Raw genomic sequence first — 138893 nt, forward strand, 5'->3', positions numbered from 1 at the left:
CCGACTTCAGCAAGTCTTAGATGGAGTCCATGATTTTTTAACTCCCCCAGGTGACTGTGTGATAAATCAGATTTGGGATCTCATCCCAAAGGTCTCCTCTTCCCAGCATCCCCAGCATCTAGGCTTTCCCTGAAAGAAGACTCAGTTCCCTCCCAAGGTAAAGCTCATTCTAGGCCAGCCAGATCAGCTGCCCCAAGATCACCACTCAGATTTAAACAAAACTGATTTAGGGACAAACATGCACACATTGCTTACTAAACCGCAGACTCTCTCTCCAGAGCCCCTGTTCCCTCGGTCTTCTCTTTTTAGGAAAAACATTCTCCATCCTTAAACCCATCCTCAGTGGCCTGGTTTACAGGGCACTCAGGGTCCTCTGGGCCCTTCAGTTTCATTCACAGCTGTCTTCTTTATAGGCAGCATTGAACTCATACCCCGGGTGGCATGTGACTCAGGAGAAGAAGGGGGACAGGAATCACCACCTTACCTTGGGTGTGCTATCACTCTTAATATCACCTACTCGCATAAGGAACTCTCAGTCAGTCCTAGCTCACTGGCTAGATGAATTATGACAAAGGGGTACTTAGAAAAATCCCAGGCCTTCTGAAGAAGCATCTATGATGAGTGTTTTGGGGCACCTAAGCCATCCCTAAGAGCCTCCGTGAGAGTCACTGGACCGGGTGTCAAGCATCCTTGGCGGGGCCCGACAGGTTCCCTCTGCTGATGGTCCCCTCCTCTCAAGCTCTAACAGGCGATCAGGACTTCACGTCACAGCTGTGTCACCCCCACCATGTGCAGAACAGAAAAGAGATGTTTCCTGCAGAGTTTCAGAGAGAGAAGCCAGTGCTCAGATAGAAGGGAGAAGAGATGGCAGGAGGCCCAGTGGCTTTTCAGGTCCTGGTCTGCTCATTGACCGTGGGTGCCGCCGCCCATCCCCACAGCTCTGTATCTCCCCCTCTGTATTTCTGCCCCTTGATCTTAATGGGCTCCCTTTTCGGCCCCATTTCACAGAGGAGTTATCCAGGAGACCCTGGGCACCCTCATGCTGCTCTCTGCAGGGGTGAGGACGAGCCTCCTCCTGCAGGGCAGGTAGTCCTGGGCTCCCGACCTGCCCAGGTCTCTCCTTTCACTCCAGCCTGCAAGCACGTGTTTGCATCCTACCAAGTCGGCAACTTTACCACCCCTAGGACAACGTCCACTGGGCCAAGCCCAACTGGAGAGCCACCATCTAAGTCAAGTGAACCTTCTGATCCTTTAGAATATGTCCCTTTTTTTCTTTTCAAGCCAAGAGATGAGAAAGCTCGGACTCCAGTTCACACCAAGAGGTACACACTCTGCTTCTCTTTCACAAATGCCATCCTAAAAGGGGATTCACCTATTCAAACTCTGCCTCCCAGGCCCTATTTCTGCTCCCATATGCTTTCCCTCAATTATTTCTTCTTTGATCACTGAATACTACTTACTACGTCTCAACAGATACTGAGAACCTGGACGTGCCAAGATCCGTGGCCATGTGGTCCCAGGCTCTGGCCTCCTGCACCCCACCAAATCATACCTGCCTCAGAGATCTACCCCTGAGATCATCCCTCTGCTCCTGGGTGACAGCAAGCTTGATGAGTGGCTCACAATCTGCTAATAATGCTGTTGGGTCTCTGGGCACACATTATCAACACTATTCCAGCAAAAATGCTTAAGTTTTGATACATCTCAGAGTCATGGTGACTGAATTAGGGAAGAAGCCTATGGATGGCATTTCAAGCAAGATGTTCACCTGGTCCTCCCAAGTGTCCTCGGTGGATGGTTCCATCTTGCCAGGCAGAGCCGGGGATTGCAGCTTCACTCCGACTCTAGGGTCCCTTCCAAATGGTCTTCCCCACCCCACCCCCAAGTCTCTGGAAGCAGAGGACCCCAATCCAAGTAGAGATCCACGCTCAGTTGCAAAGTGACCTTGGCATGTTATCTAAGCACATCAGAGCCTCACTCTGCCCATCTGTGAAGTGGATCAACACCAACCCATCAATGCTCAGGTGCTCATGAGGATGCTGTGAGATCCTCCTCAGAAAGTGTTCTGGGGAAGGTAGTTGCTTCCCCTGCCCCTTGGATATTGGTGTCTAGTCTGCATCAGAGGCTCCAGGTAAACCTATCTCCCAGTCCAAGGAAGAAGGATTTGTAGAAAAGGAGGACCTAAACTAGCTCATGGAGGTGGGTCTGCTGGCCCAATCTGGGGTCAGGGATGAGTCACGAGCAGAGATAAAGTAGCCCTCTCTGCTCCTCCTTTCCGGGTCTGTAAGAACCAGGCCTCCTGCTTGCTCTCCTCCTCTTGGTCCTGAGACCTTGGGCAGCTGGAGGGGCCAAATACTGGCTAGGGAGGAGGGGGGACCGGGTAGTGAGTGGGCTGGGGCAGCTCAGAGAAAATCTCAGGTCTCCGGGGAACCAGGTCAGGAGGCGAGGCGGGCTCTGCAGTCAGAAGCCAACCCCTTGGCCCAGGTCTCCAGTCAGAACAGTGCTAGCACTGGGAGGAGCTGAGTCCCACACTCCCCAGGGTGTGCTTCCCGGGGGCAGGCCAGCTGGCCTGGGGCAAGGCCAGCAGGCCCGGGTGAAACTGCCAGAGTTCTCTAAGCATCCGAATCTTCATTAATAAACACATCAAATATGAAGACTAGGGTGTGGCTCAGTGGTGGAGCACCTGCCTAGCCTGTGGGAGGCCCTCTGGTTCCAGCTCAGCACTGAGAAACTCAGTGAAATGATGCTCCGCAGTGACCGTTCATGGCCTACTTTCCTTCAAATTCCAGTTCTTCAGAGGAAAGGTCTCAACTGCCTTTTGAGCAGCTTCCACCTGATCGCATTAGTTCTTTGTGTGATCTCCAATACAAATTTCTCCTGATTAGCCTCTGGTTCCTTCTGGGCAGGAGCTACGACTTGCCTTCCCCGAAATACCCACCAGATCTCAGGCTAGGGTCCAGGCACCGGAATCAAGGGACCCCTGCCTTTCTCAATCATTCCCACACCTCCAGGATCAGACCTGGCTTTAAGGATCCTCACGTCTGTCTAAGAACAAGCTTGCAGCTCAGCAGGCGGCTGGGGTCCTGCGGGAGGACCCCTCTCCGCCTCTAGAGCAGGCTGTGCTGCCTGCGGAGTCCCGCGACCCGGGGCTGCGTAGCAAGCAGGGCACGCTCGCTGGGCCAGGTGTCCCTGGACACGGCACGATGCTCTGTTAACCTCCTGGCTCATCCTGATACTGAAGCTGCATAAAGAGAAGGATCCCATGCAAATGAAGGCCAGTGTAGCGGAAGGCTAAATACTTTTAATTAAAGGAAGGCACCTAGAGACAGCCGTGGGAGGAGGAAACTGGAGCAGATCGCGCTCCTGGGCGGGGAGGGGGAAGGAAGGGGGAGGGGCGGGCCCTCCAGCTGCTGGTCCTCACCGCCCTCCCTCCTCCCCATCCTCCCTCCTTCCGCAGGCTGGGGGGACAGGAGGACGTGACCTAACCCAGAGTTAAGGTGAGGCCTGCAGGAAAGGGGCCTTTCTGTTCTTTGGCCCCAGGCAACTAAATGAGGGGGAAATGGAGTCAGGTCTCTGTAAGCTGCTGGCTGGAAATTCCAGGAAGCCATGAAGTTCAGGATAACAGGAAGTCCAGGATAACAGGTCGTGGGGCCTAGAGTCTCCGCTATCTCTCTACCACCTGTTCTTCTCCTTCTTCTTCACACTGAACTTTCAGAACCCTGTGCCATGTATTCCATGGTGTCGCTGACCCTCACATCTTGGACCTTTGTTTCCTGATTAGCCCTCGTCACAGGTGAGGCAAGCAGGCCCCCAGGAGGGAGATCGCTTGATAAAACCCCAGTAGCAAGTGGCATAAGGAGGCTCCAACACGGTCCCGCCCAAGTTCGAGGTGACAGGACCCTTCAGGGACAAGGGTACCCAGAATGGTGGCGAGGGTGACACAGCACCTTGGACAGCACCTAAAACCACTGGAGCTCACAAAGCAGGTGAGGCCCCCAAAGCCCTGGCTCCACTCCCTTCAAATGCAGGGCACAGGGTTCCCTTGGAGGATGACTGGAGAGAAGAGCCTGGGAGGCAGTAATCAGCTCAGGTCCCCAGCAACCAGGGCATTGGAAGCTGTCCATGTCCGGTCTCTACACAAGCGTCTTCCATCCAGGGGATGGAAGGGGACAGGCTGTCACTGCCCTTTCCGCTCTCCTTGTGGAAAGCTTTGCTGAGGATTGGGGACAAGGCAGACCTGAGACTGTGGAATCCGTGACAAGTATCTGGGACCCAGAGTGGGGCCTGCACTCAGATGTGCCCCTCTTTGCACTCGCTTCACACCGAGCACTCAAGAATCTGGTGAGGAGCCAAGCAAAGTGAATTCCTCACTCATCTCGGTGAGATCAATCTCCATGTGGCTTTGCCGTGTCACCTCCTGTAGGGTTTACCCACAGGAGGGGCTGGACACCTGACGGCTCCCTGCAGCCCCTGCAGCCCTGCAGCTGTGCCCTGCAGGCAGGGAACCAGGCAAGCTCACTCCGCTGAGTAGTCCAGGGTTAACCTCCTGGCTCGTCCCATACTGAGGCAGCATATAAGAAAGAATACTCTGAGCTGGGTGGGTGTTTCCGTAAGGTCATGAAAGGCCCTGTCCAGAAAAACCCACCATGAGCTTTGTCCTAGCATGAACAGGGGGCAGAGCCCCAGGGACTCCTCACTCCTAGGACAAGCGACAAGTGCATTTTCATTGTGCAAGCTGACATTCTACAGCTCTGGCTCCATTTGAGGTCATCTGCCTCAGTGTGAGTGACATCACCTCCCATGAGGAAGCTCAGGCTCAGAGAGGTTAGGTGGCCTGCCAAGGCCGCCTGGCTTTCAAGTGGGAAGCCGGGATATGCTCCCTCCCTGCCCAGCCTCCCTCTCCAGAAGTTCCCTCACTGACCCGGGCCAGGGTCACCCAGAGCTCGCTAGCCCCAATCCTTGCCTGCTGAGGACAGTTGTGTGAAGGCAGGTCCTCCTCCCAGAATGGGGCAGTGACTTGCTGGGAATTTATGGACCCAGTCGGGACCGGAGGGAAACCTTTGGACTTCTAAACAAGTCCATTAACAGACTCAGCGTCTTTGCCACCGGAGCAAACGTCGGAGGACCATGGCCAACAGTCGCTGCCAAAGTGTCACCAAGAATCAAAACCAATGGTCCTGTGTCCATGGCTCCTCGTAAGGCCTGAAGCCAGATGGCCTTATTTCTCCCTCTCCCTCTGCTCCCCACCACGAGTCCCTGAGAAGACAGCTCATCCTCCCCCAGGGCCAGGTGGATACTCCGCCCCAGTTTGGGGACCCTGCGGATCAGGGCCTAAGAGGCCTGGAGCGCTGGATGAGGCGTGGCTTGGCACAGAGACCTGCGTGTTTTAGCACAACGACCCGACTGTGCAGGCTGTTCTAACCCAGTGGTCACATGTTCCCCGGGCAGCAGGTGCTGTGACCTTTGCCCAGAGATTGGGAGTGTCAGGAGGGAGGAGGGAGGTCTGGCTGTCTCCCGTGGCCCTGGAACGTGGTAATGGCCACCTCCCTGACCCCAGCCCTGGCTGTGCCCAGCTCCCACCCAAGGTCTCCTCAGCAAGGAAGAGGCGGGTCACATCCCCAGGTAAAAAGCTAAGCCCCACTTGGTCCTGCTTCACCCACTGTCTGCCGCGCATGGCGGGAACACAGACGCACTCTGCCTTGCTGCTGCTGCAACCCAGTGCCCAGCACCAGGACATCACAGCACAGTCCTGCAATCGCCCTGGCCACTCACAGCCTCCTGTGGAACACATATGCGTGTGTCCCCTCGAGCAGCTGTTCTCGGCACCAGGACAGAAAGGCAGAACTGTCAAGAAGCCCCTGCCCTCACGACACTCACCTACTGGGGGGGAGAGGCGGCAAAGAGATGAGCAAGTGGAATATTCGGCGGTAGAGAGAATAAAGCAGGCGGCAGTTGTAAGGGGGGGGGGGCGGCGGGTGCCAGAGCTGGTGGGAGGAGCAGTCACGAAGGGGAATTGAACGCGGCTCGGAGGGTCAGGGAGGAGGCCAACGGGGGGGCACCCAGAGGGGACAACAGCACGGGGACCAGCAAGAGAGCAAGTCGTGTGGCGAAGCAGAATAGAGAGCAGCGCTAGGAAGGAAACGGTCAGGAGGAAGCCGCACAGGCTGTGGGGAGCTTGGCTGGTGGAGCCCAGTGAGTTTCGGAGCACTGGACGTGACTTGGAATAGTCAGGAACTCTTGCCCTGCTGCACGGTACACTTTATATATATTCGTAAATAAAGCATCCGGCATGTGTCACATGGTAGACACACAGCAATGCTTAGTGACACACAGAGGTACTGACTTGTGTCCTAAAGGTGTCCACGGGTGTACGATGCTACCTCTTCACTGTAGGGCATACCTGAGAACAGCATTAGCACAATTGTGGGTTTCAAAGTGCTTTCTTTTTATTTATTTTTATTTTTTGTACCAGGGGTTGAATCCAGATGTGCTTAACCACCAAGCCACATCCCCAGCCCTTTTTTTTTTTTGGTAGTTTATTTAGAAACAGGATTTCCTGAGTTGATTTGGGCCTCGCTAAGTTGCTGAGGTTGTCCTTGAACTCCAAATCCTCCTGCCTCAGCCGCCCAAGCCACTGGAATGACAGGCGTGTGCCACTATGCCTGGCTCAAAGTACTTTCACGCACACTGTATCACAGGAGCCAGCCCAATGGGATTAAAGAGGAGGATGTCCTCAGGCACTTTTTATTTAAAAGAGAAAACATTGTGTGGAGCTATTGAATAGCTTTGCTCAAGATAGACGGAGGAAGTGATTCTCTTTCTCCTTCTGTGCAGACATGGGGCGACTGAGGCCCAGGTAGGCTGAGCAGCCTTCCAAGTTCCCACAGTCTGGCCAGCCCGATTGTACCAATCTTGTCCTGCGTTGAAGACTGAAACTCTGCACAACTCCATGCTACCCAGTCACACAGGTGCCCTCAGCGTCCATGACAGGGCAGGATCTGAAACCCAAGACAGCTCTTCCTCCCGGTCTCTACTTAGAGGCCCCTTCTTCTAAATAGCCAAGACTCCATGAGGCACCCTGTCTCTGCTCCCAGGGGTCCTTCTCTCCACTTCCACCCACCACAGCACATGCTGGACCCCCTGCAAGACCTGTCAACTTGCTCCATGAGAACATGATTCTTGTTCTGGCTACCATCATATTCCCAGGTCCTAGCTAAGTGCCCAGCACTTAGTAGATGCTCAGTTATCATTTGCACAGCTAAATACACGGAAAGGGAGACGGTAGGAGGAAAAAGAAAAGCCTTTCTGGTAAGAGGACCCTGCCATTCGTCCTCCCTCACTTTCTCTACCACGGTCTCCTGATCCTTTCACACCGCCCTGCTGGTGAATGTGAATAGTATATGCATTCGTTTTTACTAAGCATGACGAACCGAAGAAACAAGAGGGGATGAGTGACTCCCCCAAGGCCACACAGCTCATGGCAGGACTGTATCACACATTCCAAGTCTCACAGGCGTTTGAACGCAGGTACCTTCAGCTCACAACTTCTCGGGCTCTAGAGTGAAGAGTCCTGACCTCTTCCACTTTCAGTCATCAGCATTGGTCAAGCACCCGCTCCAGCACCCAGTCGGGCTTGGTCGTCATGATATCGTCCAAGAAAGCTCCCTCGGTCTCACTCTTCAGACCTCAGCACTTCAACTCAGAAGCTGGGACAACGGCAGGGGGTCACACAGCCAGTCCAGGTGGTGTCGGAATTCAGTCGTGACCCCTACACCTTCTATTCAAGATGGAAAAGCAAGTGCCGGGACCCAGCGGGAAGAGACCTGTCTCTCCGTAGTCTGGCCTCTCTCCACTGGAGTGAGACGGAAGGAAGTGATTTTAGTTGGAAAACTAAATTCTCACAACTGAAGATTTGGAAATCTATGAAATGACAGAAAATGGTGGACCGAGTGAAGGGAACACACCAGGCCCACAGCCCTGCCCTGGGACAGGTGTCTCAACACCACGGGGGCCCAGAAAGGACACTCTTTTCTAGTTTACTTTCTGCCTGATCCAGTAGGTTCCTTAGAGTTTCACAGGTGTCTGCCCTGGGACAGCCCCTGGCATAGTGGAGGCCATGGTAGCCCAGGTATCGGATGGACCTGAGACCAGACCTTGATTCTACCGCTCAACACTGAGTTACCCAGAGCACGGCAATGCCCGGTTGCCCACACATCTGGCTTCCCTGGCGTGGAAAACAGACAGGGCTCTATGGCAGGCACTCTCAGTCCCTGGCACTTGTTAGTACCTGGTGGTGGCTGGTGTTTGGGGAGGGAATGCCCTGCTTAGCAATCCCTCAAGAGGGTGGTGCGGGGGCTGCAGAACAGCAAAGGTAGCGACTGGGACACAGGAGAAAAACGGGGGGTCCCAAGCCCTAAGCCCCAAGGCTGCTCCTCCAAACACAGGGAAGGCAGGGGCTGTAGAGTGCACAACCTGACACACTTGGTGTAACTGGCAGGAGACCGTGTGCAAGGGAGCCTTGGCCCACAGGGGAGGGGACAAGGCACTAAGACGGCTATGCTCATAAGGTGCCAGGAGCAAGAGAAGGCTAGGGCAAAGGGCAGCTTAATCTACTGAGTCCTCATCCCTCAGCCTCTTCTCCATTCCCTCTGCCTCCCTCCCCAGCCTCCAGGGTCTCTGGTCCTTCTCCAGGACCCTGGGCACTGCCGGGAGCTGGGGAGGGCACATCCCGCTGGGTGGTTTGTGCAGGAGCAGGAACCTCTGGCATTGCAGGGCCACAGAGAGCAAAGCCAGCCCTGAGTCCAGGTGAAAAGCCCTGGCCTGGGCGTTTCTCCTGGGCACTTCCCCCAATGCCCTGGGCCCAGCAGGAGAGGGTTCCTGTCCCTGACTCCTGCTGCTCTGAGCTGGTCCGAGAGGCCTCATCGAGGGGCGGGCATTCCTGTTCAGTGAGCTCTCTGCCCTCCTGTGGCAGGGAAAGTTTCTGGCCACAGGGGTCTGACCTCACCCAGCCACTCCCTGAGTTCCAGAACCTTCCTTACTAAGTAGAAGGGGTGTATGTGCAAGGGGGAGGAGCCGGCTGGGGTGAGCAGAATTTCCAGCACCTAAGGTGAGGCCCAGGGTCAGTAGGGTCACTGGTGCCTATCTGGCACACCTCCCACTGGGAGACCTGGCCATACAAGCTTCCTGGGCCTCAGTTGTCTCATATGCCAAAGAACGTGCAAACAGGTCCTACTTCAGGACCCACAGCTGTGTAGGAGGTACCATGGCTAGAGCAGAAGATGGACCTGTGGTGTCCCCTCTAGACGTTCCCCAGCTTCTCTGCTGTCACCTTCCTTTCTGCCTCCCCAGTGGGGCTTTTCCTCCCCTGCCCTGGAAGCACCAGGTTCTCCTCCAGCAACCCAGGCAGCCACTGCCAAGGGGATAGCGTGGTGGCAAGGAGCCCAAGAGCCACGTGCACCAGGTCACATCTGGCAGCCCTGCCCGACTGGATGAGGGCCAAGGGTGGCTTTTTCCAAACTGCCTTCTGCAGCCGCTGCCCCTTTCCTGTGACCTGCCAGGATCTGTGCTTCTCTTTCTGTGTTTTGGAAGCCTGAGGGATGGGGGGACAGAAGTAATTAATGAATTGATTCTCAGGCACAGCCACCTGGAGGCCCCTGGGCAGACTATCGCCATTTCCTGAGAATGGGGACAGGGTGGAAATCCCAGGGGGCCGAGGCGGGCACTTCCACACTCTACAGAACATGGACGTCCAGGGCATGAAGCTCTGCTGGTGCCCCTTGCAGGTCCTTCCCTTCTGCCACCAGCAGCTCCTGACTGGGGCCCAGGGATGTTCACCGCTCACCTGGGACGCCTGCTACTGCAGCCCTGCACCCAGTCCTGCGCCCACATGCACCCCCGGCCCCTCCTCTCCAAGGGCGCTCGCGCAGAGGCTCAGGGAGTTTGGGGACAACTTGCCATGCTTCAGGGGAAGGATTAAAAGAACCAATTTGTACAGCAAAACGTTCAAGAAGGTTTAACTCTGCCCTTCTTGGAGTTCTGCCCCTGCCTTTGTTGTCTAATAATAATTAACTTTTGTACAGAGCTGTAGTTTTCAAAGGGCCTCCACGTCCATCGCACTATTCATCTCACAACAAAGCCATGAGGTAGTTCCTGCCCTCCCGGGCCCACCACCTGCACCCACAGGTGCAGAGAGGCCATCGAGGACCGGAGAGAAGGCGTGGGCCTGTTTCACACAGTCAGCGCAGAAACGCCCGCCTGCTGATTCACCCTAGGAGACGCACCTTAGTCCCGGGAAGGGTTCACATAGGGAAGGTGACAGGGCAGGTGAGCAGGAAGGATCCTTGGAGCGGGTCTCCTCCAAGACTGGTGCTGAGAAGTCCACACAGGTCACAGGGGAGGAGGTGACCTCAAGATTCCTCCCGAGTTACCTGGAGGTGAGGTGGACATGATGCTGGAGTAGAAGAAGCCCAGTCACCTAAGCCAGCAGGTGGTCCCACCTGCACCCTCACCTAATAGTCAGTTGAAATTCTGACCCAAAGTCCCCCCTCCCCAGTTTTGATCAACTATGATAACTAGCTCAGCCTAGGAGAGCCCCAGTTTCAGCACTGGAAATCTCCTATCTAGTGAAGGCCCTTGGTTTCATCTAGGGCAAACCAGAGAGTTCATCGCTGTATCAGCAGGGCAGTGAATTTCAGCTGAACCCTGGAAAGATCATTTTTTGGAAGCCCAGCAGATCAACACATCATTTAAAAGCCACAGAATATTATGCAAACTCAAAAATTGGAGTCAGGCAGTTATGTGGGATTCTCAAAAAGGTAAACCTGAAAAGAATATTCATCTCCACAGAAAAACAGTCAGATCTGGTCACCAGATTATTCTGGCAAGCCAGATTAATTCTTTCCTCTACTTTTGCATTTAAACATTAACAACAAATTAAATTTTCTCAGAAAAACACCCAGTTAAAAAAACAATTGCAACTGGCTTTAAACCACAGGTCACCAACCAACTGATCATTTGGCAGGAAGTCCTTGTGGGCATGGAGTCTGAAAGGAGGAGGAATGTTAGTTTCAAAAAGTGAGTTCTCCATTTCCACTGAATGGATAGTCGGTACAAATGTACTTTGAAATGTCCTATCAAGTCTTGAGAAGGGAGACCTGAGATTTTTTTAAAAGTTTGAAGACAAACTCTGGTTAAAGACATTTCTAAAAAATGTATTTCAAACCATTTTATTTCATCAGGAGGGGACTGGTGACAGAGAGACAGAGGTGGGGTACCCAGTTGAGACTCAGGGCTCAGGAAGTACCAGGCAGCCCAGATCCGATTTCCAGCGGCACTCAGGATACAAAGCCGTTGTGTGTGACTCTGCAGCAGGGATCGCTGTGTCCCTCCTGCTCACAGGTTCTGTATGCTCTCTGCTGCCTGTCCTCCCAGTCCTCTGCGATGGCACCTGCATTTTGCAGGAAGGGTACTGGCAAGGTGTGTGGGTGGTGTGGCTTTTCCTTGAGCAGGTAGCTCGGCACAGTTGCAAGTTAAGTTTCATTAAAGTGATTTTGTAAAATGAGTTCACAAATGGGACAGGAATGTCTTAATAATAACTTTCTGGTTTTGCTCTTTGAGAACTTTGCCCAAAAGCAAGGGAGGGCCGGGGACTTGTTTTATTGGTCGTGAAAAGAGCACTCGCTGCTGGAATGGATGATGAGTTTGAACTCATGGTGTCTTCCCGTCCTTGGCTTGGGTGGAGCAGCCAAGGTTTTCAGAACTGTTTGGATGAGGACGTGAGACTCTCCCTCGGGCACTGCCTCCCTAGTAGGAAGAGAGCTTGGGTGATGGTGACCAGAGTCTCTGCTGTGGTGTCCACCCCCCCACCGGGCTCCCCCACAGTGGGCAGGGGCAGGGATCCGAGTGGTATCGGCCAGTGGGGTCCATGGGACCTACATCAAAAGGCATTTCCATTCTTCTCTCTCCAAGGGGTCTGACCAGAGAAGCTGAGAATCCTAACCTTTAAAAGCCACAGAGAATTTTAAAGAACAATTCGGGAGAAACATTTAAAAATAATAAAGCACCAATTACTTTCACTGAGAGCCCTTTACAAATGTGAAGGATCCCATTTAGGGACACACAGATTCTTTCTTTTTCTTTCACAAAATGAATTTCTCCTAAATCAAGAAATGAGAAGCTGGGTGCAGGGGCCCACACACCTGTAATCCCAGGGGTTCAGGAGGCCAGCCTCCGCAAAAATGAGGTACTAAGCAACTCAGGGAGATCCTGTCTCTAAATAAAATATAAAATAGGGCTGGAGGTGTGGCTCAGTGGTTGAGTGTCCCTGAGATCAATCCCTGGTACCACCCCCCCCCCCAAAAAAAAAAAGAAATGAAAAAGGCTGGGTGGAAGGAAGTAGTAAATCATCTTTTTTTTAATTAAGAAAAGTTGTGAGTGTTCATACACACACATTCTCTCTCTCACTCACACACACGCGCACACACACACCCATGCACACACCCCTCAGCTACTCTGCCCCTTTACTTCCTTTCAATTCGCCCCAGCACCTTAGCCACAGTGGCTCAGACCCACAGGGCTGTTCTGCAGCTGTCTCGGCCAGAGATTCTGCTGAAGGCAGGGAGCGCCCAGCTTTACCCTGCGGGCCTGAGGGTGCTCCAGGACACCTGTCCAGACATACTCACAACTTGCCACGTACCCTGACTCCCTGAGAGAGAGGAGAACTACAAAGAAGGAGGGGCAGCTTTTGCCATTACCAAGCAACTCTCTTCCTACGCAAGGGACCCCTCCTTGTCTACATCCAGACCCCACGTGGCAGAGGCTGTTGAGTCCTGCAAACAAGGACAGAGTTTGGCTCAGCCCTGTCCCTTTCTAAGGCCCTTCCGGGAGGAGGTGAAATCTAGGCCCTCACTGTTCTTTCTCTAAACTCTTTCCTCAAGTTCAAAATCCTCAAGGATCAGGAAAGGGGGCAGGTGGTTGTGCATGTGTTCAGGAGAAAGGAGTCCCCTGGCCTGGGCAATGGGACCATTCTTTAAGCTCCTAACACAGGTGTGGCTCCTGCCTCTGCAGCCCAGAGGCCAGGTTTCAGAGCTGGTCAGGAGCCTGCCCTGGAAGAGGTGCACAGCAGGCTGAGAAGATGGGGCCTTCTTGCCTGTGGCACCGTGAACAGGCTTCTAGGGAGAGAACTGGGCCCCAAAACAAAAGTTCTCTCCAGACAAGGAAAGGAAGGACTGCTTCCCAGTGAGCAGACGGAGGGGAGAGGAGGGCCACAGGTGTCACGTCTGCCTCTCACGCTGGTGGTCAGCGACTTGGGAGGCCCCGAGGACCTTGCCCTCCGCTGAGGCCTCCATCTCCTACTCCTCCAGCATTTCCAGGCCTGCCGACTTAGGGCTCAGCTGCCTCGCTCTCTTCCCTCCACTGGAAACAGAAGCTCCAGCGAATGTTTCTAACTCCTGAGTCCACTCAGCCATGTCCCCCTTGCAAAATCCTCCCCTTCCCGCACCCCCCTGCACCCAGCCAGCCAATCCGCGGCCTGCGAGCCTCGCCAGACCCATCTCCCAGAGCCTGGGCGGGATAAAACCGGTTGGCGATGCCGGGTGGATGGGAACAAACTTCAGAACGAGCAGAGACACCGGGCCCAGGGCACCCTCGGGGGCGGACCCAGGCAGTGAGGGCCTGCGGTCAGCCGGCCAGGTACGCGGCTCATGGGCGAGGTGAGGGCTGGCTGAGCGAGAGTGGGGATGCGAGAACGGAGAGGGCCCCAGGCCGACTGGCAGCTTTTCCCTCTCAAGTTAAGCGGGATAAGGCTGGGCGGCGGAGGGAAAGGGACCGGGCTGGGATTTGGGGCTTCTTCGGGGCATCTCCAAACCCGCATCTACCGGACAGGCGTGTTAGCTAGGCCAGGCTGGGGTTGGCCCCGCTTCATCCCCAAATACTCCGACTCCTGGCATTCGATGAAAGTCTAAGGGCCACGGCCTGTTGGGGGGGGGTCTAAGGTTAAGGGCATCGAATCTTACGTCCCTTCCCCTGGGTCTGTGCAGGGCAGCGGCGTGGCGGCGGGTGCGGCTGGGACCTGCGTGAAGGAAGCCCCGAGTGTTCGGCAGGCTGCGAGCGACTCCCCGGCCATGCCTCACAACTCCATCAGATCCGGTAAGGACGCGGCGCGGTAGGACCCCCCGAGCCCCCCGCGCCGCCGTGCGTCCGTGCGTGCGCTCGGGTCGGTGGGGCTCGGCAGCTTACGCTTGGGGCTTGCGGGACCCACCTGCGTGCGGACGCAACTGGGGATGCCTCGGGCCTGGCTCTCCGCCGGGGTCGCCTCACTGTTCTCGGGTCCCCCTGGGCCCCACTGAGCCGCCCTCCTAGGCCTTGGTTTCTGCGGACAACACAGAGCGGTGAGGGGTTCTCATATGGGGTCACGAGTGTTGTCCTCTGCGTCCCACGACCGTCTTGCACGACCCACTAGGGTGGACATCCTGCGTGTTCTGAGGCCCTGAGCCCCGCGACTGCTGGACTTGAAGCTCCTTGCCCCCGACCTCTAAGCCCCTCTCTCCGGGTGCTCGCAGTCCTCGGTCGGAGACCCCCTAGCAGGATCGGGAGCCCCTGGCATCTCAAGCCAAAGGGAGAGGAGCCTGCGGTCGGAGGCCCGGAGCCGGCGGCGCACTCCGGTGCTCTGGGATTCTTTCTTGCCCGGCACGTAGCAGGCGGGGACGGCGCGCGGGGCATTCGCTCGTGAGGACTAAGCTGCCCCCGGATCTGAACCCCCCTCCCCACCTGCGCCCGGGACCCAGGGCCTTCAAAAGCGCCCGAGCTCCTAGGCCACCGTGCCTGCTCTCCCCGCTCCGGGCCGGAGCCGGGCGGGGTCTGTATCGTGAAGGACCCCCAGGGTCCGGGCTCTTGGGTGCGGTGGACAAGGCCACCCAGACGCGCAGCCAGTGCAGACAGCGGAGAAGGCGCGGCTAGACCCTCGGTGATGGATGGAGCCGGGCCAGCGGCAGGGAAGGCGATTTATGGGGCCAGGGCGCATCGCTATCGATTTGGGCCGGCGAAGTGAGAGGAAATCAATATTTCAGATGAATTCTCTGAGAATATGAAGTCCCGCTCGGCAAACGGGACATTTGTTATAATAAGGAGGGTCGGAGAGCGCGCGGCGCGCGGCTGAGATCTCTATTTAGCGGCGAGCGCCGCGGGACCCGGCTGTGCAGCGCAGCCTCTGGTCCCAGCGCTGAGGCTCCACTAGGAGGGGAGCCGGCAACCCCTGCGGCGCCGAAAGGTTTTTCACCCGGGTTCGCTCTGAAAAGGCAGCGGAGTCAGCAGGATGCTCCCTCCCTGTCCCCTACTTCCTTCGGAAAGTGGGGCCAGAACATCACGGCCGCCCCCTGCGGGCGCGGGGCAGCTTCTGGAACCTCGGGGTAGAGACCTGGCTGCCCTTCTCGGGCGCCGCAGGTTTGGCGAGGCCGGGAACCAGGCGGAAGTGCCTGGCACCCCTCATCGGTCTGCTCTTGGGAATCAAGCGCTCTCCTAGACCACTTTCTAAGTGCAGGGCATGGTTTTAGCCCCTCAGTCTTTAGCCAAACCCCGATACTGTGCGACGTCGCCACTACCTTGGGATCTGGACAATCCTGGAAGGCCAAGCGCGCGGTACCGAGTGCTCGATCCCACGCCCGCCCGGCTGGTCCTAGCCACTGGCTCGCCTTTGAGGTTCGGTCTTTCCCCCTCGACCTTCGCTTGACCTTTCGGGGCGGTGGTAAGAGGAATGAGTACTCTGGACCTCGAATTTAACGGGCTGAGCGGGACCCTTCCCCTGTGACCCTTGCGGAGAAATAACACGATGTCACAAGCCCTCAGCTGGCTTATTGGCCCCCGCACCCACTGCTTAATTTCATCTTGTAGGCTCTCATCAGAATAAATGAGAATAAAAGAAGGAAAAATAAAAGGCACCATTTACTTTTACTTTATTTTTGATCAATAAAGCTGTGTCCCCAAAATGAGAAAATGCTTTCTCATAAGCTCAGATGTAAATTGCCCTTGAGTTTCCGGGAGGAGCTAACTGCCCCTGGCCCTGCCAGCTATTTTTCTCTTGGGGAGTCAAAGGGGCTTCTACTCACTTCCCAAAACAAATAAAGAAATAAAAGCTAGGTGGGAGAGAGAACAGAACTTCCTTCATTAGTTCAATGCTAGAAGAAGAAGAAAATCGACCAAAACAGTCAAATGGTTCGAGTCTGTCCCCTTTTTTTCCTGAAGCTTCTCTCTGGCAAACCTGAGCCCTTCCATCTTTCTGATCAGTTTACTTGACACTGTCCTCTATATTTAGAGCTAATTCATAAACTGATCCATCTTGTTTTTATAAGCCCATTCTCTTTTAGGTTCTAGCAGTTTCCCAATGCCCCTCAGCCACCTCCATTTGTGAGTTCGATGTACGTGGAGAGCTCCCATTTAAATTATCCCCAGAGCGTTGGTTTGTTTGACTTTTCGCGAGAACGAGGCCCCGGGTACCTTTTCAATAATCCCAGGAAAGTTTCCTGCGAGGCTTCTGCCTCACAGAGCCCCGCGGCTCACTCCTCATCCTTGGCTACTCTTGCTTTGCCAAGATCGTAGAGTCTTCTGTAACTTTCTGCTAAAGGAATCGTGCGAGGGAATTATTCTAATGTGCGCAGGTCAGCATCCGTCGGGATTTTTGTTGCATCAGGGAACAAAATCTTCTAGAACAAAAACCTTTTTAAAACATTCAGAGATGCATGAGAAATAATAAAGGCCTCGTAGATATTAAAATGTAAATAATACCCTATCAATGAGGCAGAGAGTTTAGTAAAAGCAAGCAAACTGTCATTAAAAGTTAGGTTTGAAATAACTTGCCACAGTCCTCTCCCCCGGGGCCCTGGAAATAGATCATTCAAGGAGTAAAGTGAGAAGTAAGATCAGGGGAACTCATGCCTCCAAATTCCCTGACCAAGATCCAAAGCCCTGGTCCTTCCTCTCTGGGCTTTAGAATGGAGAAAAGGAATAGAAATACATTTGGGGAGATTTTTTTCCCCCAAAACTTTCTTGCCTGGGTTGGAAGGAAGGTCTTAGGAGGAGAAATAGTGTGGAAGAATGTAGAGGTATTGGGGTTCCTCTATTCATCTTTGTTTCAAGATGCTCTGCCCTCCCACCCTCCACAATTCAAGTTAATTAGGAGATAATTTAGCTACCTTGTGAATTAGTTTAAAGATAAGTATCTTTTCAAGCTTTGTCACTTTAATTGCCCCACTGATTGATAAGAGGTAATTATTTCTAATTGACACTTTTTTGATGTCTATTGGAAGCATTTATTTGGGACTTTTTTGGGGTGGAAGGGAAGTTAATTAATTTTATCAGCCTTCACCCAAAAGGGCTCTGCCTGATTTGGCTAAAGAGGACAAAGAAAGTGAAGGAAACAACAAAAAATCAGTCTCATGGGATTTTAATCACTAAGAGACATTTTGGTTCAAAGGCGGGCACACAGTACAATTTATCAAAACTTTCTGTTTACGACTTCGCGACTCCAGTTCTAACAGGGTGGACATTTTATGGGCATGCATGTTCCCTCGGATAGAGTCACAAGCCCTTTCTATGCCAACTTCATTTTGAAGTTCCTCTGCTTTGTAATTATTTTTTTATGAAAAGCAAAATCAATAGAACTTGGTATGCTCGGAATAAATGAAATCATTTTTCGCTGGAGCTAATTGTAGGAAAGATTGACCCACGGTCACCCTCGTTCTCTAATTATTGATGGAGTTGGGTATAAAGGTGAAACTTTACTTATGGTGTCATGCTGCCTCATACCTAAATCTTGGTGTAAACAGTTTAATCATTTACATCCTCCAGAACATTTTCCTGTTCCAGAGAAGGGAAAGAATACAGAGAAAAAGACAGTGAAAGGGAGGCAATGGGGGAGGGGAGGGGAGGAGAAGTGGCCGGAGAAAAGGAAGCACTTACTTCAGAAACAAGGTAGCCAGGTGCACAGAACCTTTGTCACTGAGTAGATTAAAATCCTGCTTCCAAAACATATGCTTTTGAACACAAAACCTCTGCCACAGCCCCTACACCACCCGTAACCAAACCCTACTTTTCTATGTACATATTTAAAAAAAAAAAAAAAACAAAGCAGAATCTTTGGAAGTCAGTTGGTTGGGATATTGGGCATCTGGGCATCAAAGTTTTGATTTAAGGTTTATGGAAAGAAAGCAAGAAAAATACACACTATGCTCTGAGGACTGATTAAAGGACTCGAGGGTATTATTTTTATTTTATTATTAAAGCCTCGGTGATCCTGGTCTCTAGTTACATGTGTGGTCTTTTCATAGTTAGATGTGTGACTTACTGACATCAGAGAACATTCCCGCATTAATCCAAAGAGGAGGCACCCAGACTCCAGCGCCCTGGAAGGAGAGGAACACAATCACACAGAGGAGACGGGCTCCTGTCAGGTTGAATTCAGCCAGTCCCTGTTTCCATCGTTGATGTATAACATCTTTTCTCCTTTTAATGATGTTTCTCCCAGATTATGTGGAGTTGAAAGAATGAGGAAACATCTTAAATGAAAGAAATTTAAGACGTACAAACAGCCGATAATATCGCATACCAACCTCACTATTAGTGAAACTGAAAAAAAAAATCTATAAATAATGCAAAAAAAAATCACAAGGGAGAGTTTAGTAATGGGAAAATTCCCCTGCAATTAATGAACAGTAATTTAGTGAAGATATGCGATGAATTAGCATTTATTAATTGGTTCTCATAAAAACATTTGTGTGTGAGTGTGTGTGTGTGTCCAGGAGGGGTGTGGGGGAAGCATATATTTTTCATAGGAAAAGTTTCTCAAATTTTTCTATCAAATGATGTCATTACCACATTCTATTTTGTGAAAAATTCCAATTCTCTCACTGCCAAGTTTCACCTGCTCACAGAGAGCTTGGGGGCAAAGGGAGGAGCCCCCTCCAGAGAAGAAAGAATGAAGCTGGTCCCTCTCTCCTCTTGGTACGTTTCCAAACACAAAACCCAATCCGTGGGGAACATGCCGGCAGCTTGTGTCAAAGACTCTAACTTAACTAAAGCACCTAACTCTTTGGCTGGGGGGCACGACTAACTGCAGCAGAGAAGGCTGCTTTGTGGTTCTGGTCCCCCCAGAGTGCAGGAGCATCCTCCCGGCTCAGGCAGGAACTACAGTGTGTAATCTCAGTGAGGCGCTTGCTAGGGTTGACTGACGCATGGATGTGTTTACTCTCTCTCGCCACAGTTGGTCTGTCTTCAGTTCTCACATTTTAAAGCTGCTCTATTTAGCAATCCAGAGGTGCCAGAGTTCTCATTTGAGTTGAGAAGCTTTAAGCTCTGTGATTCTGAGTACAGAAGAACCAAAAGATAAAAGAAACAAGTTCTCTTAAGAAAAAAAAAAAAAATTTAAAGTGCAGAGGGCAGAGGAGAACCTTGATTCAAGATTGCAGATTATCTGCTTTTGTTGAGACTTGGGGCAAGGCTGAGGCAACTGGCCCCCATCGGCTGCCACCCCCTTCAGAGATGAACCCCCAATGAGTTCTTGGAAGGAAAGGATTCTGTCTGGTTCCCACTGGAACTCCTGAAGCCAGGTTGACTTGAGGAGGGGCGCTGGGAGACGTTCTGCCTAGGGAAGGTGGACAGTCATTACTGCTTCCAGCAGGGGTCTAGGTGGTTCTCTTTGGGGAAGAGTTATAGAGAACCACAGCCCAGGGGTCTCCTGGGTCCTGCAGGCTCCATTCTCCCAGGCCGATCTGTCGATCTGTCGTCAGCCCCCTGGGATGCAGCCCCTTGGGTCAGGGCAGGGTAGGCAAAGGCATCCGCCCTCTTTATTCTTCTGCAGTAATAACACTTTAAAGCAGATCTTTGGGGCTGATGATTATTTTCTCAGGTCCAGAGTTAGGCTGACAAACCCATCTGGGCTGCCAAAAGCCCCTCCAGACTCGTCCCTTGGCCAGATGGGGACATGATGAGCAATTATCTCTTAGACAAGCCACTGGCCAGAAAAACCTTTCTGTTTTAAACCCATAATTCATGTCACTGAGTCTGGGCTTTACTTCAAGTGGGGGAGTCCTTCCCCAGGAATGGTCTCGATAGAAACCAGCATCTCTTTTCTGAGGCATGACCAAGACTGAGGGTCCCCTGGGTACTTGGGTCCTTTTCCTGTGTTTATTCCCCATAGTCCCAAATGTCACAGGAGATGCCACATATTTCTGGGCTCAGCACAGCCAACTTCCCAGCCCTTCCTGATCTGCCTGTGCTACTTTTATATCCAAAGAAAGACAGCCGGTCCAGTACGGCGGAGCACGCCTGGTGCTTACTGGCTTTGCAGCAGCTGGAGGCTGTGGTTACGGCTTCCGAGGACCAGCCGTGGCCTGGTGGGGACAGCAGGCATATTCGCGACGTCCTTCCATTTTCACACCCTGCCAGGCAGGTACAGCTCTTGTCAGACTTGATGCTCAAAGGTCAGTCTGACTCCAATTCCCTTTCCACTGGCTCAGTTCTCTCGGAGCCCAGCTGACCAGAACTCTCTGCAGTGGCGGGCAGGGAGTGGACTGTACTTGCAACCTCCCTGGAACCTCTGCCAGCACCTGTGGTAGGAGGCCCAGTGCCTATGCCGGCAGTGACCTTCAGGACCTTTGGCTTCCTGCTAGTTTTCCTTGTCAGTGTCCCTACCTTTCTAGCAATTTCTTAAAATATATCACCTTTTCAGATGACTCTCAGTCTTCCCATCTGTGAAAAGGGAGAAGCAGTGGCCACCTCTCAGCTGTCCTGGAAGTCTCCCTGAACCAGAAGGAGCTGACCAGTCACTGGAAGGGCAGCAGGAGGGGCCTTCTTTTAGCAGATTGCCCCCACGGTTACCTTGTCCCCACCTGGACCAGAAAGGAGCCACCCTTGGGGTCACCAGTGGAAGTTCTGTAGGAAACCTGATTCCCTCCCTTGGCATTCAAAGTCACACTTAGCCTTCCTGCCTGGTCCATTTCGGGCACTGATGAACTGTTGGGATGGAATCAGTGCCAGAGTTGCCAGCAAGACCTGCCACTGCCGGGAGCCAGCGCTGAGGGTCCAGCCAGGCGCGGGGCAGGAGCTGGGCAGCCTCCTCAGCGCCCCTTTTCCTCAAGAGTGGAAGCCAAGGCCTCTGCTCCTGTGCAGCCTCTGCAGAGCTTCACTTTGTGACCCCAGGTTGACAAGGAGTTCATTTCCATGGAGAGCAGCTGCCCGGCTCCTGGGCCCCGCACAGTCCTCAGGGGAAAGCCAGCCTTTGGTTTAAGCAGAGTGACGGAAAAGGAAGATTTTCCTCCTTCCCTCCCTTCAGCTCTTTCTTTCTTCTCCTTGCTTCAGCCACAGTGGTCACTGGTGCTGTCTTTCCCCTTGCGCTCCTGAGTGGCCTTGGCATGACCTGGGTAGTTAGTGCTAATTAGTCCACTGGGATAAATTGTCACCATCAGGCCAGCGCAGCAGAAAGGTCCCAGAGCTGGCTGGTGATGCATCCGATGGGGAAACAGCTTAATAGTCTGTCCTCATGTGGACAGTGTGTTTGCACACACCGGGGCTGCGTGTGTGAGTTCTTGATCCTTCCAGGAGGACAGCAGAGCTGCCCCTCCCGGACATGCTTGGGGACTGCTGTGAGGGGTCCAGAGGGTGTGGGCCTTGTGGAACGACTCTCAGCCAGCATCCTGGTCCTGTTGCCCCTGCTGTGCAGGCAGCAGGAGGAGACAAACCCCGAAGGCTTTGTTGCTGACCCTGGCCTTGCTGTTTTCTCCCTGTGTGACCTTACGCAAGTCAATTGTCTCTCTGGGCCTGATTTCTTCATCTGTGTTAAATATGGGGGTGTTGCAGGGTTTCTAGGAAGTAACATGAATGAAACCAGCGTCCTCACCTGTCACATAGTGACCACTGGAGGAAATTTTCTGACTCCCTGCAGTGGTCACCAGGGAAGCTGGTCACCAGCAAAGGAGGTCCCCAGGGAAGGTGGTCGCAAGGGCATGTGTCCAAAGGCTCCATTGTCTTGGTATTTCCTGCAAACTCGTCAAGGATGACTTGAAACCCAACACCAAAATGTTGTTCCATTTACAATTTTGGAGAGAATTTCAAATATTCTGCATGTTCCAAATCATAGGCCCAGCGGGTTAAATGAGGGACACACTGGGGTGGTGCCAGGCCAAGGTGCCTTGGCCATGGTCAGCTGGAACCACAGCCCCAGACAGAAGGGGCTTTACCAGGAAACCCAGTCACAGGGAGAGCACTAGGCTTTTGATAGAGTGGGCTGACCATGGACTTTCTGAGTATTTTAGGGGCTTAGAAAAATCTGCCTTAGAGTAAAAACGAGCTCCCAGGATTCGCAGAGATGCCGTGTGCAGGAAGGCAGGACTGCAGGACACTGTGGAGGCACCCACCACCTCTGTCTTGGATGTTCCTACTTTGTGTAGCCATGATCCAGTTTCATATGACAGCAGACCCTGGGTGTCCGTTCAAAATTCTCTGAGTAGCTGGACACCAGCCCCTGGTTTGGGCTTTGCTCTCCTGCTCGAACACTGAGATTCATTCCTGAGCAGCATCAAAATGGAGATGGAGGGGCTGGGGATGTAGCTCAGTGGGTAGAGTGCTTGCCTCGCAAACACAAGGCCCTGGGTTCAATCCCCAGCACCGAAAAAAAACCAAAAAAACAAAAAAGAAACACGGAGATGGTGTCAATGGGGAGACTCTGGCACTTACTGGACCCGTTCAGTGATTAGCCATGACTGAGTGGGAGGAAGGAGAGGAATGAGACTGGATGGAGCACCATGGTGGGAAGTGACCCCTGAATCCACCCAGGAAGCAGCGGGAACTGGGGGTCAGCGGTTCAACTTGATCTAACAGGCACACAGGGCGCCATGCCTACGATGGAGGCATTTGTGGCCAGGGAAGCAGAGGTCCATAACCGAGCATCGCCTACCCCTTGGGTCAGGGTGCAGGAGTCTTGGGAGGATTCCCAGTCGTGGAACAACCGTGGAACCAGGAGAGGGAGTCGCCAGATGAATCAACTCAGGGGCCACACAAGGAAGGAACTCCGAAACCTGGTTGGTGGCAGCACAAAGTGTCATCTGTCTTGAGCACAACCCTGCACAACCACATCACCCCAGGAGCAGATAAAACTCAGTGACCTTCTGGAGTCCCGTAAATCCCTGGAGTACTCTGTTCCAGAAGGGCAGCCTGGCTCCCTGATGATCTACGCTGGGCTCCACCTGGGGGCAGTTGGCCAGCTGCGGGCAAAACATGGCAGAGCTGTCGGTGCCAGTGCTAGGGAGACACTCTGCCCACTTCCATTCAATCCAAACACTGGCCAGACACCTCCCATGCTCACCATGCCTTCCCAGGCTTCCAAGTGTGGCAGGACCCCTCTCCCCAGCCCCACCCCCGCCCCACCCCCGACAGTGCACAGATATGGTACGGAGGCTCCCTTCCTCAGGGTTTGGCTGGGTCCTATCAGCTGGGGACATCTGAGGCCCAGGGGCGCGTCCTGTCCCCGCCCACGCCACTCTCCATCCCCACCTCCCCTGTGGTCACTCTCTGTACCGTGCAGTGTGACACAATTGTGCAGGCGCGCGCACACACACACACACACACACACACACACACACACACACACACATTGCTTGCAGGCTAGTTTTTCTGTGCTCCTCCTGGTGCTCATATAGACGGTGCCCAGGGAGGCTTCAGCGGAGGAGAAAGGGAGAGATTCAGAGGCTGGCCTTAGGGGTCACACCTGCTTGGCTCCGAGTCCCCCGTTCTCCCCTCACACTGGGTGGCCTGGAGCCCTTTGCTCCTGTCTCATTTGTCCTGTTGAGAAATCTGCCACCAGTTGGGCTGGCATCACGCAGGCCGGGCGAGGCTTGGCATGTCCCAGCCCTCCGCGGGCACCCAGCTCCACCACCACCACCAGAGCCTCCAGGGGTCCCCCCGAGTCCTCGCGCTGGGTCTGTGGGCACGCTGTGCCACCACTCGTCTGCCCAGCAGCATCTGCCTCCTCGAGTCTCACCTCCTGGACTTAAGCTGTTAAATGAGCACCTGGCAGTCATGTCCCCACACATCCCAGGAGCTCCGCAGGGCTGAGTCACACCCAATAGTCCTCCTAGTCCCAGAGGCGTTCAAAGCCAGCAGGAACTCAGAATGAGACGTCATCACATTGTACTGGGGAGGAAACTGAGGGCCAGAGACTCCTTCCCTAAACCAGGTCTCTCTGTGGTGCCTCCCAGAGCATGGCAAGGGGCACTGAGGGCTGATCCACACCAAGGGAGTCCTGGCTGAGGCCTGTTCAGAGCGAGCGGGACCCAGGAAGAGAAGGGGCCTCCCTCACCTGCTGATGGGGCCTGGGAAGACCAACACACACACACACACACACACACACACCTGCTCACAGGTATGCACACAATACACAACTGTCACACCCAAGTACACAGAGACGTGCACGTAGATGCCACCAGGCCTGGACTAGAGAGAGAGGTGCCCAGATACCCAAGGTGCAGCATGTAAGCAGGCTGTCCTCTCAGGCTCCTGCAGGGCAGGGCTGGCCCTGAGAGAGAGTGCCTCGCTAAGTTTTGCAGCCTGCAGGCCTGGCTGCCTTCATTCCAGTGCTGCCTACCTGATACACACACCACATGTGCTCGCAGACACGCACACATGATGCTCGCCTGCACACAAGCAGACATACTTTACGATGTATGTGCATGCATGTCGAACACTGTCCTGGGTCTAGGGGTGATGAAATAAAGTGAAGGCCTGAGAAGCCCCCTGTTCTGAGAGACCCCAAGAGACTCAGCTCTGAAATGACAGGTGTGATTGATGAGTCCCGGCAGAATCCGCAGTTGCGAAGAGGAAGTGGTGCCAGGTGCTGAAGGGAAAGTGGAAGTCCTCGGTGTTGTGGGTCCACGTAGACATGAGGTGGCTGACCTGTGGCCTCCCTGGTCTTGCAGCCTATGGTTGGAGGTCTGAATAAAGGAATGCGAGTGTCTAGTCATGCCCACCACACCCACCCTGCCCATCTAGTCCCTCGTTGATGTTACAGGACACAGGTGGTCACTGGCCCCGTTGAGAACTTTGGGTTCAGATTCTGGTTTTCATATGAGGCTCAAGGGCAGTCAATCACTGGCCAGTGTCAGCCCTACCATTACTCTGGGGTGCATTCTGGCTCTTCCTCCCGGGGGAGGCAGTGGCAACAGCAGCAGGGCCCATTCTCTCCAGAATCTGGCCTCTCTCGGCCCTGAGGAGGTGGCTGAGGGCTGTCTTGAGCTGGCTCTTCTGCCCAGGACAGGAGAATGTCCTCCCTGCCCTTCTGCCTTACCCAGAATTCCCAGCAGCTCTGTCCTGGGGGACCCTTGGCTTTTGCCCCACCACCTCACACACGGCCCTGTTCACTAACACCTGAAGAGGAGACGTGGAAGCAAACGTCAGCCCCCTGGACGCACGGCATCAGATTGTCACCTGCATGAACGTGTTCACAGCCACTGCACCAACATGCTATCACCCTGTATCTCACACATTCGAGCAGTCAGTGTCTGTGTAACTTCCATGAACCATCGATTCTCAAGCAATATTCTCTTGCAGGGTGAGCAGAGGTACTCACTGATATAATAAAACCTAAAACGGTAGCAGGAAAAAGTGCATTTATGAGCAAAATACCTTCAAGTTTAAGGTGCATGTTTTTCTATTTAGGAGCCACTACCCGTCTTTCCCTTAGGACCTGGGATCTGATTTAGCTGCACATTATGATTTTGCCATGTTTAGCTTCCTATTCTGACCTTCCAGGTGCCCCGTGTCCTGACAGATGTTGGAATACCGGGTGTCAGCTTGAGGCTGGGCTTGTCTGATGGCCGCATAGTGATCATGGCCCCCAATTATGTGAAACAGGGAGATGGACATGCCTCTATCCTTCAGAAGGCATCTCCAGGACCCCTCACTCACCTTTGCATTTCCTAACCAAAGCCCCCTTCTTTCCAGGCACCTGGTAGAGCAGGTGGGTGGTGATCTTTGAAGGAACTTGGGTGCTTTGTAGCAGAGTGAAGATATTTGCAGGAAAGGTGGGCTACTGGAGCAGAGCCCACCTCGGGGGTGCCCTGTGCAAATTCTCACCTTGACCCCTACCTTGCTCCTTTCTCTGTTCCTCAGACACACTCTCACCAACCCTGCATCCCCCTCGGACCTGCGAGCCCTGAGTTCTAACTCCGAATTGCTTCCAAGAGCTTCTTACTTGGCTGTCTCAGTTCCACAAGTCAATATCTACTGAGCCCTCAGTGTAGCAGCGTGGTGTCGGGCTTTGGGGTTACAGAGCTCAAGAATCCGTGCTCTCTGCCTTCACACTGACAGTCAAGAGGAAAACAAACGGGACTTTATCCAGAGTTGGAGAGAGCAGAATGGACCTGGTCTAGACAGACACAAACACTGAGCCAGGATGAGAGAAGTGCGGGGCGGGGAGCACGTCCCGTGGGGGCCGTGGGGCCATGCCCTGCCGGGGCCAGGCCCAGCCGAGATGTGGGTCTCAGGAGTGCACGCCCCTGTGAGGGACAGCACTGGGGAGACAGGCAGGGCCCTTGACACGAGAAGCCAGTCTGGGCTGCTTTATAAAGACTCAGGCCTTTTACAGACTTGTGTGAGAAACTTCCTCCGTCCTGGCTGACCCAGGCGATGGGGGTTAGCAGTTTGTCCTGTTCTTTTTAGCTCTTTGCCAGAGCCACCCACCTCCTGCCTGGGCCCCTTGAGCTTGACAGAACGGCTGTGGCAGTATCCCTGATAGCTGGATATTTGCATTCTCAAAACGTTCTGATTTTTGGCCCCGTTCCAGAGGACACTTTGCCTGGTGATTTTCCAAAATCATCTTAGATTCCTGCTTGGGCTTCCTTTCAGTCCAATCATTAACAAGTCTTTGCGGCTGACTCCTGATGTCCAATCTGAGAAGACTGGTCCCACCTCCCTGGCCCCATTTCCCACTATTTCTGCGCGCAAGACCCAGGCTCCAGCCAATAGTCCTTGTTTCCAAAACACCCTGTGTATGCTCCCGCCGCTGGGCCTTTGCCCATCTGATGCCGCCGCCATCCCTACTGGTGCCCTTCCCCCAAATGCTGCTCCAGCTCCGCAACAGACTGCTCAGACCCCTCAGCCTCATGGCCATGCATCTGACTTGCCATTCCCTGGCACTCAGTACCCGTAACAATCCAGGCTTGCCACCGGCTTCTTCCAGTGACACCCTGCCTCTCAGCCTAAGTAAAACCCACTCATTTCAGACCTCTGCAGCCCCAGCACCTTACATGAGATCCAATATGGAGTGAGGCTGTGAATGTCTGTGTGCTGATTTCCACCTGATTCTCTAATAACCAGTTATATTGTTTTACTAGTTGACCTAATTTGCACATTTGCGTTTTGCCTCTCATTTTCTCAATGTGAAGCACACCTGATTTGCTGTAATTACTCTTCTATTTCTTTATCGTGAACGAAAAGCAATGGGGCTGAGGAAATGAGGAAGCAGCTCTCTAGAGATGTGGACGCGGCCACCAGGGCTGGAGCAGCCCACCGCGTGCCTCCCTGGTCCTGGGGCATCTCTCTGGCACAAGAGCCAGATTACACCAAGCCTTCGTGCAGGGTAGCCAGGTTAGGCAGTGGTGGTCACCAGAAGCTGCAAACACAGACAGACCTGGGCAGCTGGCCCCCTGGGGGACTGCCTGGTGGACACGGGTGTCAACTCGGCAAGGTGGCTGGTTAGCCTTCGGGAGAGAGGCCTGCGAGGACCGAGGATTGCAAGGTTCCTGTGCTTCTTGTGGAGTGGGGGCTCAAAACTCCAGACAACAATTTGGTGCACAGTAAGAAAAATATTCAGTACTTACAAAATATTTGTTATGTGAAAGAATCCCCTTCCTCCTCTCTCTCCCTCCCCTCCCTCCTCTTTTTTCTTGGCTATGGAGAAGGACTTGGAAGTTAGCCTCTCATCCAGCATCCGAAACTCCCGAGACCCTGTCAGTGAAGACCCTGGACGTCTGCATCCTTCGGGAGCTCCCAGGGACTCTTCTGCTCTGTGACTTGACAATTTCGGATTCAGATATGGTTTGTCCTCCAAAAAGTTCATGTGATGGAAGGTCCCCAACACAAGGGCATTGAGAGGTGGTAGAACCTGTGAGGTGGGGTCCTCTCACCAGGAGAGGGCTAGTCCTCCCACAACCAGATTAGTTCCCTTGAGAGTGGGTTTTTATGAAGTGAGATCCCATGACGGGGTGAGATGATACAGCATGAGGACCTCGGTGGATATGGCAGCCTGACTTGCAGTTTTCAGTCTCCAAAGTCTTGAGTAAGCCTCTCTTCTTATTAGGTGCCCAGTTTTGAATACTTTGTTATAGTGACAAAAAACAGACTAAGACAATCAGCCTTTGAGAAACTGATCTAGAATCAGTCCAGTGGAGGCCCGGCCGGAGGCTTGTCGTCTGTAGAGCCTCTCATGACAGTCCTCTAAGAACACAGCTTTTCTCCTTGGATGGGGTCCCCTCCTTCCACAGGCTTCCATCTGGTCATGAGCAGGTGCGACTCTACTTGGGTGTAATCTGAGATTTGCTTTTAACTGGCTGTGCACAATCTAATCAACCCTCCTAGATGGTCCCTTGTCTGTAAAATGGGGCTCATGGTGCCAGCCCCACCTCCCTAGTAGGGTTGTTGTGAATCCCACCCCTGCTGCAACCAAGGCCCAGTGAATGTTTGCTAAATTGAATCAAATTGAGGAATCGCTTACCTGAGAGCATATCCATAGGGCCTGTGGATGTGAGGCCAGTGCATAGCCACCCTGTAGACTGGACCCAGGGCGGGAAAATTCTTGAAAGGAGGAGAAGCTGGAAGTCCTAGTAGACTAGCAGAACCCAGCCCAGCAGGCCACGGGTAATGGGTGCCTGCCTGGGGGCTTTGTTATGCTGTCTCGTTGACATTCTTCCACTAGAGAAAACACTGGCCACATGATGGAAGGGTCAGGAATGGAGACCAGGAGGTGACTCTGTAGGGAAGTTAGTGACGTCAAGAGGGTCTGATGCTAGAAAGCCTTCATCCTTTCCCTCTGACTGAACCTGACTGTTGGACAGCCACTTGGAGGGAAGTAGCAGGAAGCCAAACATCCCAGGAAAGAAGTCCAGTGAGGCTTCCCGTGGTCGCTGGGGCCAGAGCCAGGTTAGGACCTGTCCATCGCTACCTTGGTTTGCCAGGGCTGCCATGACCAAGTATCACCAACTGGGGAGTTTAAGCAGTAGAAATTCATTGTCCCATAGTCCTGGGGGCCAGAAGTGTCCAATCCAGGTGTCAGCATGAGGCGTTGCTTCTGAGATCTGTGGGGGGATGTTTCCTCAGCCCTCTCCAAGCTTCCAGTGGTGATCCTTGGTGTCTGCTGGCTCCCGGGAACATGACTCCAGTTTTCTCCCTCTCTATCTCTGGGTCTAGTTCCTCCTTTGGTCATGCTGGACTAGGACATAGACTCATGGCCTCATCTAACTCAATCATCTGCTAAGACCCTGTTTCCAAACAGGGCCACACTCCAAGGTTGGGACTTCAACCTAAGAATGGGAAGGGACACAATTCAATGATACCAGTCTGAGTGTGGCATGTCACTGGCATAGCCACACTCCTAACCTGACCCTCAGCTGCTCTGGATCCTGGTTTGGGACTGGCAGAGAGAGGAGGGGAAGCCAGTACCTGTCCTTCAGAATCTTCCCCATGGCCCCCACAGAGAAGAGTATTCTACCTCACAAACTGAGAACCCCAAACAAGAGCCCCCAAGTCTGGGTTCTACACTTAAGAAGATAAAAAAGACAAGCCAACGCACTAACAAGAGAACCCAGGGTGGACCTTGGTTCAGAACACAGCCCACTCCATCTTGCCATCCCTTCCTTCCCTGCCGAGGTGGCCCTAACCAAGATGGCACCAAGGGCCTCCTGGGTGGTAGAATGGACAAGGGCTCAGGCCAGAAGACGGAAGTTCTGTCCTGGCTCTGCCAGGAAGTGACTCCGTAGCACCAAACAGGCAAGTCAACTTCTCTTCCCTGCTGGGGACTTTTTCAGAAGTGTCCTGTGTAGACACTGGGCATGTCCTGGATACTCTGCTGGCCACAGCAGCCCAGGAGGTCCACCGTGTGTGGCCATCCCTCCTCTGCTTGCTGCAAGCCTCGGGCCACTCCTGATAGACTGCTGCTTGGGGCGTCTGCACGGCACGTCCCCACGGAGCTCCCCGCACCCCTTCTGGGGGAGTGGCCTCTGTTCCCAGCCTGGGGCAGTCCTGTGTTGTCAGTTTCAGGACAGGTGGGGATCATCTGCTCCCCAGAGCCGAGGTGCAGACCCGCACAGTCACAGGGGGCAGAGCGGGCAGACCCCAGGCCTCCCAATTCTCGGCACCCTGGGCTCCTCCCGGAAACCACAGCCTCCAGCTCGTCTGTCCCCGCCGGTTCCCTCTGAGCAGTGAGTGTGGCTTTGGAGTGGACAACCCTCTTTGCTATGGGGCCAGGTTCTGGGGCAGAGACTGTCAGCAGGCATGGAATCCACAGATGTGCAGCTTGGTCACAGATCTTACTCAGCTTATTGCCCTCAAGAAAGCTGATCTTAAACCTTCAACCTGCTCTGCTCCCCAGGACAGGTGGGCTGAGCTCCCCAGAGCATCTGACCTGAACCGAGTGGTACACGTTAACAGGTCTCTTACACACGTGCACACACGCAGCTGGTCAGGCACACGCCCTCGCTGTCTCTAACGCAGGCGACTCCGCCCCTTCCTTCTCCCTGGGCTAGTCAGTCCCATCGTGACCTAGTGACGCTCATAGAAGCCAAGAGCCCCAGAGGTAGCGCACAGCTCAGGTCATTCAGTTCCACCCTCTTGACGAAGGCAGAGTCCCCTTTCCTCTGCTGCAAGTGACGTCACGATCCCCCGCTGCTTGGCCTCAGCCTCCACAGTCACCTGACTGCAGCTGTCGTTCCTTCCTGTCCTATCTCCCCCTCCCCTCCTGCCCCTCTCCTCCTCTCCACTCTGGTGTTTCTGGGTCCCCACTCGGGCTCTTCGAGCCACAGCCATTTCCCTCCTTGTCCCCTTCTGGGTGACATTTAAAGCAGTGCTCACTAAACCCACATTTATGGCATGAAAACTCTGAGCCAGCAGTTCACAAGAACATATATGTGACCCTAGCAGTTCGCGATCACAAGCCTCATGGGGACCTGGCGCCCCGGTCCCCACACCCACTCCTGCTGTCACTGCCAGCCCTGGGGTGGTATTCCTCAGGGCTCAAGGAAGCAAGGAGGCAGTGTGTGGGTGGACTGAGCAGGGTAGGTTCCTAATGTCAAGGTCACTGACTAAGTTTCCCAAGGGCAAGGACAATCTTCCACTCAGAAACCGTCCTCCACCACACACACCACTGGAATACTATTAGAGTGGGTACTCGTTGCACTGAAATCTCATGAACTGAAAATCGCTTTATATCCACCCATTTCCCAGCCCCAGGCCACTGACCTGCGGGGAGTCGGGCACACAGCACAGTGATGTGGCAGACACTGGGCGTGAGGGCTTGTGTTCGGCAGGTGTCCCCACTCGCTCCCCAGTGCCGAGCCCCTCTGGCCGCACATTCCCCAGCCCATGGCGGTGGCCACCTGCAGTACTCCAGGAAGCTCAGTGAGAAGTCAGAAAATGACCTCCAGCAAATCTCCAAGGGACCCCCACCTACAAGTTCATGGCTGAGTCATTAATTAATGCTCCCAGAGTCACCAACATCTACGGCGTGGCTGTAAACTCAGGGCGAGCAGCACAGGAACTTTTTTAAAAGTACATTTTTGGTGACACCACTCCAAAAGGCTGGGTCAGCTGACCCAGGGGGAAAGTTCCGGAGCTCTGCCAGAGATTCCAGTGGGCAGCAGGGGAAGCGGTGGTCTGTGCCCTGTGAGGTGAGTCACACAGCAGTAAGGTGCTGCCCTGCCCCCAGGACCAGCCTGTCCAGAGGAGACCTGAGTGGGAGCGCAGGTGGAGGGCAGTGGGTGGCCCCCCTCAGGGAGCAAGCAGGTGTGTCTCCGGCTTGGGAGATTGTGGCCGGTCCTACCACACGGAGATGGTGGCCAGTCTTGCCACACGGAGACAGTGCCCAGTCTTGCCACAAAGTGCCCAGTCTTGCCACAATGTGCCCAGTCTTGCCACAGGAGATGGTGGCCAGTCTTGCCACAGGGAGATGGTGCCCAGTCTTACCACAAGGAGACGATGCCCAGTCATGCCACACGGAGACAGTGCCCAGTCTTGCCAAGGAGACAGTGCCCAGTCTTGCCACAAGGAGACGGTGGCCAGTCTTGCCACAGGAGACGGTGCCCAGTCTTGCCACAAGGTGCCCAGTCTTGCCACACTGAGACGGTGCCCAGTCTTTCCACCCAGAGACAGTGCCCACAAGGAGACAGTGGCCTGTCCGCTCTTTGGCCCACCACCAAAGATTCAAGAGAGCTGACTGAGGCCTCCAGAGATCCTTGGGAGAGCACCAAAGGCCCACTTCCCCAGGGAACCCTCCTGGACTCAGCGTGGCCTGGGATGTCCCTTGTACCTCCAGGCCTTTGGCCCCTATATGCCTGAGGCTTGCCAAATGGCCTCAGGACCAGGCGGGGTCTCAGGTCAAGCAGTACTCCTCCTAGGGAGCTTAGGGGGCTGGTGACATTTGCAGCAGCTCCATCTCTGGACACCCACACACTGGGGTCCTTCCTGGGAGGGAGGTGACAGGGTTAATCTCAGGGCTGTGGGAGGCGGAGAGAAAGGCCTTGAAACCACACAGTGAAGCCAACCAGATTAATAGGGGAAGAGAGAGGGGGGTAGACCATTAGGAAGACAAAGAGAAAATCATGCTGGAGCAACAGAAAGGGAGATCTAATATCAACTAGGGAAAAATAAATGGAGATTAGGGCAAACAAATTAGCTTTAATGGGTTCAATGCTAATACAAGAATAACAGAAGAGCTGTGGATGCCTTTGAGGGGAAGATGGGATAAAGAACCTGAGCAGCCATGCAGGCAATCAAGATTCTGCAGGGAAGGGGGTAGCCAACCAGCCAAGGGAGGGAGGGACCGGAGACTCAGGGTGAGTGGGCAGGGGAAGGGGCAGCCCGGCTCCGCCATCTTTGACAGGGAGGGGCTGAGAGCCGTTGAGACTGGGGAGAAGCAGTCAGCTGGGGCAGGGATGAGAGGAAGTGAGGACAGCCAGGACGGAGGAGGCACGAAAAACCCAGAGCTGCAAGGTGGGAAGACAGGAAGCGGAGATGGTTGTGAACAAAGGGCGTGGCGAGGGCTACCCAGCGTGGAAGAGTGGGGATCCAGGGAAAGTCACCCAGGGAAAAAGCAGGCGCCACCAACACGGACACCTGGGGAGGATTTCAAAGTCGGAAAGTGCCCTCACCTTCCATAGGGAAGGTCTGGAGGGGCCTGGGAGTCCGCGCTGCTGCCAGGGGCAGGGGCCAAGAGGAGGGGAGGAGGAGCCGCCTCTGAGAGCTCTGGCCTGAGGCCGAGTTCTGGCCCTTCGCAGTGACACAGCCTTGGGCACATTCCATGGGCTCTCTGCTCCTCCTCCTCTGATCTGTAAAGAGGATGGTGGTCCTCCTCCTCCCCGGTCTTCCTGCCCTGAGAACTTACTGCAAGGCCGATTTATAGTGCTCCACTGGGCTCAAGTGCAAACACGGTTCTGAGGCTGCCCAAGATTATGACTGCTACTAAGCACTGGGGTCAGGGGCTGAACACCAAGCCAGCCCTTCCTCTTCCCTACCTCCTTCTTTTAGGTCCAACATGGTGCAATACCAGTCAAGTCTGGTTCTTTCCCAGCTGTGGCCTAATCCAAGGGAAACCTCTGGATCCAGCCTTTGTCTCCCTCCCTCTGCACACCACCCCGCCTTCCTCTCTTCAGAGGAAGGGGTAAAAGAGCCTTCCCATCTCAGCCACACTCTGCGATGACCCAAAGCAAGGACACCCCGGGAAACCAGACTTCTTCTTCTTTAAGAGACTGAGATTTGCCTGAGCTTAAGCCGTAGGAGACCCAGAGCAAGTTGTCTTTGTGGCTGCAGTATGTGGCACCGAGGGCCTGCCAGAGGAAGAGAGCCCCCCACACTCTCAGTATCAGCGAGAACAACCCGAAGTCAATGAATAACCACCCAGTCATGCGTTGCAGGAGGGGAAAGGAGGAGCTGGCGTTATTTCCTGCCCCTCGAGGCATCCAGAACTATGCCTTGTCTCATCACTAAGGATTTTGGAAAAGGAAGAACAGAAAACAAGAAGAGGGGCAGATGGGGTGGGAGAGCTTTGTCACTTGAAAAGACACCAAAAAATATTAAATTGAAACCACTACAGAAAGAACCTTCCATAAAACCCTCACCTCCAAGAGGGTGGACACCCATGTGTCTTGATCTGCCTACAGTGCTGGAGCAGGGCCTGGCACGGAACCGGGGTGGCGGAGGTGGTCACAGCAATGGTGACACGTGTGGAGGCCCACCAGGCCCAGTGTACGCACAGCACACCTGGGAGCAAAGTCAGAGAGGCGAAGTCCATGCCGAGGTCATAAGTTGAGGTGGAACAGGGGCTTCCTAGTCTCTGCCTGCACAGCTTCAGAGGAGGGAAATAAGTGGCCATATCCATGCCCACGCGTCCACGCTGGGGGACCTCAGAGAGCTGCCTGTCAGTTGGGCTGCTACAAGGGACTGATAAAGGAGCCACCCGGCAGGTAGTGGAAGGCAGGAGGCCGTGGAAGGACCCCCACCTGTTCCCAGGGTTCTCATCAGCGCTGTACCAGCTCTGCCAGGGCCAGCCTCCCATGTCCTCCCTGGACACTCCCTCCAAGCATCTCTGTCCCCAAACTCCAGGTCTGCCCTTTGCTTCCTGCAGCGGAGGGCAGCGGTGCTTCCCACAGCCGGCACAGCCCGCACATCCCCTAGGCCGCATGCTTCGGGCCAGAGGAGTATTGGACTCTGGACTCTTTTGGATCTTGTAACATTTGCATCCTATTTATTTGCATGTGCTTACTGAGATAAACGACACTCCCTTGTGTTCCACATACACCTTACGCACATAACTTGGAGGTTATTTTATACCATGTTCATATGCACCCGTGTTGTGACTACCACCGCCGCAGAAGCCAGGGCTGGAACTTTTCATTTGTGGTATCATGTTGGTGCTCAAAAGATCTCAGATTCCGGGACACTTCAGCTGGGGATTGTCTTAGCTGGTATGGGATGGCAGCTTGTAGCTCGGAATTACTCAGGTCCTCCTGAGCGCTCGTTTTCTCCAACACCCAGGGAAGCGATTCCTTGCGTTAAAACCCTTCTGTTGAAATACCCAGGAATAAGTTTCTGTTTCCTGATGACACTGTCGAGGGAGGGACGCAGACTTGACACCTGAGGAGTCTGAGGATTCCAGGCCAGGGCTGATCACACCCTTGACCTTGACCATAGAGTGGAACTTCTTGGCAAGAGAACTAGGAGGCAGTTTCTCTCATACTGACTGGGCGATGGCAGACTGGAAGGGGCAACACCGCCGCCCTGAGCTGCCAGAAGCTCCCCCTGAGTGGGCTCCCTGGTCCTCAGGAGGGACAGTTTCCACTGTTAGCCACTGTCCCCCCGCGTGGCCTCTCCCCATGGTCCTTCCCTGAATGCAGGCTGAAGTCTCCCCAGCGCTGCTGTAACCCACAGGGACAGTCCGTTAGGTCGCCCTGCCGTTCTCCATAGAGCCTCTACCGCCAGCGTTAGAAGGAAAGGACTCCTGGGCTCAGAATTCAATGAACTACATGAATGACAGTCTCCCCTGGTGTAAGATGGAGAGAAGACTTCTTATCTCAGAGAACACACCCCTGAGGACACGCTGCCACATCAGACCACGGAGCTCTTCGGGAAAGCGCCAGGCCGGCAAGTGCGCCCACATTCAGCGTTGACATCAGGGGACCCAGAAGCCATCTGAGGCCCCGAGGGCCCCGCACACACCCGAGCTCCTTCAGCAGCAAGGCCAACCTCTCCTTTCCTGGGCTGTGACATCTGGACCTGTAAACACTCAGGCCTAAGAGTGCCTGTCAGAGCAAGCAAGCTGTTCAAGGAGGAGTTGTGGGCTCCGCTGACTGTGGATCTGCCCGCCTCCCTCCCTCCCTCCTCCTCCCCTTCTCACTCCCCTTCCTGCCTCCTCCCTCCTCTCCTCCTCTCTACTCTCCGCCCCTCCTCCCCTACTCACTCCTCTTCTCCCCTCCTCCCTCCCTCCCTCCTCCCCTCCTCACTCCCCTCCCCACTCCCCTCCTCACTCCCCTCCCCACTCCCCTCCTCACTCCCCTCCTCACTCCCCTCCCCACCTCCACTCCTCAGTCCTCTCCTCCCCTCCTCTCTACTCTCCTACCCTCTTCACTCCCCTCCCCACCTCCTCCCCTCCTCCCTCCCTCCTCCCCTCCTCCCTCCCTCCCTCCCCCCTCCTCCCTCCCTCCTCCTCTCTACTCTCCTCCCTCTTCCCTCCCCTCCCCCTCCTCCCTTCTCCTCCTGTCTCGGATCCCTTCAGGTCCCCTTAATGCTCTCATTCTCCTCCAACACCCAGAAAACCAATTCCCTGCGTTAAAGCCCTCTCTCCTCCTCCTGGACCTACCAAGACAATTAGATTAGCTGGTGAGACCCCCACAAACCACCTTTCTCCCCACCCCACCCCCAATTTCCCTTGACTGTAAAACTCTTTCCTCTTGTTATCAACCAAATTTATCAAAAAGCAGTCATACCTGATACTGCATTTTGATGGATGCTGTGCAAGACAGTAAAGGGCATTCTGAAAATACCTGGACAGCGGCCCTGACCTACTGTGCAGGATGAAGCAAAGCCACTGGAGGAAGTGGCCTGGCATTGAGCTCTGCAGGATGCACAGGAGTTGACAGATAAGAAAGAGACAGGAGGTCCAGGTGGAGGAGCAGCATGTGCAAGGGCCCTGAGGCAGGGGATCCACCGATAATCCCAAGGATATGCAGATGCCAAACCCAGAGAGTGCAGTGAAGGTGGCGGGCTTCATGCTTGCATGGCACTACTGTCACCAGACACCACAAGAGAAGCAGCCTCTTTATCATCTAAGTGGAGATTTCCAACAGCAAGCTGAACGTGAAAGTGGAAGGAAGACTTGGCTAGGGACACCTGGGATGCCTGCAATGCCTTGGGAGACTAGTAGTAGGTGAAAGAGTGAGAGGGAGCCACCAAAGAGAGCTGCAGAGGGAGAGGGGACCGGAGGGAAACCGGGGACGAAACAGACATGATGAAAAAGAGAAAGAAAAGCCCAGGTGGAATGTGGAAGGAGCTGGAGGATGGTCTTGTACGGAAACCCCTCGGAGTGGGAGGACACGGCCCCCGCAGCCCCTCTCCCCCACCCACCACCACCACCACAGAGTACTGCCCCACACACCTAGCAGGGGGCCAGGGGGGAGGGAATGGGAGACCAGGAGCAGCACATCTGGCTGCTGCTTAGGACATAGAAAGAGCCACACGCCTGGAATCCCTGTGGCTCAGGAGGCTGAGGCAGGAGGATCCCAGGTTCAAGGCCACCCTGGCAACTTAGTGAGGCCCTATCTCAAAACAAAAATAAACACAAACCAGAAAACTCTGGGGGATAATTTATGGAGTTGGGTTCTCGAACAGGTAGGCGGAGGAGAAATCAGTGAGAAGTGAGGAGACCCTGCAGCAACTTTACCTCAGACCTTCTCCCAGGCCCCCGAGGAAGGCAAAGGGAGGCACAGAGATTCCAAGGCCACACAGCACATTGGGGTGCGGCAGACGCAGGGGCCGCTTTCCCACACCCCTGGCCTTTCCATCCTAGTCCCAAGATCTGCATGGAGATGACCCCATGGGTGCCAGGGTGATCTGCTGTGCAGAGTGGGACCTAGGGTTCCGTGCTTCTGGGACACTTTCTTCGGGAGCACATTGAAGCAGAGGCCCGGACTTTATTCTGGAAGGTCACCAAGGCAAAGGGAGGAACTGGGAGGGTGTGGGGACCACGGACCTGCAGGCGCACATGCTGGGACTACAGGCAAGGCCAGCCAGGCGGAGACAGGAAACAGAAGGTGCTGTAGTATGGGATTTGGGGGTCACAACAGGGGGTCCCTGAATCACTGCCACCACCCCCACAACACAGAGCACATTTCTGTCCCACATTTACAGGAAGCACCGTTGAACCTGGTGTCAGGTGTCAGGGAGATAAGACCAGGACCCTCAAGGAGTCTACGCTAGATGAGCTTCTGGTCACGCAGCCTGTTCCAGGACAGGGACGTGGGCAGCACTTGGGCATGGGAGGAGTCTCCCGCATCTCAAGGGCCTGCCGTCGTGCCTGTAGTGAGACTCTTAGGCAATGAGCCCCCTTTCCCTTCTCTCAGATCCCTTTCCTGCAGGACAAGTCCCCCCTGACCCGAGAAGCTCTGGACTCCCCGTCTGACGACCATCACAGGCAGAGACCCGCTCGCTCGCATCCGGCCCAGCCCGGTGGCTGGCCTTCCTCCTCCACATCCACCCTCCCACCCACACCCCTCCAGACAGCCAAGGGTCTTTGCTTAAGCCTGGAATCTCTTCCTGGCTCACACCTTCCTCCACCGCCTCGGGACAACCAGGGGCTCCTACTCATTGCCAGCTTCCGGCCTCAAGGCCCACCTGTCCGCAGAGCAGCATGGAAAGGGGGTCAGCACAGCGGGCGCCAGGCCTCTCCCCAGGGCAGGAAGGAAGCCTGCACCCACCTCTGGGTGTTCGGTGGTGACTCACCCAGAAAAGTCCACTCCCCCACACCGGACACAAGAAAGACAAAGGTGCTTCCATCGCAGGGACTCGGTTGAAAGCTCAGGCCATCGCGCCCCTTCATCCACAGCCAGCCAGCCCTCTCTAGCGCTGCTTCCTGCCTGTCTGTGTCTTTCAACTTCTCCAAATCCCAAGGCCTCACACGTGGGACTGGTTCATACTTGCTGTGGAAATGTAGGCTTTGGTCACCGCCTAGCCTCTGCTCCCTGTAGCTGCCCTCCGACCACTCGACAGCTGACCTGACCCCTCTCGGGACTTCTCCCTTGACATGGCAATTCCCGATTTATCTGGCTGTATCCAGTGAAAAGGCGTAAGGTCCCCAGGGACGGCATGCTTGTTTCATTCAAGGTTGGATCCTCAGCACTTTGTATCTCAGTCATGATTGGCACTTGGCCGATATGTAATTGAGTTAAAAAGAAATGAAAACCAAAGTTCAAGCCCAGCATGGAGGTGCACACCAGTAATCCCATTGGCTCAGAGGCTGAGACTGGAGGATCGCAAGTTCAAGGCCAGCCTCAGTAATTTATCAAAGCCCTAAGCAACTTAGCAAGACCCTGTATTAAAATTTTAAAAATGAAAAAAAAAAAAAAAAAAAAGGACTAGGGATGTGGCTCAGGGGTCAAGCGCCCCTGGGTTCAATCCCTAGCAGAGTTATTCTCTTAAATTATCTTTACCAGCCATTACCTGACCTAAACCAGGGGTCTTTCGTGTGTGTGTGCTCTCAACCTAGCAACATCTGCACCTTCTGGAAACTTCTTAGAAACACAAATTCTTGGTTCATCCCAGACCTACTGATTCAGAAACTCAAGGCATTGAGTCCATCCATTTTTTTTTTTTTTTTTTTTTTTTTTTTTTTTTTGTGGACCTCCCAAGTGATTCTAATGCACATTGAAGTTTGAAAGTAAGTCCTAGGGTCAAACTTGGGTCATTGCATTCAACCTGTGAACAAAAAACAAAATCAGAAAAACTTCACATTTATGTCAGGATTTTCAGCCAAAAAAAACCTTCTCCATGCTTATGCCGTCTCCTGTGGCAGTTGTCACAGGACAGCAGCAGATATAAGAAGTCATGTTAAGCTTTGTGCAGTAGAAACTCGAGGTCGAAAACAAATAAACCCTAAGCTCCGCTTTCCCAAAGGCTGAGACTGGATCAGGTAGTCAAGGCAGGAATTGGGCCCCAAGGTTCTTTCCACAGTAACACAAAATCATTCAGAAGTCAGAAAAATTCAGTAAAGCCTCAGAGAGCTCACACCTCAGGGGCCAGCGCGTGGCTGCCTCTTTCTGGGCCGGATGGTGCTGGCCGATGTGGTGAGGACCCTCCAGGCGTTCCTGAGGGTCTGGGTTTCCGAGGATACTGACTCAGCCCGTCAGGACAGTGAGCGATGGTACCTGCATGACTCACACTGGGGAAATGCCGTCAATATTTTTAAATAGGCAAAATACGGGGCCTTGACTTTCAGACACACTGCCCCCAAGGAAGGGACCTGCACCTGTGGAAGCCTGGCATCCGGACACAGAGCTCTTTAGCACAAACACCTAAGCCCCCTCGCTGCACACGCAGCAGAAGTTCTGGAAAACGGGGACACAGCTGGACTCTGCAGGCCTTGTCTGTTTGGGTGGCTGCCCGGCGCCCCCTTGTGTCCAGCCTCTGGACCCAACAGAACTAAAGGGTAGTCATGATGGCGGCCGGGACAGATGCCTGGCCAGCGGGCCAACGTGAGGGCCACGCGGCCCACCGTCTGGGCTGTGCTGAAGGCCCCCTGGGCTTTGCTCCAGACCTGGTGGGAAGCACTTGCTGGACAGGCCGCCGAGAACAGGTGAGGTAGCAGCCACACCCAGTGGCCTCCACTGGAAGAGGGGTCGTTGCGTTCCTCACGCTGGGGTTTGGCCAGCGGGCTCTTCCTGATGTACTGCCCAGGGAAGAGGCTTATAGCCTTTTGTTTCGTTCTAAGGGAAATGAACTGTTCTGCTGAAGACCCCTGGGGCCCCTGAGGAGAGGTAGAGAGGTGATTCGGAATGTGCTATGTCAGTGGGTGACGAGGGGCCCTCTGTGTCCTGCAAAGGCACTTCCCGTCCACAGTCCCAAATAGGCTTCCCTGGCTCACTCAGGAGGCCTGGCCTCCACTCCTCCTTCTCTCCCGCCTGCTCCCTCTGACTCACACCCCCTAGGTTCTGATCACCTCCAGGTGCATCACCAAATCATGCCCCTGGTATGAAAAGATCTCTTCTACCTAGGCCACAGCCCCTTCAGCAAAGGACTGCACACCAATCTCATACCTTCCTGGTCAGCTCAGGCCACTGAGCAGCTGGCTACCCAAGGAGCAGCTCCAGTCTGAGCCTCAAACTTGGGGTGCATCCTGGCTCTTTCTGGTGTAATCTGGGTCTGGAATGAGTCATCTGAATCAAGTCACTAAAGCTCTCTCTTGCCTCAAAGCCCACACTCATGCTGTTACCCTGCCTGGAACGGCTTCTCTCTAGCACCTCTCCACCTTCAGTCTCGGCTTCAACTTTCCAGGAGCCCTCCTGGGATTCCCTGACCAGGACCTGGCCCCCTCCTTTGGTTGCAGAAGGATGATAGATGTCAACTGACAGCTGCTTTGGGATCCTGCTATAACAAAACCCATGAGGCAAGAGCAGGCGCTGGGTCTGCCTGATTTACCTCAGCCACTCTGGGGCCTCCTACAGTGGCTGGTATATAGTAGGCACTCAATAAAAGGGGTTTGATTTGATAAATGGGCTCGGAATGAAATAAGGACAGAGGTCTGAGCAGGAAAGCGGTGGAGGTTGTCTGTCCACACACTGCTGGGTGGCTGCGGCCTGGCGTAGCAGTCCCGGAGCCCATGAGGATGCCCTGGTGAGGCCTCTGTCCACCATTTTGGGGCTCAGGTCAGTCAGGGAGAAAAGAAACCCTGAGGGTCTTTCAGGCAGGACACCCATAGTCAGGGCTGGAACCTGCTCTACCCCAGCTCAACCAGAGATGCTCTGGATTATTCTTTGGTGTTTGGGATTGGGTTTAAAAACCTGCTTCTGTGGTTTAAGAGGAGAAAGAGAAATGGGAAAACCACTGCTTTCATCCTGAGCCTCATTTCACAGAAAAGGAAAGGAAACCCTGGAGGAGAGGGGTTTTCCCCAGGGACACCCAGCTCAGTGCCAGCCTGGGAGACCCTGAATTTTTCTCCTTTCATGCATTCAGAGAGGTGGAAATGAGGGGTTGGTGTCTGAGTGAAGGGCTTGGGGTGGGAAGGAGATAGGACAGGCCCCAAGTGTCCCCAGATCATGATGTGCCCCTCTGGAACCATCACGTCGCATGGGACATGGGGTCTGAGCGTCATGAACCACTGGTGCCCCCCGTCCTGGGCCTGAGGGGGTTCGTGTGGCAGGGTACCCGGGGCCAGTTCTTCCCCACCCGCTGCCTGGTCCTGACCACTCCCCCCGGGGTGTTGTGTTTTTAGGCCACGGTGGGCTGAACCAGCTGGGAGGGGCCTTTGTGAATGGCAGGCCCCTGCCAGAAGTGGTCCGCCAGCGCATCGTAGACCTGGCCCACCAGGGCGTGAGGCCCTGCGACATCTCCCGCCAGCTCCGCGTCAGCCACGGCTGTGTCAGCAAGATCCTTGGCAGGTAAGCACGAAGTTCACCATGCCCCACCTCGGGGCAGGGTGGCCTCCCGAGGGCCCAGCCTCAGCGCTGGGACTGGAACCGGGTGTGGTGGCACCTCAGGGCCTGGCTCGCCACAGGCTCCTATTGTTCTCCGTCCTCCTGTCCTCCTTGCTCCCTTCTTCGCCCATTCCTCCTTCCTTTGGTCTCTCTCCTTTTAGTCTTTACTCCAAGTCTTGTTTTCGGTAACCACCTTTGCTCCGGGACAGGAGAATCATCCCCAGTCCCTTCTCCTGCTGAGACTTCCGGAAAGGGCGCCCGGGGAGGGTTGCACAGTGGAGTGGCTCCTGAGGGCTAACTGCTGAAGGGAGAGTCTGAGTTTGTGCCCCGCGACAGAACAAGGGGCTGGTCTGGCGGGATGCAGATGTCCAGGCCCCAGCTCAGGCTCTGAGTCAGCCCCTCTGGGAGCCAGGCCTAGATGTGGGATTATGTGGAGGTGACCAGGCCACACTCAGGACCTCAGGATCCACTGACCTGTAAGACCAATGTGGTGGTCCTCAGCCCTAGCTGCCCCCAAAGAAACTAAAACAATGGCGAGAAAAAGATGAGTGTCTACGTCCAGCCCTGACCCATCCCGGGACTGGATACATAAGTAGCTGCCCTGGTGCAACCAGGGTTGGGAACTACTGACCCGGAGGTCCAGGAGGGGCTGGGGCAGCATAACCTCCCATGCAGTTCACCCTGGAGAGCCCCTTCACCAGGAATGCCCCTGTTCCATGCGTCTGTCGCCTCCTCCACCCCATGTCGATTCAGGGGGATTCCAATGCCAGGAGGCAAGGGACTTGGCTGGAAATGATCCATGGAAATCCTGACGCCCTGCCCTGGGCTGTCAGGGAAGAGTGTAGCCTTTGGCTGAGGTCAAGGAGAGGGGATTCCCGAGATGGGCTGGCGAGTCCCAGAAAGGAGATGCTCTCTGGACAGCAGCAACCAGCATGGGAAGTTTTGAAGAGACAGATTCTCCCCCATGGCAGGGGAGGGTTTCTGTAATTCGGAGGGGAAGATGTCCTGACCCAGGCCACCCATCTGCCAAAGCAGAGAGGGGAGCAGAGCCTGGCAAGAAGGCTCAGCTTGAGGCATGGGACCTGGCTGGGGATCTGGACTTCAGAGTCCAGAGGGAGCAGCTTCGAATTGAACCATGTAACCTGACCAATAGTCAGTGGGCAGGGGTGAGGGATGTGGCTCAGACTTGGACAAGAGCAAAGGTGAACCAGCAAGACAGGGCAGGGGCCCCAAGAGCCCGCTGGCTTCCCAGGGAGGTGGACCCCAGATGGCCAAGAACATCAGTCAGGCTTCAGCCAGAGAAACTGCCACTGTGAAAATGCAGTTCACACCAAGATGCGCCCCCTTACAAGGAGAGCCTCTGGTGCCCCACCAAGGAGCCATGCAGGTGCAGGCACAGGAGCTGGCCAGAGGTGAGGGACGGAGAGAGCCAGGAGCCGTCCCTAGCAGAGGGCAGCACAAGCCTCCCCAAGCCAGGGAGGCAGGCTCGGGTGCCCAAGGCAGCCTCGGGGCATGCCTCCCTCCCACACCCTCCCCAGAGGCCCAACGGGAGTGAGGCTCTGGCAAAGTCCCTGCCCAAAGACCCCACCTGCTTATTGGGTAATTCTTTGGGGTTCTCTATTGGAGTAGGTACTACGAGACTGGAAGCATCCGGCCTGGAGTGATAGGGGGCTCCAAGCCCAAGGTGGCCACCCCCAAGGTGGTGGAGAAGATCGGGGACTACAAACGGCAGAACCCCACCATGTTTGCCTGGGAGATCCGAGACCGGCTCCTGGCCGAGGGCGTCTGTGACAATGACACTGTGCCCAGTGTCAGCTCCATCAACAGGTGAGAGACAGCAGCCTCTGGCCTGGGCTCTGTGATGGTCAAGGGGAGCTGAGCAGGGGCCCCGCCTGGAGGGCCTTGCGCTGTAGTCAGGCAGGAACTGTCCACCCGGCAAGTGCCCCTCCCAGCTCTTCTCTCCATGCTGTGGGCGCCCTCCCCCTGCCAGGGTGACCTATCTGCAGCTTCCTTCCTCAAACACCACATCCTCTTTCATTTGACAGAAAAATCTGCTTGAACCGGTCATTTCCTGACCCGCCCCCAGCCCCCATTCAAGCATTCGGTCATTGGTTCAGCCCTTCAGATAACGACCACTTCAGTCCCGCACTTACCCTTCATTCGTTCATTCACCCATGGCTTATGACCAGCAGGCCCTGGAGACACAGCTGTGCAGCTTACAGTCCAGCGGGAGCTTGGACACACATCCAGCACCCACACAAACATCATAAAAATGCAGCTCCGAGTCCTCTAAGGACGGGAACCTGAGGGTTCATGGACTAGCACAGGGTGACTTACGGGGTTATGAAAGGCTTCCCCTGAGCAAGAGGCAAGCAACAGAGCTGACTAGCCACCAGGCAACCAGGACAGCTGCCGGCTGAGCATCGACTCTCAAACCCCAAAAGCTCTGAGACAGCACAGGCAAAGGCCCATGGCGAACAGGTTCTTGTACAAGAAGCTAAAGAAGAGCCAGTAGACAGAAGGGAAGGGAGTCTGAGGTGTGCTGAGGGGCTGGTGCTAAGCTCAGACTCTGCTTTTGACCTCTGAGCAACGAGGAGCCCTTGGCAGATTTGATGCACGAGGCTGGCTTGCATTTCAAAAAATCTCACTCTGGCCACAATAGGGAGAATCACTTGGAAAGGGTCAAGAGTGAGTGGGGTGGGCCAGGAACAACCCTGGAGGGAGACAACCTGGCTGGAGAGGTTAACAGGTCAAACCCGCAGAACTCGGGGACAAGCTTGCAGATATTAAGCCCCATCTGTATTTTCCTTGAGTGACATGAAATGGGGACATGGGGGGGGGTACCGGTGTGAGGAGTGAGGTCACGGGTTTGCATGTGGACTAGCTCAGTTGGAAATGCCACCGAGATAATCAGTGGCATGTCCAAAGGCCACCGATGTGGGGCGGCCCGGGGTCCTGTTTCCTCCCCTTTCTCCAACGACGTTGTCCTTTTTCCTTCCAGAATCATCCGGACCAAAGTGCAGCAACCCTTCAACCTCCCCATGGAGAGCTGCGTGGCTACCAAGTCCCTGAGCCCAGGACACACACTGAGTGAGTGCTGGTCTGGGCACTCACCCGAGGCCTGGCACACACCCCCACCGCATCCCCCCAGGAGCCCAGGGACACTTGCCCACACCGTGGGCACCCCGCGCCGGCGTGGATCGAGCTGTGGTTGGCATAAGCCCGTCTTGGTTCCCAGGGAGGGTTCCTGAATATGGAGAGTGGGAAACCGCAGGCCCCCCAGGAGTGAACTCCAACCGCCACCAGGGCTGGGGTCACAGCAAGGAGGGCCGGTCCCTCCAGGGTGGCAGCTGGGGCACACCCTCACCCTCTCCCTCTCACCCCACTGCAGTCCCCAGCTCAGCCGTCACGCCCCCCGAGTCCCCCCAGTCGGACTCCCTGGGTTCCACCTACTCCATCAACGGGCTCCTGGGAATCGCCCAGCCTGGTGGCGACAGCAAGAGGAAAATGGATGACAGTGAGTGCCCTGGGGACGGGCAGGAGGGCAGCGTGCCGGGCGCGGTGGGGCAGGCTGGCCTTACAGCCCCGACATGCGGGCTCAGCACGGCTGCTCGCAGGGTCACGGGCCCCAGATCTGGGAGCCTGGCTCTTCACCTCCCGCGGGAGGGGCGGCTGGGTCCCCTGAAAGCCTCCTTCCTGCCCGGGGCCACCAGGTGACCAGGACAGCTGCCGGCTAAGCATCGACTCTCAGAGCAGCAGCAGCGGGCCCCGGAAGCACCTCCGCACGGACGCCTTCAGCCAGCACCACCTGGAGCCCCTGGAGTGCCCGTTTGAGCGGCAGCACTACCCCGACGCCTACGCCTCCCCCAGCCACACCAAAGGCGAGCAGGTGAGTCACTGGGCCCAGCCCGCAGGGTTCCTGGGAGTTGCTGCGGAGGCTCGGGGCGCCTGGACTTCCCTGGTGCTCCGGCATCTTCCTCTCCCGAGCCTCTCGCCTGCCCTCACTGTAGCTTTGAGCCTGGCCCTTTAAGAGAGGGGGCACAACGGGGGGCGGGGTGCCACCCCCCCCCCAGCTGTGAGGGCCCGATCCCATCTCCTCACTGGCAGGTGGCCTCCCCTGATGACCTCAGCGCACTCTGGCCCCACCTCCCCTTGCACACCCATGCTCCCGCATTACTCATGTCCCCAAGCATGTCACCCTTGTCCACACCTCTGCCCTGGCACACCATGTGCCCTCCACGGAGAATGCCTTTCCTCCTACTTCTCCACCTGGAAAAATACCCCTTGGCCGTTATGACTCAGCTCCACGGCCCGCTGCATGAGTCCACCCCGCCCCTCGGATGTGTCCGTCCCACCTGTGGCTCCTAGGGGCTTCTCAGGGTGCATGGAAATGATCTAGTGGACACGGCTAGGCTCAGTGGGTTTCTGAGGCCGTGGGTTTTGTCCCCAGCACCTAAGATTGTGCGCCTCTTTGAAGAGCTACTCAGTAAAGGCTGTTGAAGGAGAGAACAGGTGCGCATGGAGAAATAGGGAACCATGAATCACGAGCTGCTGGGGGCTTTTCTTTCCAGCACTCAGGACAGGTTGGCTTCTGGGAAAAGCTGACAGAGATGTGAGAGGTCCCTCCTGAGGCCAGCAGAGCCTCCGCCTTGCTGGCAAGCACTGCACTCTGGCTTCATTATTGTTTGTGGAGCGTTCGAGTCTCTTTCTCCTCTCACCCAAGTCCGCCAGCTGAGGAGCATCTCTGGGGTGCAGTCTGTTACCCCTGTGCTCACACAGATCCAGCAGGGAGGCGAGCCCATACGTGTGTACATACGCCTTTAAGATCTGAGTAGGACAGTAGGGGTGATGCCAGCGATCAGCTGAACAGTTGCCAGTGGCCGGATGGGCTGCTGGCCCCCTGCCAGCCCCACAGCTGGGCAGGCAATCTGCGTCAGCGATTTTATCAGCCTTGGCTGTGACAGTGACGAGGGGTGCAGAGAAAGCTGGCCACCAGCAGGCCTGGGAGAGAGCCTGGGTGCACATACGAGGGTCAGCACGGCTCCAGGAGGGGACAGAGCATCCGTGGTGGCCTGCCGGTGCCCTCTCTGTGAGAGTAAGTCTGCAGAAACCAGAATGTCAGCTCCAGCTGTCCTCGGAGAGCAAAGGACATCTGATGACACCTGGGCACCTGCTGGGTCCCAGAGCCATTTCCTGGCCCCAGCCTAAGCCCCCAAAGGACCCTGCTTGGTGACAGAGAGCCCCCGAGCCCTGCTGGAGAATGTACCTGGGAACGAGAGGCTCTCAGAGCTAGAGGGACCTCAGAGACCACCTGGTCATCCTTGCGTGGAGATAGCCCAGCCTGGGAAGCAGGGAAAGGCTTAGGGAAACAGATGGCTGCGGAGCTCAGGCCTGTCAGCCCCTATCTGTTCAGATGGTGCCACTTTACCTGCTTAGTGATGGTGCTTCCATATATATCCTGACTTGAAGGAAGACTGAGCAAAAGTACTTGAAAACCTTCAAGTTGCTGCCACCACGCAGCCTACAGAAGAGGAAATCCAGCCCTTCACAGTGCCTGTCAATCACTCCTTCCCTCAGTCACTCACCTGGCTGGGTGGGGAGGGGCACAGAGAACCCAGCCTGTGCCAAAGGCTCCCTGGGTCTGAGCCCCTGCCTTCCCAGCCTTCGGTGACTGATTGTGCTGCCAGAGTGACACTGTGTTCTCTCCTATGGGCACAGAGAGGCCCTGTGGCCTGGGGATCCAAGAGCAAAGCACAGATTCTCACACTTGACCTTAGCATGGGGCAATGACACCAGCTTCTTGCCTGGAAAACCAGTAAGGGGGAAACGTTCAACAGAAACTTCCGGTGGCCTCAGTCCTGGTTGCTATTTCACTCCAGAGCACCAGCAGGAGCCCAGAGCTCTTCTGCTATTTTACAAGCCCACCAAGAAGCAGACCAACAAAGCGTGAATATCATGAAGCCAGAGACCAAGAATCTGGCAGCTTCTGACTTTTCCCCAAACCCTCAAATAATATGTCATAACTACTTATTGAGCATCTGTTTCAGCAAGCATTCTGTGATGAATGTCTTATGTAAATACATATACAACACCTCATTTAATCTCCACATCAGTGAAGTAAATTCTAGGGTCCCTACTAACACAGGGGAGGAGATCAAGGCTGTAGGAGGTCAGGCAGACTAAACTCCTTGGCTTGCCTGAGTTCTGAAGCATGGTGCTGCCCTGCCCCCATCCAAGTTCAATCCCAGAAAACAATCCAATCATTCCTGGCGTGCCTAAACCATTCAATATGCTTGACTATAGTTTTTTTTTTTTTCTTTTGTCTTCATGCATTGAATAGTCTGGTGTTGGAGACAAGAAATATTTTGAGTAAATATCTTGATATCAACTCAACTGAACCATAAGGCATTTTGAACTTTTCTTGTACTGTCTAGAAATTGGGTATTTTGTTCAATTTCATGAAGCCAGGCCAGGCTCTATGCCAACGCCACCCTGCATCTGGGTGGGCCCCCTCAGAAGGCAGGGAACCAGAGCACCATTTAGTCAGTAATTGCTGCTACATGCTAATGGTGCCCTGGTGGCCTCCAGAATCGCATGCAGCTTCCAAAAGTGCCAGGCATGCGCAGCGGCTCCTTGGGGATGATGAGCCTTCAGTCGAGTTCTTACGTAAGGCGGAGCACACTTCGATTTCGGTTCCAGTGTCTCCTGCAGGGTGTGTGCAGGGTGTGTGTCCCTCCCTGGCGGAAGGTAATCTCCTGCCTTTGGTCAAACAAGTTCTCTTTGGAAGGAGCACCTTAGGCCATCCCATGTTCATGCCTGGGGAAGTCAGTAGGAATCTTAAAGTGAGGTCTTTGGAAGAAAACCCCCAAGCACCTGATACAGAGATTTTCAACCAAAATTAACACCGAGTGTCTTTCAAGCTGAACATGTATGCTTCTCTTTGCTTGGCTTTGGAGAGACCAGAGCACCTGGGTCAGCCTCTGATGTCCTAGGTTTAGTCCTGATTTCAATAAGCAAAACTGGGATATTTACCCTCTGTGGTTCAGCCTCTACATGTACCAAACAGACAGGGTCACGCTGGCTCATGTCAAGGGACTGGGGAGGAGGACTCCCTGTGATTGACAGGCAAACCCCCATGTCAGTTCCTGCAAGTGTAAGAAGAGGTCACTGATGTATCCAGTTCAGGGCAGCAGCTGGCAGCAGGGGCACTGGAATCTGAATCCTGCCTCCACCCCACCTGGGAGGGTGTGGAGTTTCTAAACCTCTCTGTGTCTCCATTTTTTATTTGGAGGTGGATAAATTAATAGTGGAGTGCAGGACTCTGAACTGCCTGTTCCAGGCCCTTGGCACTGACCACGCCCAAACCATGTGAGAAGACAAAGAGAGGCAAGTGTCCGGTCAAGACACAGTTCCCTAAAGGACACTGGCCATCCTGTCCCTGGACTTTTATGCCACCAGCCAACCTTGAACTCTGGGCCCTGGAAAGGGCAGCCCTCACTGTGGGCTTTGAGTTGCAGAATAGGAATTCATTAAACAGGCCACTCGGAGCGGGGCACGGCAGCAGCCAATGCGGAGAGGGGCCTTTCCTGGGGAGATGGGGGTCGCCACCTCCAGAGAACGGCTGCAGGCTCTGGAAAAGCTGGCTTGCCAGGGCCTCTCCGTGCCCTGCTGATTTCTTTCCTCCCCCAGGGCCTCTACCCGCTGCCCTTGCTCAACAGCGCCCTGGAGGACGGGAAGGCCACCTTGACCCCTTCCAATACGCCCCTGGGGCGCAACCTGTCGACTCACCAGAGCTACCCCGTGGTGGCAGGTAGGATGCCGAGGCTCCTGGGCCACCTGGGCCCAGCTGCGAGGGCGGCTGGAGGGCAGGGGAGGGCAGATGTGGCTGGCTATCAGGAGGAAAGCGTCTGCGGCCGGGCCAGGGGCGGCGAGGGGGCTGCCGGCCGGGCCTCCAGGAGCCAGGGGGCGTGCCTCCGCCTGCCCCGCCCGGCCTCCGGGCGCCCGCTGGGGACCGGCGGCTGCGCGCCCAGCGGCCCGGCGCCCCTGCCCGCGCCCGCCCGCCGTGCCGCGCCCGCCGCAGCCCGCATCCATGGCTTGTCGTGCATGTGCCCGCCCCGCCATCTCACACCCCTCTCTCCTTGTTGTCTCCCTCCCTCCGGCAGATCCTCATTCACCCTTCGCCATAAAGCAGGAAACCCCCGAGCTGTCCAGTTCTAGCTCCACCCCTTCCTCTTTATCTAGCTCCGCCTTTTTGGATCTGCAGCAAGTCGGCGCCGGGGGCCCAGCGGGCGCCTCGGTCCCGCCCTTCAATGCCTTTCCCCATGCTGCCTCCGTGTACGGGCAGTTCACGGGCCAGGCCCTCCTCTCAGGTACGACAGGGAGGTCCCCGTGCAGGTACGCGGGGGGAGGGAGGGCCTCGGGCCGGCCCAGGTCCCCGGCCGCTCCTGGGCCAGCGCCGCCCCTTCGGAGGTGGCGCGGGCGACCTGGACAGGCTCTGAAGGGACAGGCGCTCTGGGGGTGCTAGGAAGCGGTGCAGTCCCCCCAGGACCCCGGGGAAGAGCAGGGAACCGAAAGGCGAGGAGCCAGGTGCTGAAACTGGGGACATTTGGTCTTGGTCTTAAAAAAGCAAAAAATAAAAAGAAGGGGAAGAGGAAAACCACTTAGGGCAAAAGGCAGTGCCCTCGAGGCCATTTCTGGATCAAAGTCTTGGAAAGGAATGGGGCCAGCCCCAGCTGGGCTTCCTCCATAGTGTGCCATCCCGTTCGCTCAAGGCAGGGCTCCCTGAGGATGCTCCAGCATCTATCAGCAGGGCAACCTGGCACAGATTGACAGGTAGAAAGGTGGAGGCCTGGTGGCCTCTGGTCCGAGCTTCATCTGCTGTGGACCATTTAAAGCAAGATGTACTTTAGAGTCACTTGAAGCAAACCTCACCTCGCACTGAGGACCACAGGGCCCAGGAGGAGGCCTGGGCCCTTCTGCAGATGGGAGCATTCCAGGGCCAGACCTCAGGTTCTCTGTCTCGCTGACAGAAGGACACCCACCTGGCCAGCCAGGGCCTGTGCAGTGCCTAAAAGAGTCCAGGCTTGTCTTAGGCACAGACAGCTCCCCCAGTGAATTCTGAAGGGCATCTGCAGAAACGAGCCTGTTTCAGGCGTGGACCAACCAGGGAGAAAGCCAGCCAGCCAACATTCAGCTCAGCACAGGACATGTCTCCCTTATGTCTCCAGTATTTAGCTGTCTCCAAGATGTATAGGCATTAGGGACAGAGAGAATGCCTCTCTGCCCTCTGCGCCCAATTTGACCATCCTGAGATGCTAGAACAGAGACCAGGGCAGGAGGACAAGGGGACCTGGAAGAGAGAAAACCCAAAGTCAGGCCATCTGGACCAAGGTTTTCAAACATGTTGGACCTCTCAGGTTGCTTGAAATGAAGTCTTTTTTGGAAGCCCGGTATCCCAACTAGATCAGTGAAGAGCTGCGCTGTTTGAAGTAGAGACCCCTTCTAGGTCTCTCGGTCTGCCCCTAGAGACCCTTGGACTTGAAACAGCCCCACTGGAGGGCCATGACCTCTACCAGCCCAGAGAGACCTCTGACTCAAGTCTGTGGATCCTTTCTTATAACCGACCCTAGGTTTTCTCTCTAGCACCTGGAATTTTTTCCCTTTCCTGTGCATCCCTACTTCAAGTTGGGAAGTCCTCTTGGTGAGGTGGACATCTGGAGTGTGGGCAGAGAGGCACTGTTGAAGGGCTGAAGCGAGGGGAAAAATGTTGACTCAGTTTACAACTTCGGGAGGATGAAGTCAGCAGAGAGGGGTCATTTGTCTTGACCAAATGACTAAAGGAAAAAACCTGTGATCTGAGTGAAATTGTGTCAGACAGAAAGTGGAGGAGGAAGGGGAGGGCAAGTCGAGGAGGCTTGTGTCTGCTGTGGGGTGGATGGGGTCAGTCACTGGGCCAACTCCTGAGCCCTGTGGGAATGGCAGGCCAGGGGTGGGGCAGTGAAGAAGCAGGTACAGACCAGGTTTGCTGATGGGGAGCAGTTCTTCCCTGCAGAGACGCATGACAGGGCCAGCTGAGAGGGAAGGACAGATGGCAGCTGGACACTTGTACATTCAGAGCATGCGCAACAGCCCAGAGCCAGTTTCCTGACCCCAAGGCCCCCACACTCTCTTCCCTCCCCAGCGCCCTTTTAAGGCTGCAAGCACAGTCAACCAATGCCCCTCAGCTCTTCGATGAGTGGACAAGCCCACTCCAGCCAGCTACAGGACAGGCAGCTTTTCCAGCCCCTGGGATAAGGCAGCTGGCAACAGACACCAGGTAGTCCCCAGCCACCAGGTAGCCAGATATGCAGCATTGTCCTGTCCTGGCAAGTGACCACAAAGCCAGGCCCAGATGCTGCTGAAGTCCAGGTGTGAGCGCCCATGGAGACCAATGGCTGACTCCAGGGCTGGAGATTGAGCACAGAGGCAAGGCCCCCAAGAAGAGCAAGTGTCTAGGCTCAGAGGGACTGGGGTCCAGGTAGGTGGCTGAGAGCAGGAAGCAAGTCACAACTGTAATTCACAGAGCCACACTTTTCCTGCAGCTCAGGGACAAGGCAGATGATGGGGGCCACCGTGCCGGCTCAGGGTGGTGACCTGGAGCTGCCACGCTGTCCATCTGAGGCCCTGATCAAGGTTGGACCCAGACCCCTAATGCGAGACTGAGTCCTGGTAGATGGGGAGGGGAGGACAGGAAGGGAATGAGCTCAAGAGTCAGGCGGGCTGCAGACCTAGAAGAGGTGAAATTTGGAAGAAAGGAAAGGAATCTGGGACCAAAATCCTCTTAGGAAGTACTGCAGAAAAACTGCAGGGTGAGGAGCAGCCGCCGGCGAGCAGCATGACCTGCGTGAACCTTCCCGGCCTCCGCCCGTCTGGTCTGCTCTGTGACCCCGAGGGCCTCCTGCCTTCTCCTGCAACCCTTTACCTGCTTCCCCTGAGCAGCATTCCAAAGCTGGTGGCTGTTAGTGTGACGTCCAGGTTGGCTTCCCCTCTGAGTCCCAGCTTCCACGAAAGAGGAAGCACTGGGGAATAGATGGCCCCTGAGAAGCCCGCAAGCCCCTTCTGATGGCCCAGCACGTGCCAGTGCCAGTCCCCACACTTGCCCTGCCAGCCACATCAAGGCCATTCTGGTCCTGCTGCTCCAAGGCTGACAGCAGCTCAGCTGATCAGAAAGCTTGAAGCTAGGTTTTATCATCAAAGAGCTCATTACCCTCCTCTGTTCTTTTGTGCAAAATTATATTTAGTCCTGCCAAAGAGATTTCTGGGTTGCCATAATTCTCCATGCTATCAGAACAAGATAAGGAATTGAAAAGGGGTCACGTAGAGGGCAGACATCAAAGGGGGCAAATGAAATAGTCTCAGGTCACCTCTACCCTCTGCATTCCTCCGGCTAAGGTCTTTCCCACCCTGCTCTGCCTCTCCTGGGGTGCTGGAGATGTCTTAGAGGACCCCATCTCACAGCCAGCCAACACGGGCCTGGGCCTACGCCAGCTTCTTAAAAATAAGGCCACACTGGAAGTGAGTTGAGTGCAGAGGAGGTGGAATCACACAAATTAATGATGAAGAGTCTTAAAAAAGGAGGTGCGCTAGGCCACGATGGAGCGTCTCAAGCTCATAACGTCTGTTGCTTGGTTTCTGAGAAGGAAGCAAGGTTCTTAGCTTTCCGGAAGAAATATTGTTATTATTTACCAGTGCTAGGGGTGGAACCCAGGAACCCAGGGCTTGCTAGGCAAGCACTCCATCTTTTTTTCTTTTTTTGGGGGGGGGACCAAGGATTGAACTCAGGGGCCCTCTACCACTGAGCCACATCCCCAGCCCTATTCTGTATTTTATTTAGAGACAGGGTATCACTGACTTGCTTAGTGCCTTGCTTTTGCTGAGGCTGGCTTTGAACTCGCTATCCTCCTGCCTCAGCCTTCTGAGCCCCTGGGATGACAGGCACCCAGCAACTTTGTTTTTTAGGAGTTGGGGCAGAGCGTTGTGGGCTGTTAAGACAGGGCAGCAGAGTTTGTGTGAGGGCCTCCTGGAGAAAGTTTTCCGGAAGGGCCAGGTTTCATGGAGGAATGCTTGAGGAGTCTGCTCTAGAATGTGATCCAGAAGTCTCTACTGTACTAGGAGGAAATTAGGGGACTACCTGGAGAGGAACGTTAAGATATCGGAACATAGGGGAGGGAGGACAAGGAGCTCCATTCTCCAGGGCATTGTGGGGGCACGTGCTCACGGGGGCAGGGGGTGCTTGTGGGTTCCACTGTGGCCTAATGCAGTCTGTGCCTGGGGTCTGCCCACTACACAGCACAGATCCAGAAACCAGAGTCTAGGGATGGAAAGCCACAGGGTGAGGTCTGGAGGTGGGGAGTGTGGGACCTCAGGCCACCAGAGCCGAAGGAGCACTAGCAGACAGGTGGCCTGTGAGCCAAGACTGGTCCCCACCACCCGTCTCCAGTCATGGCAGATACAGAGGCTCTCTCAGCGTCTTTCTTAACCCAGTGAGCTGGGAAGCTCCTGCCAACCAATCTTAGATAAGGCAAACCCAAGTTATAAGCTCTCACCAGGTTAGCTCCTGTGTGACAGGCTGGGAGGTGTGGTTTGCAGGGATTAAGTGCTTTTTTCCCTCGTCCACATCTGGATCTAGAGGACTCTCCCCCACCATCCCCCTCAGTGGGGGAGGAAGAGGGAAGGTGTCAGGCCTGGTCGGCCACACCGCCCCCTTCCATCTCTCCCCCTCACCACCCCTCCACCTCCACACCTTTCCTCCCTCTCTTGGTCCCTGCACCTGACTGGGCGCTTTACACAGGGCCACCGGGGCGTGGCAGGCTCCTGCACAGGAAGCTCAGCCTGTCTGTCCTTCCCTTTCTAAGTCTGCTATGATTCCCTCTCCTTCCCTCTCTTTCCAACCCTCCATGTCAGGTGAACAGAGCCCACCTCGAGAATCCCAGTGAGTTCCACCCTGTTGGGTCAGACATGGCCAGACACTGCAGCAAAAGTCAAACGAACTCGAGGGCAGCATGCAGGCAGAACCTTCACACAGCTGAATGGCAGACGCTGGCAGCTCATTTCAAAGAGGGCTATTCCAGGTCCACGGACACGTGGCCCTTTCCAGGATGAGCCCCCTGCCCCAGCCAGCGTCCCTCTGGGCGTGAGCTCAGTGATGGCCTCAGGGTAATGGTAATCTCTCTTTCCCATTCCGCATAAGATAAACAGGATCAGGGCACACACGTGGCTGGCCCAGGGGCACAGAAGATTAGCTGCAGAAGCGGGATGAGGATCCCAAGTCCTCTGATCCCCAGCCTCGACCTCCTGAGGAAGGGCACAGGCTGAGGACACAGGGTCTTGGCCACTGGCTCCTTGGGCCAGGCTCCACATGCCATGCCAGCCTCTGCCCCGTCGTGACTTAGTGCCTGGCCTTGATAAGTTGTCACCCTTGCTCTCTGCTCTGTCCCCAAGTGCATAGGGAAGTGCCCAGTCCACAGCGCTTACTCAGGATTTGTTGGGTGCACAAGCTGTCCTTGGGGGACCTCCAGAGTGAGAAAACAGGGAGAAAGGTCACTCCCTTGTCCATGGTATGCACAATTTACTGGGGTCCATGGACGAACCTCCTGTCCCTCGTTACCAGGCACCCCTTCAAGGGGCTGCTATGTGAAGCCGGGGCACCCGTGGGTGGAAACCTGGACTAGCAGTGTCACTGAGGCGGTGGACCTGGTAAGTTGGTGGACAGGGCTCGCAGGAAGCCTGTGGACATCCTGGGAGGAGAAACGGCCCCCATGAGGGAGGCAGAAGGCACTTGGGTCAAGCCGCCATGACCTAACACAGAGGTCTGGACCAGAGTGACTTTACCCACCTGTGACGCGTGGCATGGCCAGGAGACACTTGGTTGTCACACAGGACGGGAACTGCTACTGACTCTGAATGTCTACAGTGCACAGGACAATCTCACAACAAATAATTAGCCAGTCTAAAATACTGATGTTTTGAGATTGAGACCCTGTAGGCATCATGAAGAATCGGAGGACCAAATAATTCATCATACAATGGCAGCTCAGTGAGAGTGAAATGGACGTTAGTAATAAATACGCTGGGACGTGGTCAGCACCTGGACCCACCTGGGCAAACCAGGATATATTGTCTCTTTCACAAGAACTTTGGGGTGAGGCAGATGCTGGCCTGGACCTGCAGAACCTAGGGGTGATGGAAGAGGGGAGCAGGTGAGGGATCCTGGTTGTTGGGCAGGGCATAGGTGGGAAGAAGGTCACCAGGTCAACTGAGACTCCTAAATGGAAAGCTTTCACTTCCTGATACAGAGGAGAGACAGAGCCAGGGAGAGGGGCTCTTCACAGCTCCCCTCCTGTCACCAAGGTGTGGGTATGCCTCACAAGTTACAGTAACATCTGTGTCACTAAAAATGTTTTCATTTTGTTCAGAACTGCAGTTTGCAGGTGGAAACTCATGGTCACACATGAAAGCTGACCATCTCTCAGCCACCTCTCCTTTCAGGTTAGGGGTGGGCAGCGGGTTTCAGATCCCTTGCATCTCTGAAAGATCATATTCACCTGGAAGGCCAAGTCAAGGGATGGACTCCCCATCTCTGGTTCAGTGGAAAAAAGGGTGATGGTTGATGGTTAATGTCTGCTCTGAGTCCTCCGAGCGGAAGCTGAAGGAGATGCAGTCAGTGGTCCCTGTGCATTTACTTGGTTGTGCCGAGTGCTGTCCTGGACGTGGGGCTAATGAAGACTCATGAACCTAGCCCCTGGCCTCCAGGACCATGACATTTTTGTGGATGAATAAAATAACATTCATCCATTGGAGAATGAGGGTACAGAACTGTGCTGTTCAAGTGCTTGCTGTGTGGTGAGCCTCTCTCCTGTCAGAGGCAAGAGCTTGGGCACAGGGGAGGAGGTGGGAATGGCGTCAGGGCCTTGCTGAGCTCAAGGAGAGAGGAGACGTGGAGCCCAGGCGCCTCCCTAGACCAGCTGATGACTCTGCTGTGTTTTTCCAGGGCGAGAGATGGTGGGGCCCACGCTGCCTGGATACCCGCCCCACATCCCCACCAGTGGACAGGGCAGCTATGCCTCTTCTGCCATCGCGGGCATGGTGGCAGGTAAGGGGAGGGGCTGTGTGGTGGGGGCACTGCAGAGGGGGCAGGAGACAGACCGAGTCCCCTGCATAGGCTTGCCAAAGGGCACTGAAGGATGGTGGACCCGAGGGGCACCTTGTACACACCTGGAGAAGAGGCCCAGTGCCCTCGGGCTCCTTCACCATCCCCAGCTCGGCCGCTCATTCCCAGATCTCCCACAGCCCACCCTGATGAAAAGGGCGGGGCTGAGACAGGCCCGTGTTCACATCCAAGCCTCTCACTAATTCCGTGGGTGCTGATGGAGCACACCAGACACAGCTGGTTTGACTTTGACGCGTCTCCGTCTCATCCCTTCTGAGGTCTGAGCGTGGTTGTTGATGACGACGATGATAAAGGAATGGTTGGCATACGTCCTTCCCATCCCACACTCGCTCAGCCTGCATGCGCAGGACCCAGGTTCCCAGGTTCTAGGTCTCAGGAGCCAAAGGGCAGAGCTTTCAGCCTCCGTTAGACTGGCTTGGAATCTTCACACCAGCCATTTGGGGTTCTTTGCCAGTTCTCATCCAACGTGACCCATAGTGTCAAGGTCTGGACAACTGAGGACAAGGGGGTTTCTTTGAAAAAGTCTCTCTCATCTGGGAGCCATGTGCGACAGACCCTGGGAGGGACGGGCTAGAGACAGTTCTGCCCAGAGAGGTCCAGGAGACTTCAGCTGGCGGAGTTCGGAGTGTGAGCAAAGCCCATGCCAGCCCTGGGCCCAATTCCCGGCTCTGCACCCAGAGACTTGGCGCATCCTCCCAAGCCTACTTCCCTCTGCTGACCACCCTCCCAGGGCACCCTGTGCAAGGCAGGTGGGCTGGGCTCTCCTGGGCAGAGGAGGGGCAGGGGAGGGAGGAGGGAGGGAGGCCCAGTGCTCCCTGGGAACCTGCTGAGCTGGCACTTGTTGCCGCCTGGTTACCGTGGCGATGTGCTTAATGCAGCGTTGAAAATACAGAATACTGACTCCTCTCTCCCTCCTGGCCCCGGACTCCCTCCCTCCCTCCCTTCCTCTTCTGGAGCGTGAAATGAGATTGGTCAAGATAAAAAAGGAAAAGATTCGGTTATTTTTTTAAGAGTGTGGATAATGGGGCCTCTCAATCAAAATCCCAGGCTCCAGCCTGCTCCCCCATCCCCCTTCCCACCCCTCCACCTTGCCCTACCGCCTACTCCGAGGAGGAGGACACCGAAGAACGAGGTTTTCCTCTTAATTATGAATCATTCCTTGAGGGCAGCCCAGGGCAAGGGTTCCTGGGGCCCAGCATCTGACCTGGGAGGTAATTGGAAGGCTTGAGCTTCTCATCAAAGGCCCCAGGTCTTTTCCAGAAAGGCCTCATCCAGAGCCAGGCTGTGCGTGCGTGCGTGCGCGCGCACGCGCACACACACACACACACACATACACACAAACAGGACCACACTGATTACAAGTGGATTTCGAGAGGGAGGGGACCCGCCTTGCACATGAAGGGCCTCCCAGTCTGTGCTGCATGCAAATCAGTTTTCAGAAAATGCAGCACTATTTAAATAAATCAGCTGCTGCGTAGGGTGTGCTCCTACACACACCCTTGTGTGAATGAATTCTTAAAAGAATTTTGCTTTTTTAGAAAAAATATGTGTCCATCTCTTACCCCTGCTTGTGACCTCCCAGTCCACAGAAGGGGGATGCCTTCAGTTAGAGTCAGTAAACTCATCAGGCACCTACTGCGTGAACGTAAGGCCATCGTAAATGTTGAAGTAGGGCGTGCCTCTGCCATTCTCCAGTCCACGTGGAGAGGAGGATGTGGTCACTGGTCACGCACCTGTGCATGCCTGGACCTCCACACGCCTTTGTGTCCCAGAAGTCTTTACCATAGACTGGGAGGCCAATGGTTTCCCTACTTTACAGGCGAGCAGACTGAGGCTTAGAAAAGCCAGTGGCGTGCTCAGGGTCCTTACAACTCTAAGCAGCTGAGTTGCTGAAACACAGATCTTGTGATTTCAAATCTAGGGCTCCTTCCACTTCAACACACTGCCTCCAACCACCCGAGAAATCAAGATAAGCTTGGGAAAGTAGCATGGGAAAAGGGTCTGAACGCCATCCCTTGTGTCCACTCACTTTCCGTTGTGTCTTCTCTCTCTCTCTCTCCCTCTCTCTGTATCTTTCCCCGTCCTCTCCCTTCTCATTTATTTTTATTTTTTGGTTCCAGCCCCACTAACACAATGGCCCTCACATCAGTTCTAGAGCAGAACCAACATCTCCAGATGGATGGGTTCATCCAGCAAACTACTATCTTTCCATCCATCCTGCCTACCTGTCTGTCTAGGCATCCTTCCATTTTTGAGCCATCTTTCCATCCATATATCTTTCTATCTGTTCATCCACCCATTCTCCCACCCCTCTATTCCTCCATCTACTCATCCTTCCATTTTTTATCCATCTTTCCATCCATATATCTTCCCATCTATCCATCCCTCCACCCATTCTTCCACCCATCCATGTCCACCCTTTCATCTATCCACCCATTTACCTTTCCATGTATCTAATTTTCCATCCATCCACTCACTCATCCATCTATCCATCCCTCCATCTGTTCAACTACCCATCTTTCCATTCATCCATCTGTTCTTCCATCAGTCCATCTAGCCATTTCCCACATACCCCTCCTTTCATCTGTCCATCTTTCCACCTGTCCTTCAGCACCTATCCTTCTCCATGCTTTTGCCCATACATCTAGCCTTTCCTACATCCATCTTCACATTGATCCGCCCATGCATCTGTCTGTGTATTCACTCCTTCCTGCCTCCATCTTTCCACCTGTCCATCTTTTTGTCATCAGTATTTCCATCATCCACATACCACCCATCCTTGTATCTTTCCATCTGTTCACTACTTTTTCACTTAACGAATACTAGTGAGATTCTGCTGCATGGGATGGTAGGCATACAGGAGTGCACAAAGCATATTCCTCTGTTCATGGAGCATACAACCTCACAGTGGAGAGAAATGAACAGTGAACAAGTCAATGAGTGAATGAGCCTGTACCAGAAAACGTGATGGTTCATAAAGAGCCACAGGGAGAAGAGATAACTGCTTTAGATTGGATGATCAGGGAAGGCCTCTCTGAGAAGGTGTTCAAAGTGGTCAGCCAAGTGATAAACTGGGGCTGACCATCCCTGGTCCCAGAAGAACAGCAAGTGCAAAGGCCCTAAGGCAGGAAGGAACTGGCTTAGCATGACGGCACCCAGAAGGAAGGAGACCATATCAAAGAACAGTGAGCAACTGGGGAAAGCACTGCAGGATGAGGAGATGTCAGTAACAGCAGGGCCAGGTTTTAAAGGACCACTCAGTCCTCTGGGAAAACAGACTGTAGACCGTCAGGAGGGAAAGCGCAGAGGCCAGTTAGGGTGGAGTTGCGGTCGTTCTTGCAGGGGATGCCAGTGGCTTGGACGGTGAAGGAGGGGAAGAGACACTGATGATGTTTTGGTGGTAGAGCCAACACAAGCTGCTGGGGAGCTGGCAGGAGGGATCAGAAAACAGGCATCATGGATCACTAGGACTGTGGTCATGGCATACTCCGTTGGTGATAGCGGGAGACTCAGGAGGAGGACCTAGTGGGTCTGATGTTAGGATTGCCGCACCTACGACATGCCCAGCCCCACGTGTCAGCAGGCAGGAGACCTGCCTCTGAAGGCAGAGGAGGGTCCTGGGGAGCCTGATGTCAGCCACTGTGCGGCCCTCTTGTTTCACATCAAGGAATTAGATGAGTGCACCTGAAAGAATAGGAATGGAAGTTCCCCGAAGGCTCGCACACCCTCCGAGGGCTTCTCCAGCATAATTTAGAGTTCTGACAGAGAAAGGACCAGCAAAGAGAGTGAGAGGCAGTGACCAGCAAGGAGCAGACCAGGAGTTTGGGCAGTGTGGAACCCAGAGGCATGGAGGGAGTGCTGAGCTGAGAGCTGGAGGACATAAGCAGAGGCCATGGGGCAGAGAGGGGCTGATAGCTCGGGTGGACTCTGGGGTTGGAAGAAGTTGGACTTTTTGTTTATTATTTTTTGGGGGAGGAACTGGGGATTTAGCCCAAGGGCTTTTTACCACTGAACCACATCCCCAGCCCCACCCCTTTTTTTTCCATTTTGAGACAGAGTCTTGCTAAGTTGCTTAGGGCCTTGCTAAGTTGCCGAGGCTGGCCTAGAACGTGTGATCCTCCTGCCTGAGCCTCCCCAGCCACTGGGTGGGCACGTGCCACCACCCTGGCAAATTTTTTCCAGGTAGAAAATAACAGAGCATGATCCTAGGCCAAAGGGAGCAATGAGTTAGGAAGGAAGAGACCGCTAAAGCAGGAAAGGGGGGCATGTGCAGGAGCCAGGTGGAAAGATGAGTGGGTGGGATGCAGAGGAAGGAGGACGGTTTGGCCTTCAGAGGCGCAGGACGTTTCGTCCTCCCTGGCTGCAGCAGGTGGGCAGATCTGGTGGTGGGAAGAGGCCACACGCAGGAGTGTTCGTCCCAGCCCCATCCTCCACCCGGACTCCCCTGGGGCTGAGGCACAGGTGCACAGTGAGTGCGTTAAATGAATGAGTAAGTGCGCGGGTGAGTGGATGCATGAATGAGTGACAAAATGAGGGCAAACACAATGTGTTTTCCGTCTCTCTTCTGTGTCCTTTGGAGCCTGCAGTGCTCAGCTTTGGTAAGGGTGGGGTGAAGGCCAGGGCAGGGCCATGCTGTGAAGCCAGTGTGGAAGGACCTGAGACCAGGGAGATGGAGGGGTGCCCGCAGTAAAGGGAGTAGTTCAAGGGCCAGTGCATGCCTCCATTCCTCCTGTACAAGGCTTCTCTGCAAGGAACAGCCCCCACTGGCCCCAACCCAGCTCTCAGACTGGTTGCATGACTGATTTGAGCCTCTGGAACTTTGTTTAACACTTGTTTCTTGGGAGACTAATTAAAAAGCTAACATTTATTGAGTGCTTCTTATATGCCAAGCGTGATTATATATTATGTATCATCTTGTTTAACCCCAAGAGACAGGGGCAATAATTTGCCCCATTTGACAAGAGGGAAACAAGGCTCAGAGAGCCTAAGTGACTTATCCAAGTTTTTAGAGCCAGGAAGTGAGAGATGCGGATTTGACTTCGGACAGCCTGGGAAGAAGATGAGGAGCCGCAGAAAGCACTTAGCTCACAATTGCAGATGAGTTTCCAAAAGGCTGTGTGGACACCCACTGGATCTCAGGGTTGGCAGGAACCTGACTTTGTAAATGACATTATCTCATAAGTGATAAAGTAACTATCTGGAATTTAGGGTCAGGAGTTCTAAGGTCAAGTCCTGCCTTGCCCTTTGTCAGCAGTGTAATTTGAGGCGAATCACCAATCCTGCTGCACTCCGGGGTCCGAGGCCATGCCCTGGCTGTGTGGGTGAGTGCCACATGGGGCGGGTGTGCAACAGGAGGGCTTCAGCCCACCCAGCGCCAGCGATTGTCGTCCTGGGGGCAGCCCAAGCTCGCTGCTGCTGTGCGAGAGATTCCTTAAGTGATTCCTCTGGGAAATGATTCCTGTGGGGAAGCCATGGATCTACTCACAGCAGGAGGTGATCCGATCTACTTTGTGCAAATAAACGCATGCCCTGGGTTGGCTGAAAGTGGTGACAAATTCTCAGAGTAAGTTTCAGAACACAGCGTTCCCAAGAGCCGGGTGCCCTCCAGGCCCCTCCCTCTTCTGCCTGGTCCTCAGCACCTCCTGAACGTAGAGGACCACGCCCTCCACAAATGCCTCCTGGGGAGGCTAGCAAGAGCGTTCTCAGTGTTCCACTGCCAGCGCCTCTTCCCTGCCCCTGCCATGGGCCCTCGCAAGGCCCCTTGTGCAGAAGTTCCAGGCAGCCGTGGAAGCAGGGCTAGAATCTGGGCCCTCCACCCCCCGCACAGCTTCCACACTCCACTAGGCCTCCAGCTGTGTGAGCTTCTGCAGGTCCCACAGCCTCAGTTTCCTTATCTCTAACATGGGCTTAGTAACAGTGTCTGCCTCCCCGGGCTCTTTGGAGGGCTTCGGTGTCCCGGTGGGTCAGGGCAGTGCCTCTGGTTCCTGGAGAACCAGATGACCCCAGACCTTGCAGTTCCCCTCGGGCTGCTGGAGGGGCCTCCCCACGCCGCTCACCCACTGCAGCCCCAGCCCCCGCTGGGAGCCTCGTCCTCACCGGCCTCTCTCCTGTGCCCCCGACAGGAAGTGAATACTCTGGCAACACCTATGGCCACACCCCCTACTCCTCCTACAGCGAGGCCTGGCGCTTCCCCAACTCCAGCTTGCTGAGTAAGTCACGGGCCAGGCGGGCCCTCTGCTGGGCAGGGCGGGTGAGGGGCACAGCTAGGCCTGGAGCGCTGGGAGGCCCCAGGTTGGACCAGGGCCTGGGGAGACCTGTGTCCTTGTGGCAGAAGACAGTACAGGAGGGCAGTCTTTGTGGGGAGAAGGCAGAAGCCAGGGCCTTCCCCGCGCGATCTCTCTCCTGCTCCCCAAGGCCCTGAATCTTTTACATAAGATTCAGAGTTGAGGCCGGGAGGGGAGGGCAAGGGTGGACCCAGGAAAGCCTGAGAGGCCTGCTGGCCACCGTGGCCACGCCGATTCAGCCCCGCCAGCCCACTCGGCTGCCCGTCATTTTGGAGCTGATTTCAGAACAGTCCTGTCCCTCATCAACCACCTAAGTGGGTCACAGATATTCCTGACTCAGCACCAAAGCCCTCAGCAGGAATCCTCGTCCTTCCAGGTTCACCACATTTGGTTGGAGAACTGGACAGCGTGCAGGGTTGAGGCCCAGAGACTGGCTGCAGCGAGCTTCAAGGCCACTGTCCACGCCTCTCTGGCCACAGGACCCTGGGCTGGGGAAAAAAGCAGGCCCACGGTGGGGAACTTGAGGGTTCCCCCGGGGCTTCCCCGAGTGCTGGCCTCGAGGGTGTCAGCAGACCTGAGCCAGAGAGAAACAGTGGCCAGCCTCGCAGGCACCATGATCCCCGAGACCTCTACTGCTGTTACCTCTGGGCATTCCAGAAACCACAGGAAGGGTGCTGACCTGGGCTCTGTTTGCAGATATCTGCAACTCCAGGCCACCGTTTGGTTCCCCTTGGCCAGGAAGGACAAGGGCAGTGGGAAGTGCGAGGGCTGGGGGTCAGGGTACCCTCCTGCTGAGCCCCCCCCAGGCTGCCAGCCAGCAGGTGCATGGAGGCCACTGCAGGCCCACAAGCCCAGGCCTCCTTGGCCTCTGGGACTCTCACCCTCTGGGCATTAAGAGGAAGATCCTGTGACCTGCAACTGTTGGGCAAGGCTGGTGCTCGACTCTGGGGCTCCCATGGGCCCCTGCTCCCTCTTGCCTCTCCCTGCCGCCAGGGTGTTGAAGGTCAAGCTAGGGGAGGGGCCCAGCAACGGCTCTCACTCTGGCCAGCAGCTCAAAGGCGGGGCGGGAGAAGGAGGAAGCAGGCTGCAGAGGAGTTAATCTTTGATGATCAGATCGCGGGGTGAATGATTAACCGGCGCTGTCTTAGAAGTCAGCAGATGCGGGGAAGGCCCGCCGCACCTCCCTCTGACCGTCAGTGTTGTTGTTGTTTCTTCAACATGTCCAGGTTCCCCCTATTATTACAGTTCCACATCAAGGCCGAGCGTGCCGCCCACCACTGCCACGGCCTTTGACCATCTGTAATTGCCATGGGGACAGTGGGAGCGACCAGGCAGCAGGAGGACTTGGCCTGGGACAGGCCCCAGAGAGTCACACAAAGGAATCTTTATTTATTACATGAAAAATAACCACAAGTCCAGCACGGTGGCTCACTCCCTGTGTGGTTAATGTAATCAACCGCGAAAGACAGGATGACCTTGGAGACCGCCAGACTGTCCACCAGGACCCCTTAATGGGGGCAGGAGTTCAAGGGAAAGAGGACCATCCCGTTCCGAAAGACAGAACTAGAGAAGAAACCTTCCCTGGCTGGTAGCCACCAAAGAAGAGATGAGAGAGCCCCGAGGAGCCGGAGGGGGCCCAAATGGGACCCGCGTGGCTGTGCATCAACACGGTCCAGCAGACGTGGACTGTAAGCAAGTCCTTCCGCCCACAGGTCCAGCCCGGGCCAAGGCGGCCCCCCAATGGGCCCCATCCCCTCCCACAGCCTCCGCGGTGGCCGCCTCTTCCTGCTGGTCTCCCCGTCATTGGTTGCTCCTGGGCCACCCCCCACCCATCGCCGGCTGACCCCCGTTCCACCTGTTGCTTTGCAAGTGCCAGCCTCTCCTCCGGTGGCTCATCTCTATGGCAGCCGCCATCCGCCAGACCAGCCAGAAGCCTGGGCCCTGGGAGGTGAGGTGTGGCCCTGCCCAGGGCAGAACCAGGCGGAATGGCGGGAAAAGAGGACACTCCCCTTCCCAGCTGCTCCTGCCAAGCCGCGAGCTACCTGCAGCCCTCCTGCGGCAGCCCGAGGCCCAACTGTAAATACTGTAAAGGAAGCTCTGGTGGCGGAGCTTCCCTCCTCCCACCCGCAGACTGTGGCCTCTGAGCAAATTGTCTCCCAGCACCTTGGGCTTCTCTCCTTGATGCTTCTTTCTTTTTTAAAGAAACCCGCCATTACCACATGACTCAATAAAACATTGCTCTTCGCCTCAGGCTTTGGGGTTGGCTGGGGCTGGGGCTGGGCTTCCTCCCAAGGACCTCAGCACCCACTCTGGGGCTGTGGGTTGGGAAGGACGGTCTAAGGCTCACGGCCCTGACTTAGCATCTCCCTCTGCTCCTAACAGATGTCCAAGGCCGGGGAGAGCAGTGGCCCTAAGTTTTGAGTTCTTCCACTCTAAGTAAATATGAGGACGAAACAAGCCTGGGTGTGGGGCGGGGTTGTCATGCACTTCCCATGAACACTTGCAGGTGGTGTCAAGAAGCCCGGGGGTCCGTGGGCCCAGAGAGGAAGGATCTGGGGATTGCTCCAAAGTGGGAGCCATGATCAGCTCTCGTGAGCCCTGCAGTGCTGGAGAAGCGGGGGAAGACTGAGCGTCGTGTACCTGCGTTGGGGTCACGCAGGAGAAACCAAGGCTCGGGGAAGGATGCGGTGCCCAGGATGGAGGGTGGGGGATTCAGGCGAGTCCTCCCGCTGCGTCCAGCATGTTCACCCAGCACCGCAGGCCCCTGCCGGGGAAGCCCGAGTCTTTGCACCCAGCAGAGGGTATAGGTTTCTTCTCGTCCAGTTCTAAAGATTTGGCTGGGCAAAGGCAAGATCCGGGGGCGGTGGGCTCAGGAGTGGGTGTGGAAGGCTACAGGGCCTTAGCACAGTCCCCTCTGGGAAATTTAGGAGACCAGAGGGAGGGCCAAGGAGGGGCCCTGCCCTCGGCAGGTGTGTGGCCCACTGGGTGCTGTCTGCATGGTCCCCTTCTCCATGTGGGAACCAGCTGGAGCCAGGGGCCAGGCTGCAGCCAGGGTGCTCGGCTGGACAGCAGCTGGGCTTGAGTGGATGGAAGGGGGAGTCCTCACCCCACCCAGTGAGGACAGAGGTGGAGAGCAGGGCTGTCACCTCCTCAGTCCCCCTCAGGGAGAGGCCAGGGAGGCTGCAGGGCAGGGGCCACAAGATGGGCCTCGAGGAGGGGACCCTCCCTTGAAGAGCACCTATCCCCGTGATTTAGAATCCCAAGGGAGACTCCGTTCTCAACGGCAGGGCTCCCCGCCAGCTACGAGCATGGCGGCAGGACCCGGGAGCCCCGATGTCTGAGGCTCTTCATGACCCTGGACCCAGGTTCTTGAGGGCCCTAAGAGAGCCCTCGCCCAAATCACTCTGAGATGTGCCACGTCCCCAGCAGCCGACCCATCAGTCCTTGGGATCCACCCCTTGGAGAGGCTTCGCGTCCCTGGCAGCCCCTCTTCAGATCCCAGGTGACGGAGGGACCGAAGCGGTTTCGCTGCTGTGATCTTGGAGCAACGCTCTCCTTCCTTTCTCTGGTCTGAGCTGTTCACCCCAGGACGCCTGGCTCAGAGTGGTGGTTGTGGCTGTGCTGTGTGACCCAAGGGCACGGGTCCTGGCCAGGGTCTACACAGATATTCCACCCGGGCTCAAATCACGGGTTCCCTTCAGAAAATAGAGTCAAGCCCGAGTCGCGTGAGAGGCGGTTTGGGGTACCTTGGCACTGGAGTGGTGTTGGGAGAAGTCTGGTTGGGAGGAAGGCCCTGGGGACGAGGCCTCGGCGGGGGCACATGCAGGAAGCTGCTGGGGCTGGGCGGGAAGGCCACATTTCAGCCTCAAGTGCAGGAGCCTGGCTGCCCGTCGTCAGGGGCCTTGGTTTCCATGGGGCATGGGGAAGGTACTGGCAGAACCAGGAAGAGCCGGGCCTGGACATTCCCAAGGCATCTTGGCCCCGCCCGTGGCACCTGGAACTGTCACTTCTCCTGCCCAGTTTTCCAGGCTGCCCCCTGCTCTGGCCTCCCTGTTCCTAGCCTGGCCAGGCCAGCCCCAGGCGCCAGGAGGTGGCAGAAAGTCCGTGTGATGGCGGCGACCCCGAAGGGCAGGCCATGGGCTTCTTGCTGGAGGACAGAGCTGCTGTCATCCTCTGGCCCCGCCCAAAGCCCCACGAGGGTGTGGAGAAGGGGGACCCCGGAGTCCCCACCTCCAAGGCCAGCCCCAGGCTAGATCTCAGCCCTCCCTTGCCCCACCTTCTCTCACTCTTCCAAAGTTCTCGCCAGGGGTTGTTACTTAGGGCCGAGTGTTTTCTGCCAGGCAAGAGCATTGACAGCCACAGACCACACAAGCCAACGGAGGACACCAGACCAGAGAGCCCCAGGCCCTAGCTCAGGGGTTTAAGGTGGACCCTTGGAGGGTGGCACAGGAACAGGGTGCGGGGACCCCATGCCCTCCATCCGTGGGCCTGTGTTCCGGCATCGGTGTCTGTCAAAGGCAGGGACAGCCAGTGGGCACTCGGGCTCCCTCCTGGGTCCCTCCTTCCCCACCAGTGAGCAGCCCCTGCTCTCTCAGCCTCAGAGGTGACAGTACCCTTCCCCTAGGCCTCGTTTCTTTCTGCGCATGAAGCTCAGGCACGTGCCCCGCTGTCTTTGATTCTGATCTTGGGCCCTGTTTTGCTCTTGGAAATGGGGACGGAGAGAGATGACGTGGTCACGGTCCTTCAGCCAGTCACCAGAGGAGCAGAGACCACAGCCCGACTGACCCCTGCCGGGGGCCAGGTCTCCATCCTCTTCTGAGGTCTCGGGGCCTGGATGTGGCCAGGCAGGCCTGAGACCCCCGTCTTTAGGGCCAGGAAGCCTTCCTGCCTGCGTGGGGCTGGTGGCCCCTGGGCACTTGCACCCTGACTTCAGAGACGGGGGTCTGGAGGCAGGACGCCTTGTCCCACAAAGACCGACTCCCTCTCTCTTCCCTCTGCGTCCGCTTTAGTTCCTTATCCCACCCCTTCTGCCGACTTGGAAGTAATTACTGCTTTCCTCCCCGTGTGGCAGACCTTTATGAACCCAGGCCTCCGGGTGCCTGGAAGAGACACTAAGTGTTTGGGAAGAGCTTGGAGGTGGGGAAATGGCAGGACACCAGCCCTCTCCCCCTCCCTCTCTTTAGCCTCTTGTCTTTTCCTTGCTTTCTTCTCTTCCTTTGGCTCTTTGGAGGCAGTACCTTCTGGACGGCAGACCCCTGTCCCCAGGGCTCCCTGCCTTGCTCACGCACACACGCCATGTCATCAGCCTCTCCTCCGCATCTCACTGTCCCCCAGCACGGCCAGGGTACAGGGTCTGGGTCTTCCTCCTGGAAGAGGCCATTGGAGGCAGCTGGACGGGTCTCTCCTCCCTTCCGGGCAGGCTTACCCCTGGACGACCCCTCGCTCCCACTCTTGAGAAGCAGCACAGGCTAAGACCAGGCTGCAGAGAGGCTGCCCAGAGGTTGGGGTGAGGGTGCAGCCAGGCGCGGGAGGGGAGGAGCCCCTCCCCCTCTGCCCTGTGGCAGCGGGCCAGGCTGGGGGCGAGGCGCAGCCCGCAGCTCTCCCAGGGAAATGTGATTTCCCTTGAGTGAAGCGGACTGTGCAGTGTGGAAATTGGCTCTTTTCTGAGCGACTGGCGGCTGTTGCTGCAGAGTCGGGCGGGCTAAGGCCGCGGGAGGCCGCGCTGGCCCCTGGAGTGAGCCGGGAGCAGCCATGTGCTGAGAACTCATTAGGGATAAATCAAACTAGTAACAGCACGAAGCCAGCACCCGCCCCTCCTCACACCTCCCATCACCCCCTCCAGGTCCCCACGTCCCCTCCTCCACGGTGGTCCTCTCCCACCCCACTGCCTCCTCCTCCTCCCCAGCCAGGGCACCCTCCCCACTTCCACCCAAAGCCCACCCCAGCCAGGGCACCCTCCCCTAACCAGAGACCCTCCCATCCAGCCAGCGCACCATCCCCTCCAGCCAGGGCACCCTCCCCTCCAGGCAGGGCACCCTCCTCCAGCCAGGGCACCCTCCCCTCCAGCCAGGGCACCCTCCCCTCCAGCCAGGGCACCCTCCTCCAGCCAGGGCACCCTCCCCTCCAGCCAGGGCACCCTCCCCTCCAGCCAGGGCACCCTCCCCTCCAGCCAGGGCACCCTCCTCCAGCCAGGGCACCCTCCCCTCCAGCCAGGGCACCCTCCTCCAGCCAGGCACCCTCCCTTCCAGCCAGGCACCCTCCCCTCCAGGCAGGGCACCCTCCCCTCCAGCCTGCACATCCTCCTCCAGCCAGCACACCCTCCTCCATCCAGGCACCCTCCCCTCCAGCCAGGGCACCCTCCTCCATCCAGGGCACCCTCCTCCAGCCAGGGCACCCTCCCTTCCAGCCAGGCACCCTCCCCTCCAGCCAGGGCACCCTCCCCCAGCCAGGGCACCCTCCCCCAGCCAGGGCACCCTCCCTTCCAGCCAGGCACCCTCCCCTCCAGCCAAGGCACCCTCCCCTCCAGCCAGGGTACCCTCCCCTCCAGCTAGGGCACCCTCCCTTCCAGCCAGGGCACCCTCCCATCCAGCTAGGGCACCCTCCCCTCCAGCCAGGGCACCCTCCCCCAGCCAGGGCACCCTCCCCCAGCCAGGGCACCCTCCCTTCCAGCCAGGCACCCTCCCCTCCAGCCAGGGCACCCTCCTCCAGCCAGGGCACCCTCCCCCAGCCAGGGCACCCTCCTCCAGCCAGGGCACCCTCCCCCAGCCAGCGCACCCTCCCATCCAGCCAGGGCACCCTCCCCTCCAGCCAAGGCACCCTCCCCTCCAGCCAGGGTACCCTCCCCTCCAGCTAGGGCACCCTCCCTTCCAGCCAGGGCACCCTCCCATCCAGCTAGGGCACCCTCCCCTCCAGCCAGGGCACCCTCCCCCATCAGGGCACCCTCTCCTCCAGCCAGGACACCCTCCTCCAGCCAAACTCCAGGAAGGTCCTTGAATGTGCCAATCCAGCTTTTTCTAGCTTGTATTTCTTTGCTCTCGGGGAGGCGTTGGGAGCAGGCCTTACTGTCTGCGCCAGGCGTTGCCCGGAGCACAGGCTGAGGGGCCATCTTCCCAAGCTGGGGCATCCTCATCTCCACCCTGCCTTTTCCTCCCCTGCATGGGCTTCCTGGGGGCACAAAGGGGGAGGCTCCCCACATATGTCCCCCTGGGGGTCTGAGAACATCCCAAAGCCTCACAACAGCAGGAAAGTAAAGGTCCTCAGGATGGATGAGCTTGGTCAGAATGGAAGCTCGTGTTGCACTGAAGGAGAAGGCCGTGAAAGGGACAGGGAACAGTGTCCGCCTGTTGTCTAGGTGCCCCTGGGTGCCTGTTGGTTGCTGTCAGCATAAGACCCTGGTCATGGCCTTCATCTCCCCCAGGTCCCTAGCGGGAGTAGCAAGGGTCGTCATGTCCGCCCTCCTGCTGGGGCCCAGGAGGGTCCTTCTCGGTGTCCTCAGCTGAGAACGCATGGCTTGCCCCAAATGACCTCCCTTTCCTAGGGTCCATGAAAAGCCTGAGGCGTCCTCTGGCCGGTGCTGGGACCGCATACCACTCCTGCTCCCAGTTCCCAGGCAGTTCCCATCGGCAAACACCACGCTTCCACATTTGGGATCTGGTTCTGTTCGGAGCGTGGCCAGAAGCCACCGCACCCCCCAGGTGGGCACTGGAACTGACTCAGTTTGGAAACTGTAGCCAGGCCTCTTAGAAATTCCAGAATGGGGCAGAAACCACATTAACAGGTGGACGCACGCCTTCCAGTGTCCTCAAGGACCACCTACCAGGGCCATCCCCTGTGGGGGGCACCTGGGAAAAAACAGGAAGCCGGCAGGAGCTGCTTCTCCCCTCCGCCACGAAGGACACCTCAGTACTCAGGAGCGAGACCCGTACGGAGGGGCTGGGGTCTGGCTCAGTGGTGGAGCCCTGGCCTGGCATGTGTGAGGCCCTGGGTTCGATTCTCAGCACCACATACAAATAAACAAATAAAGGTCCATCGACAACTAAAACATATTAATAAAAATAAATAAAAAGACCTGTACAGAGCCCGAGAGTGCGTGGGACGAGCGGAAGACAGGCTTCTGAGAACCCTGCACACTCCGCACGCCCCTGCCAGGCCCTGCCCTGGCGTCCCCACGGGGAGCACGGCTGCGGGCAGGCATCAAGCCTCCGGCCCAGTGGTCCCACCTCTTCCTGGAAAGGGCTGCTGCCCTGGCCTGCGTGTCCCTGTCCCAAGGAAGACCCCAGAATGTCAGTGTCCTCCCCAGACAGCCTCCTGCCCGCTCCCGGCAGGCTCGCTGGGCAGGAAGCCTGGCACCCCCGCCTGCACTTCCTGGAGCTGCTTCCTTTGCTCCTGGGTAGCAGGGGCGGTGGGTGCTAAGACCCCAAGCCCCTCCTTCCCTTCTGACAGACCCAGCTCCACCCAGGGTGGGCTGACCAAAAGTGCATGGCCCAGAGGGGAGCGAGAGGGCCGCTGGGGGAGGTGGCCTGACAAGCAGGGAAGGCCAGTGGGGCTGCCCGGGACAGCACCTGGCTGAGAGCCTAGGACCCGGGGATAGGCTCCTTCCTGGTCCTGCCCCAGGTGCATTTCCTCAGGGCTCCACTTGAAGGATGGGGGAGGGGTTTAGGGGCTGGGTTACAGAGATGGCAGGGGGGTTACAGCCCCCAAATGCCCCAAGGAAGGGAGAGGGAGCCAGAGGAGCGGGAGCAGGTGCCGTCCCCGGCAGCCAGTCTGGGGGGGCGCATGGGGGTGCCCGGACCCCGGCCAAGGCTCAGGGCCCATCTGAGCATGTCGCCTGCTAAGGAGGAGCAGGGGCGGGGGAGGGGAGGGCGGGGAGGTGAATAAATAATAGGAAATAAAACTTCATGAAGCAGAAAATAAAAGGCAGATTATACAGATGTGGCAATTTGAAGGATCATTGCCTCTGTCCTCTTTTTAACTGCTGCATCTGGAGTTTTGAAGCGGCTTAGCCTCTCCCTCCCTCTGCCAGGTCCCTGCCTGGCTGGAGGCCCCCACAGGCCAAGGCGGGAGTGGGGACGGCACCTCCATGTCCACCAGTGGCTCTTGATGGCTCCACGCACAGCCGCCCAGCTTAGGCCTGGGTGGGCGAGGGGCGCCATGCAGGACGAAGCTCTGAGCCAGGTGAGGGTGTGGTCGTGGCCAGGACAGGAAGGGCAGCCCTGTTGGGGCGTTGGTGTGCGGGTGAGCACAAGGGCCTGTGGTGAGTGTGGGCCAGTGGGGACAAGAGCACAGACCCAGGTCACGACCCGGGGGACAGTCAGTCTCAGAAAGGAACCAGCGCCAGAGAGGGTCTGGAGGCCCTGCGGCTTCTCCCCTCCTGGTCAGAACTCATTTGTCAGGCACTGTGCCAGGTGCCATATAAGCAGCCAAAGCAGCCATGGTCCCTGCCCCTAAGGAATGCCCAACCTAAGACACAGACACACGGACATTTTGTTGATTTTATTTTAAATATTAATGGACTCCCACCTTGATCCTGGGGGGAGTTCCCGCAGTTCATAGGAAGTGCACCCAGTTAGCATGATTCGATTCACAGAGAAAGCATCAGGACCCCGCATGGGCAGGGGTGGGTGGCGTGCAGCAGCGCGTCAAGCCGCAGACTGGCCTTGCTCCGCAGAGATCGAGGGAGAGGCCTGTGCGGTCGCAGAGGGCTCTGCTTCAGGAGGAGATGGTATTCCAGACCTTGGGAGCAGCACTTTGGCTCACACTTCCCACTGAACGAGAGAATTCACCCTGGCCCTGGTATAGGGACTAGGCACAGATGACCCCTCAGATCCCCAAGCTGGCCCTTCCTCAAGGCCATCCTGCCCACTGTTGAGCAGGGAGAGCCCCTGCGGTCACTCTCCAGGTCTGCCCAAGTGAAAGCGTTGAAGTCCAGAATGTCCTGAGCAAAGAGGGACTTGGGTCCTTCAACCCTGCCTTGCCCCGGACTCCTTTCCAGGGGGTTGGGTGGTTTCAGACAAGGTCTAAGTTGCCGAAGTTCTTACTGAGTTGCTGAGGCTGACCTTGAACTGGCAAGCTTACGTTTCAGCCTCAGCAGGGATTACAGGCATGCACCGCTGGGCCTGTCTTTCCGGTGGATTTGGACCACAGATTTGGCACCTGATCGTGACCTGAATCTCAGAGGAAAGACTAATAGCCGACATCAAGTTGCCAAGTCTGGTCCAACACAGGCTGAGAACAGTGCCTGCTAGGGGGACGGGGGAGACAGGGCAAGACTGTTCTACAGACCCGGAACCAGGGAGCCGTCCCTTCTCTGTGCATGCACCTTCTACCAACCCTGTCACAGGGACAAAGAGATCAGAAAGCCAGAGTCTCTATCCTGATAGCAAAAGCGAGGCAAAAGCCCACCTGGGTCAAATCTCCATGTGGGTCCTGGTGAGTCGTCTTTCCAAGCAATGGACGAACCATCACAGAATCAGACATGGGGACAGGAGAGTCAGGATGTTACTGCTGGGCTGTCCAGTTGAGGTCCGGGTCCTTGGTGTCCCAAGGAAAGCATTGAGCAGGACACACAGAAGTAACAGGATTTTAGAAGGTGATGGTAGCACTTCGAGAGGTAGACCAGAGTGGGCCAAGCAAGAGAGAGAGAGGCTCAAGGCCCCAGTGTCTGGAAAACTAGGGTCTTATATCCTAAACTGTGCGGCATTCTCCTCGCCATACGGACCTGATTAAAGATCTTACCCTATTTTCTCCCATTGGTCTTCTTATGATACCTGATTAGAATATTTTCCAATTTTCTCTCCACTGATTACTGGAGAAAACCTAATTAGAATACTATCCACTTTACCCCCATTGGCCATTTTAAAATTTGCACCTGGGTTGCAAGTTGGATGCAAGTTGTCATGGTCATGAGTGCTCAGTGGTGAGAGGTGTCCTGGTGACGCCCTCGGTGGTGGGAGTTGTCGTGGTGATGGGGTTTATTGTAAACAGGGACAGGACTCCTGGTCTCCTTGTCTTGTCCCCCGGTGGCTTCTTTCTTATACCCTGTCTCCGCCATCTTGCTGTCCCTGAACTCCTACTGAGCAAGGAGAGGAAGGGCCTGGGGGAGAAGACACTAAGCACAGTCCTAAGGGTAATAAGTAGCACCTGTGCACACTCACACCCGCCAGGAGGATTGACCGAGGAACCATGACTTGCAGACAGAGCTGGAGGTCCAACATTCAGAACAGAGATCGGGGCTGAAGGCTCTGATCTGGACACTTCTTCATGAGCTATCCCAGAAGCCCTCAAGTTGGCCAGGTAGGACCTCTTGTGTGGAAAGACCAAGTTTAGGGGGTGGAGGAGGAAAAAGGAAGGCAGGAAAGACAGAAAAAGAACATGCAAGAAAACCTGAGGAGAACAGGGTGCTGAGGCCCAGAGAGGATGACTCTTAGAGACGTGCATGCTCTCCTCTCTAGATGTCAGGCCCTGAAACAGCCTTGAGGGTGCCGTGTAAACCACCACCCCCATTTCCCAAAGGTTATGTTCTCCTGGAAGCAGAGAAACAAAATAGAGAAGAGAGTGGGGAGGGAGCTCCACGTGGCAGGGAATACCTGGAGAAGGACATCAAGGAAGGCTTCCTGGAGGAAGTGGCGTCTGAATGTTAGTTGGGTTTTCTCCCCATCTCTCCTCACCTGTCCTTTGGCTATCAGAATTTCTCAGCAGACGGTGCCAGTCCCTGTCCCACCATCCCCAGGTGGGTTTTGGTTATTCAGTCCCTGACTCTATTTCTGGACTGGGGCTGAAATGTCCAGAGTGTGGCTCATCTCTATCTCTAGATTTGCCCCAAGAAGAGGGATGTTGGGAGCCACTGAGGCCATCTTGGTACCCTGAGGGTTGCTCCTGCCTCCTAAGCCTGGGAAATGAAGCCCCAGAAGAAGGAGAGAAACAGGGTACTGGCCCACGTGCAGCCCAGATTGAACTTTGCCAGGCACAGATTGTCCAGTTGCTGGATCCACTGGACGTCCCCTTCTGCTGAGCTCATCTGGGCCAGATTCACCACCTTGCAACCTCCAGGCTGTGGAGTGCCCAGGGCAGAGGCCCAGCGTGGAACAGAGTGGTATGGTGGCGGGCAGGCCCTACGCTGGAGCCCAGAGGAGTGGGAGGGTGCCTGGGTGAGTCTGGCGAGGCTGGACTAATAGCTGAGCTATCAGGCTCTCCTGGGCCAGGCACTGTCTCCGGGGTTTACGTGCATGATCCCATGAGGCACCTGCGAGGTAGGTGGTACATTGTCCCCATTTTATAGAATAGCAAACCAGAGCAGAGTCAGGGGACCGGCCCATGGTCATTCAGCTGGAACACGTGCAGCTGGGACTCAACCCCAGGCAGCCTGGCTCCAGGCCCGACCCCCAAGGCCAGGTCACCTAGGCCTTGGGCAGGGTTGGGCAGGTCTCGTGGCCACAAGGCCAAAAGTTGCTAGGAGGTGTGGAGGGATGAAGGCTCAGAAGACATTGAATTTGAAGGCCATGGGTTGTCCCTGAGGGTGGCATTTCAGAAAGGAGTGAGGTGGAAGCCATCAGTAAGTATGAGTGACAGCCACTGGGAACAGGAACCAGGTGAGGGACAAGGCTGGCAAGGACCAGTGCCCGCGTAGCTAGGTCGCACAGCAATGAGGAGAGCAGGAAGCAGCGGACTCTGACTCAGGGTGTGTGTTTGCTTCCTCGTGTGGCGATGCCTGGTGTCTGCAAGGCAAGACGATGCGGTGGGCAGAGCCCCGAGGAGAGGGCCACACTGGCAGGGCAGGGACAGTGCTGGCTCATGGGTGGTCCGGCTCAGCACCTCCTTCTCCTGAGGAGAAGGGAGAGGAGGCAAAGGGGCGGGAGTGTGCACAGGAACCAGGAAGCCTGGAGGTGAAGGTCTTGGAGGTGGGGCAGAGAGCGGCCGTGCAGGAAACCCTGTCACCCCTGCGGAGACCACTCAGGTGAGGTGGGAGGGCAGGGAGGAGCAAGGGCAGGTGCACCCAGATGCGCCCCAGCCCCAGACTGTCGTCCTTACTGTTTCCTTTTTAATTTTTAAGAACTCTGGAACAATTTTAGATTTACGTGAAAGTTGCACAAATAGTCCCGGCCACATGCAGACCCTACTACTGGCTTCACGTTATTCCTCTTAAAGCGAAACTCCTAAGCCATGACAGGCTCATGGGTACTAATCGCTCATGGCTTAGCAACCTGTCACTCATCTGCTTTAAAATTGCACTGCATGTGTGTACACACACATCTCTCTCTCTGCCTTTCTCTCTCTCTCTCTGCCCCCCTCTCTCTCTCTCTGCCCCCCTCTCTCTCTCTGCCTCTTTCTCTCTCTCTCTGCCCCTCTCTCCCCCCTCGGTGGCACTGGAGACCCTTTCCCACTGGACTCTGCTCCTGCGGGCTCTGCTTCCTTAGCCTCTCATCCTGACCCCCCAACCCAGCCCCTTGTTTCCCTCTTCTGGGGACTCTGAGCCCCCAGGGAGCGGCCCAGGGCCTCAGGCCATCAGCAGCCAGCCCGCTGAGCAGCCATCAGGATACCAGAAGAGGCTACATACGATATTAGCCTGGGTCACAGCGGTCCCAGGCTCAGAGGCTGAGCGTCCATAGATGGGACAGAAAGGGCTGGAGCCCAACCTCAAACCCCTTGCCACCCGGGCTCATCACCATGAACCTCTGCTCACGCCCTTCTGTAAAGACAGACCCCCCCCCCCCCCCATAGACGGGAGAGGAGGGCAGGGTGGAGACTAGGTCGGACGGGGACCTGTGGTGGCCAGGTCTGCTCCGCACCTGGGACTTGGACTGGAGGTCCCTGCTTCACTTGCTCTCCGGTGGGGAGCTCCAGGCTGCCTCCACAGGCTGCAGAACTTCCTCCTCTCCATCTGCAGAAAACCACCCATGTTCCCGTCCTTGGCTTGGAAGAGCCTACCCCATTGGCCACTGTGCGCTTGGGGAGTGGAAGGTTCTGGTTATGAAGAGGGCTCCAGGGCCACAGCCTCACTTCCTGCCCCTCAGTGATCACAGCTCTGGCCAAGCACCTGAGCAACCAGAGCCAAGAAGATGCAAGCCCGCCCTCCAGTGGCCACATATTACAACTGCATCCTGGCCCAGCCTCCACCCCCGCACTCCGGCCTGGCCCAATTGACCCTGTGAGGCCAGGCAGCCAGCCACCAGGTCCTGAAGGCTTCATTGCCCCAGTGAAAGGGAGCAACAAAGCATCAGAGCAAAGCTTCACACACATGCAGACCGACCTCCACCTTTTATTCTGGTGTCAAAAATAAGGATACATGTTCCATGAGGTCAAAGAAGCCACATTAGGTCCCTCAGCTTGAGAACATGAGTCCGGGGCTAAGTCATGTCCACCTGATGCTATGTTTCCACCTGAGTAACTGGACTCTCGAGTGGCTGTTAACTGCTACTTTGCCTCGGTTACATAAGGAGCTTTAGACGCATGTACCCATTGCGCTGACCAGCCTCCTGAGCCAGACTCCCTGGGGTGAGGCTCCCTGTGGCTTTTCTAGCTTGCTTCTCCAGCAAGGTAAACTTTGTCTATGCTGATAGCAGGGAACCAGTGGGCAGGACTGTCAGCTCACAGGTCAGCGACATGTTTCACTCAGGTTTGGATTCCCCTAGTACTGGCCTATATTGAGTGTCCGAGGGCATCTGTGAAATGAACAGAGAATGAAGGGGTGGACAGAAATGATCCTGAGGTCCCCTCGGCTTTGACAGCTTGTTAAGTATGGTTCCAACAGACACAGCAACACATGGGGACACACACATACACACACACAGTGCACGCAGGGGGCTGCGGCCCGCCACCCAACAGGTGGCCCTGATGCCCGCCCTCCTCCTCAGCCCCAAGGACAACCCCACCTTGTGCAGCTCCAGGCCCAGGGCCAGTTACAAGCCTCACCAGAAGGGAGGAGGGTGGCTCAGCAGGAAGGCAGGAGTGGCAGTGCCTCACGCAGGTGGCGCGCGGGCAGCCGACTCACGCTTGGCTGGACAGAGACAATGGCGGCTGCCCCCTCCAGCCAGCTCCTTCCCACAGGCAGAGCCCCAAGTCCCTGAATCTCCTGGAGCCTCCCCTAGAGAACAGTCCCAGCTGGGAGGCGGCCAGAGGGCAGGACAAGGGGATTTCCCAGGGGAGGGTAGCAAGGCCCCAGGGAGCGGGCCGGGAGCAGAGGGGCGTCTAGCAGCCCTCGGGAATGCAGCTGTTGGGGGTGCACAGGAACAGGTGCGCCCCTGTCAGGAGGTGCAGGGAGCCTCCCTCCTGACCCCCCCCCACTCTGCTGGGCGCCTACTGAGCAGACCCTCCAGGGCACCGTCACCACCGTCCTGCTCCACAGAACCTGAAGAGCCCTCTTCCCTGCGCTGGGGAAACAGAAGTCCCTTGTCCCCAGCACTCCAGGGCTCCCCAGAGAGCTGCCGCCCCGCCCACCAGCCCTTACTCAGGCCATCAGAGACTCTGCTGGCCCTTACGTGGACAGGAAGCTCTCTTGTGTCCCAGTGCTCGGATGATTATAATGGGGAGAGGAGCCACAGGAGACAAAGGCCTTGCAGCCCCCTGGATGCTGGAAACCTGCCCAGGTCTCCACCAGAAGGCTGTCTCCTCAGCAGGCAGGGCCTGAGGAACCTGAGTCCTAAGCTGGGAGTTGCGTCTGCCAAGAGTCCCTGCTCTGTCCTGGGGCCTCCCTAACAGGTTACCCAATTCCCACAGCCAGGGCGTCCCGGGCTGTGGCTCCCTGGCTGGAAGGCCCCAAGCTCACTCCCAGAAGCCCAGGCCCACAAGGGGCGGCCCTGGATTCTGGAGACGGAGGTGGGATGGACCCCTGGGACTGGAGCCCAAGCCCCGCTTGACCTTCCTCTTCACTTGGGAGTGGTGAGGAGCAGGGGCAGCAGAGGGCCTGCGGGGGCCATGAGCAGGCACAGCATATCAGGAAGGGCACCAGGAAAAGAGCTTTGTCCTCCAGCAGAGGGTGGGGCAGGCCCGTCCCTCACCAAGAACCCAGTGAAATAAAGGTCCTACGCCGGTTCATTGCAGGTCCAACCAGAGCAGGGCCAGCGTCAGAAGCGACCCCAACTTCACAGCTGATTGCGAGTCCGCTTGGGGATGATCTTCCGGTAGGTTCTGCGCTCCGAGACGTTGCGCTTCACCTTGGCTGTGGTGGGGGCCTCGTCCTGGTGCAGGGACGGGCTGGAGTGGGATTTCTTCAGGCTGGGCTTGGGCTCCCGCAGGCCTCCGGCTTCCCTCCCCAGCCGCTCCTCCCACAGGGCCAGGTCCCCGGAGGGACAGCGCAGCCGGGCCACCAGCAGCTGCACATATGTCTCATAGCGGGTTTTCTGCAACACAGAGGCAAGGGCCTTAGGCCGGGGAGGCTGGATTCACGAGGGCAGCTTGCGCTTGGGTGCATGAAGCCATGGCAACAGAGGCCTCTGCTGTGCCCAGGGGGCTGCCCAGGCTTGAGCAGCCAGGCTGCAGAGACGTCTCCAAATCGCACATCCCAGCCGGGTCCGGCTGTAACCACGGAGGTGCTGCAGTGCCGCGAGGCCTGTCTCCAGGCCACGCTACAACTGAGACCCTGAAAGATGCGTCCCACTGCGCCTGGGGTCTGTTACACTACAAGCGCCCTCACATCCGCTCGGAGCCCCTGTGGAGTCTGAATGGCATTTTAACAACTGGCATCCGCTGCTCGATGCCACGTACCCAGCCCTCGTCTGGGTCATGCACACGAACTGGCATCCCATCTCCAGTTCCCAGGTTACAAAGCACTTTCCTGACCCCACCCCACGGCATCCTCACCCTTGCCTGGGAGGTCGGATGGTACCGATCGCTGACTCTGGTCAGAAAAAGGAGGACTGAGGCCAACCAAGGGCTGAAGGGCCCAGCCAGCAGGCCGTGGTGGGAGAGGCTGGGTCCTTCCAGCCACACCCTGAGGCCTCTGGGAAACAGATGCTCACAGCCATGGGGATGACCGCCCAGCAGTGAAATGCACACCCCACCTGACTTCCTTGATTTCTCACATTGCACCTGGCCTGCCCTTGCTGCCCAGTGGGCCCACAACCCAAGCAGGACAGCCAGGACCTCTGAAGAGGACCCTCAGCATTAGTGTCCCAGAATGTGCACTGATGTGAAGCCAAAGAAGAACTGGGGTAGGGGGGGTCAGGTGAAAACACATTTTAGAATCAATCGTGGGCTAATGAAGGTCTTGCCTTAGCTAGGACCCTATGTGGGGCACCCCCAGGAGTGACTGGGGCAACAGTAGGCTTGGGGGGGGACATACTGTTTACTCTCTGTGCCTCAGTTCCCCCATCTATAAAAAGGATGAGTGTACCCCGCCCAGAGGCCATTAGATAATCACATGACATAATTCATGCAAGTAATGCAAGACCACACACACTACCTGTTATGGGTAGGTACTGGGGGAATAATTCCGCTAAAATAAAGTTTATCCTTACACTTGGGAAAAGTCAAACTCAGGAGGAAAAAAAAAAAAAAACAATAGAAAGAGTCCTCTATCCGTTTTGGGACAAGTGTTGCTACGCACCTCTAGGACGCGAGGTGAAGGGGCCACAAATCTTGCGTGCAAATCTTACACTTTTGCGTGCGGGTGCACAGCAGCGCGCACCTCCGCCTCCAGGCGGCGGCAGCGACGGCTGCAGGGACCGAGGCAGCCTGGAGGGGGCGGCAGCGCGCCGCGGCGCCTCACCTCGTACTCCAGGTACTCCTTCCGCAGGCGGTACTCCCCCAGCTCCCGGCTGCGGCCCCGCCGCTCAGGTAAGTTCCTCTGCAGATCTAGCAGGTCGTCAGAAGCCGCGTCCAGGCAGTTCTCGTGGGATCGATGCTGCTCCTCCTTGGAGCGGGAGGCGGTGGGTAAGTTGGACCCCGTGGCCTCGCACACCCCGCCGGTGCCCCCAAGGCCCAGGTATGCAGCCCTTCCCGCTCTCGTTCCCTGGCCAGTCAGGTGCGCGGCCCCGCCCCCCACACCCTCCTCCGCGCCCGACCGGGCCGGGAACCTACCAGGGAGCTCTGAGCAGGGCCCACCGGCAGGATGGGTCGCACGAATCGGCGCTGGGAGCCCACGGCAGCGGGGAAGGGCGGCGCCGAGTGCGTGGCGGCAGCCAGGTTGATGCGTGCGATCCAGGAGGTCATCTCCTTGGCGGTGCTGCAGGAGGAAAGGTCGTGGGTCGCGAGTCCACCCTGGCACCCGCTCCCCATCCCACAACGTGTGTGTGGTGCACACCCTTCCAGCCGCTCAGGACTCCACCTCCAAAAACCAGAAGCCCTGCACCACAAGGTGGCTGCCCTCTGCCTGAGGTTTTTGATCTATTAAAGAGGAAAATCCAGAGCTGTCTGGAGCCACCTGTAAGCCCAGATAGCTTGGGAGGCTGAGGCAGCAGGAGCCATCGCCGGAGGCCAGCCTCAGCAACTTAGTGAGATCCTGTCTCAAAATAGGTTAAAAGGGAGCTGAGGTGTAGTCACTGCTGTGTGCTTCCCCGGCATGCCCGCACCCTGGGTTCAATCCCCAGAACGGGAGGGGGCCGGGATCCAGTGTCAAAAACTGAGTGATCTCCTAGGATCCCGTATCCAATATCGGCAGACTTGACCCAGACCGAGAAGGGAAGGTGATGCCTCAGGGAAGCTGGTCACGCCTGGGGCCGGCCACTCCTGGCTTCGTCTGCATTCCCAGCACCTGTGCTGGCCACAGCACCCTACAGTTTCCTGGTCAGGAGGGTTGGGCCAGCAGGTGTTGGAGGTGTCAGGGGCAGGGGAGAGGGGACCTAGGCCCGAGCAGGGCCACTCGTCTCCACCCTAGGACTCACGGAGCCTGGAAGAGGTAGAGGCGCCAGTCGGCAGTCCGCAGCTGGAAGACGTGGGGCTTCTTGGTGTAATGGGTGGCAGGGGTGGCCAGCGAGTGGTGCACCCCCACGGGCTCGTCCACCATGTGCCCAACCAAGCTGTCCCCTTCTAGGCAGCGGTCCTCTCCCTGCCAGCAGGCGCGGGGCTCAGAGAGGGGTAGGTCCCCAGCTGCTACCCTCCAACAGCCCGGATCCCCACCCCGTCCACCCCTCGGGGTTGACGTCCTCCTACCTTCAGGAAGTAGAGGACCATTCCTCGCAGCAGGGTGTGGAACATCTTCCAGCCTCGCTTGCCCCATGGCGCTGACCCAGGGGGACACAAAGGCAAGTGGTATGCCCGGGTCCAGAAGCAGGGGTGCGCAGGCTCGCCCCGCCCTCAGCCCGTCCACTCCCCACCAGGACGCGCAGAAGCACACTGAGCACCATCACCAGGAACCCCACAAGGCGTGGGTCTAGGGTCTCCACGCCCCACTCCTGCTCCAAATGGCACCAGGGAACTATTTGCATACAAACGTGGACAGTTATGCCGACCATCTCTCACACCCCAACACCCACAACCCCAGGTAGGAACACACCCATTCCAACCGGTCCACTCACATCTTCCTGCAAAGCATGGTGCTCAGGGGGCCCTGGGCCCTCACACGTGCCCCCCACCCCCTGAGCACCAGCCTCTCCCTTGCCCCGTCCTCCCAACCTCCCCACGGGTCCTGGTCCTGCATGACGAGAAGTCACTTCCTTGGGGCTCTGCTCAGGTTGCTGTGGCTTCGTATGGCCAAAGCTGTGCCCCTTGCTGGTGGCCACACCCCCTTCAATTGCAGTTCCAGAGGAGTCTGTGGTCATGGCTGGCGCCTGGGGCATGAGCCCGAGCCCAGTGCACCCTCCACCATCCCTCCAGGGGCGACTCTGCCTGCTCTGTCCAGGGCAGGGACGTCCCCTGCCCAACTGCGAAACTCCAGCTCCTCTTATCCCCAAGGTTCCACTCAGATCCACCATTCACCTGCCCTTTCCCCATGTCCAGTCCCCAGAACAAACACAGAACCATTTCTTCCTCCATCTCCCACGCTCCATCCAGCTTCCCTTCGGCCACTCACCCACACGCTGATGCTCTGCCTAGTCTGCCTCACCTGGGCACCCCACTGTGACCTGGGCACAGTTCAGGAGGAAGGGGCAAAGGCCTACGGAGCTCCACACCGGCCATCTTGCACACTGTGCCCACAGTGTGGCCCTGGGCAGCGCGTCCCCACCCCGCCCTGCTCACGGCGGGACACTCACTCTTCTTGCCATCCGCATCATGATGCATCTTCCGAGCCAGGATGCCCTGCTTGTAGGTGGGCACGGTGGGGTCCTGGGCCAGCTGGAGGAAGGGGCTGCCCGTCTTGCCAGGCGGAGATGGCAGGCCCTTCTCAGGTCTGTCTGTGTCTTCTGCATCCCTGGCAGGCAGAGAAGCAGGCTGGAAGAGCTGACCGGGCAGAGCCCACCAGGAATACCCGCTGCCCCCAGGGCCTCAGCACGCACTCTCTTGCTGGGGAGATACATAGGATCCTCGTTCAAAGCCAACCATCAATTCCCAGAAGTAGTGCCACGGTCAGCCCTCCTTGCCTCTGGCTTCTCCGAGATCAGGGGCTCCTCTGCCCTCCCGGAGACTGGCCCAGCACTGTGCCTCTGCTCCACCCCTCCTCCAAAGACTTGGGTGACAAAAGAAGGACAGACCCAGAGGCAGGAGCCAGGGGCAAGCAGGCGAGGGGAAGGGGACTCTCACTTACAGAGCCCACTCGAGCTTCTCACTCCGGATAGACCAGTAGAGGGCCTGGAACGGAAGCAGAGGGACCTCAGGGCGACCGGGCCTCACTCCACCGGGCTCACAGCTAGGGGCAGGTGTGCTGCCTGTCCCCAGCACCCATCACAGCTGCCCTTCTTCTTTGATTGCACAAGCACCCACCCACCTGTCCATCCATCCACCTGTCCACCCATCCATCCATCCATGCAACAAATTATTTATGGAGCTTTTCCCGGGTGCCAGACCCCATGCTGGGTACTAGAGGCATAGAGATGACCAAGGCAGCAAGTCCCTGACCTACCCAAGCTTGGTAAGGCCTGAACTAGTTTCCTTGAAGGGGACATGCATCACGCAGGTACCAGCCTGCAGAGGGATCTGACAGAGAAGGGAGCAGGCTGAATCGTGAATGATGGGCTAGGATTTTGAAACAACATAATGAGTAGTACTGATAGAGATGAATCTCACTAGCTTTGGTAGTCCTCCAAATGCCTGGCGAGGTGTGTAGCACATAGTAAGCGCTCAATAAATGTTCACTCATCAGATGAACGGGCCAGAGATCTGTCTGGGAAGCAGGTACTGCACCAGGTGCTACGCTAAGCACTGGGTGAAAGTGATTTCATCTTGAGAGGGACCCCGTGAGGCAAGGAGCCTGGGAGGCCCAGGGAGCGTTGTCCTGAGCTCGAGACTTTCGCTACGTGAAACTTTGCCTTTCATCCACTCAGACAGCTGATAAACCAGTGCTTCTCAGATTCAGAGGGCCAAAAATCACCCGGACCCTCGATAACGCATTCAAAGGGCCCCAGCCCAGGCACAGTTCAGTTGGTCCAGGGCTGTGAATTTGCACAGTTAACCAATTCCAAGATGGAGCCAAATGCATCCTCTAGAGACTGCGCAGAGCCAGGCCTGAGCTCTGCATCTGCCTTGGGACAAGGAACCCAGGCCCAGGCCCCGGGGGGGTGGGGGGGGGGCAGCCCCTCGGGGGGGCCCTGCCACACCTTCAGCAGCTCCTTGGGGAAGTTCCCGCCGTCCTGCAGGCCGTTCAGGTTGGTGATGAAGTCCTGGCAGCTCATGCTCTTGCCGATGTTCTGTGGTGGTGGAGAGAAGCGCGGCACCTGAGCACCCCACCCTGACAGAGCAAGCCCCGTTGTCACGGGTGTGCACCCCAGCTCCCAGACCCACCTGCCCAGCAGGCCGCCTGATTCCCGCCCCCTCACCCTCGCCACCGCCGCCCCTTGGCCCTGCCGCAGACCCCCAGGCCCGGGGCTCCCCCTTACCTGCCCATGCAGGTCCGTGTTCAGGAGCATGACTGCACAGGTCAAGGTGTGCACGGAATCTGCCCCGGAGGAGAGGAGAGGGCGGTGGAGACCTGACTTCCTCCGCACCCGCCTGGGCGCCCACGTCTGTGACCCCCATTGCACCCTGCAGCCGCCCTACCTACTGAGGGGAAGGCCCCGGGGTTGCAGTGATGGAAGCGCCTGGAGAACTGGTAGAGGATCCGCTCCCGCTCCTGGGTCTCCCCGCTGAGCACCAGGGCCTGGAGGAAGCCCCTGCGGGAGGGCCGGGGTCAAGGAGAGGCGGGCAGGGTGGCCGCAGACCCCGTGTCCCGACAGCCCCCCCTCCACAGCCTCCCAGACAGGCCTGCAGGCAGTACCGGAGGGCTCGGTCCAGGCTCTGGCCTCCAAACTGGAAGAAGGACAGGTACTCCTCAGCCACCGCCCTGCTGAAGTCGTCGCTGCAGAGGGAAAGCGCGTGAGGGCAGCCTGGGCAGGCGGGCTGCAGATGCCCGGGACAGGCCCAGCCAGGCTGGACCCCAGATCCCAAGACGGCAAGGGGGCGGCCGGGGTCTGGCCTCTCCCCAGCACCCCACCCACGTTGTGAGTTCTGGGGTGGGCGAGGGGCTGGGGCTGGGGCTGGGGGCTCTGCACACGGAGGGTGTGCAGCAGAGATGATCCAGTCAGGACAAGAGGCCGCCAGAGACTGGGGCAAGGCCGGGGGGGGGGGGGGCGGAGCAGGACAGGGGTCATGGGAGGAGAGGCAGAGGAAGGGGGCACTGCACGGGGAAGGAGGGGAGAGCCATAGAGGGGGCCCGTGGGCAGCTCCCCTGTCCTGTCTCCCCCTCCAGCCTTGCCCAGGCCCAGAGCCCTTACGTCTTCTGCAGGTGGGCAGCCACCTCGGACTTCCGGAAACCCTCCAGATGGAAGAGGCGGGAGGCCAAGTTCCAGGCCGCCTTGTCAGCAGTCCCGACACCATTAGCCAGCTTGCTCCTGGCCTCCGTCTTCTGGCCTTCCTCTGGGGAGTGTGCTTGGGGCATAGGGCTCTCAGGAAGCAGGCAGGAGTCCTGGGCTAGGTGTCCATGCAGGCCAGTCATGGGAGGAGATGCCCAGAGCTCAGGGTTAGAGCTGGACCCAAGCTCAGCCAGGGAGAGAGGGAGCCACAGCCTGCAGGGCAGAAGGTGTTCATGGAGACCACAGGGCTAGGTGCCCGCTGGGTGCCCCACACTTCCCAAGCTTTTTTACCTGGAGCAGCAGGTGCAGCCCTTCCAGGTACCCAGTGGTCTGTCAACCAAGGTGGGTGGAGCGTTTCTCTCACCTGAGCCATGCCCGTCCCCAGCCCCAGCCCCCACCCCAGCCAAGAAAGGCCAGACTGGGCTGAGAACAGGGATCTAGGCTGGCTTTGGGATGGTGACAAAAGGGAGTCAAAGCAGAGCTTCCAGTCTCCCCTTCCCATGCCTGGCCACCCTCACCACAGGGAGACGGGAGAGTGAGCTAGCCAAGTGGCACCAAGCCCACCACCAAGACTCTGAGAAGTCACTCAGTCCCATCTCTACCTGGCTCTCCCATGTGCCCTGCAAAGTCACTACCAGGTGTGGGGCATCCTGGTCATGTACATTTGCATGAGCAAGTCAGCAGAGTCACTGAGATGCACAGAAGGAAAATGTCACCACAATATGCAAACGGTCACCCGCAACCTGAGCACTGATTAGACTCCCCTGATGGCCCTCTCCGCCTCTCATGGACAGGTCGACTCTTTGCTGATAACTTTTCTGCTTCTTGAAGCCCCTAAACATCCCATAATGCAGGATAAACATAACAGAAACTGAAAAGTGAAAAGGCAAATCTTGTAGATTTCTTGAAGTCCATGAAGGTGATCCTGGAAGACTCTAGAAAGTCACTGACAGATGGGGACTGCAAGAGTTAGTCCCCCAGAAAACTGAAGAGGAGGAAATAGAAATAAGGACACAATTTTCCAAGTAAAGAGAACTACATGAATAACAAGCTGATAAAGAGCCGGGCGCAGAGGCGTACGCCTGTAATCCCAGCGGCTCAGGAGGCTGAGGCAGGAGGATCGCAAATGTGAGCCCAGTCTCAGCAACTTAGCAAGGCCTCGAGCAACTCAGTGAGGTCCTGACTCAAGATAAGAAATAAAAAGGCTGGGAATGTGGCTCAGTGGTTAAGCAGCCCTGCGTTCAATCCCTGGTACCTGCCACCAAAAAAAAAAAAAAAAAAAAAAAAGTGATCTTTAATCGTTGTGATCTCACTATGACAGTGGCATAAATGAGAGAAGCCACCAAAGCTGTGTCAAGAAAACTGAGCTTCCTCCATTGAGTCCGACGCAAAACTTAATAAATTTACTCATGATGCTTAGCCAAGATGGAGCCATGCACCAAGTGAAAGCCCAACTCAACTTTTTTCCCTATCTATTTGCTATGAAGCTACAGTTGTCATTTCAGCCCGACCTTCTTTTGCTTTGGGTTGGATTAACTCATCTTTGGTAGTTCCAGCCTCCCTTTTTGGAGGCTGAGATTTCTCTGGTCACCAGGCCTCTGAACAGCCCCACAGCCAGGCAATTTCCAGAAGCATAAGGAAACCATTGTGTTCTTTGTGCTTTTGGTTTCTGGCACTACGGCCATCTGTGACCCTAATCCAAGCACGGAGATGGGAATGGGGCTGACCGGCCACGTCTGACCCTTCCGGTCCAATAAGCCCCTCTTCAGCCAACTCCCCTGCTGAGTTCCCGGGAGCCAGGAGTCTTGATGCAGCCTCGGGTGCTGGTAGACAGCCAGGTCCGCTCCCCAGGTGGCCTACGCCCACCTCTGGCCACAGTCCTGAGGTCACCATCCCGCGACTGAGCCCTTCACTCAGTCCGCAGCGGAGCTCCGCTGCGAGAGCCAAGCCAGCATCCCGGCCTTGTCTCCCAGGTGACTCTCTCCCAACACTGCTCATCTCCAATCCCTCCGAACTGCCCTCCCCAAGCCCACCCTGGCCTGGTCAGCTTCCCTCCACACCTCCCGCCTTCTGTCCCCCGGCGCCCAGCTGTGGACACTCCCCACGGCCAGGTCTCTGCACACTTCCGCCTCCCCCTGTGGCCACGAGTTCCTTGTGCTTTTAAGCCGCAGTCTCCATCAGATCTCTACTAATGCCCACTCCGACACCTGACGCGACTCGCGCAGCGCAGGTGAAGACGATAGTAAGGATCAGTGTGCTAAGTATTCTCCAGGCTCCATCCAGAGTAGGGTTTGGGGGTTTTGTGACTTTTCTTTTCTGTCTTTCTTGCCTTTTCCCCCCGGTGCTGGGAATGGAGCACAAGCGCTCTCACCGCTGAGCTGCTTTATTTATTTTGAGACTCACTAAACCGCCCCAGCTGGCCTTGAACTTGTGGTCTGCCCACCTCAGCCTCCCGAGTAGCTGGGATCGCACGCCCAGCTCTGCCCTAGGGTCCTCTTAATGCAACCAACACCAGGAGCCTGAGCTGGTTCGCCTGAGACTCACCCCTCTGCAGAAGCAGGGTCCTCGCCGGGCTCAGCCCCCACAGCCGCTGGAGTCCTGGTGGTACCTTCGCGCTGGGCCTCCTGCCCCGGGTGTGGAGCCTCCCCCGCCACCTCTTCCTCCAGGGAGCTCGGCTCTGCCCCATCCGACTCCAGAAGAGGAGGGTGTGGAGCATCTAGTGACCACTTGGGAAAAGGGCCAGGGCTGTGGCGCTGGGGCGACGGGCTGCCCTCCGGGGAGCTGGAGGGGCTGGGCCTGGGGCCGAGGCCTCTGTGCTCAGACTCTGGGCTCCCCCAGGGGCCAGGGGCCAGGATGCAGGGGGCAGGTTCCTGCTGACGCCTGGCATCGCTTCCACCTGAGGAAGAGCAAGGAATGAGGAAGCGTAGGACAGGCGGCCCAGCCCAGCTGCCTCCCGCCCTGGGTGGCTCCGCTAGAGCCGGACAGCCTCGTCCTCCCTCGCTGTGGCCTCTCCCACACAGGGAGCAGCCACCAGGACTCCAGCCCCACGGCAACTGAGGGCCCCAGACTTTGCTGAACCAGTGAGACCCAGGCATCGGGAATGTGGGCCTTGAAAACCCCTTTACGGATGATCCGGGCAAAGGCTGGATTCAACCCAAGTCTGTTTGACTCCCACGCAGTACGATGAATCCAGGAACCACCGTCCGCACTCGGAATCACAAAGCCTCCCACCACCAGACCCCTGCCTGTGGTCTCACCTCTGTCCTGGGAGATAGGGGGATCCGGGGACCAGGGAAGACCCTCTTCTGTCTGCCAGGCCTCAGGGGTGGGTGGCGCCTGTGGAGAGACACACAGCTTTCCCATGGGCCCCGGAGACAGCGAGTGGGAAGGAGGAGAGAGGAGAATGCTGGGTACACGGAAACCCCTCCCTCCATGCCGACTCCCACCCGGAAGGAAGACACAGGCACCAATCTGGGCCCTCAGCTCCAAAGAGGATTCCTGGATGGGAGAAGACCCCCTCCTAGGAGTGTGGAGATCAGTAGGTCCACATGCCTCCTTCACAGGTGGAGAAGGTGAGGCCCAGAGAGGGGAAGTGACTTGCCCAAGGCTGCACAGGAGGTGTGGCAGGTCTAAGGTCAGATCCATGGTGTGCTGTCTCCCAGCTCAGTACCCTGTCTTCACCTGGTGTGGCAGGTGAGGCCAGACCCCACTGGTCTTCCAGAGAAGCCTAAGAGAGGATGAGGGGAGCAGAGGAGAAGTCTGGCAGAAGGAAGCTGTTCCCAGGGCCCCGTGAGCCTCCTCACTTCACAAGATGGCCCCACCCAGACAGCACCTGCCCCAGAGGGGCTGAGGCAGGGAGGGCGGCTGCCAGGGGAGGTAGGCCCCAGCTCCCCATGCAGTTCCCAGGCTGCCTCCAGGTCCCGGAGCGCACCTGCCCCAGGACACAAACTGCCCGCCCAGGGCCCACCTGCCCAGGGCTCCTCAGACCTCACTGCTCTCTAAGAATGGAGGATCAGGAAGTTCAGCCTCCTCTACCACCTGGGGCCTTCTTATCTCTGAAGTGAGGCCTGGGTGACATCGGGTCCCCTGCCATTGTCATAGGAGCCTGATCCACTGAGGACGGACAGGGGCAGTGGAAGATGGTGCTACAAGTAACAGAACCTGAAATCCCCCAAGCTGCCCCTCTGTTAGGGGCAGGGGTCGCTGGCTGGCCTCTGGGAGCCTCAGTGTGGGAGCAGCCTCGGCCTGGCCTGGAACCAGGCGTGGAGGAGCTGTCTGTTCTTCAGATGTATCTAGACACAGCCCGGGGGGTGAGATGGAGACTTTGTGGACTAATTACCATCGTGTCCAGCTGTCATCAGGGCACTGATAAAACTTCCCATGACTCTGAAGGCCACGCTGGTGCTGGTGCTCAGCAGAATGCCTCAGATAACCAAAGCACCCTGCATCGTAAGAGCGCTCTGGGCCTGGCGGCCCCTGGGGCAGCCCTGGGACTCACCTGGCCCTCCTGAGTGGCAGGCGCCGAGGCCCAGCAGGAGGGGTGTGGCTTGTAGGAAGGCACAGGGAATGGAGGCGTGGCGTGCCCACTGGTCGAGGTGGCGCTGTCCCCCATGTCTGGCTCCCTCCCCAGCTGCCAGGACCCTGTGCCTCCTGGCAGCAGAGGCTCTGGGGTCTGCGGGCTGTCAGGCCTGGTCCTCACATCCGCACAGGAGTCGGGGAGCCCCCAGGAAAAGCATTCCCCGGAGGTGCCGGCGTCAGAGCAGGGGCTCTCCAGGAACAGGGGGTTGTCGAAGAACACACTCTGCTCCTCGGCGCCCCACTCCGGGGAGGAGTCTGCTGCTCCCTCCCTGGGCCAGGCCCGGTTCTCCCCCTCGGGCCCGCTGCTGTCTTCCCCGGAGTCCTCCTCCACTGCCCGGCTGGGACATAGGCCCCCGTGGCCAGGGAGGCCTGGCGAGGACGAGGGGAGGCAGCTCCTCAGCCCGGCCCGGAGCCCCTCCGCCTTCTCCAGCTCCTCTTCCAGGTCCAGGACGCACATCTGGGCCTGCAGGATGCCAGCCCAGAACACCACCTGCGCCGATGAGCTCTGGTTCTGTCGCGGGCTCCCCCTGGGACAGCTGCCCGCGTGCGCGGGCTCCACGCCAGAGACCCCGGCAGGAGCGTCAGGCCCGGTGGACTCAGGAGAGCCCATGGCCCAGGCGTGTCCCCTGCATGGTTCAGGAGGGCCTGGCTGGCCACGCGTCTCCCTCTGGCGCGCTCCTGGGGGCTGCAGGCTGTCTCCCAGACAGAGGCCGAGCAACCCCACGGGCGGCGGGTGGTCTGGGAGTCCGCTGTCACCCATCACGCACGGAGCTCAGGCCACGTGGGCACCTCCAGGAGAGTCGAGGTTCACCATCCCCTCGTGCGGAACAGGGGCTGTGCCGGCCACGGGGGCCGCCGGGGTCCACCTCTGCCCTGGAAATGCCCAAAGGAGCCCATGTGAGAGGAGCACCAGGTCCCGAGCACCTGCGTGACTGAGGTGCAGGGAGGGAACACGGCCCTGAGCCTGCCAGAGACAGTCCTGCAAATGTTCTCTGATGTGCTGTCTCCAGTGGGCACCGGGCAGCACCTGACCCATGTGGGTCAGCCAAGGACAAACTGGCTGGGGGCACTGTGACAGCAGCGCCAGTCGGAAGAAAGTGCAAACCGAGTGCGCAGGAGACACGGAGGCCGGGGAAGGGAGTGGCCTGGCAGGAGAGCGGGCACCGCCAGAGGCCCCAGCCAGCCTGACCCTGACTGCCCAGGGGCCTGTCCTTGGGGCTGCACCATGCCCAAGACTGCCCCCAGGGCTGCGCCCAGGGTCTCCGTTCCTTGCGTTCTGTGAACAGCTGTGTGGTGGTGGCAGCAGGAGCCAGGAGCTCCCCACTACGCGCTGCCCGTGCTCCTGGAGGGAGAGGTCCTTCTGCTCACAGGGCTGGCCACCTGTGGCCTGGGGAGGAGATGCTGGCCTTCTGGGAGGGGAGGTTGGGGAAGAATCCTGGCCATGTCCGCCGGGAGCTATGTCCACCCACTCAGGGCGCGTCCTTCCTTACCAGATGCAGCCACCCACTTTCACTGGCATACCCCAGGAGCACACGTTCACGTGTGCGCCACACTTACAGCCAGGAGTGCGTCAGATACCCAGGAAGACAGCCCCTTCCACCTGTCCAGTTAGCCAAGCCCATCCCCAGCTTCCGCGCACCGACCGGACGCCTGGAAGGCCAGCAGGCACCTGCTGTGCCCTGTTTCACAGGTGAGGGAACCCGAGGCTGGCTCAATGTCCCAGCTGAGAATGGAGGCTGGGGCTGACCACCCGCCCTCCAGTCCATGGCTCCCCGGGCCCTCCCCTGCTGCAGGAGCCTACTTCTAACACAGCGTGGGTACTGCCAGATAGCCTCCCCAGCCCAGCCTCCCATAGCACCATGGGAGGCCGTAAGAGGGTAGGGCCAGACCTGGTGAGTGGGCCCTCAACAAACCAGGGGTGACTTCTCTGTGCCTGGGGAGTAGACAGCAAGGGCCTGGCCTCTCAGTCCCCTCCCTGCTGATTAGAGCTGAGTGATGGGCCAGGAAGCACCTCAGCTTTGTGGGGCCGACTTGGAGAGGAGCTGGGGGAGTCAGCCTTCAGCCTAGGCCACCACACCACTGGCCACCAAGAAATGCAAACCCTCAGACCTCGCATACGAAGGTCAGGCAGGGCCCACCTACAGTTAAGGCCACCTGAGCCAGGGGCGGTGGCACAGGCCTAAAATCCCAGCGCCTATGGAGGCTGAGGCAGGAGGATCTCAAGTACGAGGTCAGCCTCGGTAACTCAGTGAGACCCTGTCTTAAAATAAAATTTAAGGAAGGCTTGGAGGGTAGCTCAGTGCATGAGGCCCTGGCTCAATCCCCAGTACTAGGAAAAAAAGAAAGCAAGCCTAGCCTCAGAGAAATGAGGTAGTATTTACAAGCATGTCAGTTTCTTAATCATCTTCCAAGTATTCTAAAACTTCCTCAAAGACAGAGTCCCTGCTGGGTATCTGTCCACCTCTGTTCCAGCCTGGTACCTCGCTTTGAGCAGAACACAAATCTGGGCTTGCTGAGGTTTCAGCACTGAGAAAGGCCCTGGTCAGCGGGGTGTCCTTTCATCAGCTGCCAGCGCTCCTCCCTCCCGGCTCTCCAGACTCCACAGGCCCCGGCATCTCCGTTCTGACCAACTGGAAAGGCAGGGCCCATTCTCATGCTGCTCTCACATCCGATGCTCTGAACCAGACTGAAGGACGCGGGCCTTGCCTGCCACTCTTCTGTTCAGCTAGGCCTCCACCCACTCACCATCGCCCTGTCCCTGCCCCACAACCGCCCCAGGTCTGAGGGGTGTTCCTGCAGCCTTCCTCCACCCGCCCCCAAGAGCAGCCCGTTCTCCACCTCACTGCTCTCGGGTAAGAGGCTGGGGCAGTCCTAACTCCAATGGGAAGGGTCATGTGGGCCTTGGGCCCTGCCAGGGTTCGGATCTGCAATGTCCCCAAAGTCCCCAGCTTGGTGTTACTGGGAGATGGTAGAAATTTTAAGAAGTGGGGTCAGCAGGAGGTCGTTGGGTGACTAGGGGTGGGGTTGTTGATCCCCAGCCAGGACAGTAACAGTGTAGACCCCATGTGCTCCTGCATGAGGCGCTGCCCTACCCCAGGCCCAAAGCACAGGCGCCGATCATTCACGGACTGAACTGCGAGCCAAGTTAAAGCTTTTCTCTTCTCAAGTTGATTGTTCTGGGCATTCGCTCCAGTGATGGAAAGTGACCAGCATGGACCCCCAGGCACCCCTGGGGCACAAACCTCCCTCCCCAGGCCTGCTGGGGGATAGTGACCATGTGACAGCCAGTCAGAGGAGAAATAGTGGCCTGCTGTCCTCCCTTCGGGCTGAAAGCCCCTCGGGTACAGGACAGGACCTGGAGCTGAGGGCAGGAAGGTCCTGGACTTGGAGAACCCAGCCCCACCGCCTCCGGGCCAACCCCAGGCTGCCTCCCATCCCCCCTCCTGGCTGAGACCCGCGGATCTGTGTCCCGGGCTCTCCACACACCATCCCTGCCCTCCCTCCTCCCACCGTCCTCTCCAGCCCTGAGTGTGTGCCAGGCTCCTGTCTCCGGGGGCATCACGGCACTGACAGCGACTCGCTGCAGAGCACGGTTTCATGAGTCAGTGACGGGACTGGGGACAGGGGCAGGGCAGGCAGACAGGCTCCCTGGATTTCTACAAGGCCAGTGAGCCCCGCTCGGCTCCTTTGGCGAACGTGCACATAGGCAAACGGTGTGGGAACGAGGGGCGCTCAGGACCGCGTCAGTGGCCATGAGGACATTGGTGAGTGGTGGACTTGCCTTCCTCAGAGAAACCGGTTTTCAGAGAGGGAAGTAAATCAGAGAAGCATGAGTACTTCTCAGAGACCAAAGAGAACAGAGATCTCTGGGGCCTGGAGAGTCTGAAGAGCCGGTAGAGGAAGGGGGCTGGGAAAGGAGGGGACCCCCCGACGGGAAGGAGTGGCAGGTGAGAGGAAGATGGCGGACGGCGTGTCTGGGGGAAGGCAGGGCTGGACTGAGACCAGGGCTGGCCTCCCCGTCGGGCTCCTCGGGCCACCAAGGCAGGTCTTGTCTCCCAGCTCCCTGCCGTCTCAGCCCATGTGGTTGTCTGTCACCCCAACTCCCACCCACAAAGCTCCGGGGACCCACCTTCACCCTGTGGGTCAGTGGATCTGAAAGTTATGGGCGAATGCGGACCTGGGAAGTTCAGGTCCACCCATGAGAGTGCTGGGGTTCCACGGTCCACTGGGAGCGGGTCCTCCTTCCACAGAGACCACCCCACCTGGGCAGCACACCCTCAAGGTTGGGTTGCCAAGGGGTAGCCATATCAGGATGCCCAACGTCGGGAAAAACCTGTGCTAACAATTTACTCACCATCAGAAATTCAGAGTAACGGGTAACCCAGCCCCGCAGGGAAGGTACAAATAACGTCATGAAGCCCCTGCCATGTGCGGCTTTGCAGCCGCCTCACCTCCTAACCACCCCACGATGAGACACGCAGGGACATCCCTCCCTAATGAAGAAGCTAAGGCTCAGAGAGGTTCTGAAATTTGCCCCAGGTAACTCAGCCGGTAAGCAGGGGAGCAGAGGTCTGAACCCAGGTCCACAGCTCTCCTAACCAGCACCCTCTCCCCACCCACAAATTGACCCCCTTAGATGCTCATGAGGTTCGTGAAGGGAAAAGGGCTTCCTCCTCCTTCTCTTTTTAAATTTGTCCCTCCGTTCCGGAGGGTGGGATCACCTCTGATGGCACTGAGGTGCCCCACTGGTCACCTGGGAGAGGATGGAGATCAGCCTTTGCTTCCTGGAGGTGGAACGGCCCCTCTTCGGCAGAGACAGGCCAGGAACCCACGGCTTACACCTGTGTCTAGGATTTTCTTATTTGACATGTTTTTCCCAGGTCCAGGGTTTAGTAAAAACCTCTTTTGAGATTTCCTGTGTCCAGTAGCTAACAAAGCGGGCAGGCAGGGTTCAGCAATAGAAGAATCTGGCACCTGCCTTGTCTGGTGGGTTCTGTCTTCTCACATAAAGTGGCCCTTTGCTTTGCTAAGCACTGAGATGGCGCAAGAGGTTCCAGGATACATTCTGGGAGGTGTGGCCTGGCTCTGCAGAATCCAGGACAGAGACCTGGTGCAGTGGGCAGCGGGCAGCCAGGGGGCTAAGGTGGAGAAGAGGGGACAGCCCCGCTCTTGAGCTCACAGAGGACCCTCCAGGGGAATCGCCCTGGGAGGAGGGTGTTTCTCCTGAAAAGACGGCAGGGCCAAGGGAAGGGATGCCAGGGACCAGAGACAGAGTCCCTCCACTCCCACCCAGGGCTGGGACACAGTGTCCTTTTGATCTTATAGGACAGGAGGGAGCCCAGGGAACGCTGGATGGTACTTCTTATCAATGGTTCTGTTCTTCACCCTTGGCTTGGGGGATAAGTCTAGGGCTCTGGCTGAAGAATGGGGAGGCCCAGGGCAGGGTGCAGCTCCATGGTGGAGCACCTGCCTAGCACCTAGCATGCCCAGGCCCTGGGGACCGTCCCCTGCACACAAAATAGAAAGGAATGGGAAGGCCAGGCACAGGCAGGCAGACAGCCTCCCCCACTTGGACCCTGGCCCACCTGCTGTCCCTTGCCCACCTGGGGGTCATGGCGCCCGGAGGCTCACAGTGAGACTCAGCTGAGCTCCACGCCACCTGCCCAGCCAGGTGACTGAGAGGCAAACGTCACCTGGTTCCTTAGCTGTAAAGTAAGGGAATAGGAGAGAGTGCAGCACCCTGCAGCTCTGCTACCTGTGGGAAGGCCTCCCAGTGAGGACGCCAGGCCTGGCCCCTCGGAGGAACCCGGGTCCTGCTCTGCTGAACCCCGAAGCCAGAATGCCCCAGACAGCAACCCGCTCCTGGACGGCCTCAGCCTGTCCCACAGTCTGCCTTCCGCCTCCGGGAGGAGGAGCCGCTTCCTCCACCAGGAATGCGTCTGCCTCTCTCTCCTCTAAGCTTCCCGACCCAGCCAGCCATCTTCCTTCCTCCCACCCGGAAGTGTTCTCAGGCCCGTCCAGGGCTTGGGAGGTGGGCGGCCCTGTCCTGGGCAGCCCTGTCCTGCGCAGCCTGCTGGAATCGGAGAAGGCGCCTCTGCTGCAGTCCCTGCTCTGGAACAGGACAGAGCCCCTGCCTGCTGGGGCCTGAGAGCTGATCTGGGAGGCCCCACGTCCTGCCTGTGAAAGGATCCTTCATGTGACTGTGCAGAGAGGGCGGAGGACAGAGATGGGCACCTGGGCGGAAGCAGCGGGAGGGGAGGGAGCAAAACAGGTGGGGGAGGGGGGCGGTGAACCAGAGCCCCAGGACACCCAGCCTGTCCCCGCGCCAGAACTCTGGTGCTCCCGACGCTGGGTGGCCTCTCAGCCACAGGAGGGGCCGTGAGCAGCCCCGGAGGCTGGGGGACGGGCCCAGTGGGGCCCAGTCTTTCAAGCCTGGCTGAGGCCCCACTCTCCTGAGGGGGACTTATGGTCAGCTGAGGACAGGTCGTCTTCCCAGCCTCCCAGCAGTGGGACTTCAGCCTCTGGAGTAAGGGGGCAGAGGCTGGGGCCTTCCCTCCATGAGATTCCATTGACCTTCAGGGTCACAAGTGGCCATAGACTGTCTTGGAGGGGACACTGAGAGCGTTCTCTTACACATCAGGACAGTGGCCTAAAACAGAGAAACCAGGCAGAGCGCTCCGCCCTACCCTGAGCCTCTGGGTGGGGCCCAAACACAAGGTGAAGTGTCCCCTAATGTCGGAGCTGCATCTCCAGCCCTACAGCATCTCCAGCCCTACAGTGACCACACCCAGAGCCGCCCCAGGCCCAAGCCCAGGCTTCCCTCCCTGGGCGTCTACGGTCAGGGCTTGCTTGGGGCCTCAGCCACAGAAGTCCCTGGGCCTTTGGGAAGGCTCCCTCAGCCCCTGTGCTCCTCACCACTGCACACCTCTGGGGGCTCAGGGAAGGGCCATAGTGGGTGGTGAGCGGGGGGATGGCAAGGAGGGAGGGGCGGGAGGTCCAGGCGCAGGCCAGGTGCACGCAGTGTGTGCACACAGTGGGCCCAGGCCCTGGCCTCCATCCTGCCCACCTGTCCCCAGCCCCCATCACAAGGGCCCCACATTCCAGCCCCCCATCCCTCTCAGCTCCTCCCCAGATAGGTCCCCAGCTCACCTCCAAAGGCCCAGCAGTGGGGAGCTGTCCTGGGAACACTTCCTGTCCAACAGCCGTCTGCCCCACAGATGTGGCGGCTGGCACTTCCGACTTCCGCTCTCCTCATCGCGGTGACACACACCCCTCCTGCTCCCCAGGGCTCCCCCGGGCTCCGCACCTCACACTTCCTGCCACAGGCCAGGCCTCGGCGCCCAGCAGCAGTGCCTGGGCCTCACCCTCCACCCGCTCACTGGAGGCCCTTCCCGTCATGGAAGGCCTGGAGAGGGAAGGTACGAGTCCCTCCCCCTCCTCCCCACAGGTCGGTCTGGCTCCCCAACCCCAGCTCAGCCACCTGCAGGGCACCAGTGGAGACAGGAAGGTCCCAAGCCAGGCAATTCTCTTTTCAGTTTTTAACATGGCATTTCAATGTTTGCATGGCTAAGTAGCTCAAATCACTGGTGAAGATGACACCTGACACAACTGCCTTCTAGTTACAAAGTGTCCCCAACTGCTCCTCCAGGGGTTCTCCCACCTGCTTATGAAACTTTACTCCAAAACAGATCTGAGAGGTTAAGCCACCACCCAGGGCTGCACAGCTGGGGAGTCACAGAGCCGGGTTTGAACTCAGAGCCTCTGAGCACAGAAGCCAACCCCTGTCCCTTCCTTTCCCTGCAGATTCTTGACACAAAGGCTGAGGGGGAGCCACGGCCACGGTCCCATTCTCTTCTTCCGCTACTCTGTCCACTTCTCCAGCTTCAGCCCCCACTAACCCCTCTGGTCCAGAGACCCCACCGCACCCTCAGCTCTAGACCTCAGAGTCCACCTGGCTGCCCAGGAGCCTCTTCCTCCAGCAGGTCCACAGGGTGCTGCCTGCAGCCCCAGGCCACCTCGTCTACTGCTGAGAGGGCCCTGTTCTGGCCATGCCCCTCCTTGAGGCTCGAGGGCATCCGGAGGCACATGCCCCTGGAGCCACGCGCCCGTTCCTCCACCACTGTCTGCAGCCCTGACCGGGATGAAGGAGGCCAGCAGGGGCCAGCGGGACAGGACTTGAGGCCATGGCCAGGTCTCCACCCTGGTGAACTTGCAATAGGAGGCAGGGAGGGGGGAAGAGGCGGAGGTGGGGCCGCAGGAGAGGCCACAATCGCAGGAGGCCCAGGTTCTAGCTGAGGCCTGGCCTCTGGGCTGCTGTGAAGTGAGGCGGAGATCAGGTGGCACAGGACGGGCCTCCCCTCCAGGACAGGTCTTCAGGCCTCACCCTGGCTCCGAGACCCTGGGGCAGGCCTGTCTCACAAGCCCCTCAAGCTCCGTGACGCAGGCCTGGCTGCAGCTCCTCACAGCCAGGCCTGGTCACAGCGCCTCCGTGCAGCCCTCCTCTCGGGCCCAGGCCTGTGCCTGCCCTGAGCACCCCTTTGTTAGGAGCCGCTCATCAGCGGGGAATGAAAGCCTGGGAGTCTGTCCTCAGGAGGCTTCCAGCCCGGTGACAGTAAGTGAGCGGCTGAGGTGAAGGGCGATGGTGGCTGGGGACAATGACAGAGGTCGGGCAGGCTGTCCAGCAGGAGGGGAAGCCAAGGGGGCGGAGGGAGCTGCAGGTCTCGCTCTTGCCTGGGATGGGAAAGGTCCCCACACGTTCAGAGAACAGAAAGCAGGCCCAGTGGGAGAAGAGGGGTCTGGGTCCACAGGGCCAGCGCCCGCCACACCCCACCAGCTCTACAAAGTGAGCCCAGGCACCGCCCAGGTGGGCAGATGCCAGGGCAGGAGGCAGCCGTGTGTCTGTGGATCCGTTTCTAAGAGCATCTGCCTGCGGTGTGGAGGACGGCTGGCCGGTAAGAGCAAGGAGACCATCTCGCCAGCGGAGGGGGGACTGCCCAGCGGGGCCAGCGGAGGAGGACAGGCCTGAGACTCGGGATGCACACGCAGGACCGCTGTGCAGACTTCCTGCTCAGAGGGAGGCATCAAGGCAACTCCCAGGATCCAGCTGAGCCGCCCCATGTGTTAACGGTGACATTCGCAGAAATAGGAAGAATGGGGGAGGGAGGCCCAGGGCTGGCCCGGCGACCTACTGGCTTTGAGCTAGTTGACATCTTCAAGGCGGAACCGGAAATCACACCTGGAGCTAACAGAGTGTGCGTGACCAGCAGAAAGGTCATCGCAGCCTGGGGTGGCAGAGCCCACCAGGGAGGAGGGGACCGTGAGGACGTGAGCGAGGGAGCGCATGTCGCTGGGACTCTGCCACAGGGGAGCTGCTGCAGGAAGGGGCTGGCTTCGTGGAAAGCTACTGCACAGCAGAGGGACGAGAGGCGGACCTGAAGGATTGGGAGGGGTCACACCAGGCTGGAGGGGCCACAGGGCAGGAGCCGGCTGGCCATGAGCGGAGGACAGGCCGCTCCTCGCCCAGGCTGCGCCCCTCAGGTCCAGCCGCCCCGGCCATCCACAGCACCTCAAAGCTGGGCAGGGTCACCAGGCAGGATCCACGCCCTGACCCACGCCCACTGGGTCCTGGGTCCACGGCTCCCCTTGACCATGCATCTCAAGGGTGAGGACTGGGCTGGCCTGGCACCAGAGGGCCTGCCCAACCCATGTCCGATGAGCCACCTGGAGATAGACCACGAGCAACAGAACTGCCTGCCCTTGCCCTCCAGGCCGCAGTCGGCGTGCCCAGTGCGCGGGCGGTGGACTGAGGCTGCTGCTCACTCCAGACTCCGGGTGACCCTGCAGCACCCAGGCTCCCTCCTGTCTGACAGGTCTCCACCTCCTTCCCAGGACCGCAGCAAGCAGCACGTGGCAGAGGATCCCCGGGGGGGACCAGCAGGGCACGAGCGCCGGGCACGAGCGGGCAGCTTTGGTGCCGGGCCCTCCAGCCCAGCTCCCGGGCTCTCTCCTCAGCACTCCTGGACCTCCCACCAGGACCAGAGGACACATGGCCCCCTGCCCGGCCACACAGACGGTGCCTGCAGCCCTGGTGAGCCACTTCCTGTTTGCCTACAGAGGAAGCTGCTCAGCAAGGTGGTGACAAGGTGGCTTCTCACCCACTGAGCCAGGAGGGGGAGCAGCTGACTTCTGAGAGGAGCCCTGGGGACTTCAGCACAGTTGGCCCCTCTGGGAGGCAGAGGGGAAAGAGCAGGGGCAGCAGAGGAAGGGGAACGGGCCCTAGACTTACACAGGGCCCTGCCTGCTGACCCTCACCAGGCCCTCTGCAGCACCCTGACCAGGCTCTCGGGGTGCATGGGGGAGGGGCGTCTGAACCCACACTACAGACAGATGAGGAGACTGAGGGTCACAGCAGTCACACAAGCTCACACAGGTAGCAGGTGGAAAAGCTGGAATTTGAACCTAGGAACCTGACCCCAGTGAGGACACCGTCTGCTCTTCCTGTTACCACCCACATGCTACAGATGAGTAAACCAAGGCAGCCCTTCTCTCCAAGTCAGCAGAGCTGCTACGGTGCTGTAAGCCTGAAGCTGCTTCCTCTCAACTCAGCAGCTGACTACAGCTCTCAAGCTGATGGAGCTTAAATACTGACCTTCCAGGGGTACCAGCCACCTGGCAGGGGAGGAGGAGGAGGCCTGAAGCAATTCAGAGGGTTCCGGAACCCCTGAACTTGATGCGGCCAAAGTTCTTTCCCTTGGGGAAACCTGGGTGTAAGGCGACCAGGGCTCCTTCTCCAGCTCTCCGGCCTCTGCAAGCCCAGGCCCCCAGCTAGGGCAGCCGGACACCCGCCTCCCTGCGTGTCCCTCTGCTGAGTTAGATGTTTACCCCCCAGGGACCTCTGATGGTGGACTCCCAGGAGCCACGGCAGGGAGCCAGGGGTAGGCCTGAGGGGACAAAGCCACCCTCTGGAGGAGAGGTCTCTTAGAGGCAGGACAGGGAGGAAGGGGAACAGTCCAGGGGCAAATCATTGCCCACCTCCAACACGCAGGAGCACACAGGCTGGAGAAGGGCAGGAAGCACCAGCCCCCATCGCTGCACCTGGCTACCCAACCCTAACTAGGAGTCTGTCTCCACCCTGCCACGCAAGCAGAAGAGCTGTGTCTGCAGGCAGGTGCCCGGGGCACAGCACCTGGACAGCCCTGGGCTCACTGCCAGCATGGAGGTCTGCTCTCCGGCCTCCCCTCTGGGCCTCGCCTCTGGGCCTCTCCCAGCTCAATGAGTTTTAAAGATGGGGACTCGCCCTGCGGCCACTACTTGTGGGTCCACCCCTCTCACATGGGCAGTGGGCTGGGCTCAAGGTATTCACCCTCCACCAGAAGTCACCCACAAAACAGCTCCTGAAGTGCATGTGCGCATGTTTACACTCAGGCCTTTGATATCCAAAACCAGGAATCAGATAAATGGTTGGGGGTGGGGTGGTCACAAGGCCGAGTGCAGACCCAGGCCCCCTCTAGAATCTTGTTTTTGAAGAGTATTTAGTGAGGTGGAAAGATGCTTATAGCATATTAAGTAAGACAACTATTTGGCTATTCACTTTCCTCTATTTTTTCAAAGCTTGTTTATTTAGGCAATAAAAGAGGAAAACAGCCAATTGATAATCTGCAAGGTGACCGAATAGGAAGTTTTAATTTCTTTATGCTTGTCTGAAATTTACCTAATTTTAAAAAATCATTATGTGTTTATCTTCAGCGAAATAATAAAGGTATTAGCCAATTAAATTAATTTAATTAACTAGTGATTGGATTCCTCCGTCCACACGAAGGCTGGCAGATCCTTTCACAGTCTCTGTCCCCTGGTTGCTGGTGGAGCCTGAGAATTACAGAGACAGGCAACTGGGGTCTGGAGGGTGTGCACAGGTGGGGTTGGTTTGTTTTTGTGGCTCTAGGGGTTGAACCCAGAGGTGCTGACCACTGAGCCACATCCCCCATCCTTTTGATTTTATTTTGAGACAGGTCTCACTAAGTTGCCCGGGATGGCCTTGAACTCGCAATCCTCCTGCTCAGCCTCCGGAGTAGCTGGGCTTACGGGCGTGGGCCAGCAGGGCTTGCTCCACTTGACCTCACCTGCCACCCGCTCAGGCGGCTGCCAACGTGACCTCTCTGATGTTGGTGTGGGAACTGGCTTGGAAGCGGAATTAGGATAAAAACTATTTAAAGGTGAGGACCTTGAGATTTGCCAGCTGCAGAAAGGAGCTTCCCGGAGTTTTTCTTACATGACTCCAAGCACAACCTCTGGAGGACGGGCTGCCGCGAGTTCCTTCCTCAAGGAGCCTATTCCCAGAAGGGAGGGCAGAAGTAAAGCCCACCCGTATCCCTTCCCGGGAGGGCTTTGGAGCCCCGCACAAACATTACCAACGACGCGCTCTCGTCTGTTCTCCTGAAAACACATCCGTTTTTCCTACAGAAACCTGTCTTCCCACAGAAGGCTCTGGCTGCCCCGGCTGAGGTGTCTGCCAGTTTCATTCACAGGTCCCGCTACTAAGTCTAAGAGGGTAGAGGAAAGGGTTCCTCCCACCCTGTCTGGGAGCTCTCCTCAGAAGGAACGCTCTGAGCTTATCTAACATGGACTGGACAAAATGCAAGAGGGACAGCAAACCTCCCAATCCACAGATGCATGGTAAGCAGACGACGCCCACTGGATGCGAATTCAGAGGAAAATATTTAATCATACGAAGGAGAAAAGCTCTAGTCTCCAGTATCATGAGCAGGACGGGTAAATGTGCAACGCCTGGTACAGCGGGATCTGACATCTCCATCACTGGGAGACGCAATGGAAGTGTCCCCTATGAAGGTCTCAGCCCTGACAGGCCGTCCGACACGGGGCAGGAGCCCAGTGTGCCTGAGGGGCAGGCGGAGTTTTCAAATGGAACAGGTGGGCTTGGACGAGGCCGAGCAGGCAGGATCCGAGCAGGGCGACTCCTGGGTCACGCATTCTCCTGGGGTGCCCCTGCTCAAGCTGGCCCCCAGCAACGAAGCCCCGGGTTCTCCAGAGCCCTCTCCACGGTCACCCTTGGGGGACAAAGGGGCAGCCCAGCTGGGCAGCTCTCAGCAGGGACAGTGCTGGAGCCTCTGAGCTCCTGCCCAGGGGCCTGAGCCTGCACACCTGAGCTTCCCGAGGCTGCCTGCATCCTCTGCCTCTGCACGTCCCCAGGGCGTACCCCAGGCTGCCTCTGGCCTCCTGGAAGGCCGATGGCTCCTTGGGCCTCGTAGTTTGTAACCCCACAACTCTGCCCAAGACTCAGAATGCTAGCGAACTGGTTCCGGGAGGGTGCTTGGAGTGCTCGGGTCTCCTGGGCTGTCCGCCTGTCCGCCCACTCCTCTCTGCCGGGGCCGGCTCCCTCTGGCCCTTCGCACTCTTCCAGGTGACTGCACTCCCACGTGTCCACCTCCCCAGCTCACTGAAGAGCCACAAACCGCTCTCCAGGCCGGAGAATCTCCGGCAGGACTCAGGCCTCGCCGCCTGTGCAAGGGTCCTGGGCGCCCCCAGCCCGCCCCAGGCTGGCCCCTCCAGGCCCTCACATCTTCGCCTTTCCTGAGGGCAGAGCCTCTGCAGCCTCCCGGCAGGCCTGCCCCCACCCTGGCACAGCCTCTGACCTGGAGGACTGCGGGGACAGCCCTGGGGTTCATGTCCGGTTCACCCCAATTCCCCACTGCAGGGAGATGGCTCCTGCCGAAAATCCTATGGCTAGAGACCCTCCACCCCATGCCACTTCAATGCCACCCCACGCCCCTCTGAGACCCTCTGAGACCCTCTGAGACCCTCTGAGATCACCCACCTCCTTCCCCAGGACGACCCTCGCCCCCCCACCCTGAGCCTCAGCAGTCCATGGCCCGTCCCTTAAGTCCCAGCATGTGTCCTCACGCCGTCCATCCAACCCTCTCCACCACTCAAGGCTCCCGGAACACCACTTCTCCAAACAAACTTTCTAGAACAATCCAACGAGAGCCGGCTGTTGCCCTAATTCCATGAGCTCCAGTTGCAGCACAGTCTGACCATCAGAAGCCACAAGCGCAGTAGACACCTCACAGTCGAATACGTCTTTTTAAAAGCACTGTCTTGAGCCGGGCGTGGTGGCCCATACCCATAATCCCAGCAGCTTGGGAGGCTGAGGCAGGAGGATCATGAGTTCAAAGTCAGCCTCAGCAACTTAATGAGGCCCTGTCTCTAAATAAAATATAAAAAGGGCTGGGGATGGTGCTCAGTGGTTAAGTGCCCCTGGGTTCAATCCCCAGTTCCAAAGATGAAAACCATTGACTTAAAAAGTAGGAAAAAGTGTTGCTCTGTGGCACAATGCAACTCGTGTAAGTTTAAAATGCATGCAACTAATTAGAACAAATAAAAAATACATGCATATAAATCAACACCATATATTCTTCTAAAATGTGACCAGTTCCAAGGATAGACCAATCAGAAAAAAACAGAATTCATGGGTAGGAGAGTCGGGGGTGCGACGTGAGGACTTTGTGAGGACCAGGGACCTGGGAGGAAAGACCTCTTATATTCAATAATCAATAATGGAGACTAAAGTCTGATTTAACATGTAGGCCAAGTGCTACAGTCGCCCAGGTCCCCTGTGTTAAAGGCTTAGTCCACCATCCATGGTGCAATTGGGAGGTGGCGTGGCCTCTAAGAAGGAGGAGGCCTTGTGGGAGGATTTAGGTCACAGGTGTACCTAAAGAAGATAATGGCACCTCAGCCCCTTTCTCTCTCTCTCACTTCCCCACCATGAGCTGTGCAGCTTTGCTCAACCACTTAGTCCTGCTATAATGTGCGGCCTCACCACAGGCCCAAAACAACAGAGCCAACTGACCTGGGACAGAGACCTCCAAAACTGTGAGCCAGAATAAACCTTTCTTCCTTACAAGTTGGTTGTCTAAGGTATTTTGTTACAGTAACAGAAAACTAACATAACAAGGATATGAACAGTACACAGAAAGACAAATAGCTTAAAACTTATGTAAGACTCGCTAGAAAGAAATGCCCATTAAAACTACAATGTGGTAACATTTCTTATCCGTCACACTGGCAAGACAAGAAGGTTGCTGATACAGTGAGTTGGTGGTACTATGGGGAATCAGCACTCTCACAAGTACAGAGTCGTGCATCTTTGGAAATCAGCCACAATCTAGAACACACATAACTTGCATTTATGTATAAATCACATTTATGAACAGCCACATTATGGAACAGCCACAGAAGTGAGAGAGGTTAGGTACAAGCAGGCTTAATGCATTTTGTCTATCATAGCAAACAAATAAAAATAGGGGAAAAAACTGTAAATCCACGTGACTGGCTCCATAAACATGGTACATCCCTTCAATGAGATATTCTACCCTTCCTGAAAAAGGATGGAATCCATCTGCATGTTTTGAAGATGGATTGTTAAGAATGATTTAGTTACTTGAGTATTAAGTCCTGCTATTTATGCACCAGGACATAGCTCTTGGACTTCCCTACCTCCAGAACTAAGAGGAGCTAAGAGAACATTTAGTCTTTATAAATTTCCCACTCTCAGGTATTTTGTTATAGCAACAGAAAACAGACTAAGACATCAACTGCCTCCAGAACACTGCTCCCCGCCCTTAGCTAACTGCAATGGTGTGTGTCCCTGATCCAGGTGTCCCAGGGTAGACTGGGGGAGAAAGAGTGGTGGGAACAGGGCTGACATCTAAGGCAGGCATGAGATGATAGCTGAGGGTTGCAACAGCCACAGGGAAACTGAGCCCTGGGTGCCAGGCTGGGCCCAGCCTGGGGCAGAACTGAACAGAACCTACCACTGACTCGGTGTGCACTGTGTACCCATGTCCTAGCCCGGGCCTGCGACCAGCCATCATAGGAATAAGCCACGAGGTCACAACTACTTTATAAAGGGATCTGCTGAATTTGTCAAACTCTGTACCTCTCTAAAAGCTGGGCCAGCAGAAGGAACTGCCCTTGCTAGAAGCTCTCCAGGGAGACTCTTGCGCAGCCCAAGGTTGGCTCTCTGACGTTAAAACAGCATGGTAGCCAAGAGCCTGGCTCAAAAGCTGTGCCATCCAATGGTGAGTTTGGATTCTTCACTTACCTGCCCTGCAGGCTTGGGCACTTCTCAGCATCCCTGGGCCCCTTTTCTCATCTGTGAAATGGGAGAGCAGGAGAATATACCTCACAGACCTGCTGGGAGAATTATTTGCTTTCCTGCATGTATGGTGTTTAAAGGGGGGTCTGGCAGTCACCATATGCTCTCCAGCCAGAATTTTTGCTAGGAGTGGGATAAAATCTCCTAATGAGATCACATAACTAGCTTTAAGACAAAAGGCAAGGTTATTAGAATTGTTCCAGAAGACAATCTCCAATTCCCAGGGTCTTTACTGGTCCCCAAACCTTGGGCTCTGCCTCCTACTGTGGTTCTATGTGAACCCAGGAGGCATGCTGTCCACCTCTGGTGGCACCTGTGCTGCCTGGTGTGAACTAGCAGGCTGGACTGGAGGTCTGCAAGGAGACTGTGACTCTGCACAGCCCCCGGGGGCACCGTCTGCTTTGTGCAGGAGCTAAGCTGGCTTCTGCCTCCTTCCGGAGCTCTCAGATCCTGCTGGCCTCCCAGAGCCCAGGGCCTTCACCCCGTCCTCCAGACATCCAGATGGCTCAGGCCTCCCTGTTCCCTCCAGGTGCAATCTCTTCCCCCAGAGTCACATGGCTGCGTCCTGCCCTCATTCAGGTCTCTGCTCAAGTTCCACCTCCTCTGCTCAGCCTGGGCTGACCACCCCCTTGACCACAGCAGCCCGGAACCCTCAAACCCTTATGCTGCTTTGCTCTTCTCATACCATTCATCTGATCCAGCATGAAAACCGTTGGTTTTTTTGTCCATTTTTTCCCCAAAAGAAAATAAGGTCCCAGGGGCCAGGGCGGCGGGGGTCGGGTTTTGTTCACTAACGTACGTTTAAAACCTGGGCGAGCTCCTGGTACATACAGGCCAGCAATAAACACGTTGAGTGAATGAGGAAATGAGTGACCGAAGGAGCCTGCAGAGCCGTCCCGAGGACGCCCAGACCTCCGCCCCCCCTGCAGCCTTCCAAGCAGACACACTCTCAGGACTTCCAGAGGGCTCTCGCCACTTGCCCACTGCTGTCTGATCCCCTATGGCAGCCTCCAAGTCCCCACAGAGGACACGTGTCCTGTGCCTTCAGATCTGTAGGGCCTGAGAATGGGCCCACTTCCCCAGCTCATCCAGAAGGGCCGCTGGCTGCCCTTCCTCGCTCTGTGTTTCACTGCCTTGTTTGTTTTCCTATTGCTGTTGCAGCATTTATCACTCTCTGAAATAATGTGGTTATCTGCTCGCTTGCTCCTTTCTCTCTCCTGTACCCTCCTTCCAGTGACAGCGCTCCCCAGCACCTACGTGCCTGGGGCCTGCAGCTGCCAGTGGAGGAGATGAACAAGGAATGATGCAGACTCTCCACCAGGAGGACATGCCACGTGGGCACGGCAGAGTGAATCACGGCGCTGAGCTATCCACACTTGACCTCCCGTGTTTCTCAAGTAGACGGGTTCACAGACATCCAATTAATGGCTAATTACATTCAATCAGCTCTGGGCCTGGGGAGGAGCAGGCTAATGAGATTCAAGGGCAGGTGGAGCCTGGACTTGTCCAGGACTTCACTCCTGACCTGGAACGGCAGGCCGCGGACACTGGGATCAGGTGCGCACATTGGCCAGGCAGCAAAATCCACCTTGTGCCCTGGGAAAAGCCCAGCGAAGAACTCACATCCCTGCTTCCACCATCCTCCTACCGAAAGGCCAGCGAGCATTAGTTCTAGGACCAGAAAGGGATCCCAGAGGGGATGGGAGCTTATCAGCCAAGCTGACACTGGTTACCTTCCCCGGTCTCTGATGCCTTCTGGCCAGACATACCAAGTGAGGCAGGGACAAGGGGACTGCCAGGGCACCCAGGGCGTGGGGAGAGCACCCAGCTCACCCCGCGCACAGCCCTGCAACTCCCACCCAGCAGCACCAGCCTGGTCCTGGCACAGGGACCGCTGTGGAGATTAGGCGCAAAGCCCTCTGGGGCGCTGGCTGGGATACTGAGCTCTGAAGGCCCCCTGCTCCCCAGCGGGGCTTGGAGCTCCCGAGCCAGGCCCAGACGACTCTCCCAGGGTGCAGAGCAAGCCTTCCTTGTATCCCAGTACTCGCCATCCTGGTAGGCGCCGGCTTCTCACGGGCCCCTGCGCTCTTGACCCTCCTGCAGCCTCTTTCCAGCTCCAGGCCCCTGGTTCGGCACGGCAGGTGCTCCCCGTGCAAGGCACTGTCACTGTGGAGGGCGGAGGGGACACCCGATCGGCGGCCAGCCCTCCCCACGTGCCCTTACCCCTGTCCCGCCGGGCTCCTGCTCCCGCCTCCCGCCGGCCGGGCGCACCATGGCTCTGCGCCCAGGCGCGGGCGGACCCGGAGCGCTGCGGGCTGCTGTGCGGCGGGGCCGGTGCGCTCGGGCGCTGGCGGCAGGGACGCGCTTCCGGGAGGCCGGGCGATCCGGGCGGCGGCGCCCGGCGAAGCCGTCGGACTGGTCTGGGCAGCAGCGCGGGGCCGGGCCGGCCAGGCAGGGCAGGGCCTCCCGCAGCGCCTGCCCGCGGCCTGCCCTGCGCCGCTGCCCCGCGAGCTGCTGGCACTCCTGGGCGCTCTCTGCTTTGTTTTTCCAGCACATACACCGGAAACTGAGGCCAGACCCAGATACGTGCGGGCCTGGGCCAGGGCGATAACTGAGAGTTCCTACAAATCCATTATCTGCTACTGATTTGGAACACACACACACACAAAGAAATTTGGGTTCGCAGTCTCAGCCTGTAACTGTTGACACAAGGCCAACTTTTCCTAATTGGCTTGGGAATTGGCGGCATGCTGGCACATTGTTGGGACTTGAAAGTTGAACATATTCTTGCAAACATATCCTCAGACAGATCGACCATGGCGAGGACTTATTTTACAATATCCCACTTGATGGCACTGTTGGCTTCTATTTCTGCTACTACCAAAGGCGCCGTGTGAGAATCTGAGTTAAGTGATTGCATATTTTCTGTGTACCTAGTGATACTTCAGCTCCCCTGCAAATTTGCAACCCGGAAAAGCCCACCTTTTATTTGGAGGCTGCCTAACACGGAGCTGACCAGAGCCTGGATAGGCAACAATAGCCCCAGGACATCTAGTGTTCACTGAGGGCCAAGCGCTAGGTCGTAAGCACTCTGTCTTAACAGGTTTAATCCTCCCAGCAACACCGTGAGGTGGGATGCTTTTCACATAATGAGGAAACCGAGGTGTCAGAGGGTGAGTCAGCGTCACACCGTGAGACCCTGGGACCGAGAGGAGACACTCTGCATCACAGCATGACGCCTGCCTTGTTGAAGATGGGGCCCTGAAGCCAGGCACCTGGTCCTGGGCAGATATTCACTGTGCACCTGCTACACACAGGCCAGGCATTAGAAAGAGGCTGAAGGAAACGCTCCGAAGGCTGCAGGGGTAAGATGCAGACTTGCTGGGGTGGGCAGCCAGGAAACTCCCTAGGACGGAGCCCTGGAAAGGAGGGAGCCAGAGGGGGAGGCCAACACATGCACCCAGACTCTTTTCAAATCCACAGCAGGCCCTGAATGAACAGGCATGAGGCAGGAATCCAAATAACTCTGAGGAAACAGCCTCGGGCAGGGCCGGCAGCAGTTAGCTGCCTGCCCCCAGGAGATGGACTTCACGGCTGGCCCTTCTAGAGGGGTTTCCACTGAAATTCCGGAACAGCCACACCCAAGGAAAAAGGACTGCAACTCAGGATTAGGAGCTACACCCCAGGATTCACCATAAAACTAACAGAAATCCACCAGGAGCATGAATCCAAGCCTCTGTGAAACCAAGGTGAGCTTCCAGTTACTTGATTCCCCATGAGAGTAAGACCTGACGCTCTTCGGAGGACAGCGCACCAGGGAATGGCTGCAATGTTCACCATCCAGCATGGGTTTTTGTTTGTTTGTTTGTTTTTGTTGTTGCTTTTCTTTTGCGGTGCTGGGGATTGAACACAGGGCCTTGTGCTTGTAAGGCAAGCACTCTACCAACTGAGCTCTATCCCCAGCCCCAGCATGTTTTTTGAATAAAATATTAAACAGCCAATGAAACTGAAAAATGCGGATCATCATCAAGAGGAAAAGCAATAGCCGTCAATCAAGGACAACGCCCAGCCAGGATGCTGGAATTCAAAACTGTGATAAATATAATCAAACCAAGTGAGATCTAAATAAATCTGCTCCGAGAGGATGCTATCTCTAACCTTATTACCTTGGAATGAAGAGGCGTTTCGAGTTTTGCCCTCCCCAGGGATGACTGAGCAGGTCTTCCTGTGGCCCCTAAATAAGACCAGGGCTTCCCGCTGCTGGGGTTCCTTCCCTATGGCTATGCCACTGTGGGTTCAGATGACACAGAACCCCATGACACCTGGCGTTGGCTGGCTTTCCATCTGCGGAGAAGTCCCTGTAAACAACCTCAGAGGAGGAAGGCTTGTTTTGGCTCTCAGTTTCAGAGGTTGTAGTCTGTGCTGCCTTGGCCCAGCTGCCTTGGACGACACGCAGTACCCGTGGCAGGGAAGCTGCCCACCTCATGGCGACTACTCAACAGTAGAGAGAGAAGAAGATGCTGGGGCCCCAGTATTCCCTTCAATGACACCGCCCACCATGACCTAACTTCCCTCCTCTAGGCCCCACCTCCCGAGGGCCCGGCCACCTCCAGCAGCACCACAGGCCAGCAATGGAGCCTGGGAACATGGGCCTCTGGGTGACATTTAGGATCCAGACCCAGGAAGCACCACTGTGGAAATCGGCGCTCAGGGAGTCCGCAGGGGCATTTCTCTAATGTCACCCTGAGGGACTGCCCTCTGCTGCCTCCTGTCAGAACCCGGGACTGGGACAGGTCGACTGGTCACTTTACCAGCAGAGTGAAGACGTGGACCCTTTTCATGGTTGCTCACTGGATAGAGATAAAGAGGAAACTCTTTAAAGCATCCAGAGGTCAGTCGGGGTGGCTCATGCTTCTCATTCCATTTGCTCGGGAGGCTGAGGCAGGAGGATCAGGAATTCAAGGCCAGCCTCAGCAACTTAGTGAGGCCCTAAGAACTTAGAAAGACCCTGTTAAAAATAAGAGATAAAAAAGGGCTGGGGATGTGGCTCAGTAGTAGAGTGACCCTGGGTTCAAGGTTCAATCCCTGGTGCAAAAAAAAAAAATCCAGAGAAAATACATAATTACACTCGGTAATTATGGCTAACTTCTCACCAACACTGTGCTGGCCAGGCAACACTGGAATGCCTTCTTCAGAGGTTGGAAGAGAAAGTAATCTGCTGACGTATTGTCCTGTATCTATGTTTGTTTGTTTGTTTGTTTTTAATAGGAAGCAAGATGTTTTCAAACAAACGAAATCAAGAATATCATAAGAAAATGAAACAAATAATTCAAGATGAAAGGAATGATATCAAATAAAAATTAGAATCTACAGGGAGCAGCAAATGTGTGGGTAAATATGAAACTGCCTTGTTTGTGTTGTTATTGAAAGTTCACTGACTAAAGCGAAAATAGCAACACGTTGTAAGATTTATTAACATAGTAGAAACAAAACACATAAAGTGAGAAGCACCCAGCACAGAAGGGAAAGATAAATGGAAGTTCTTACATTTATGTGAAGTTTTATGGTATTAATTCAGAGTAAATTCCAATAGAGGGCATAAAACAAATCACCAAAGAATAACTCCCAAAGAGATCAAGAAAGTAAGTGGGAAAAAAAAAAGTGGTTCATATAAGACAAATAGAAAAATTTATCAATAGTGACATTAGCAAGATCAAGTTAATTGATAGTGACATTAAGGTCGTGCTATTAAAAGAGCCAACTATGCAATGTTTACAGGAGGTGGCCTTTAAATATAAGCATGCAGCATGACGGGAAGTAAGAGGAAGGGGGAAATGTTCTGCGCAAAATTCCTTTTAGACCAAGCAGACTCCACTGTGTGAGCATTATCAGAAACAAAAGGAGTCACTTTAAAATGATACAGGGATCGATGTACCGAGAAGACAATCCCAAATGTACATGAACCTAACAACAGAATTTCTAAATACCTTAGGTACAAATGGAAAGAACCAAGACAGAAATAGAAAAGCCACCATCAGAGTCAACAATGTAAACCCCCAAGCAGTAATTAATGAACAAGTACCCAAATCCACTAAGGATGCAGAGAGTTTGAACAACACTAAGGTTCAACTTGACCCGATCGCCATTCGAATACTACACCACCAAGAGCAAGATACGTATTTTTTTCAAGTGCACAGGGCACATTGACTATCAGAGGCTCTCTAAACCAAATGGATAAAATCATAGGATTGCGTTTTCTGAGCTAGGCTTATACTCCCAGCTGAGGCTGAGACAGGAGGAGGGCAAGTTCAAAGCCAGTCTAAGCAACTTAGTGAAAGCCTGTCTCAAAATCAAATAAAAAGAGCTGGGGATGCAGCTCTGTAGCAGATCACCCCTGGGTGCAAGGCAGTGCTGGAAAACGTTGTTTTCTGATCACAATTGAATTAATTGAACAATCAACAATGATACCTTATCTAGAAAAATCCACAAGTATTTGAAAATCAAGTGCACACTTCCAAGAAGCCCAGGGGTCAAAGACTAAATCATAGGAAATATGAGAAATGCTGCAAACTGAAGTCACCTAAGTTGAAAAAACCAGATCAAAGTCACAGAATTAGAATGTCCCAGAGTAGCTTCACATATCCTTTGACAAAGGTGTCAAGGTACTTCATGGAGAAAAGAAGACCTTTTCAACAAACGGTGCTGGAACAACTAGAAATCTATATGGTGGGGGAAAACGGCCCCTGGGTGTGGAGCTTGTATGTAAAATCAACTTCTAAAACCTAATATAAAGAGAAGGATGATCCAATGTTAAAGAAGCCGAGGCCATGAACAGACGTTTCTCTAAGGAAGACGGACGCGTGGCAAAGGCACACCTGAAAAGGTGCTCAGCGTCACCCCCCCCCCCCCCCAGGACCACACATCAAAGATGCACACCGAACAGCGATGTCACAATAACCAAAATACAGATCACCACCGGGGATAATGGGAAGACGGCGAGAAGCCTCAGCCAGGCGGAGGGAACACAGTCTGGCACGGTTTGGCACGGCGTGTCCACGACTTGGGAATTGTGCTCTCAGGAGTAGACCAAGAGAATGAGAATATGTCCTCAAGAAACCTTGTGCGTGAATGTTTATGGCATGTTCCGCGTGGCAGCCGAAAGGGGGCGACAACACGGTGTGTGCCAGCTGGGGCACAGGTTGTAAGCGCAGGAGCACGGGCACAGGCCCCCACGGACTCCAAGAAGCTGTTCACTCACTCGCCCACCCGGGCACCGTGGGGACTCATTTTCCAGATGCGAAAGTGGCCGTCAGGTTCAGAGGGGACTTTGGTCTTATAGGGTACAATGAGGACGGCCTAAACATTGGGAACTGTGCACGTGCAGGTTGGGCAGTCAGGGGCTGGTTGTACAGGTGAGAACTTTAACTTAGGAGAATGGTTGTGAAAAGGTTGAAACTCGTTGTCTGGGAGATGGGAGTCCAGATCCCAGGGATGAGTACTCAAGTCTTGCTTTTCTTTCTCTGGGATCCCAGAGTTTCAGTATGTGCTGTGCCTCCACTGAGGACTAATTTGCAGTGGGGAAGGTCAAAGTTCAGAGCCCAGCATTCAGTACGAACCCCTTTCCTTCAGGGCCCATTGTTATTAGGAAAGGAATTACTGGTAGGTTGATGCTTGACTAGTTCCCCCTCCCTCCTCCCAAGCTGCATGTCTGCTTTTCTCTGGGGGCTATCTTGTAGGAATATTATTTTCTACAGCCCTTCACAGATGAACAAGACACAGTGTGTCCATACAGTGGAATATTATTCAGTCATAAAAATGAAATATGCATACAGCTTATAATATAGATGAATCTTGAAAGCATTATGCTAAGTGAATGGACTCAGTCACAAAATACTTGTATGATGGCATTTATATAAAATGTGCAGAATAGGCAAATGCAGAGATGGGATGTGGATCAGGAGTTGCCTAGGCTGTGGAGGATGGAAGACTTGGGTGACTGGTAATGGAGACAAGGTTTATTTTTGGAGGGATGCAGTTTTTACAAAACTGATTGTGGTTATGATTGCATAGCTCCAGAGATAGACTAAACACCAGTGACCTGTCCACTACATGGTGAATCGCATATTATACGGTGAATAAATCTGTTACCCAGCAGATGAACCTGGGTTCTCTCCTCATGCCATGTATAAAGTTGAACTAATCAATGGCTAATGAATCTAAATATAAGAGCTAAAACTGCAGAACATCTAGACAAAAGCAGGAGGAAATCTTTGCAACATTGGGGAAGGCAAAGATTTTTTAGTAGAAAAAAAGAATTGGAAAACTGGACTTCTTAAGGATGTTTTCAAATTCTGCTCATCAAGTGGCCATGAAAAATTTGAGTGAGCCACAGATTTGAAAAAGTATATATATATAAAAATATAGGTGGCAAAAAGCACATCTCGAGCACATAAAATTCTTATAAATCAGTAAGAAAAAGACAAACGGTAGGGGACAGACAGACAGATGTGAGTGGTGGGAACAGGGGGCTAGGGGACTCACCGGGCTGACCCCCACACTCTATCTTTTCCAACAAGCAATGTCCCTGCAGCCATGACTGGCTTAAATGGACAGGATCTGTCACATTCCTCAGCAATCTGCCTGGTATCTGCAGGAGGAATGCAGGCCCCAAAATGTCGGAGAGAACAGAAGTTACCCTGAGGAGGGGGCTTTGGTTGCCCTGATACCAAACAGATCCCAGAACTCAGAGAGATAAGGATGATTCCCCCTAATCAAAAAATCTGTAAGAACACATTCCACATGGAACCAGTCAGCATGGGTCAAAGTGACCTAGAGAGGTCCTGGCCAGCAGGGACTTGAAAGTTTGATGTTATCCTGCTGTCAGCCAAAAGTCAAGAGGTGGACCTGGGTGGGACTCTGGAAAATTCCCCAGGACTGACAAAGAAACTAGAGGGCAGGAGAGGCCTGCTGACCCTCTCCTCCCTGAGAGGACCCGCTCTCTCTGAGCGTGTCCCCTTCCCCCCTTTCCTATCCCTTCTGATAAACTCAGGCCTGTTACTCTGAGTGACGTGTCTGAAATCTCTGACATGATCGCAAAAATCGGGAACTTCGCACTGCCTCGGTTTCCCAGAAGGCCCCAGCCCTGTAATGAAACCACTTGACTAAAATCATGTCTGAAAGACTTTAATAAACACTTTACAATAAAAGATAAACAGCCAAGAGAACGTGAAACAATCGAAAAGATGCTCAGTAGCCACGCGCATATTCAAACCCCATGAGATATTTTCGTCCTGAAATGGGCTCGTTGGGCCAAAGCTACCTCCTGCGCTTTTGCGGTTCGCTAAGGCTTTCCCTTTACCTGGTGAGCTGAGCCTCCCCGGATGTGTAACCAGACTGTAACCAACTCCTGTAACAAGTAGTGAGTCTCAGCCAGTCACAGTAGCCAATCGTTCAAGCTGTCCAAACAGGACCCCGACTGTGTGCCATGAGCTCTCTCTGACATCACTGGGCCTTCTGGACGTCACCTCCTCTTCTCTGGTTCTGATTATGACCTGCCTGGGGTGGCCAGGACACTCTGCCGTCATTCTGGTCAGGAATGCTCTCCAGTCCTAGGACCCAAATAAAGCTAATTAAGAGAGACTGACATTTTTCCTTTCGACAGTCCCCCACAAGATTTAAAACACCCGTTATGCCAAATGTGGACAGGGACGGGAGGGCTCGCATCTGGCTATGGGAGTGGAAGACACCGACCGCTTTGGAAAAGAGCTTGACAGTTTTGTAAAATTAAACATGCACCCACTGTTTGAGGCAGATGTTCCACCCAGGCATTTACTCGGGAGAACTGAAAACTGGCGTCCATAGGAAGAGACGTATGGAATAGCTGCTTTATCTGTCACAGAGAAAACCGTGGAAACAACCCCAAGTCCACGAGCAAGCTGTTGTGATCAGTGCGTAAGCTGGTAGAGTACCACTCAGCAGTAGAGAGAAAGGATCTGCTGAATCCCGCATTGTGGACGGATCTCAGAAGCATAGTGTTGAAAGGAAGAGCCACATAAAAGATACTGATTCCATTTATACGAGGGCATGACTGGTCTTTAGGGACAGAAATCAGAACAGAGGTTATGTTTTGGGTGGGGAGATTTGAAAGAGGAAAAGAATTTTCAGGAGTTACGAAAATGCCCTTCTTTGGGGTGGTGGTCAAATGAATGTAAACAGGAGGTAAACATTTAAGATCTATTGTATATAAAGTATGCTTCAATTAAAAGTGCCATTCAACAGCTGGGGAGGCTGAGGCAGGAGGAGTAAAAGTTCAAAGCCAGCCTCAGCAACTTGGAGAGACCCTGAGCAAACCAGCGAGACATTGTCTCTAAATAAAATGTAACAAAAGGGCTGTGGGTGTGGCTCAGTGGTTAAGCACCTCTGGGTTCAGTCCCGCATACCCACCAAAACAAACAAACAAAAAACAATCAAATCCTTTCACCCGTTAGCTTAAAATGCTTCAATATCTCTCTCTTTTTTTTTTTTTTTTTTTTTTTTTTTGAGACAGGGTCTCAACAAGTTTAGGGCCTCGATAAATTGCTGAGGCTGGCCTTGAACTTGAGATCCTCCTGCCTCAGCCTCCCAAGTCACTGGAGGTGTGCGCTACCACACCCAGCTCAATCACCCTTCCAGTCCTCCCTCCTCCACGAGGCCACCAGGTACAATAAAAAGCAGCCACAAGATTGTGGCTCAGTAGTAGAGCACTTGTGTAGCACATGTGAGGTACTGGGTTTGCTCCTCAGCACAGAATTTTAAAAATCATAAATAAATAAATAAATTAATTAATTAAAAGCAGCCATAGGAGCTCTGCTCACAGGCAAAAGGCCACCAAAGGGCCATGCTCTGCCAGGACAGGCATGAGAACATGGCAGAAATGTTACAAGAGACAGTGTAGCAAGGCCTACAGACCAACACAGGGCCAGTCAGATGGGAAGGACCTGAGGGCAAGACAGCTGCCTAGACGTGAAGACAGGCAAAATCCCAGCCACACAAGTTGCTCTACATGGACAAGGTGCTGGCCAGCCCTCAGACATCTACAGTCCCCAAAGGGAGAAGGATGGCCGTCCTGGGGGCCACGTCCTGCATAGCTGATGGAGAAGTGTCACTCACTCCACCCTGGCTACTCTGCAGCCATTGGGCAGGCCCTGTGTATCCTTGTGGATAGAAAATCCCACTTCAAGCGAGGTACAGTCTAGGGCCAATGCAGATCTAGTGCACCGCACAGTCACTGAAACAGTGGCCGGCCTCCTGGACCACCCCCACTGCTCCTGCTGACCAGTGGAACACTGAGTCTCGCTCCACTCCCAGCCAGACTCCAGAGGAAGTGTGGTATGCTCTGCTCCACAGATACCAACGAAGAGCACAAGTTGGTCCTTTCATTCCACATCACTTGGCTGATTCCACAAAAGTAAGCCTGACCCTCAATAGCAAGGGGTGAGGAACAGAGAATGACTGAGATGGCAGATGATTCCACCCTTTACTCTGTCCTTTCGGACACAACTCTGTGCAGGCCACCCATGGTGGGGCCCCCACTGCCCAGGAGAGAAGCTCCGCTATTGAGTTTCTAGACTTGTAGCAAACCATTTGCCATTTGAGGCTTACAGCAAATGATCCTATTTGTAGTTTCTAACCCTCTCCCTGCTTCCCCCCAAAAAAACTGTACATGAGTTTACAAACATATTAACATATAAATAATGAGAAAGGTTCTGGGGTGCCTCCCCGTTGTCTCTGCTGGACATCTAACACTGGAGGAGCACTTTCCCCACCAACGGCGTGTGCCATGGGGAGTCTCATGGTGGCTTTCCGGGCTTGCCACTGGATTCTTCGGCACCTCCAGGTTCAAGCGCCTGTCTGTCTCTGCTGTGCCAGGGAAGAGCCCAAAGCCACAGGCCTGCATCAGTGGCAGCTCTGCTGCCCGTCATCGCTCTGGCTCAAGCTCGTGCTGGAAGGGATGTTTCCTCTCCCAACAGTGCTTCTTGTGGGCAGGCCAGTCCTTCTGCTGACACTGGGAGCCACAGTACCGGGCCACCTGGCAGCGCCCACAGATGTTGAACTCCCAGAGCTGCTTCTCCTCAGTCACTGTGCGGGGAGGGTGATGACGCTCAGTAGGTACAGGAGTTCCCCTCCTCTTCCACCACATCCCCATTGGCACTGTAGTACCGGGTCACATTCAGGACAGGGAACTGTTCTTCTATGGGGTCCGTGGGAAGCTGCTGGACTGCGAGCCAATACAAGCTTTGCTCCCTCTGTTTGCTGGAGGTCTCTTCAGCTTTGGGCCGCCAGCCCCGAGGCACCAGCTGCAGGTTGTCCAGGCGGTTGTCCACAGTCACAGCACTGAGGTGTGCTACCTGGAAACCCGGAGCCACGCTGCCCCGTGCCTCTCCCACAGCAGCTCAGGAAGGAGCCTGCCTGATCCCCTTCCTTGGTTTTTGTCAAAGGTATATGCAAATATCTTAGCACCATTTCCATCTGCTTCTACTTCCATTCGGGCCTCAAAGGAGTAGCTCTCCACCAATGGGATGTCTTGTTCATCTATTAGTGCGTATTTGGTCTTCCTGGCCACCCTGCCGAGCCACACGATGCCCAATTTGAAGTCAGTGATGGCCGGGCCTGTGCTCTCGGCCCGCAACGCCGCTCCCTCCGGAGGCGCCCGGCCCGGCCGAGGCCGCGTTGCTCGGGAGGGCCGGAAGTCGGACCGGGCAGGCCGAGGGCAGACGAGGCTGGGCTGCGCTCGGGCCGCTGCCGCCGCCTCGCACCCGCCAGACCTGCCATGCGCCGCCACCGCCGCCGTGTGCACCCCCGCGAGCCGAGTGGAGGGGCATTCGATATCTCTTGATCACTGAACTTCTGAACTCCTTCCTCCAACTCACCAGCCCTGAGCCATCTGTGGTCTGTGTGGTCTGCGTTGGGCTAACTAAATGAATTTATGTTAAGAGACAAAACAGAAATCTCACTTAATCTTAATGCCACAGCCTGCATCTGACACCACGGAGGGAAGGCCGCAGGAATCCTTCTACTCTGTTGTTGGAGACCGCTGCCCTGTAGGGCCCGCAGTGGTAGCTGGCCTCGCCCTAAGATGGCGCTGAGAAGCCCAACTGCAAAGAAAAACAACTTTAAGGAAGTGCTTTCTATTGGCTGACTGATCTCCTCCGCATCCATGCTTAGCTCGTGATCAGTATATGTCCTCATTACCCACCATTAAGTCTCCACAAGCCAAACGCCTGACCCGTTAAGGTGATTGGCTGTTACATCCCATAAAGCTGCGTACTTTGCGCAGCGGAGGCAGGCAGGCACAGCTGCGTGAGGAGAGAAGAAGAGAGGCAGCGGCGGTGGAGGAGGAGGAAGAACCAGGCACTCGGCTCAGAAGCTCTCCCATGAAAATAAAGACCTTAAAACTTCATCTGAGAGCCGAGTCTTCATTGTACTCGCTGGGCGAGACACTATGCTCCTGAGTTCACTGGGGGCAGGTGTTGGGGATTTTGCTGGAAGGTGAAGCTGCTGCACAGACCGTATTGCCAGGCGGAGGGGAGCCTGCCTTGCTGGGGACTGCTGGAGGAGCAGAAAGGGTGAAAGGAAGAGCCACAGTAAAGGATGCTTCCCGGGATTCCATTTCTTTGAGGTTCACAGAGGGCATGGCTGGTCTCTGGGGAGGGAGGCAGCAGGAGGGTAGAGCTTGGACTAACCCTTGATACTAACCTGAGAAACTTAAGTGGATGACTGAATTGGAAGACTGTTATCTTAAACAATTCTGTCTTAAAGATAAACGGAGCTGGCCAGCGAGACACCAGGAATCCTAGCAACTCGGAAGGCTGAGGCAGGAGGATCCCAAGTTCAGACCAGCCTCAGCAACTCAGAGAGGCCTTTATGTAACTTAGTGAGACCCTGTCTCAATAAAAATTAAAAGGGCCAGGATGTGGCTCAGTAGTAAAGTGCCCCTGGGTTCAATTCCTTATGCAAAAAAAAAAAAAAAAAAAAAAAAAAAAAAAAAAAAAAAAAATTAATAAGAAAGATAAATGGAGGTAAACCGACACATCTGGGGCAGGTGGTTTCTTTGTTCTGGGCAAAGAATGGGTCTTCAACTAAGCGTCTGCACCGAAAACTCATTCTCAAAGAAATGAGAGCTACTCTACAGCTAGAACAGGAGCCACTGCCCGGCCACTGCCGCCACCACCCCCCGCTTTCCTCTCTAAATGACACCAGACTTCAGGTGCCTGAAAATGCTGCTCCGCCTGGGGAGCTTGGCCTCAGGAACCCAATGGATCTCTGGCCGCGCTTCTCACCAGGGATGCCAGTGGCTGGAGTGCCGGGTGGGGGCACAAGCGCCACCTGCTGGTGGCAGGTCAGAGATGCGGGTGTTCTTTCTGGACCCACTTGGCCCCTGGCCACCTGGAGGCTCCAGGGTTGCCTGTAGACATGGCCCTGGGCAGAGATGTTGGCGGATAAGAGGGAGAAGAGGGAAGTGGCAGGCTGAGGTCACTGAGAGCCGCGATGAGGGGCCCTACCTGGGTCGTCTCAGAAAACAGTGTTGGGGACATGTCAGGGAGCAGTGAGAGCTTCGTGGGAGCTGAGTCGGGGCCAGGACATTCGGAGAGCCACGGCTGGAGACATCTGTGACTCTGTGGAATCGTTTTTGTGGTGGCTTTTACACAAAGCACGCTTGCATGTTGCTCGGTTTTCACAACTATCTGGGAAGGTATTAGGATCTTGATTTTCCAAATGCATAGAAATAGCCTCAGGAAGCTTAAGTCGCTTGTTCAAAATCACCCAGCAGGGATAGTAAGGGGGAGCTGAACCCCATTCCTGTGGGCGCTGAGTTCCACCTGGAGACCCTCCTGTGCCTCTCTGGTGCATCCCGTGGAGACACAGCTCTGTCTGCAGCAGGCTTCCCTCCCCTCTGCAGCTCTGGTCTTCCTGAGGGAATTACTCAGAAATGTGGGGCAGAGGGACCCACGGACTTTCACGGGGGCCTGAAAGGGGTGGAAGGTCTGCCCAAAAGAACTTGATAGTAACAATCACCGTAATGTGGAAGTTCTGCTATCCTGTGGTAGGTGGCCCTGGGTGGAGCAGAGCCGTGGTCTGTGTTCGGAGAGCCGGTTACATCAGGAACCCACCTGGCACAGTGGGTCGCTGAGAACCATGAGCTTCCTCACAGAAGACAGCCACAGAAATGTGCATGGCGGGGGCCGGGGCCGGAGAGGACGGAGAAGCAGCAGCAGGCAGTGGGAGGCCTCAGGAGCCTGCCCTGCAGGCCACCAGGCAGCCGGGTGCATGTGACAGCACTTCTCGGACCCTGGTGATCATGTGGCTGTCTCTGCTGTGGCCTTCGTTTGCTTTTTCTAAATTTTTTCATCCTCTTCAGTTTATTCTACCACGTCCTCTGTGATATCTCTGTGGCTCTCAAAAGAGGTCGGGAGTCGGGGGCCCAAGGCTTTCTCTGCACACTGTGGACGGACACAGAGACACCAGGTCACGTACAACCACAAGATCAGGATCCTAATTAGAGTAAGTTGTACTCCACTATGTATAAAACACTCTACTGTCGTGTATAGCTAAAGAGAATGAATTAAACAACCACAGAGGACATTACTCTAAGTGAACCAGGCCAGTCACAGAAGGACAAGTACGCACAATTCCACTTACAGGAGGTATCTACGGTCGTAAAACTGATGACAGCCCAGAGCAGAATCCTGGCAGCCGTGGGGAGTGGCAGGCGGGGAGATGCTCCTTCATGGATAGAGAGCGTCCGTCGGGCAGAGTGAAAGGTTCTGGAGAGCAGCTGGGCAGCCTGGCACTTCCGGTTAGCAGTGCTGTCTTACAGACTTGATGTTGTGCTTAGAAAACAAACGGAGTAAATTTTTCATTCCTGGAGATCTTGATGGTCCAGAGACCAGCATGCACAAAAGGCATGAAACCAGCCTGAGATTCAGGGGGATCCACTATGAAGGTGGAGTCATTTTAGAAGTAATTTAACCAACTTATTGAGTTTATATTTTTCTTCGTAGGAATGTAAATGAAAGTTCTGAGAGAGAAAGAGAGAGAGAGAGGGAGAGAGAGGGCGTTGATTCACCTAAGTGTCCATCTCCCACCTCAGGGGAAGAAATTGTGATGTTTCCCAGTTCACCCTGCGACACACACAAAGAAGACAACTGGAAACACACGTTGACTGTGTGCAGATCTTACTGATCCCACTTGTCTGTTGGAGCTGGTTTCCCTCCAGGACTAAGCCCTGCAGAGAGCGTTCTGGACTGTCCCCAGCACCAGGGACAGAAGTGGAACAGGTGCTAGACAGAGACCAGGAGCTGACCCTCGGGCACTGGGGTCGGAAGGTCCTTGCCCTGATGGAGCTTGAAATCTAATTGGAAAGTCAACGTAAGCCAATAAACAGGACTTGCCAAAAGGGAATCATTTTTAGGAAGAAAAATGACAGGTGTTGATTCCGCAAGGGAGGGAGATACTGGGGACTTCCCGGAGGAGAAGGCATTCCTGACGGCTAGTCAAGGAAGACCTTTCGGTCAAGGAGCCAGGTGTGCAGAGACCTGATGCGGAGAGGGACACAAGCCAGGCGGATCTCTGGAGTGGAGTGTTCTAGAAAAGCAGAGTGTGGCCGAGAAGCACGTGAGCCATTGAGGCACTTCAGGAACACCTGCCACACGTTCGACTCAGTGCCAGGTGAGTGTCCGGTGCTCTGGAGGTGGCAGAGTGCAAACCATCTCGTCCCTGCCTTAAGGCACTCGGGGAAAACTGCTCACGTCCAGGGGAAAGGCCCCCGACCGCGCCTGCACACCAGGGGCTGCGCCTCAGGTCTGGGGGTCAGAAGAGAGCCAGCCACTGAGGGCTGGGGTGGACGGTCCTCAGGGTCACCACTGAAAGGGTCCCCAGGAGCCTGGCTCCCAGGAGGATCTTAGGCTTTAGGTGGTGCACACAGGAGAGAGGCCACACCAGAATGGAGCCTGGGGCCGGGAGCGGGGACTTCAGGGTTCCCAAGGCTGGTTCAGGCTACCACAGAGCCGGGCTTCCCTACCGTCAGCTGCCGGGCCTTCGCCTGCCGAGCGCCTCCCTGTGCTCCAGCCACAGGTGTGCCCTGGAAGGGAAGTGACCCGTAGGAGATAGGCGACAACTGCCACGGACAGGATGTGACAGCGGGACCCCACCATGGCCCCGGAAGACGGCCGTGGCTGCAGGGCTCAGACCTCCATCTCGGGCAGGAGCCGCCCAGAGTGCAGGTGGAGTGTGGAAGCGTGGTGGCCGAGGTCACTGGCACTAAGATAGCGCCTCTGCTCGAGTCCGCGTCAGTGAAAGGAAGTGAGCTGCTGTCCCCAAACAGATCCGTTCTTCACGGTAATGAATGTCTACGTTTTGTGTCTGTCTTTTGAGGTCTCCATCCACCATCCGCCCACCCAAAAGGTCTCTGGAGAGAGAAAGACTGTTGACCTGTCCATGCCCCCAGCCCTCAGTGTCCCGAGCCTCACAGGGCCATGGACACAGCAAAGCAGGCCTTCCCAAACTAGACCGTAACAAGCGCCGAGGTCACAGGGTGTAAGCAGCTCTCCACCAACGCACACAGCTCCTGTTCACCAAGGGCCAGGCTCCGTCCCGTGGGACCTGACACACACACAGGCCCCCTCCCTGCTCTGGGAAGTCCGCGGCCTGGAGGGGAGCCAGGCGGAGGCATGGCCAGTCTTCACTAAGTCTCCAGGTCAGAAGCGCCGGGACGGTCGATGGCAATGCCTGGCTCCTCCCTCCTGGCAGAGCAAGAGGACCTGGGGAGCCACATCCGCACTTTCACCTCGCAGGCCTGCTGGGTCCTGTGTTAGGTCCAGCAGGTGGGTGTGTGTTCCAGGGCTGGGGAGTTAGGATCAGTTCCACACTTCAGTTGGTCATTCAGGGACGAGGTCTGCAGCAGGAAACAGGACCCTGAGGTGGGCTTTAAAGCAGGTTCAGAAGGCCCTTGGAATTTCTTCCGTCTGACCCTTTGGAGAATAGACCTCAGATACTGTCAGGGGTCAGGCCCCACAGGTACACTATGAAAGAATTGCCCCAAATTAGCTTGATTGGAAATGTTTGAATGAAAAAAAAAAAAATGAAATTTTAAATTTTCCTTGGAGAGAAATTCAGCTTTTTCTTAGGGAGTCTTTAAAAAACTATAAAGACTCAACCTTCTACAACTCTGAGGTCTGCAAAGTCAGCATTCCACAACTAACCAATCCCAGTTTTTGTCTTCCTGGGGGTCTTTCCGCCACAGTGTCAGGTCCCTTTGAAAGGCTGCCCCCTGGTGGACATTTCCTGAGCTGCTTTTCTTGCCCCTCCATGCTTGAGGCAGTTGGTGACCTCTGGGTCATTCTGGCACATTCTTTGGAAAGTCCCTAATACCCCTATTTAAACGTTCTCAGGTAGAGGTGAAGAACTCCCAAATCTATTTCACAATCCCCAAAGTTTCCTCAGGGAACAAAGTTTAACATTAACTTGTTGAGATTTGCTGCTGTGTTTTAGGGATTTCATGTGACACAAAGAGGAAACACAGAATTATTTGGTTTCTCCAAGTTCCACAGAAAGTATACCCCAATTTAGCACCTACTACTATAGCACAGTTTGTACAGAAAAGAAAATGAAAAGTGAACCTCGAAGAGTCTTAACCAGCCTTGAGAATGAGACAGTGCAAAACCTTCTACCTTCAGCCCAATTTAACCAGTAGTTAAACTGTACCGCTGACTTGGTAAGGAGCCCTTGCCAGAGTGAGACCATCTGCCTCCTTTGCCTTGACAGACGCTGCCAGGCAGGGGCAGCTGGGAGGACTTGGCCTCAAGGCCCCAGAGGGTCTCAGCCATGGCTGAAATGTCCTGTGCCACCCAGGCCACCAGACCAAGTGAACCAGAATCTCTGCGGGGATGGGGAGGTCAGGTATTGGCATCAAATGAAGATCTGGTCCAGTCTCTTCCTTTTATGAGTGAGAACACTGGACCCAGGAAGGAGAGGCTGCTGGACCGTGGCCAGGTTACCGGGGAGCTGACTGGACTGTGAGTCTGGAAGCCTGTGTGAAATTTCCAAACGTGTTCTCGATTCTGTGGTGAGGACATTCCTCGTAGGTGCTTGTTCGGGTCTCTCTCTGTGCTTTCTGTGCTCCCACCTGAGACCCTCTTGCCTCCTAGTCACCCTTGGGCTGCCTCCTACCAGCCTGGCCTGCGAGTCAGGCCTGGCTTCCTGAGCCACCTTCCATCCTTATATCGTATAGATGAGCCACAGCTGGCCTTTGTGTGCAGGCTGAGACCGGATCCATTAGCTAGAAACTCCACACCCACCAAACAAATATTTTCACTTCTAGTGGCTTAAATACAGTCCAAATAGCGAATATTTCTCCATTCAGAGCTGCTTGCTTTGCCTACTGCTCCAAGCTGTCCCCAGGGACATGGACAAGGACCTGGCCCAAGCTGCTGCCCTCTGGAGCCTTCTGAAGCAGAGACTCCCCATTGTACTGCTGAATGACCTCACCTGGGCATGCAAGCCCCCGCCAGTTCCCTCTCCCTGGGAGGCCCCTTGCCCTCCCCCACCGCTGCACCGTGACCTCTGGACAGACCCCTGCCACGAGGAACTTTTCCCACTGCACACCTGCCAGAGCCTCAGGCATCACCCAGTGGGCGCCTTTTCCTAGCTAGGCCCCGGATCCCTTGAATCCCTACTGATAAATCGGTAGCCAAGTCACTGATTGCCAAGCAGCCAATGAGTGCAGAGAGCTGGGGACTTGGGACACGCAATGGAAAAAAGCAGATAGAAACCCCTGCCTGTGTTGGGCTGATATTTTAGCAGGTGGTGACAACCTAAAGATTTCCCTTAGAAACACCTGGAGTCAAAGAAAGGCAGGAGGAGGGAGATTTGGGACAAGGTAGTAAGGACAAGAACCGTTTGGAATCGTAGGACTCATTTGGATAAACACGTCAGAGCTTACATGCTGCGAGGGAGCTGTATTTGAAAGCAGCATTTCTCAAACTGCAGACCTGGAGGTCTGGTTAAGACGAAGATCCTAAGCTGCGAAGTCGGGCGTGAGGCCCGGGTGTTGTCTGCATTTTAACTCCCAAGTGATGCTGACGGTGCTGACCACAGACCACACTTGGAGCGGCAGGGCTTTAAGGCAGATTCCTGTGCACGCAGGCTCTCCCAGGACTAATCACAGTAACCACAGAGGGCTATGGCAGAGTAAGAGGCAGCTCTGATCTCTGCATTATCTCTCTTTTGTATTGACAGATAAGAAGACCAAGGCCCTGAGATCTGAGCTGATGCCAATGTGCACACACAGCAGGCAGGACAGCACGGGTCTGGCTGGACTCCCCAAGCTCACCTGACCATCCCTTGGACTGACTCGCCTGTTCCTAATCTGCAACCTCTGGCTGGACCTGGCTCACAGCCCTTGGGATTCCCAGACCCCACATCAGTTGTAAGATTCACCTGTCACGTTGGGTGCCGCTGACTGTGGCTTGTCCACTCTCTTTGCTGTGGAGTGTCACGCTGTGCCTGATGGATGCATATGACGGGCATTGGTGTGTTTCAGGTTGGGGCTCTTTGTGGACAATGCTGTCCACACCTGCCAAGCTGGGACATTTGCTCCCATGTAATCCAGTGAGAGTGAGGACCAAGGAGGAAAGGACTCCCAGAGGAGAGTCTCTTGGAGAGAGAAAGACCATTGGCCTGTCTGTACCCCCAGCCCCCAGGGCCCCGAGCTTCACAGGGTGACAGACACATGCAACCCATTTGGCATTGTCAAGGTTTATCGTAACATCGCTGACGTCACAGGAGTAAGCTTTCCACCCAATGCACACAGCACCTGTTCGCCCAGTGCCTGCCAAGGCCAGGCTCGGTCCCACAGGACTGAGACACACACAAGTCCCCTCCCCACTCTGAGAAGCCTGCAGCCTGGAGGGGAGCCAGGCGGAGGCCCAGCCAGCTTCCACTTCAGTCTCCGGTCAGGAGCGCCCAGGATGGCCAAGCAGGAGGGACTGGGGAGCCACATCTGCCCAGTGCAGAGTTGGGGGGTCTTACGTGGAGTGCAGACAGAGCATGGGGCTGGGCAGAGGGGCTCAGAATATGGGAATGTTTCAAAAAGGATAGAAACAAAGGTCCAACACAGTCCACTAACATTTAATTTTTAAATTTGGGACATTACAAAAAGAAGGGAAATAAGGTCCATGGGCCACCTGCCTTCCCATTCTCCGTCACCTCACAGTGCAGGAACATCCTAATGCCCAGTCCCTCTCGGAAGGGACACAACCTCCAAACTCCTTCACAGGGAGTAAAGTTGGTCAACACATGTAGCCATGAACTCCTCGGTGTCTACTTTCCGCAGACCCTGAAAGACCTTCCCACGGGCCAGGGCTGTAGCTCAGTGGAAGAACTGGTGCCTTAGCACAGTGAGGCCTGGGTCTCACCGCCAACACCAAAAACAAAACCAGCAAGAGCAAACTTCCCCAGGACCAGCATCAGCTGGCAACAGTCAGGAAGCCACCTGGGGAGGGCAGTGTGTGACCTGAGGATGGCCTGTGGATGGGGCCACGGGAGGAGAGCAGAGGGCACCCAGAGGGGCAGGTGGCCTGGATTCCACCATTTCACCCAGGGAGAGAGGTCAGAGGCAACCCGGAAGGGCTTTGAGCAGGGGCTGCAGATCCCTTCGGCACTTAGAAAGATCTTTCTGGAGGCAGCATGGAGGTGGGGGTTGCCAAGAGGCTGGAGGCAGAGTCCTGTTGCCCGGTTCTGGTGCCTCTTTCCATAGTCCACCCTGCAAAGGTCCCTCTTCCAACCCCACAGTGGCCAGGAGCCCCCAGGCAGGAGTGGACAGACAGGCCGAGAGCCAGTGATGTCCTGGGAGTGTGGAAGGGCAGGTCTGGCCAGCACTACTGGTCCTCCTGGAAGTAGAACTTGGTGACCACGAGGGTGTCCTCAGGCCTGTTGGTGAGGCTCACGGGCTGGTCAGCTTCCACAGCCGTGCAGAGGAACCAGCCTGGGCAGGCTGCCGACTCAAAGCTGGTGGTGTGGCCGTTGTCCAGGCGGTTGAAGGAGAAGCGTGTGTTCTGCTCTCTGGTCTTGCTCAGGTCGGTGATGTTGACTGCCTGGAAGTCAAGAGAAGCTGAGGGCCTGCGCTCAGCATGCCGTAGCCCCTGAGGGGCCAGAGTCGGCGCCAGAGAATGCTGCCTGCAGACCCCAGAGACCATGGGTCCCAGGTCTCTTAGGACAGCACTGATACAAACAGCTGGCCCCTCATCACAACTTGACTTTGGAAATGTGGCCACTGTGGATGGCCAGCAGGCCAGGAAGTCTGCTGGACACAGACCCCATCCACAGAGGTTCTGGGGTTCTGCCAGGGTTGAGCCTCCAAGGAGCGTGGGTGGTGGAGAAGAGGGCAGAGTCTCGAGGCTCATTTGAGATGTTACATGAGACATCCTGGCCCAACCTTACTCCATACCGAACAGCTGTCACCCTCCAAAAAAGTCTCCTCGTCTCCTGGTGGAGGGAAGTGATGTCATCATAGATATGGACCCTTGCATTTGGGTTAATATCTTGCCCAAGAAGCCCCTGAGACAAAGCTACCTTTCCCGAGATGGGGACAACCCATTACTATTGCAGGAGACCAGGGAATAGCAAGGGTCAAATGGGATCCCTATAAGTCAAATAGACAAGGTTTGGAAGAGAAAGGTCCTGAAGGTTGTCTTTGCTCAAAGAGGGCAGGTTCAAGTGCATTGGAATCCCCTGAACCATGCTGTGGCCCATGGCGGTTCAGGATCAGTGAAAAAGTACCATATTGGTTGTCCCAATGAACCGAGCCCCCTCCTAGCATTCACACTCTTGGACTGTCCCCTCCCAAGCCAGGTCCAGACTTAGCCTGCAAGTCTGGCTGTTTACTATTAGGATCGTGCAAGTAGAAGTTCAATAGGCTCTTTCCCATTCAAGTTTGTCTCTTTGGAATAATCCCTCATGGAGGCCAGTTGACATGCTGTGAGGAAGCTCAAGCTAACTTCTGAACATTGAGAGTCTAGAGGGTGAGGAACCATGTTGGACACTCAGCACTGGTCAAGTTCACAGTGGAAGGCAGCTACAGGAGAATCCCAGCACATTTCCTCCGTGTGAACCAGAACAGCCCAGCTGATCCTGGTCCACTCACAAAATCATGAGAACAAACTGCTTTAAGCTACTGGATTTTAGAGGGATTTGATTCCTAAAAACGGATCCTTACCTCCAACTGGAGCTTGATGTCATCACCAGACTTGACACAGGACAGGCACAACTTCCCCCCGTGGATCCCCAAGAACATAGCACGGGGGTCGATGGGCACCATGTCTATCTTTTCTGGGGAAGAGCAGAGAGGAGCATCAAGAGAATGAAAGAGGAAGCAGAGATGTGGATGAGACCCTGGATATTTTTCTGCCTCCTCTTCCCAACTAAAATCCAAGATCAGAAGGACAGGGAGGCCCCACCTTCCTGGTCTGCATCCAGAAAGAAGATCAAACCAAGCATACTACCTACTCCTAGTAGGCTGAGTTTCTAGAATCTGCTTCAAGTGATTTTCTTCCCTCACTTTCCTGGGATACCTGTGCTCCAGGTCAACAACCCTGCTGCCAACAGTCAGAGACAGGAGCACACAAGATTAAGTGGCATGCCAGGGAAGCCTGGGGACTTGGAACCCACCTTTCCCATGCCCTCATGTAGCAGGAGAATCTCAGCCTCCCTGTGCTTTGGCATGTTCATGGGGAGAATTACCAGCAGGACAGGAAGGGTTGGTCTCTGATTCTTTCTGAGTAAGGCAGGGCAGAGAGCAAGGGGTTGGGCAGGTGAGGAGGTGGAGACAATACCATTCTACCTACCAAATGGGAAGTGAAAATATCTGGATGCCCATGCTCAAAGGATCTCAAGTCTTTCCACCCCACTGCCCTCACCTTACTCAAGGGAAAACTAGGAAGCCCGTGAAGTTCACCCAAGTTCATCCAGCTTGTTTGGAGTGTGAACTAGACCATGATGGGTGTAGTGTCCATGATTATTCGTGGGACATGGCCCAGATTTCCATAGGGGGGTCTTAATCTGGTGGAGGCTTGGCCTTGAATGACACAGGAACATGGGAGGTCTGATGAGCACAGGAGGAAGGGAAGGGTTCTGTGTGCCCTCTAGTGGTCTTGTCTCCCCAGCTTCCTACTCAGCAGGGATGAGAACATGGCACCTAAGGTTGCAGGGGCAGATGGCAATGCTGCAACTCTGGGGACAAAGTGAGCAGAGGCCCACAAAACACTGGCTTCCCTGAGAACGACTCACCTTCTAATTTAATATTTGGTCCCTGCAAGTATCCAGCAACTAGTTGGTTGTTCCTCAGGTAGAAGGTTTTCTGGTTAATATCCCAGATCCTGAAAAGCAAAAGAACCCAGTTTGAGTGTCTACCTGCTGTGTGTGGGGCCCACTGATCAACAGATTCCTGTGTCCCCCAGAGTCCCCTAATCTGCATCCAGTTCTACCAGGAGTGTAGAATTCCATACCCATAACATGGATGAGAAGACTGAGGCTCACAGACCAAGTCCCACAGCTGGTGAGTGGAAAGCTCCTTGCTACCCATCTCCTCAGCTCCCTCCTCATCCCAGACCCCAGCTCAGGCACCTCCTGTGTCAGTAGAGCTTTCTCTAGAGCACCCCTATCCTGTAAACCCTCCTGGGACACAGAAACACCCTATAGTTACCCTGCCCAATACGGTGGCCACATGTACCCATTGACTCCTGAATGGTAGGGGGGTGTAACAGAGGACTTGAATTTTGAGTCATATTTTCAGTCATTTCAATGTAAACAGTCGCCTGAGACGAGGTCTTCTGTAGCTCAGTGTAAGAATTTCTAGGGACACGACAACTTGCAGCTAACTCGCTCTGAGCCTTGGATCAGGAGGGTCTGTTGCTAGGAACTTTCTCCTATCTGGTGACCTGCTCTGGGTCTGGCAGGGGCAGCTGTCCCTGGGGACAAGTTGGCTTCCTCAACTGTGACCTGTTGGTGGCTCCCAATCCTCTCTCCTAGGTGAAGGGTCCCGTGGCTGAGAGCAGGACTGGCGGCTTGAGACGCAGTAGTCAGAGCCTGGCCAGCACCTCATCTCCTCACCTGCAAAGTGTCTCCTGCGACACCTGCCTATCCTGGGGTCTGAGCAGCACACCAGCTCAGGGAGGGGTCCTCAGGCCAACCAACGTGCTGTGCACGTGTGAGCGTTGGACTTCTTTTGATTATCCTTAGTTCCCAGATGAGTCTCAGTCTGAAGGGATTCAACATCCCTGCTAGAGGACCCCAGGCCCCTTCTGGAACCCTCAGCTGATACGAGGGTAAGTTCATGAGGAGACAGTCTTATGCATGGGAAGGGAGGGACTCCTCTTGGGATGTGCACGGACACCCACACACTCTGAGTGCCAACCTGCAGCCTTGGGCCAGAAACACCCAGGGTTGGAAAGGGACATCACTGAACATGCTTTCCCTCCCAGGGCAGAGTCCTGGGGCAGATGACCTGCACAGGCAGAAGCTCATTTGTACTAGTGCTGACTTCGCCCCAGGCTCCTGACCCAGTTTTAAAACTCACAATCCTTTCCAGGCACTTCCCAGCCTGCAGAACACTGTCACCCTATGATCTGTGCGATTGCTTTGCATTCATGACAGATCATAAGGCACGCAGGAAGTCATCACGAACCCCATGTCAGAGCAGGGAAACTGAGGCACCAGCAAAGTGAAGCCCTCCAACGAGTCAACACAGACAGAGGCCACTAGCAGTCAGTGCGGGTCTCTGTCCATGTCCTGCCCACCTACCTGGCTCTGCTGGGCCCAAACACCAGCATCTCTGCCAGCGTCTGTCGCGGGGGAGCTGGGAGTGAGCTGAGCCGCAGTCCTGCCTCACACCCCTGGGGTGCTTTAAGACACAAGCCCCAGGACCTTCCACGTAGCAGGCTGATCTTCAGCAATGCACACCCCTTTCCTGCCCAAACCCAGCTCCAGGGGCCTGCGGAGGGAGCCGGTAGCCCAGATGGCTGTGCCACGCCTCCGTCTCTGGCCCTGTGGCCCCAGCCCTTACCTGAAGGTTTGCATCCTGCAGCGTCTCTTCCCCAGGGGGCGGCAGGCTGCCTCTGAGTGGACCAGGAGGAGGAGAAGAGAGATTAGGAGACTGTAGGGGCCCCTGCAGATGTCCATCCTGTGGCCGCCGCAAGGCAGTGGGGACTGCCATTGCGGTCCAGGGTGGCTGCTTATAAAGAAAGTAGTCACTCACCGGGCCAGGCTGCTGCCGCCAGTCTCACTCCGAGGCGGAAATACCCTCACATTTCCAAAACGAGAAACCCTTGCTGTTGTCACGTTCGGCCCCACGGCGTGTCGCAATGGGGTGTCGTAACTGGTGCCCTCCCCTCTTCCCCTGTGCAATTTCCCCAAAATCAAGATTTCTGTTTCCCCTTGGTTGCATTCCTGGGAAGAAGGGAGCCAAGAGAGTCAAGGCCCTCCGCTGCCCGACAGGCGCTCTGAGGGCCACCTGTTGAATCAGATGGGAGCAGAAATGGCCCCGTCACCGTAAAGCCCAGCGACGGGGCTCCCAGCGCACGGGATTGTGTCATGTCACTTTGTGTCCTTTGAGGGAGGGACAGCCTGCTGGACTTTGGGCAGGGGACTGCCAAACACTCTGTGCAGAACCAGATTGTAAATATTTGGGGCTTCCTGGGACGTCCAGACTGATGTGATTACCCAGCTCAGATGTCCCGCTGTAAAGGCAGCCAGAGACCGTCTGCAAACAGGAAAGTCACACTGTGCTCCAACACAACTTATTTACAAACCAGGGGGCGGCCCGAGTTGGCCGGAAGTTTGCTGACCCCTGTTCTAGAGCAAAGCGAGTCCTTTCCGAGAGGTACTCTCAAGCCAACTCTCTCCCTGCTCCCCGCAGCTTTCAGGTCGTGGTCTTGGAGAAATGGAGTGAACTCAGCCCTTGGATAGAAATAGGCCCAGATTCTACCTCTGCACTTGCCATGGGCCATTTGTGTGACCTTCAACGTGTCACCTCAAGTATCTGGGCCTCAGCATGGGCATGACAGTGTCCTCCTCGCAGGTGGCCAGCAGGGAGGCAGGTGGAAGGAAGGGGAAATTCCTGGCCCACGCTGGGTTGATAAACATGAACCTCCTGTCTTCCAGTATCCTAAACAGGAAACGGCAAGCCCGCTCCATGTTTATGGCTGCAAAAGGCTGAAGGGGGCTCTGTGTGATGGCAGATGTCATTGCAGACGCAGATTTGGCTCTGTTAGATCAGAGGTTAGAGAGCACTTATTGAAAGTTAGGGACCAAACATCCCATTGGTTTTAAGGAGACCCAGAAAGTCCCAGAAAGGAGAAGGGGCATGCCCCAGGCCACAGAGCTTCTTAATGCCAAGTGTATGTCCAGAATCCCTGGTCTTCTAACTCGAAGCCCGGGGTCATCTAACTCGAACCACGCTGGATATGGATGCATTTGACTTTATTTTCAACCAATGAATCAAAGTCTGTGTCTAAATGAGGGCTGCATCCTTCGACCCAGGAAGTTGCAAACGAATTTCCTGAGTCTCTAAGGAGCTCCTCTTTTAGAGCAAATGAACATGTCTGCAAAGCTCACCCTGGGTGATGGCTTTGGCAGGCAAGGTGGCTTGTCCATGTCCCTGCACTGTCCTCACACAAGCTGTGTGACCTCCAGTGGATCCTTTGGCCTCTTTGAAACCGTAGAAAACTAGCCCCTAGCTTCAGGGCCTGCAGGGCTGTTCTGTCTGTTCCTCTGTTTGTTTTGGTTGTTCTCCCGAGCCCTGGTGTAGTTATTGGTCACTTCCAGAATTCATTGAGCCAAGGTTTGAGATTTCTGGAACAGGTATTAATCATCGGGTGCATAACGCTGTCGTCACGTCTGCAGAAGGGCATCCAGCCAGCCTGGCTGTGACATACTCCCTCCTGCCTGGCTCTCCTGGGCTCGCTACAGCCCTCCTGAATGTTAACTTAACATTCTCTCAAAACACGTCCTTCAAGATGGAAGGGAAGTGGCTCACCAGGCTGGGGGGGGGGGGGGCTCCACCCTGGTCCTACCCTCAGGCAGCATTCCAGGGAAGGGTCTCGCCTACATGGGGTCTCCTCGGTAAACTGCTTCTCTGACCCCCAATTTGAATTCAAAGGGAAAGAGATTTCTCCTACAAAACAGGGCTCTGGGCTCCTGGACTTCCTAGGCTCTGTGTCCTTTCCCCTGTTCCTGCAGCAAGTGGGGAGGGAGTCCCTGTGGCCCAGCTGGGCCTGAATCCTCCCTTAGCCTGGGTCGCCTCAGGCAGTGAGCCAGCCTTTCTGGAGACCAGTTTCATTATCTGTTAGACGGGCTAATAACAGAAGCACATCATGGTTTGCTATGAGGATGAATAAGAGGCTGCACATGATGTCCTTGGCCCTGACCCCGGCACGTGAGAAGTACCCTAGCAGCAAAGATCACATGCACTTCTTCCACCCCAGGTAAAGTGGGAGTGATGAGTCACCCTGCCCCAGCCCCCACAGCCTGCCCTGCACTCCCAGGCTCTCTGCTCTGCATCCTGACCCACCCTCCTGTTCCTGGGTACTGATCCCTGCTCCTTTCCCTAGGTACTGAGCCTCCCTCCTTTCTGGCTCCAGTCCCGAGAGCCTGCTCCCCTGCCCAAAGGAGGAGACCGAGAAAGGGGAAGGGGAAGCTCTCTCCCCGTCCTCACGATTCTGGCCACAGTTCCACTCTTGGTTTCATTTATTGCCCCAGAACAGCCGGCGTCCCTGTGATTCCTGCCCCAGGGCATCTCTGACTAAACTATTCTCAGTTCTAGGTACACAGCCCCCAGCTCTGCTTCCCGGATAAAGCTAAATGATCACAGCACTTTGAGGACTCTGCTCTCTGAATCAGTACTGGTGACTCCCTCGGGGCTTCTGGTCACCTGGGATCTAGTGCCTGCTAGACACTGAGCCCTATGCTTGCAGACACTGGCAATCTCAGAAGTGATGAGGACCTGCTTAAAGGGGCTCCGTCGAGGCAGGAGATGGAAGTCAGGTTGTCCACGTCTTGGGAGACAGCAGGGTCCCACAGGGGACCTGGGAGCCCTGACGTGCCTTTGCAGCAGGAGGTGGGAGGGCGTCTTTGCCCACGTTGTCTGTGGCTGCCTGTGAAGTGCCCAGCGCAGCCCGGCCACATGGGGAGTGTTCAGCGGCCTTCGCTATTTCTCAATCCAGTTAATTATATCTTTCCATTCTAGGGTTTCCATTTGGTTCCTCCTCTGTATGCTCATAGTTTTCTGCCAAGATTTTCTATCTTGCCTTCTAAATCTTTGAGCACATTATACACGGGTCTTTTAGAAGTTAACAACTCCATCATCTGCAAGCCCGTTGGGTCTCCTGCTGTCTGTTTTCCTCGATGCACAGGTCGTCTTGCTGTGGATTGGATGAGGGTTCCCCAAAGGTTCTCATGGGGAGGCCTTGACCCAGGGTGGCACTATGGGAGGTGAGCAAGCCTTTGGAGCTGGGGCTTCTTGGGCTATTGGAGGGGTGTACCCAAGGGGAATTGAGCTACCCAGCCCCTTTTCTCCCTGTTGCTTTTTCCTTTCCTTATCCTTTCTAATCTTTTATTTTTATTTTTATTTTTGCAGTACTGGGGATTGAACTCAGGAGTGCTCTACCTCTGAGCTGCACCCCCAGCCTTTTAATTTTAATTTTGAGACAGGGTCTCACTAAGTTTCTGAGGCTGGCCTTGAACTCGTTGCTGCCCAGTTGCTGGGAAAACAGGCGAGCACTCCTGCCCCCTGGCCCTTCTTGCTTCTTGCCTTTTGATTCCTGGCTGGTGAGGTAAGTTTGTTCCGCCACACACTCCCTGCAATTGCCACCTGTTACCCTTCCCAGAGAGCCAATGCAACAGGACCACCTGATCTTGGACCAGAACTTGCAAAATCACAAGCTATAAATTAATTGTCTCCAGTGTTTCATTGTAGTAACACAAAACTTGTTGATACAACATGACTGATTACTTGTTATTGATTGATGGGCACTATATGTCAAAAACTATAGAGGTCATTGGCGCCTCTGAGTGAAGCTATCTTTACTTCAAATGAGTTCCTTTGCTCCTGCTGGGAAGTTGGGTGGGGAGTTCTACAGCTCCAGGTGACCTTTACCCAAACACCACTTGAGATGGTTCAGAGGGGGGCTTCCCTGCTGGAGAGGGCTGCTGAAATCCCCTCCGCTTCTTACCCTCCAGGTTCCAGCCCAAACTGGGTGGGATTTGCCAGGGCCCCTCCTCCTAAATAAAGCATAAAATACAAACTTTACCCACATGCCCCCACCAAGGAAGACCCAGAAATCCTCCACTGAGCTTGGTGGGTGCGGTGCTGGGGATGGAGCCAGGGCCTGACCCACGCTGAGCATGCGCTCTACTACTGAGCTACTCCAACCCAGCTGAGCCTTCGAAACCTGCAGATGGCCCTGGCAAAAGGCCCTGTGCCGACCCCACCTCCCTGGGCCCCTGCAGATCCTTTAGCTTTCGTACCTTCAAACACGTCCTTCAGAAATGTATCTTATCCGACTCTTCTAGATGTTTTCCCAGAGGGTCCACCCTGAAAAACCTAGCCAGAGGTGGAAGCTGAGGTCATATTTGGGATGGCTGGAGTTTGAGTGTCATCTGAGGGTAGAGGCAGAACTGACCACCAAGGCAGGGCAGGGCAGGAAGGACTTTAATGTCATCCCACGGAGCTGGGAATTCACCTCTAGTAAAATTGAATCAGTGTGGTGTCAGATTTCTTTTGTATTAAGAGCCTCCTGGTGACAGCAGACAGCTGGATTAGCCTTGAATCAGGGTGACTAAGCCTGAGAGCAGGGCAGTGTTGAGCTAGTGTCCATTTGCAGCATTTGCTGGTTCCTGTGGTATGAGTCCTCCCACCAGAGAGGAGCTCAAGCCACTGACGTGACTCACTGCAGGGGAGTGGGGGAGACAGGTGCAGAACCAGACTCCCCAGCGGGCAGCACCCAGCAGCACCAGGGAGACTTGGCTGCTCAGCATTCGTTCGAGAGAAACCATCTCTACATGTTCCAACTCCCACCTCCTTCCTCTCCACACCAGTGACTCTCCCCAGAAGTCCCCTCACCCTCGCAGAAAATAATCCTCACTGATCAATCCAGCTTATCAGAAACTCTTACTGAACCTGGGTGCAAACTTTTTCCACGGTGCCTCCTGAAACTGCGAGTGTATCAGCCGGGCACTGTGGATAGGATGTGAATACGTGGCTTTGGCGGGCAGTGTGCACCCTGGATTCACGTCTTCCCCAGAAGTCATGCCTGAGTGTTCAGCACACACCCCCAGGACAGGCAA

The 138893-nt window shown here is 56.0% G+C and overlaps 3 protein-coding genes and 1 pseudogene across 12 annotated transcripts in view; 1 reads left to right on the forward strand and 3 right to left on the reverse strand.

Annotated features, from left to right (window-relative positions):
- The first annotated feature begins 13547 nt into the window (after positions 1 to 13547).
- On the forward strand, positions 13548 to 65978 carry PAX8 (paired box 8). 6 transcript variants are annotated; one of them, XM_079111296.1, is made up of 12 exons: positions 13548 to 13689; positions 14037 to 14145; positions 42221 to 42386; positions 44049 to 44249; positions 45424 to 45512; positions 45814 to 45939; positions 46136 to 46311; positions 50112 to 50232; positions 50585 to 50791; positions 57451 to 57552; positions 63753 to 63839; positions 65141 to 65978. In XM_079111296.1, exons 1-12 carry the CDS (start codon positions 13597 to 13599, stop codon positions 65215 to 65217), a joined length of 1554 nt encoding a protein of 517 aa, XP_078967422.1. In that variant the 5' UTR covers positions 13548 to 13596; the 3' UTR covers positions 65218 to 65978. The 6 variants fall into 6 exon arrangements, with proteins under 6 accessions (XP_078967422.1, XP_078967424.1, XP_078967423.1 ...); XM_079111298.1 differs by having other exon boundaries at positions 50664 to 50791; XM_079111297.1 differs by having other exon boundaries at positions 44052 to 44249.
- A 13344-nt stretch (positions 65979 to 79322) lies between these two features.
- PSD4 (pleckstrin and Sec7 domain containing 4) lies at positions 79323 to 109896 on the reverse strand. Of its 2 annotated transcripts, none has more exons than XM_079111294.1 (17): positions 109743 to 109896; positions 91266 to 92218; positions 90369 to 90494; positions 90025 to 90103; positions 89312 to 89663; positions 86690 to 86980; positions 86194 to 86274; positions 85977 to 86089; positions 85817 to 85875; positions 85538 to 85627; positions 84529 to 84572; positions 84038 to 84195; positions 82998 to 83068; positions 82730 to 82893; positions 81927 to 82071; positions 81616 to 81759; positions 79323 to 80248 (listed from the first exon to the last, which is right to left on the reverse strand). In XM_079111294.1, the coding sequence occupies exons 2-17, from the start codon at positions 92103 to 92105 to the stop codon at positions 79991 to 79993; spliced, it is 3015 nt and encodes a 1004-aa protein (XP_078967420.1). In that variant the 5' UTR covers positions 92106 to 92218; positions 109743 to 109896; the 3' UTR covers positions 79323 to 79990. The 2 variants fall into 2 exon arrangements, with proteins under 2 accessions (XP_078967420.1, XP_078967421.1); XM_079111295.1 differs by lacking the exon at positions 109743 to 109896 and adding an exon at positions 98495 to 98709.
- Positions 109897 to 118041: 8145 nt separating this feature from the next.
- On the reverse strand, positions 118042 to 120081 carry LOC306643838 (zinc finger MYND domain-containing protein 19-like; annotated as a pseudogene). Its single transcript has one exon. The product of its transcript is annotated as a zinc finger MYND domain-containing protein 19-like (transcript).
- An 8582-nt stretch (positions 120082 to 128663) lies between these two features.
- Positions 128664 to 138893, reverse strand: part of IL1RN (interleukin 1 receptor antagonist) — a 14395-nt gene continuing 4165 nt past the window's right edge. Inside the window, exons 1-5 of one of the 3 annotated variants that reach the window (XM_079110357.1) lie at positions 133807 to 134104; positions 133615 to 133666; positions 131841 to 131929; positions 130771 to 130883; positions 128664 to 129649 (exon numbers count right to left, since the gene is read on the reverse strand). In XM_079110357.1, the coding sequence (XP_078966483.1) occupies positions 129434 to 129649; positions 130771 to 130883; positions 131841 to 131929; positions 133615 to 133628 (432 nt within the window). In that variant the 5' untranslated portion in view covers positions 133629 to 133666; positions 133807 to 134104 and the 3' untranslated portion in view covers positions 128664 to 129433. The other 2 variants (XM_079110356.1, XM_079110355.1) reach the window with 2 other exon arrangements.

The sequence above is a fragment of the Sciurus vulgaris genome (assembly GCF_902686455.1).
Source record: "Sciurus vulgaris genome assembly, chromosome: 14".
Taxonomy (NCBI): Eukaryota; Metazoa; Chordata; class Mammalia; order Rodentia; family Sciuridae; genus Sciurus; species Sciurus vulgaris.

Coding starts and splice junctions, on each gene's coding strand:
- PAX8 (XM_079111296.1), top strand. CDS start 13,597: ATGGGAACAAACTTCAGAACGAGCAGAGACACCGGGCCCAGGGCACCC. Junction 14,146..42,220: donor TCACAACTCCATCAGATCCG/GTAAGGACGCGG, acceptor TTGTGTTTTTAG/GCCACGGTGGGCTGAACCAG. Junction 57,553..63,752: donor CATCGCGGGCATGGTGGCAG/GTAAGGGGAGGG, acceptor TGCCCCCGACAG/GAAGTGAATACTCTGGCAAC.
- PSD4 (XM_079111294.1), bottom strand. CDS start 92,105: ATGGGTGACAGCGGACTCCCAGACCACCCGCCGCCCGTGGGGTTGCTC. Junction 89,664..90,024: donor CCCTATCTCCCAGGACAGAG/GTGAGACCACAG, acceptor GCTCTTCCTCAG/GTGGAAGCGATGCCAGGCGT. Junction 82,894..82,997: donor TGGTCCTCTACTTCCTGAAG/GTAGGAGGACGT, acceptor GCCTGCTGGCAG/GGAGAGGACCGCTGCCTAGA.